The sequence below is a fragment of the Girardinichthys multiradiatus genome, chromosome X (assembly GCF_021462225.1).
Source record: "Girardinichthys multiradiatus isolate DD_20200921_A chromosome X, DD_fGirMul_XY1, whole genome shotgun sequence".
In the NCBI taxonomy this organism is placed as follows: Eukaryota; Metazoa; Chordata; class Actinopteri; order Cyprinodontiformes; family Goodeidae; genus Girardinichthys; species Girardinichthys multiradiatus.
Window position 1 is genome coordinate 35,670,122 of NC_061817.1, and position 144,179 is coordinate 35,814,300.

Consider the following 144,179-nt stretch of genomic DNA (forward strand, 5'->3'; position numbering starts at 1 on the left):
AACTCCAGGCTGTGCATTCATTTACAAGTGATTTCTGTTTCTTTCATGAAAACTGCTGTCGAGTGCAAATGATGTAACAATTTCATTTAAGTTTGAAAAAAGCATGTCAATCAGTGATGACCAATTTAGTATCGCAATGCTGTAATTTTTTTTATTTTTACAGTAATTTTCTATTTCTTTTAATGTCTGTTTTGTTGGATTCATCAACAAATGAACTACTTTTGGTCTATGCTTCTGATTGTTTTTAATTTTTTTTATTTTCAAAATAAATCTATTATATCTGTGCTATCATAAAAAACATAAAAAATAAACCACTCCTTCAGCCTTTATTAAATACAAATTAGAAATATAACTAAATTGTGATTTGTTTAAGAAGGAAAGTTCATTTGTGCATAGGAACCCAACTAATTTATAAAACTCAATATTTTGTTATTTTTATCAGAAAAATAGTAATATTATTAATACTAACATTAAAGTAGTGTTAATTTTTCAGTTCTGCAGAAGCGGTTCTGTTGTTTGCAAAGCTGATGGGTCTAGGTGGTTCCATGACTTTAAATTCATCTCCAGTTTTCCATTAATTCCTCTCCGAGGATAAAGCAGAACAAGTTAGTTTTTCAGTGTGACGTGTTTACTCTGAGATTCAGAACTCATTTGTCTGACCCACTGGACTCCCAGGCATGTATCCAAAAGGTCTGTTCAGTAATTCATCCCTCATTTTAACAAGCCTCTGTCATCACAATCTTGCTTTCTAAATGTGGAACTGTAGGAAGAAAGCATCATCATTATGGACAAAGAACACAAAGACAGACACCATTACTGCAGAATCAAAGCGCCGCAGACAGAGCAGCTTGCAGCTGGAGCGATTACCTGGGCTTATAATGAGCACTCATGATGATTGGCAGCACAGTGCAATGAGGCCTAACCTAATGAAGGTCAACTCTGAACAATCTATCTGAAAAATAAAATAAAATAAAAAACACGGACATGTTTGTGCCAGTTGGGTTATTCTTGTCTGGATATGTCTCTAATGCTTTTTACCTTATGGCTTAAAATTGATATCCAAAATCCTGTGGTTTTTGAAGTATTTTAAGTCATTTCTTGTTTTTATGTACAGGACTGGACTCTGAACTGTGTTTTTTTTGCTGGTGGCTTTTCTTCTTATTGTAACTGTGGTTATGCTAGTTTCTGTTACTCTTTGTCAGCTGAGACCAGCATGTCCTAGTTTCTCTCTTCGCCATTATGAACATATAAAGGAAGTCTGTGAGCTCAGGGGGACAGAAACCCATAGTCGCCAGCTGCAGTATTTAATGAAGTTTGGCTGACTAAAACATTTATTTATTCATTTATTGTTTTCTTTTTTTTTTTTTTCCTTCACTGTGGATATGTTTTGTACTCTTCTCCAGTTTGAAACCTTTAAACAATGAAATCTTTGTTATGCTTTGTAACCTGTGTAAACTATGCCAGAAAACTCTAACTAGGACAGCTAAACTTCCTCCCATGTTCATAAGATTGTGAACTGAAGACCTTTATTATTTTCTATATTTTGCCCCTAATCAGATTAGTTTTTAGTAGCAATGCCACGTTTATGTATATGGCACTATAAGAAACATGTGTTTGACCAAAGTGCATCAGAAATACATGTAAAAAACTAGTAAAATAAAAAAGACACAATATCTATGAAAATCAAATGCCTCTGTATGAAAATGAGTCTTAAGCAGTGATTTAAATGTCTCAGTGGTCTGAGCAGTGTTTATAAATCAGTAAACTGTTCCCTAATCTTGGTGCAGCTTCTGCAAAGGCCCGGCCAGCTTTATATTTCAGTCTGGATCTTGGAACATCTAAGAGAAACCGGTTGGTTAACTGGAGTGCTCTTACGCTCTTCGACAAATACGACGAGGCAAGATCATTTAAAAAGGTAGCCTGCAGGATATAATAATGTCATGTAAATCCTGGCAGCGGTGGTTCTTGCATGAACACCACCCCTTGGCGGGTCTCTCCTTCTGCCACCCCAAACCCCTTCTGCAGTAAGTAATAATATGGTTTCTTCAGACTTCCTGGCTCACATAGTTTCAGGCTAGCTCAACATGAGGTTAGAATGACTGACAGCAAATAAAGCTTGATTGCTTTAGTGTTAGCAGCAACCGTGAATGCCCAACCGCAGCAATATAATACTTGTTCAGGGTTTAAATGACAGATGAGTGTAATTTTTTTATTTCTTGTTGCTTGTGCACCTCCTCTACAGAGCTGCTCTGCGAACTGCCCATATGGCCTACATAAAGCCTCACCTGTGTACAGGGTGTATATCACATTAAAGGATCATAGATCTTTACAAAGATTCATTACAAACACTTAACTAAAATGAGTGAATGGTGCTCCAGCTTATATTGGAAGAATTACATTTTATTAGAAAGAAGTATTTCTGTCAAAGTTAAATAAAGAAACACCCTCGGGTTTCGAAAAACTGAGTCACAGAGGCAAAAACGGTCACAAGTTTAAAGTAGCTCTGACCTTTAGCATGACACCAGACTCATATCCACTCATTGCTTAAAATCTATTTAAGTTAGTCCAAAAGCCAAGACAAGATTTATTCACAAAAGGGAATTATTTACAGGGAAGATTGTGTTTTAATTATTCAATTTAAAATAAAAAGGGTAAAAGAGTGATTTCTAAATTGGACAAAAATACAGAAGAAAAACATTTTATGGTGGAAGTAAAACAAAACAATTAGATCAGCACAGGGCAGAAGAGTTGAGCCAAGTCCTCCAAACACACTGAAAACAGGCATCATGATTAAAAATACTGCAGACAAATTGTTCGCTCGGCTCAAAGAAGGAGGCTGTTCTGTGGTGTGAATATCAGAAACACATTCCTCTCATTTTCCATGCAGCATATGAGGTGCGGCTGAGAAGATCTGAAAGATCTTCAAGGGATAGAAGCCATCGGATGTATTCTGAAGCCAGGTTGTGCAAGGCCCTGAACATGTTTCCGCCTGAATCCTAAATTAGATTTGAGGTTAGTTACATCAGAACTGGGGAGGATATCACATTTGATGAGAAGCCAAAAATGACACATACATTGTTGGAGAATGATTCTGTATCATTTGGTGAAAAGTGAAAGGCTCACAGGACCTTATGAAAACTTTAAATCAGGGCAATTATAACAGAACTTCTGCTTTACTTTGATTTGTCTTGTTCTTAATCAATAAAGACAGAATTTATCTCCCTTGTTACATTTTTTGCTAATGCCTCACTGATGGAAATATATTTTAAACAGAACCTGTATGACAACATGAAGTAGGCAAGCGGATTTCAAAGAGCAATACAGAAAAATAAAAACTGTATTCATGTAGTAAATGAAACACAAGCAGCTTCTTAAATTTAAAACAGGTGGTGGTTAACAGACGCGTGTATATAAACCCATAATTTGATGATGTGATGCAAGAGGAAACCCAACTGGAGAGAGGAGGAAACACAGTTAGTTGAAGAAGAAAAGCATATTATAAAAGGAAAGTTCATTCCTTCCTTAACTAGAGCAGAGAGCACCTTAAGACTTTTAACTGCTTCTCCTATAGCCTGCATTCGCTCTCCCCAAAAGCCGCACACAACATCTGCCAAGTCCAACATTACACACCAACATTTTCCCTTATTTCTTTTGTGTTGCATGCTTATCCTATGTTCCCTACCTTATTCAGGCTACTCTGCACACGTTGCAAGACACTAAGCACGCATCTCTGTCAGCTCAGGGCCATCACAGGTACCTAGTGGCAACTCCTTACCAGTCGAGGGACCTCTGGGGATCTCTTGAATAACTGGGAGAGTAAGGGTGTATTCACACCTGCCACGTTTGGTCCACTTTAAACGGACCTGTTTGTTTCCCTGTTAGTCCGGACCTTTTCCTCAGGTGTCATAACACTCAAGCGAACCATGGTCTGGTGCATTTTGCTTCTAGTGTGAATACAAACCGGCCTCGAAAATGTACGTCTTTTTTGGACCAAACAAGCCATCATAACAGTGTACGTTATACTGAAATCTTCCCTGAACGCTCTGTTGCTTAGCAACGTTGTTGCCCACGTGTTTTAGCTCGGTGCAGAGCACAGCGTCTCCTTCGGCTTGCAGCACGCATTCACCGACTAGGTTCAAAAATTATAAATAGATTGTCGCAAAATCTGTGTTGAATAAGCTGCTCTTTACTTTCACAATGATACTACAGGACTGCCACAGATGCTTTCCTCCATTTCCGGCCCTGTGCTGTGTCCCGCCCCCATCATTTCTGTCCAATGAGAGCAATGATCGTCACTCGAGTGGCTTTATTTATAAGTTATAGTTCACTTGCAAAAAGCACAATGCGAAAGCGAACCGCACCAATCCAAAAAAAAAATAAGGTCGCTTTTCTGGACCAATCAAACGGACCAGAGTTTGTTCCAGCCCTTGGTACACTTAGGCGAACCCTGGTCCCCCGGTTCCAGTGCGGTTTGCTTCTGGTGTGAATATGAACCGGCCTCGATACGACCCAACCACAAGAAACAGATGCCTTTTTGGACTTAACAGGGCATCATAGAGAACGTTGTGAATAGTGAACGCACTGAAGCCTGCCTTTTTTGGCCCGCATTCACTGATGCCATTCCAAAGTTAGACATAGAACGTCACGAAACTTGCGTTGATGATCTGCTCTGGACACTTACTGTGATTTTGCCGCTGTAATGACCTCACGAATGTGTAGAACAGAAATGCAGCATTACTTCCGTGATAGTTTTCCTCTATTTCCAAGTCTGTGCTCTGTCCTGCCCTGGTGATTTCTGTCCAGTGGCAGCAACAAGTGGCTTTGTTATAGTTCACTTGCAAAAAGTACTATGTGAAAAAGTGATCCACACCAAACAGAAAAACAAAGTTAATTTATGGTCCAGACAAACAAGGACTTTCCTGGTGTGAATACATCCTAAGGGGGATTCTTAGCATTAAGACTTTTGGTAACTTGCATTTACGCTTAAGTCTGAAAGTTAGTCAATTTCTGCTATTGTCAACACTTAAGACTTTTGAGAAGTCCACTTGATAAATATGGGCCCAGCTGAGACTGTAGTGCAGCCAGGTGAGAACCTGAACAGAAATGAACACAGAGGGAATCTCACAAAACCTAAAACTAAAAATAAACACGAAGAAAGAAACACAAGAAGGAGCTAAGAATCATAAAACAATCAGTAAACCAGGTATGGAAGAGTGTTAGTGACAAGAGTATTAGTTTTATATCAGCTGAATCTTTTTTATCTTCCTAAAAATAAACAAATATTTAGTGTAGGCTTAAAGTGAAGTTTAAGAAAAACTTGTTTAATGCAAACTTTTCATGATGATAAGATTTTCACTGCATTTTGACTCTGTTTTTTTTTTTTTTTTTTTGCACGTCATCAGAAGTGGTGTAAGCGGCGTTCTCGCAGTCGTGTGTCAGAACAGCAGCGCCTGCCTTTTTTTTTTTCCATTCTGACTTCTTAAGTTTGTTTCCTGTACAGCCGGCAGTCGCTCTGCACAACAACATGGCTATAAGCAGAAAAGACAGCTTCCTCTGGGGAAAAGGTACAGTTATGATTTAAACTTTTAAACATCCAGGTTGTCAAAACTGTTTTCTGAAGTGATTTACAGAGTTCTTTACTTGTTTCTAAGGTCTCATCAGTAGCTTACACTAATGATGATTGTAGCTTTTGCTAACCCTATTACAGATTAAATTATGGAAACTTCAATGAATATGTAATTTTAGCTTCTTTTATTTTAGCATTTGGACATTTGGAGAACAATAATGGTCCAATCCCTCAACAAATGAGGATGAACTGTGCTCATACTCCCTGCCTCATTAAAGGAAGGTTTCTATTTTCAGCCTTTTCCATTGACCACCTCTCTAACTGCTGAATGATAAAGCTGGGGTGCAAACTGGTCAATGAGAACAAGCGTGGGTTTGTTCGAACATGCATTAAATGCTACAAATCTGTCAATGCTTTTTGTGTTGCACCACAGCTCCACCAAAACACCCATCAGCTGAGAGGAGGCAGGGCGCCAGGAGCCATAAACACGAACTGCTCGATGACCTTCAGGTACTGAAGCTTTTCCCCACCAAGGTCCTTTGTTAAAATACCTCGTTATTCTCCTGCACACGCCCACAGCTCGCGGCACACAAATGAGAAAAGTCTCTTCTTTATTTTTGATTGTGATACAAAAGGATCTTAAGGTTATGTTATAAGAGCCTTGGACAAATTGGCCCTGAGTCACAGCCTCTGCGGTGAAAAGTGATGCGAAAACCACACCTTTCTCCTTTATAACCATCTCTGTCATCTCTCTATTTCTCACAGAAGCTAAAACAGGAATTCAGTGATTCCATGCCTGATTCCAGCAACCCTGACCTGAGGTGGCACAGGTGAGGATGAGCACATTTTCACCAGCTCCACCTTGGTTTGCCCGACGTCTTTATGATACCGTCGGGCTTTGGCCAGTTTGGTTTTAAAAGAGGCCTGTCCTTCCAATCAGCTCATTGCATCATTGCAATGACACTAAACTTTGCTCACAATGTGTCAGTTGTAACTATTTTTATTTACAAACTAAACTGGGCTTTGGTCACTTCCTTTTCTATCCTAAGCAGCTGTTTTTTTTTTCAATAAGCAAGAAGATTGAAGCATTAAAAGAACTCCTGTATGAAACTAAAAGGTTTTTACAGGATAACAACATTTAAGGTCACATTCTGACTCAATAAAACACCTTTAATCTGTTCTCAGTTTTATGACTGGTGGCTCGTAGTCATGGTTGACACATTATAGAAGAGACAAACATGGCCTGAAACCCCCAAAACAAAGGTATTAAACATGCCTTTTGGCTCATTTTCAGAATAACTGTGTTTACCGGCTTGACCCCATTTTAGTACTTCCTCCTTTGTTGCTGCATTCAGAAGGTGTCAGTAAACCCTGCATATGCTGCAATGCTGCATTTAGCAGTGTTTCTGGTAGGTCTACCACAGTTTCTCATTCCAACCCACCAAAACCCATCACCCACCATCTTATTAAAAAAAACTAAAATTTCTCAGAAAATGAAAGAGTTTGATTAACCAACCAGCCAATCAATGCGATTATATTGACTAATTCTTTAAATTGGTGTTTATTAATACGTGCAACCTGCAGAACTAAGGGGGGTTAAAACAAACATGCATGCACTATGTATTGTTTCACATTACTGTACAAAGATAAAAAATATGGTTCACTTTAATTCTGTTCAACTTGGTTCATACATTTTTACATTTAACTTGTTTTTAAGGTTAACGTATGCAGCTACTAAGATGTTTAGTTAAAACAAAAAATGCATTTTCTTAAACTTGTGCATTTCTGAATTAGCTTTGTTTATATCCATGGTTGCAGCAAAAGTGTTGTGAGGAACAGGAAATTTCTACGAGGGAAAAAGAAATTCAACATGGACCCAAAAATGGTAAGCTTTCATAAACTTTTCTGCACTTCCAATGATGGTGTAGGTCATAACATGGCCACATTGTATATTTCTGTACTAAAACACAGTTTTAAATTGGTGTTATGTGAGATTCTAACTGTGGGTCGGGGATCAATGATCATTTAGGTAGGGTAATTTACCATTCATGAAAGAAACGCGTATGATTTGGCTTCATCACGCGCCATGCTTCCATTAAAATGAAACCAAAATGGATTTCTGCTTTTACTCATTTGATTACATTTGGATTCAACGGTTTACATTAAGTTGAAGGTAGCAACTCACGCTCTGGATGCAGGTTTGAGTTAAGTTTGTGATAAAGTGCAAACAATGCACATGCAGCCGCATATGCAGAGCAAGAGCAATAATGAGAAAAACCACATCCTGTTCTCTAAAATGACGCAGAGGCGTCACTTCAAGAATAAAACCGAACCCCTTGGTCTGTGACCGCTTTGCACTCAAGTCTGAGAAGGAATGGGCGGATGAGAGGCTCAAAGACTTTTCTGCACTGAATGTCATTAAGTGGCTGTAATTTAGAGAACTGCTCTGCATGAGTTCACACTCAGGTTTGAGGGTCATGTTCTGAAGCACTTCTTCAAATAAAGCAATAAGAGGATGAAAAGTTCCCCTTTCCCTTCTCCTCAAATGTGTTTCTGACTAATAACAGCAGAGCCTCAAAAGGTGAAGAAGATAACCTTCTTAGAAATGAGATATGACTGGTGAAGAATTAGCAGGGCTGATAACACTATTAACACCAAATAATGGTGGCGCAGTTGGTAGCACTGTTGCCTTGCAGCAAGAAGGTCCTGGGTTCGATTCACCTTAGGTGAACGAGTGTGTGCATGGTTGTTTGTGTGTTGCCCTGTGATGGACTGGCGACCTGTCCAGGGTGTACCCTGCCTCTCGCCCATAGACTGCTGGAGATAGGCACCAGCTTCCCCACGACCCACTATGGAATAAACGGTAGAAAATGACTGACTGAATATTAACAATACATTTTATTTAGGGACACCAAACAAAAAATGATAGAAGAGTAGAAATATAAACAATACAACAATATAAAAGCAAACAGCATAGCAATGACTGGCACAGTATCAGCAAAAACAATATCAGAGATAGAATAGGCACCTTTAATCAGGTGGGTTTGTATTGAGATTTGGCTGAGGAATGAAAGTCAGAAAAAGTTCTGGACCCCATTGTTGTTAACGGGCCAAACGGGCAGGAGGTGTGACATGAAGGTAGAAGAGTTGGGGCCAGTGTTTAATAGCAAAGAAGATCAGTGAGGTAAGAAGGTGCCAAGCTTTGGAGAGCTTTGAAAGTGAGGAGAAGAATCTTTAAATCAACGTAATATTTGATGGGTAACCAGTGAAAATGTTTAAGAATGAGAGTAATGTGTTCAAAGGAGGAGGTTCTGGTTATGACCCGGGCAGCTAAGTTCTGGACAAGTTGAAGTTTGTAAAAGATTTTGAGTGGAACACCTGAAAGAATGGAGTTACAGTAATCTAATTGAGAAGTGACGAATGCATCGATGAGGAAGTTGCTCTGATGGTTGTTAGAGATGAACAGAGAGGATTGATGTTTCAAAGGTTGAAATATGCAGGTCTGGTAATGTTGTTGAAACGGGTTTCAAAAGATAGAAGTTGGAGAGTAAGTTAGAAATTGGCCGGAATTAGGATCGGCACCTGTCAGCGATTTTCAAGGCTAATGGGACAGAACCAGTGGATAGAGAGAGGTGATTTTTTTTGTTATTAAGACGGTAAAAGTTCCTACACACCTTTGACTAGGTGTGTAGGAAGTGGATCCAGCTGACAGGTAGAGGACTTAGACTTCAGAATGAAACTGTAGATTCCTGAACCAGGAGGCAGTTGAGGGAGGAGACAGAGAGAGGACCAGACGGGGGTTGTTCCACAGTGCATGAATAGTGCCAATTTTAGCATTAAAAAACCATGAGTCTGTTGCAGTGTTCAGTAGAGTACATTCAAGACGGAAGGGTCTGAAGGTAGTATGGTGTTGATCATAGTAAACAATGATCTGATGTTTCCTTTTGCCTGAGCCAGTTAGGTTAGCATAGTGGTCAGATTTGGCTTTGATGACAGTATCCTGTCATGTTTTGCCTGACCCTTAAACATTTTTTTGTGAATAGTGAGATCCATTTCTTGTGACAAATGACAACCTTTGGCTTTGAGGAGATGGAGTTCTTGTGTATTCCAGGGAGCAGATTGGGAGAAGTGAACAGTATGAGTCTTGACTGAGGAAAGGATACCTTGGAGACTGCTGTTATAGTGGAAAACTGGGCTCTTCAGGATAGACAGCTTCCTGTGGTTGAGGACGTCACCCAGTCTGTTGGAGAGTAGAGATGGATCGATGTTCTTAATGTTATGGGAAGAGATGGAGCGAGCGGGGTGAGATCTAGAAACTTATAAATTGACATTAAAGGAAACTAGTTTATGGTCAGATATGGACAAATCAGATGCAGCACACTGAGAGGGGGTTAAACCAGAACAGCAGCTCAAGAATGGGTCCCTTGGAGTGGGTGGAAAAATCAATAAACTGTGCAAGTCCAAAGCTGTCCAGGCTTGATGTAAAATCTCTTGTTAAAATATTTATGGTGTGTTCCATATGAACTTTAAAATCACCCAATAAAATGTCATCAGGAGACTTGGAACAACTGAATGTCACAAAAAGAAAGAATCCCTTTTTATAAACTTTTTGGCCTGACAATAAAAAGTGGTGATTGAACCATTTATCTGTTATGCAACACATTCAAATGAATCAAACTTGGGTACAGTCAATGAGTCCATGGCCGACCCGAGGTCATGCCAGGTTGATGTACACAAACACATGGTGGGGTTGTTTTGTTCAGCTGGACAAAGTCAAGTTCCATTAAAGCAGAAGTTTCTCTGGGGCTGCAGTGAATATATTTCCTTCTGTGATGCGGTGAGGTGTCAGGAGGAAGCCAGAGTGCCATTATAAGAGCAGGCGCGGGGACTCGAAGTCGGAGAAGTTCTGCTGTGGTGTAATGCAGGATTGGTGTCACTAGGCGGAACGTGAGGGATACAATGATCCATGAGCATGCAAGCCAGATCGTGAACATCTTGATCCACATTCCTGTTTGAGACTCCAGGGTAATCCGAAAGTCTTAAAGGGAGTGAGGATATGTTGTCGACTGGTAGGATGCCAAACAGGTGATCTCACAGACTGACAAACTGAAAGAATCAGCTGTATCAGGTGACAAGAAGAATCAATAGAAGTCCATAACAAACTGGCGAGAGGAAAATAAACTGAGCAGAACATAAATAATTACACCAATAAGCACAATTAGTTGTCTTGAATAGTTTCTCTGAGAGCAGCAGCAGCCAGATGTGCAGCATGCAACGTTCTACTACAGTGGGGTCCCACAAGTAAATTCGGATTTACAGATTGTGCAAGTTAACTTTTATGTGAAAATGTTTCCTTTTCTTATCTGTTCTCTTCCTACAGGGTGTCTGTTACCTGATTGAGCATGGCTTCCTTGAATGGCGAGCAGAGTCAGTAGCAGAGTTTCTCTACAAGGAGGAGGGGCTGAATAAGACCGCCATAGGCAACTTCCTGGGAGAAAGGTACAGAGCATCGTACCAGGAGTACCAGAGGTCTGATATGTCTGAGCCAAATGTCAAAGAGACAAGACAACAGGAAATTCAGAAATACATTAACGTTTTATTCTACCTAGAAATGTAGTGTTATCCAGCAGACCACAAACATGTGATTATAGAGAGGATTATAATTTAGAAATTAGGTTACAAATTTAAAGGGCACATATTGACTTGGTGTGTGTGGGGTGTCAGAAATAATAAGATAAACCTAACTAAAATAATTAAAAACTGTCATTTTAAAAAATGGAATAATCAAAATAAAAGTAAAAAAAAAAAAACAATTATTGAAGTAAAAAGAATAAGTTAAATAGATTTTAATAAATAGATAACACTAAAGTTAAATACAAATTAAACAAAAATTTAACTAAAGTATAAATAAACCATATAAATAAATATGGAGTCAAATAAAAGGAAAATATTTAAGAGATTTAAATGAAACAATAATACAACAATTAAATACATAATTTAACTGCCTGTTTATATTTTGATATTTTGATTTCTCTCCATCAAAAACTTCACGCATGTTTGTGTGAAATCTTGATACATTTTCTGTCTCAAAAATAGAAAATTAGATATCTTGATATTTTTGATTCGCTGTTTCCAACTAATTCTGAGATTTATATAAATCTTCTCTGGACAAATCAGGCAATAATGGCTCTATCTATTGATTGCTTAATGTTATTCATGCATGTAAACTGGGCTTGTTATTGGCATTATTTATTGTTTCCACAGTAGGGTATTCTGATTTCCCATTTGTATGTTGAAGACGTGTGTATATATGTGTGTATGTATGTATGTATATATATTCTTATTCTGTTTTGGGTTTGTGTGTTTTTCTATTCCCCTTGTTTATCTGAACTGTTTCTAAATGTCGCACAGGGAGGAAATGCATCTAAAGACCCTGAAAGTGTTCGTGGGCCTGCATGAGTTCTCGGACTTAAATCTAGTCCAGGCGCTGAGGTTTGTGAAATTCAGGCTGAAATGGCGAGGCAGTTTTACCTTTATTTTGTTTTTAGCAAAAGCTACAATGACTCTCCATTTTTACCAGAATTTGCTTCTCTTTGATACCAATATTTTTAATCTGTTCTCTGGTAGGCAGTTTCTGTGGAGTTTCCGCCTCCCAGGTGAAGCTCAGAAGATTGACAGGATGATGGAGGCATTTGCAACTCGCTACTGTGACTGTAACCCAGGGGTCTTCCAATCCACAGGTACGATGCAAATTCATGGAGTCTAATTAAAAATATTTATATGTCTTTGATTCTATCATCTCTGTAAGAACATTACAGCACAATGAAAGCCAAAGAAATGACTCATCTAGCTTTCTCTGGTCCGAGCTAATTGATTCTTCTGCAAAATTGTTTGGCTCTCGCTGCATTTGCAGAAAGCCATTATTTTTGATGGGCGCGCACGGCTCTGCAGCTGAGGTAGAGATAACAAAGCTCAGTTATGGCAAAGCTAAGCTGTGGTTTTCTGTTACAGACACCTGCTACATCCTGTCTTTTGCCATCATCATGCTCAACACAAGCCTGCACAACCCAAACGTGAAAGACAAGCCAAGTCTGCAGCGCTTCATCTCTATGAACAGAGGCATCAATAATGGCGAGGACCTTCCCACTGAGATACTTACGGTCAGCTGGTTTGCATTGCTTTCTGACTCCATCAGATTAGACCATTTGGCCCAGAGACTATTTTCAAGTCACTATAGAATCAGGCAGTATCAATTACAAGAAAAGAGCAAAAAACCTGCATTCTTGTTTTGACGGCTCCCTTTAAGGGGTGCTACTGTGGTCCGCTTAACTTCATTTTACCGCAACAATAACATCCTCTTTTATCACACCAACTCTCAGATAACACCAAAACTGAAAATTTTGGTCTACAGGTCCTTCTCAAAATATTAGCGTATTGTGATAAAGTTAATTATTTTCCATAATGTAATGATGAAAATTTAACATTCATATATTTTAGATTCATTGCACACTAGCTGAAATATTTCAGGTCTTTTATTGTCTTAATACGGATGATTTTGGCATACAGCTCATGAAAACCCAAAATTCCTATCTCACAAAATTAGCATATTTCATCCAACCAATAAAAGAAAAGTGTTTTTAATACAAAAAACGTCAACGTTCAAATAATCATGTACAGTTATGCACTCAATACTTGGTCGGGAATCCTTTTGCAGAAATGACTGCTTCAATGCGGCGTGGCATGGAGGCAATCAGCCTGTGGCACTGCTGAGGTCTTATGGAGGCCCAGGATGCTTCGATAGCGGCCTTTAGCTCATCCAGAGTGTTGGGTCTTGAGTCTCTCAACGTTCTCTTCACAATATCCCACAGATTCTCTATGGGGTTCAGGTCAGGAGAGTTGGCAGGCCAATTGAGCACAGTGATACCATGGTCAGAAAACCATTTACCAGTGGTTTTGGCACTGTGAGCAGGTGCCAGGTCGTGCTGAAAAATGAAATCTTCATCTCCATAAAGCTTTTCAGCAGATGGAAGCATGAAGTGCTCCAAAATCTCCTGATAGCTAGCTGCATTGACCCTGCCCTTGATAAAACACAGTGGACCAACACCAGTAGCTGACACGGCACCCCAGACCATCACTGACTGTGGGTACTTGGCACTGGACTTCTGGCATTTTGGCATTTCCTTCTCCCCAGTCTTCCTCCAGACTCTGGCACCTTGATTTCCGAATGACATGCAGAATTTGCTTTCATCCGAAAAAAGTACTTTGGACCACTGAGCAACAGTCCAGTGCTGCTTCTCTGTAGCCCAGGTCAGGCGCTTCTGCCGCTGTTTCTGGTTCAAAAGTGGCTTGACCTGGGGAATGCGGCACCTGTAGCCCATTTCCTGCACACACCTGTGCACGGTGGCTCTGGATGTTTCTACTCCAGACTCAGTCCACTGCTTCCGCAGGTCCCCCAAGGTCTGGAATCGGCCCTTCTCCACAATCTTCCTCAGGGTCCAGTCACCTCTTCTCGTTGTGCAGCGTTTTCTGCCACACTTTTTCCTTCCCACAGACTTCCCACTGAGGTGCCTTGATACAGCACTCTGGGAACAGCCTATTCGTTCAAAAATGTCTTTCTGTGTCTTACCCTCTTGCTTGAGGGTGTCAATAGTGGCCTTCTGGATAGCAGTCAGGTCGGCAGTCTTACCCATGATTGGGGTTTTGAGTGATGAACCAGGCTGGGAGTTTTAAAGGCCTCAGGAATCTTTTGCAGGTGTTTAGAGTTAACTCGTTGATTCAGATGATTAGGTTCATAGCTCGTTTAGAGACCCTTTTAATGATATGCTAATTTTGTGAGATAGGAATTTTGGGTTTTCATGAGCTGTATGCCAAAATCATCCGTATTAAGACAATAAAAGACCTGAAATATTTCAGTTAGTGTGCAATGAATCTAAAATATATGAATGTTAAATTTTCATCATGACATTATGGAAAATAATGAACTTTATCATAATATGCTAATATTTTGAGAAGGACCTGTACATGCAAAACGCTAACACCCAACACTGTTTTAAAAACTTACCCCAAAAGCATTCATTAAGGGGAACTGAATACAATGTATCCCACATTTTTCAGATTTTGTATTTGGAAACATTTTGAAAACCATGAATCACTTTCCTTCTACCTCACAATTATTTGCTACTTTGTGTTGAACTGCTACAAAACATCTGGTAAAATATACTTATGCTTGGGGTTTTAATGTGAAAAAAAGTGTAAAAAGGATTGTATGAAAACTTGAAACACGCTTCATACAAGACACCATAAAAAGTATGTATTTTGATGTATACCAAAATGAGGTTCAAATAAATCTAGACCCTCAAAGTTGAACCTATACTCGATTGTTTCCTCCAGAAACTGTACGCAAGCATCCGCAGCGAGCCTTTCAAAATCCCAGAGGACGACGGGAACGACCTCACTCTGACGTTTTTCAATCCTGACCGAGAGGGTTGGCTCCTCAAAATGGGTGAGACGCCGAGGTCAACAGCATGCAGCAAACACTGAGCTAACTGTAGTGGTTCAGAGCACCTTCTTGCTTAAATCTGTTTCAAAGTATGCTTTGTTCTTATTAAAGGCGGTCGAGTTAAAACGTGGAAGAGACGTTGGTTTATTTTGACAGACAGCTGCCTGTACTACTTTCAGTACACCACAGTAAGTTTCTTTTTCCTTGCTGATGCAAAAACAGCAACATCAAACATTTTCAGTCTTTGTCTGACGTCCGTTTTATCTTCCAGGATAAAGATCCAATCGGGATCATCCCTCTGGAGAACCTTTGTGTTAGAACGCTGCAAGACTCAAGCAAATCGGTAGAGGATCTCTCATTTTCGCACCTTAATTGTCTGCTGCTATAGAATCCAATTACTCACAAAAAAGCTGCTAAATTTCTCACACAAGTGCTGCAAACAGTGAGTCACAAGGTTGTCAAGTAAACAGAAAACATATGCACTCTGCAATTGTGCTCCTTGTGTGTTTTTCAACAGTATTGCCTGGAGTTATATAACTCCAAAGGACAGAAGATCAAGGCCTGTAAGACGGAGAACAAAGGCAGAGTGGTGCAGGGCAAACACCAGTCGTATAAGCTGAATGCAGCCAGCAGAGACGAAAGGGACGCCTGGATAGATGCCATTAGGTGAGAGCAAATTTAACCATGAAGAATCATGCAGAGGCTAAGCTGTAATTTTATGTTATCGTTGCACACAGACTATGGTCCAATATAACATTGTCAAAAAGTTATTGCCCCCATACAAATTTCTTTTGGCTTTTTTTGTTACCCCTAAATGTTTCAGATCATCAAACAAATTTTAATTTCAGACATAAATAACCCAATTAAATATAAAAAGCACTTTCCAAATGATGACTTTGTTTATTAAGAGAATAAAGACATCCATATAAACCTGCATGAAAAGGTTATAGCCTGAATGTTAAATCATAAATTAATTAAATCATATTTTGGTAGACCTTTAAAAGCCACACCTATGGCTGATTACTGCCAGATCTGTAGAATCAAAAAATCCCTTTAATAGTACCTAACTGACAGCATGAAGTAGGCCAAAGCAGCACATACTGCCCTGATCTTGAGAAATTCAAAAACAAATGAGAAAGATGTTTTAGCAGACATGTATCAGTCTGGAAAGGGTTACAAAGCCATTTCTGATACTTTGGGACAGACAAAATTATTATTAATAGTAAAATATTTTGGTAATCAAATATGGCGATGGTAGTGTGATTTTCAGGATCTAGACAACATGCAAAAATGAATACTGAGCAATAAATCCTGGTCTCTAGTTTGCTTGAGCTTTAAGTCAAACTTTGGTTATGCAGCAGGACTATGATCCATATGAATGTCTCAAAAAATTAAGGCTTTGGAGTTTAAAAGTCCAAGTCTAGATTAAATCCAGGTCTTAAACAGGATATCCATGTCCAGTGTGGCTGAATTATAACAATTCTGGGAAGTGGGTCCAAATTCCTGATTTAAAAAACTCATGGCCAGCTATCACAAAACATTTAAGGATAGTTGTTGCCACCAATGTTTATTAAGTATACTGGGTAATCATTTTTTTACACAGGGTCATGTTGATTAAATTTAATCATTTGAAAACTGCTTTTTGTATTTACTCGGGTTATTTTGTCTGATGTTAAAACTAGTCTGATGGTCTGGAACATGTAAGTGTGGCAAAAAAGAAGAAACATCTAAAGGAGGAAATACTTCTTCATTGCACTGTGTATATCCGTTACGATGCAAAGGCCACAGAAAGAAAATACTCACTGGTAAATCATAATAAAGTTCCTTAAAGCCATCCATAAATCCAAATTTTATTTTCCAGGGCGAGCATCACCAAGGATCCATTTCACGACCTGGTTTCGATTCGGAGGAAGAAGGTCACCGGCAACACTTCCTCGTAGGAGCGAAACTGCAGACACCGGAGGATCTAGGCCGTTTCTTATTGAAACATCACAAGCCGCGAAGGCTGCTCTGATGTTAATCATGCAACGTTTCACAGAAATGAACAAATTTGGAAGTCGCACTTCAAGTGGCAAATAGGAACAGTGAGCTATGTGTGACTTCCAGTGTTAAAGTTTTCATATCACTTCTGCAAACTGAAAGCATTGCTGCTCCCACTTCAAAACTGAAAATACTTGGAAAAGTTTGGGAGTAGGGTTACATGCTCCAAAGCATTAGCAGTGTTTCATCAAACTGATCTCATCCTAATGGGGTCTCCATATGAAGAAAAAGAACTGAAGTCATTACAAAGAGATTCAACAATGGAGCAACGAACACAAAACAACAACAAAGATATAAAAACATAGAAAGCAGAGCAACCAAAAACAAGCTAAATAACGACAAAGGCATAGAAAGATGAACCAGCACACAATAACTCTCAAAAATGTGCAAAATCACTGCAGTGGGACAAAAAAGCAAGAAAATATGCTTCATTTCCTCCTTAAAAAACAAAAAGGAAACATCATGGTGATGCAAAACATGGATGCACAATATTTCCCAAAGAAACAACTAATTTTGAAGAAGGACATTCAAAATGACCACAAAGGTTGAGGCATATTAATGGCAAAGAAATAGACACAAAGAAACCACAAAAACAGAAAAAAGATTAAATACAAAAACTACAGTAACATTAAAAGAAGACAAAGACATAACTGCTGTAAAGATGGAAAATCAAATTTAGACAGTAGGGAAGACAAACCTTTACAGAGATTATAAAGCACAAATAATAGCAAACGTTTCACAGTAACTACAAAGAAACAACATATGCAACACAAAGTGGGGAGGAGGATAAAATACCCAGAAAGGCGTAGAAAACAACCACAGTTAAACAGTTAATGAACACAGAAATATATATGACCATGACGAAAACATTTACCAAAAGACTTAAAATAACCAGGAACATTTGGGGAAAAGGGCACATGGCTGCAATGACATGAACACAAAAGTCCTTTTTTTCCTGGGTGTAAAAATAAATCCAACTGATTTATTCAGGCTGGGAAAATTTTGTAGCATTTTCTTTTTTTTTATGTACATTTAATTTTATAATTTAAAAAGTAAAAAAAAAAGATAAAATTATCTTTATCTTCTTTAATTTATGGATCTTTGAATGTATACATTATATTTTATTTGTTATATTTTCATGCTTTAGATGTAATTTAATGACTTCATAATAACATAATCAAACTTGCCAAATAAAGTATATTTTTGCCCAAAGCACGTGTTGCTCTTTCTCCACCAGAGGGCGCGATATCACCTTTTTGTTGAATCTGGATGCTGAAACTGAAATTTACCAAGGGGTTTTACCCGAATAATTATTTGAGTGAGAACTCGTGAGAGTCTTCTGAAATCTCATTATCACCACGCGTTTAATAATCAGACAAACACGACTGCTCGTGTGTGGAGGCTTTTCCTGTGCAGTTCCTGTGTGCCACATGATAACAGAGTTGTGGTTTTACTTGGAGAACACACCTAAGCAAACACAACCAAAAAACTATTTTCTGTCACTTCATAGCTCAGATTTCTAATAGTTTTTTATTTTTATTTTACTAAGATCTCACAGTTTTGTGTGTTCCTTCCACTCTAAATTTTGCAGCTCTTTATAGATTTGTTGCTCGGCAGATTTCATATTTAAACTTTTATCTTGCTTGTTTTTTTGGAGCCATCCACAAAAATCCCCGGCACATATTTCTGTGTTATTGAAAAATATTTTCCAAACGAGTGCTTAGCTGCGATCAGGTGGAGATGAACAGGGAGAGTGGCTGAATTTAAGAGGATCGAGGTCAGGTCCTGAAATTAGGGAAACTTGGAGGATGTCATAACAGGAAAAATTACATTATGTTAGATTAGTTTAACAAAACATTACAGCAAAATGCTGAGTCCTAGGAATTCAATTAATCATATGTGAGAACAACCGTTAGCAGCAGTAGTAACGTAGTTTTCTTTATCAGTGTCTTACATCGTTGCAGAGAGATTTTGGTGAACTCTTTACATCATTGCTTCGGATCATTGGCATAAACAGTCTTTCAACACTACACAGCTCCCTTAAGGTACCACCACATTACACCAATCAGGTTGAAGTCTGGACTTTGATCCTTTTCTTTCTCAGCTGTTCTGTTGTAGGTTTTCTACTGTGGTTGGGATTTTTGCCCGGTTCACGTTTGGTCCAGGCTTCATATTTGACTCCAGATTATTTTTGTATACAGATAGTCCCTGGTTAATTCAGTGACTGCAAAGTTTCCATCTTATGTGGCTGCAAAACAAACCCAGATCATTACACTTCCACCACTGTGCTTGAAAGCTGGTGCACGATGTTGTTGCTTATATATTTATCCATCCATTAACCTATTTATAATTGATCCACCTCAACTGATTCCTTTTGATGCAAAGCAGCAGCCCCTCTGCTCCAAGCTCCTAACCTAGTCTCTAAAGATCTGGTTTATCCTCAGCAGCAACCACATTTCAGCTGTTTTCATCCAGTATTTTGTTTATCAGTGATGACCTTTATCTGATGACCATAGGTGAGCGGTAATCCATGTCACTATAAGTCATGAACAAGACACCGACTTGGACTTTTCTACATTAGTCTGATCCTTGCAGATGATGTAATATATTATTTCACACGTTTGTTTCACTCAATATTCTCAGCGAGTCTTGATCATATTTATTCTCTAAACAGAGAGCATTCGCATAAATGCAAGAGCCACCTCAAGGAAACGGAAACCCTTGTATCTTGTCCTTTTTTTGTCGCCCTAAATGTTTCAGATCATCTGAGACGGAGAAAACCTGAGCAAAGGTGCTACTTGAGGAAGTCTTAGGGATCATCCAGATGTTTCTTGGGGAATGTGCTCTTTGTGTTTATTTTGGTCAACAGTGGTTTTGAACTCAGAACTCTCCCTTGGATGGCATTTTTGTCCAGTCTCCTCCTCATTTTTGAATCATGAACTTTGACCTAAACTGAGACAAGTGAATCATACAGGGCTTTAGATGTTCTGGGTTCCTTTGTGATCTCCTGGATTATTTGTCGATGAGCTGTTGGAATAATTCTCCTGGAAATGTTCACCACTGTTCCATGTTTTCTCCATTTATAGGTAATGGTTCTTACTGTGGTTCACTGTAGTCCCAAAGCCTTTGAAATGGTTTTGTAACCCTTTTCAAACTGACAGATGTCAATGACTTTGTTTCTCGTCTGTTCTTTAGATTGAGGCATGATGTGTCGCTTTTCCAGTTCTTCAGCCTACTTCGTGTTGTCAGACACAGCTCTTGGCAATAGCGGCTAGTGAACATGATCTCAGCTTTACAATAAATGTGGTTAATAACAGATAATTCACAATTTAACAACAGGGTGAGGTTTACCCTTTCACTTAGAGCCAGTTTGGTATGGATACCTCTTTTTCTTATAACAATTGAAATCATCATTTACTCCAATTATCTGTGACTAAAATTAACTTTTGTTTGATGATCTAAAACATTTAGGTGTAACAGACAAAAGAAAACTCGAGGGATTTGTAAGCGGGCAAATACTTTTTTTGCTTTAAAAAACGTTTAAACTTCCTGACTAAAATCATTGAAATTCAGGGTCAGTGAAACTCACAAGCGAACAAAAAACACTTCAAGCTTTAAGTGAAATAAACCCAGACTATCTTAAGACTCTTAACACTCATATGTTACACATTTTATTCAAAGACTCTAGGATTTCTATGTGTCCCACACAAAGATAAAGAACATTTTTTTTTTGCTGAGCTTCTTGCTGTGAGTCACATGCTTGCTTCTGTGTCTAACTTAAATCAAAGAATCACTCTTACGCCGATGATTTTGTCTTTTATTTAGGTACTGCAACAAAGTTTTGACTGTTGAGGATTCACATCATTTATTCATATTCATTTGGACTCCCACTGCATCCACACAGACTCTTGTATATCATTCACAGTGTAGACAACACACTTACTTAGTTACCAAGAGTCCACAGTTAGGAGACACTCAGCGGCGTCACAGCTGATCACTTTTCCAGTCACCATAGCAACCAGGTGTGATAATAATACACCATGTGCTGTTTAGGCTCAAGTGAAAAGCACAGAAAAACACTGAACTGTGGAATAATTTAATACAAAATGTAGAAAAACTGTAAAGGTGGCAGTTAATCCGCCACTGACAGCACTTTTTGGCTACAATGTATTTCTAGATGACCTTCAGTTCAGTAACATTTACAGCACTTGCAGCTGATAAAGTGGTTTCACCTGGTAACAGTAAGTCAATACTGTGACTCAGCTGCTTCACCAGGAAGTTCAGTCTTCATTGAAGGCCTATTTTCATCTCAAGACTGGATGCAGTTCTTCTTCTGATGCCGCCGGTGGCTTTTTAATCCTGATAAAAGAAAAAAGAAGCATTTAGCATCTTTATAAACAAGCAGAATCAATCTTCTTATCCAGCTCAGAAAAACTAAACAGTTACTGCTGAAAATGACAGAAAAACTTCTCTTTCAGTCACTTTTAATTCAATCCAATTAAATTTATTTATAAAGCACAAAAAAGTAAATTTAATTCAATCATACACACAGATTTGAAGTTAATCCTAGTTATCAAACAATGCATTCAAGTTCAGTTTATTATTTGAGATCATTATTTACAGTTTTTTTATGTAAGGAAACCCAGCAGATTGCATCCAGTCAGTGACTTGCAGCATTCACTCCTCCTGGATGAGCATTTAGAGACAGTGGACAGTCACTGGTGTTGACTTTGCAGCAATCCCTCATACTGAGCATGCATGTAGCGACAGTGGAGAGGAAAAACTCCCTTTTAACAGGAAGAAACCTCCAGCAGAACCAGAACCAGGCTCAGGCTCATTTAGTAAAAGCTAATTCTTCAAATTTATGTTGTTTTTTTTTCATTATATTTATATCTTTATTTTCAAATAGAACAATAACTGGTTGGTGTTTTATGTTCTTTTTTGAGGTGAAATGCAATTTTAATTGTTTTAGCTTCTCTGCAATAATTTGTTGGAATCAAGTATTCATTAAATATTTTTTTGTGTTGTTTCATGACATTTCAAACACAACGAATAAAAGGTAAATGAAAAACTGAAACGCAAGCAGTAAATGGCCCACATACCATCTCCATCTCCGGTGTTGATGGTCTGCAGAGATACGCTCCTCTGAATGTGCTTTGACGGCTTCTTGATTTTGACTTTCAGCGGTCCTTGTTTCTCAAAGATTTCAAATGAATCCTCCAGTTCGTTTCCTGTGACGCCATTAGTTTCTGGCACTTTACAGATGGGGGCGGGGCTCTGAGGAGTGACCACGCCTTCCTCTATAGTCTCTGTGCTGTGGTTGGCTCCTCTGCCTTTCAAAAAATGCCTGAAGGAGCTGCGAGGCTTCTTTACACTGGTTACGTCGTTCTTCTTCAGACCCCCCTTTCCTTCCTGATCATCTTCCTCCGTGGTTGAAGATGGACTTGGTGAGGAGACTCTATCTGCCTTGTCCTTGCTGGTATGAAGGAAGCCGTTCTTCATCCCGTTTCTCTGATTCATCTCACCAACCACTGAGTCTTTCTGAGTGGACAGGTCCTGTAAGGAACCCGTTAAGCCCAAACTGTTCCCAAAAACTAGGGAGTACTTGGGATTGTGGTACTTATGTGCAGGTACTTTTAGGTCAACTTGTCTCGAATCCCCAACAGATACCTGAAAGCGAGAAGTGGAGACAGGCAAAGGCCGAATGTGCTCCACCTTTGGCTTCAGGAGGGGTGTAGGAAGAGGAGGTTTGGTGACGTTGAACTCCTTGTAGAGGTCAACCTGTTCAGACACGGCATACAGCTCCCGGAAGTCACTGTCGAAGAAGTCCACAACTTGACCAGACATCACAGTAATGGTGCTCCTGTCCAGCCGGGATGTACTCCATGTAAAGCTAGAGGTTAGGAGATGAGTATCAATGAAATACTTCTGTGCAAAGATAAATAAACATTATTTTCAAAATAGCATCAAAAATGTCCAGTTTGCTCAAAAGGCATTGCTGGACCTTCACCTGTAGGATCCAAACATGACTTTCTCCCCGTCCACTAGCATGTATTTGGAGTTCAGGGAGCCGGGCAGCTTTCCAAACGACAGGGCCAGCCCTGCACCTCTCACCAGCCGCACACGGAGGTTCTGCAAAGAAACACCCACCTATTTACACAATGCAAGCAGCTCAGCATCCCTCAGGTGATCCTGAGTAAACACACACAACCTCATATATGAAACATAACAGGCTGTGTCCCACTCAATGATTTACAGAGATGTCAGTTAGTCGCATATGTGGACAAACTGGGAGGAGGCTTGCCTTCCTGTCAACACCACAGTGGAGGTGACGCATCGAATTACTCTTTTTGCATCAGTTCTCAGGAACAATGAATGTTCATTTGTAAGAAGTAAGAGTAACAGAGCCCGGCGCTCTAAAAAGGCCTTTCACAGTGTAACTGAGACCACTCTATGCAGCTACTTCAGTGATCCAGTCTTGACTGCACTGTAAAACTCAGCAGGCAGCAGATAAGGCTGGGTATTGCGTCTCAGAGGGGATTGAATGTCAGAGTGGCTCAGTGAACTGCTGTTCCTTCTTCCAACTATATCAGAACACACTGGCAACTATCAGCCTGTCTAACAACATCACTTTGCCATTTCAAATCCTTAAACTTAAGTTTTACTCTCTAATTGTCTGTTTAAACACCAAACATTTTGCCTGAATCAAATGTCTCTGAGAGGATAATTCAGCTGGTTGAGGTGATGTGTTTTTATGCAGAAGGTAAAATATTAAATTACCTCTTTTCATTAAGTAGAAGCTTTTTTAAAGCATATTGGATGTCCTGTGTAGGCACTCTGACACATCCCTATATGACAGAGCTGAACCTCGAGCTCCCAACCTTTCCCTGGTGGAAGACCACTCACTGAGCCAAGGCTGAATGTTATACCACCACATCAAGGAATTTCTATTGTTCATATTATTTTATACTTTTCCTTTTGAAATTGAAAGCCAACCCTTTCCTTGGCGGCCAGTGTCCTGCATGTTTGAGATGCAATAATTATAAAATGGAAAGCTCAGTAGCTTTGTTGTGGCTTTTAAGAGCATCAACACAAAATGTTTGGATTAAATGTACTAAAACAATCATTTTTATCTAAGATTGCGGTCGACTGTAAGCCGCGGAAGTATACTGAATCTGTTTTGCTTAGGAGTATTTATACAAATGAACCCGGATGGACCCAGGAATAATCCCAAAGGAAAATCCTTTATGACACTATGTAGGTCAGAAGTGATACCTTCCAAATGCTCACACTGAACACTAACAGAGGTTTTCAAACCTAAAAGTCCTGCACTGATCGGTCTTGAATAAAGTCTGATTTATGGTGTAAACCATTAAAATGGTTGCTCAAAAATAAAAATAAAAAACAGACTGAAATAAGTCAAAATATGTTTGTAAAATAGAAGATCTTTATTGTTACTAGGAGAGAGAACCTTAACTGTAAACTTTTAGTAATAGTTCAGGAATAAGCTCTCCCAATGACCTGAACTGAGCCTTTGGCAGAGCTATTAATGTTATGTGTTTCCACATTGTTTTTCCTTAAGTAGAAAGTACTCCTGGTCCAGTGCCTCTGTGTTTAGCTGTTTCCTTTTTTTTCTTTCTCTGATAGAAAACTACTGTATCGGATCTGAGTCTGGACCAAAATGGATTATTTGCAATTCAATATAAATTAGACTTCTTTGTCTTGTAAAGGGCTGTGAGATATTTACTGTGAACTGGTGATATATAAATAATCTATATTTAAGTAAATACTATAAATATATTTTTAATATGAAGGAAGGAAGGAAGGAAGGAAGGAAGGAAGGAAGATATGGACTGAGAAAAAAGGACAGAAGGAAGTATGCAAGGAAGAAAATAAGTAGGGTGGGACGATGGCTGCTTGCCGGGGCCTGGACCCCTGGGCTCTGTCAGGCCTCTGCTTGGGGGGTGGTGTGTCCTGGGGTCTCGGGTCTCTGGGTCAATGGCTGGATCTGCTCGGGGTGGACAGCTGCTGGCGAGGCCTGTGGGCTCATTGCTGCAGCTCCCTGGGGCTTCTGCACTGTGGCTGCTGGGTGGTTTCCCTGGGACTCTCCCCTGCTCTTCTCTGGGGGGGTTGCGGCAGTGGTTCTCCTGGGGTTCCTGTGCTCTGGGGGTCCTTTGGATGTCTACGGCTCGGATCTCCTCCGTATCTGTCCCGGGTCCAGGGGGGCAGGTTTGTGGCTCCTCACACTTGCTATTGCCTATTTTTATGGAGAAACCTTGTAAACACAAGCGCGCTCACACTCAGATGTTTAGATTCAGGTGTTAACAGATCCACAAATGTTCTATATTGAGCCGTATTTACCACTAAATACATCTTGCATTGATAGGTACCGTGCACTTTTTGGTAAAAAAGCTGGTAATTTGAACGTTTCTGCAGGTGTAGAAGCAAGCAGGATGTTAACTTGTATTCTCTTCATCCTTCTTTCTCTCCCATTTTCCTTTTTGACCCCACCTCTCTCTCTTTCGTGCTTCTTACAATTTTCTTTTTCATTTCTGTCTCCGTGTCCGTAACAATTGAAATAATCCCAAAGGAGTTTCTTGTAAAGTTTCTTTTATAAATATCAAGCAGAGCTTTAAAGCGTTTGATGTAATGCTCCACTTGTGAAAGTAAAACTGTTGATTGGGCTTTTTCTTGGCACTACCACAACAATTCTGAGCGCTACTCTGCTGGACAGGACATGGTAAAAAATTAAAAAGAAATAAGGGTGGAAGGAAGGACACGACAATGAGAAAATTATTTTTTCCAGCCTCTTCTTTTCTTTTTCATATATATCTAGGCCCAACATGGAAGTCAAATTCCAGACTTTTCTCGACTGAGCAAGAACCCTGAACAAAATGTTTTCCGCGAATTTCAAGAATTGACCTTTCCTGGAAAAAAGAACAAAGACATGGGAAGACCTGAACAATAAACCTGAAACTACCCTGAAACCAGATTGAGTGGGAATTCATTTCACTTTGAGATGCCTGAAACAAATATTTCAAACTTCTATGATAAACAGTTTATGTCTGAACTAAGTTGGACGTTATCTTGTCTGGAATTTCCCCAAAAGTATCTCATCTCACATGATCTCTGTAATCCATGACTAATACTGCAGTGAAAGATATATATTTTCTGCTGAACCACTGAGCCGTTTTTAATGCTGAGTGTTAGATCGCCTCCTCCTACTGCGAAGCCCATTCATGCTCTGTTTGCCCAGCTCTCTGTTGCTCACCCGCAGATGCATCGCATTAATCTGCAGCCGAGAACACATATCCAGAAAGTGGGGAACTCCCCTGGCCTCCAGCACGACATAAACAGCCACCCCGCGGCGTGACGAGGCATCCAGCAGGTCTTGGAGGATCTGCAGGTCGGTGAGGAGGTCCATAACAATGGCCACTACCTGGGAAGCACAGAGATGGGGGATAAGGAGAGGGACCGTTTAATAAACAAGTACATTTTTTTTCTGTAAAGTCATTTAAACTTGAATAATAGCCATTACAAATTCCATAGTTACTGGCATCCATGGTCAAATTGTATAAAAAGCCTTAGAATAAATATATTTTTATTTGAGCAGCATAACCTGAACAGCATAAAATATTTTGATGAATCCAACCTTTACTGTGAGTAAATATATTCAGTGAGGTCTCATACTAGGAAACAATAGTTTTTTTAAAGAAAATCTCTGATACCATAATTGATAACTACTCTACTTATGTGTTGTACAATCCCCACTCTGCCAGTAGGAATGCACTTAGTCTTCTTCTAATGCCTTGCACAAGGGTGAGGCAGAGGGATATTTGACCAGTGCTGAATCCTCCTAGCTGTCCACGTCTCTACAACTCAACCAACGGTTTTCTGTTAGATGAAGGTCTGAGGACTGAGATCCCCATGAAAGCAGTCGATGATGTTATACACTCTAAATATTTCCCCAGGGCTAGTGCCCATAGCATGACAGTTCCTCCATCGTACTTACTAGTAGGCGCGAGCCACCTGGAATGTTTCTTGCTGCAAAACTCAAATTAATCTCATCTGGCCAAAACACACAGATCTAGTTAAAGTCCCTGTGAAGTTTAGTTTGGAACAGAATAAGTCTTACCCTGACATGCCTCTCAAATAGCAAATTGGCAGGTAAATAGACTCCAATGGTTGTCATGGTAACTCAACAACCCCAAGATGGCATCTTTTGCTGACATTTGGAGCTTTTTTACTTCCCCTCCCCTCCTCCAAGCTGTGGGTGGTGCCAAGATAAACTGGGGTCTTCTTCCAGTCTTGACTGTTCCAGTTCCAGTTGTGGTTTAAAACTAATAACTGCAGTATTCAAAATAACTCTCCCTGCAGACACGGGGAAGTTTACCGAGCAGACATTTTCTTGTAGCCATTTCCTGGCTTATGAAAACCATCACACATTTGCCTTACTTGAATGGCATGTTCTCAGATGTTTCCCATCATGAAGAATAGCTACATGAAATTAGCCTTTTGAGTCTCATCATATGTCATGGATTAGGTCTAGACAGTCTGATCAACTCAGACATTTAAGTTACAAAAACTCTTTAGGTACATTGGTTAAATGTGTCTAGATTAAAAGTTGTAATTTTCTAAATGTTTCAGTCTAAAATTGTGCTACTGCAATAAAAGACAAGTTTGTTTGGGGGAAGGTGGATAAGTGTGAAAGTTGCTGTAAATGGAAAGTAAAACTTCTAACACTAAAATTCAGCAGCAATTCATTGGAAAGTTGTTTTTTTTTGTCTTTTGCAGCATCACCAAATGTATTTTCTGAATACAGAGAACTGTTTATAGCTCACTGAAAAAAAAAATATCAAATTTATTTGAATAACAAAACCATGTTAAAAAGGTGTGGGAACACATTTGGGTCAAAAATGTTCTGTACTGTAAAAAACTGAGATTTGTGCAACTGGTAAAAAGATTTGGATTTATAATTCAAGGTTTTAAAGTTTGTGAACATCTGATTAGAGACTGAAACAGACTGGACAGTGACTGGTTATACTGGATGCATGTGGAGTGGAAATTATTCATGATAGCTAGTATTTTTTGCAATAGTAACTTTTTTTTTTTTTCCAGCAGAACCTCTCCTACCAGCCTGGATGGAAAAGAAGTCTTCAGTTTAACAGGTTTTCAGAGCAGTCACTAAGCAGCATTTAAAGCAATAAATGTTTCAGCACTTTATCTTACTCCTGTTACTGCTGTGATACAGATTTTCTGCAGCGGGTGATTCAATGGAAGAACTTGTTTCCCAAGGTGCTTACAGGTGTCTTGAAAACAGTTTGGATCAGATCCAGTGGCGGTTATAGGTCACATGCTTTAAAAATCATATTAACGTTAATGTCAGGTTCAGGATATGATCAGAGATTTTCCAATAATGGGTTGGATTTTTTATTTAAAAAGTTCACTTCACTTGTAGTAGCAGGAAGTGTTACATTCTGACAGATTTTTTTATATTGCTGAAGTCAACCTTAACATTTTCAGTCTTTCATTTCCATTTCCTTGTCAGAGCTCATTTGTTTGTGGTTAGACTTGATCCAGTAAGTCATGCAAAGCAGAATATAAATGTCAGAACCAAAAGAGTGTCATTAGGTAACCACCAGCTGCCAGGAAGCCAAGCAGAGTTTCTCCCACAATTATTAATGAAGAGGAGAGGATGGTATGGGAGGTAAAAAAATCTCCTAAAGTTCACTTTTAGCAAACATCATCAAGTCTTCATAGCAACACTTGAGGTTATTCTCATGCCAACCTGCGGTTTGGAGTCATGTCAGGAAAACATGAAGTTTGATAAACTCTACTGGGAGTGGATTTTAACTTGTGTGCTTTGTTCAGAAGATACTACATTTTGAGCTTTGTGGCAACAAACACCACAGGTGGGTTTGGCACAAAACAGAGGAAAATGTGTGCAAATGCACCCGATCCCCACTGTTAAGTACGGTGTAAGACCGGTGATGGTATGGGCCTATTTCTCGTTCGACTGCAATGCATCTACACAAATGCATTTCCACAGTTCCTAATCTTCTATAAATGGTTGATCTCCCTCACTTTTACTCTTTGTTGTCTTTTTAACAATAATTGCTTGTTTTATGATTTTAGTTGATTTGATCATTTTGTTAATTTTATTGAACGTGTCTAGTGATTAAATTGATTGATTGATCATAAACTCTTAGATACCTGGAGATTTTAAACTAAAGCTGCACAAGATCTAGAATCTCTATCATCGCAATATCAGTGTTTGAAATCACAAAAGAGTTGGCCAACAGTCCATGGCCTGAAAATGTTTTCAGTAAATGATCTGAAGAAAGCTGCTCAGTGAAGATTTCCCAGACACACGGAGGAACTGAAACTATCTAAAGAACTGTTTTAAGTTCACCTCCTCTTTTTTGCAGTAGGGCGCTTAAAGCTAAAAAGACACAAATGTTCTTTTTGCAAACTTTACAGCCTCAGTTTTTGAGGTAACTGTTCTGATTGTTTTTAGATTATTGTGCAGAGTGATAAGATGCATCAATTCATCCATATTCAATTTAAGCTAAATCCATGCAGGAGAACAGGGGAGTTGATGCATATCTCTAGCAGGCAACAGGCCAGAGGTTGGCTGAACCCGGGACAGGTTAGCCTGTTCATCACATGGTTGTCAGATTCAGATCAATCAAAATGTTTCTGGTTCTTTGCACTAAATGATCTGACGAGTCCAGCTGAAATCACTCTGTCATACTAATTAGGAGGCTAATTGCTATAACTGAGGAGCAGATGCGCTTGAAATCCTTCTTTTCTTGCGTTCATCCTAATGGCCTCACATGCAGAATGCTTCTGCTAGAAGTATTGCAGCTCAAGATATTTCTGGATAACCAATAACTTCATAGTGACAGGTCTAGTTAAAGTAAAGAAGGTTTCACCACATCCAAGAATATCCAAACTCTGGTACCATCTCCTGATTTAAATTTGTTGTTTGACACAATTATTTGGATTAGCTTTTTTATAATGTGTCAAAACCAAAAATACTGATAGTAACAGTGGTGGTCTCTCCACACACTTCTCAAAATGTCCTTATTAGATCAAATTTCTCTCTCCATTCTTTCTTTATTTCCAACTGTCGACATTTTTAATGAAATCTCCAAAAGCATCAGAATGTCCACAGGAAACCCATTACATCCACCTGGTGCCATCATTCCATTCCTACGTACACACTGGCTCGTTTTCTACTTGCTTCCTCCAAACAGCTAAAATGAAATCTGATTGGAAAGCGGTCAACCATTCTAAACATTGTTGTAGTCATTCTGGTTTAGTTATTTTGATTTCATCTAGTTTTTGTCAGCAAAAACAGAGCTGTTGTTGCAAAAGTGACAAAGTGACTCGTAAACCTGAAATTTGGCACTTGTGGCCGGAGAACTCTCCAGGTCCTAACCCAAGGTGTCAGTCTTCAAAAATCAGGCAGGAAACCAAAAGCAAAACAAACTGATCAACTCCAAGGTCTAAAAACTCAAGAAAGGTTCTCCACCAAAAGTCAAAGGATGAGCGCTTATTCTTTGCACTTTTTGCTGGGATGCGATGATGGCTGGATTTGGTGGTTTTGCTCTCTGCCTTGAAGGTTTATTCTATAAAAAAAACTACCACATGGCTTTTTGAAGCAAGTATAAACGCCTCCATCTTGTGATGTGACTGGATAAGGTATGAACATCAGTTGTCCTCCAGCAAACCTCAGTAGTTCTCTGGCTGCTGATTCTTTTTTCCTCTCTCCAGGGAAAACTTTGACAGATTTTGAAGAACTCAACTTGAATGACATATCCTGCAGTTCTACTTTTGTTCCCCAGAGTAATTTCAGCATTTACAAGATAATTGTCCACCTACAGACTCATCTTATGGTGACAGGAGTCCTCATTTCACATAATCATCCTCCATAAAAATCAAGGATTGGCACATGTGGATGTTCGTGTCTGCATGTCTTTCTGCAGATTCGGAGATGTCACAGCTTGAACAAACCCTTTATGGGAGAAATCATAGCATGTGATTGGCCAATTAATCATCCAAGGCTTTAAGTATGCTTTTAAGATCTGCTCTGGAGGTGTTTACTGTCCTTCATCACGTCAGTTCAAATAAAGCGTCATCTCTTTGCTCTGCAACTCCTGCTTCTGAAGGTGCTTTCCAAACAAATAAGAGACATCAATATGCACATCTAGGATCTCAGCCAATCAGACACCGCAGTAGAAATATCTGATTGGATGAGGGAAAAGGAGACTAAAGGTAACCCGAGCTGATCATGGAGGAGGTTTAATCTCTCTGCTGCGTGTGCTGATGTGAAGCTGACAGTTCCAGCAGCTTTCTCCATCTCCACCGCCGAGGACTCAGCTTGTTAAAACTTGCTCATGACGCTCCCGTTTATAACTCCTACTGATTCCATTAATACTTCCCTGTTCTGTTAGAAGAAATGTCTGCTTGTCTAACTCTAAAACTGTAAACAAAAAGCAGGTTTAATGAGAATATTCCTGATTCATAGGGGTTTATTTATCAATAAGTAACTGTCTTTGTAGAAAGAAGCTTTTAAAATGTGACAAACTTGCATAATCCACAGGTAAATGGCAGCTGCACCTCATCCAAAATGCTGCTGCCCGAGTTCTGACCAACACCAAGAAATTGGATCCTATCACACCAGATCTTAAAGCACTGCACTGGCTCCCTGTCTGTAAAGTAAGAGATTTTAAAATACTGCTATTGGTCTATGAAGCACAGAATGGTCTTGGGACAATAAACATTCTGATTTGCTGGTCAGGTATGAACCATGTAGACCTCTCAAATCTTCAGAGACCTGCTTCCTCAGTGGTTCCAGGACCAGAGCTAAATGTGGTGAGGCAGCATCTGGTTCCTATGCTCCTCAGCTCTGAAACACATTCTCTGAAAGCCTGAGATATGCAGAAACTGTTGGTTCCTTTAAATCGGAACTGAAAACATTTGTGTTTACTGCAGTTTTGATGAAAGGTTCTCACTAATGAACTGCCTCACAACCTAGTGATTGAACCATGAGGACGTTTAACAGAACCTTACTTGAAAAAAACCCTGGCACATCGCCACATCCCTGTAATGGTTAAAATTTAAGGCTATAACTGAATAACTGTCATCATAATTTTATTTCCACATGATGAAGTCAAAACGATGAACACAGACATGCGGCAACCTGCCTCTGGCTTCTGTTCCTTAAAGCCGAAGCGTCTCTTCAAATGTAATCCCCACAGCCTCACAATAACATGCATCCTGCATAAAAACAATCCTCATAGTGATACATCATGTCAAGTGATCTAATGATGAAATGCTAAACATAAATGTATCAAAAAGTCTTTTCATGGCTTTTGTGTGAGTAACTGCACTTCCTTTGTGACAGGAAGGATTTATAACTCACCAACCATGCGGTACTTTTGTTTTTCTAAAAAGCATGTTTTACATGTTATGGTTTAAATGAATGGATCACAAAATGAGAACAGAAGCATAGAAAGTCCTGTGAATGTTTGGTTGAAATCTAATGAACATGAAGCTTAATCAGTTTTAGTCTCTGATAAAAAATAACAAACTGAAAAAGTTTAACATGCCATTGTACAGGATTAATTAACAGTAACCGATGGGTTATTAGGATGTAAATACTTTAATCAGTTCATGAATAGTTCTGGTTGTTACATACAGGGCTGGCCCAAGGTTATATGAGGCCTTAAGCAGAATTTGATATTGGGCCCCTCTTCCCGTCAAGACCATCTCCATCACTAACAGGATAATCTGGCCTCCAGGTGAATATAAATGTACCCAACATAAACCAACACATTTTTATGCTTAATTTTGGCACAAATGGTTCAATCAAAACCTTTTAGCAGGAGTTATTAATCAAGCCTTGTAGCTTTTTAGGGTGTATTCACACCAGGAAAGTCCTTTGGTTCGCTTATTTGGTCCAGACCAAAAGTAGCCCTTTTTGTTCGTTTGGTGCGGTTTGCTTTCAAATTGTACTTTTTGCAAGTGAACTATAACGTGTAAACAACAGCCATTGCTCCTATTGAACAGAAATGAGACCAGGCCAGGAAACGGAGGAAAACATCCTGCATGCAGCACCTCTATTCATATTTTGCCGTTATTACAGCTGTAATATCATTATGAGGGTCAAGAGCGGCTCATTCAACATAGATTTTGCGACGTTTTATTTATGATTTTAGAACCCTGTCAGAGAATGAGTGCTGCAAGCCGAAGAGGACGATGTGCTCTGCACCAAACTAAAACACGCAGCCAACAGTGTTGCTAAGCAACAGAGTGCGGTTCCGGTAAGATTTTATTATAACGTTCACGGCTACGGTGGCTTGTTAAGTCCAAAGAGACGTATGTTTCTGTAGTTGGGTCAGATGGAGGCCAGTTCATATTCACACCAGAAGCAAACCACACCAGAGTTTGTTTGGAAGCGGACTGAGACCACCTCAAAAAGTGGGCTCAGTCCAGTAGTTTGGTCCGGACTAGGGTTCGCCTGAGTAATAATCAGGAGCTTAAACATAAAGAGCATGACTGTTTGAGCCTCCTGTGAATTAAACAAACATTTAGCAACAGCTACAACTGTCGTTTCTTTTCAAACAGAAATTATTCATAGCTGGGACTCATGCGGAGTGACAGTAATTGCTCTCAGCCTGGGGATTCTTGTCTCTTTCACAGTCACATGATCACCTCCAGCCAATAAGAAAATTATTTAAGGGCAATTATATCTACCAGCTGTGGGCCAAGTAGGCCAGGGATTGTTCTCAGTCATGGCACAAGATCAGTTTATACACAAACTACAGCTCAGACGTCTTGGTAAATCCTGTTATCTCTGCAAGCGGTTCCTGGTCTGCAAATGTTTTTACTGCTAAGACATGAAGTTCACTCTGTAGGTCACAGAAAGGTGTCTCAGTTATGTGACTTACAGCTTGTTAAACTAAATAACTGGAGTTTTCCTGGTTTTACAAGAACAGAAACAAAAGATATGTGGGATCTAAAGTAAATATTGAGTTTAAACACAAAAATCATGAATTACAGATCAGCTATAGTGAATGTTTGTTGTTTTATGATTTAGATAGACATTTTTGAACCTTCACCCTATTTGAGTTTTTTGTCCCATCTCAGTATCTGAGCATTTGTCACTGTACTGGGAGCTATCCATTAAAAAGGATGGGGTTTTTTTTACTGGTTTTTGGGGGAAAATATGAAACTATTTCTTGTTGAGATGCAAAAGAAAAACTGGTTCCAGTTCGGTAATTTCACGTGAACACAGAAGCTTATATTCTTATTATTGTAAACTGTAAGAGAATTTGATTGCATGACCCTGAAACATTACCTACCAGCAAGTTTGCCTATCTACTTTGGTTTGATAATAATTTCACAGGAGTTATTTGGCCCAAACACAGATCAAAACCAGAACAAAATAGAGCATTTAAAAATATACCATTGAATTAATTATTTACAGCTGATTTTAGCATTTCTAGTTCATATCTATGCCCACAATTCATAAAAATACTCAAAGGTAAAGAAAATGAAATGTATATGCTATGGTTGAAGTGCATGGGTACTGGGTTTGATGAAGTTGGAAAGTTATTTTGTTTCCTTTTTAATTGAAAAATGTTTGTTTTTTTTATTAACTCACTTTATGTTAATATTGTACACGTTTCTTTAAATTTTTTATTCCCACTTTGCTCATAAATGATGTCTCCTTATAGTTTTACCTTTTGTGAGCCCTGAATGAGTCTCCTCACAACCTCCTTGATGTGCGGTCCGGGTTCCTTGGGCGGATGGGTGTACACCGACACCCGGGTCACCCCCTTATACACGCTGCTGGTGGCCGGCCAGCCGATGTCTAGAGACGGAACCTCGGTGTCGGACATCTGCGGCCAGTAGGTGGAGTGGACCCCGGAGTCCGCGCTGGAGGCCTCTTTGGGCTTCTCCTGCTCATTGGACTCAGAGTCGCTGTCCGTGTCGTACTCCTGGAAGGTTTCTCGGATGGCTTTGACCTCCCTGGCGCAGAGGAAATCCTTGACGTTGTCTTCCTTGAGGCGCATCTTGAAGGCTCCGTCTCCATTCCTCAGCAGCTGCTCCAGAGCAGCCCGCTGCTCCTCGCTGTAGTAGAACTCTGGCCTGGACTCCGGGATCTTTTCATTGACGTGCTTGTCGTCCATGCACAGCAGCTGGGACTCCGCCATGGCCGAGAAAGGCTTCCTCGCTGCTGGGTCTCTGACCACCGATCTGCGGAACAGCTTAGCGAGCCGACAGGTGTGGGAGGAGCTCAGGTGGGAGCAGGGGGCGGAGCCAAGGGATCAACAAGAAGTACAGAGCATAGTTAAGGCTTTCCTACTGGAAAACCTTTAGAATAAAAGGCTAGGAATGAATGACGCTACTTGCCAAAGAAAATATTTTTGTTCTGTCTCAGTGAGCTCTTCTCTGTAAACCTGAAAAATGGTTGAAAATTCCAGTAGATCAGAAATTCTAAGACCAGTCCGTCTGGCACCAGCAACCACAGTAAGGAAAGGTTGAAACTGCTTCATCTGATTTTAAAATGCGTTTGTCATTTAAAACATGAAACTAAAGAAGAAATCTATAGGGAGACAAGTAGGTTTTCATGGCACTGGATATAACCAGAGAAATGGCTCAGGGTTCCAATACAATGCTACAGTTAAAGTAGCACTTACTTTACGAATATATACCAAACAGACCACACAAGTAAAAATTCAACTATAAAATTAACCCACAACAGCTAAAAATAGCCATTCTTATTTTATAAATTCCTCCAAGTGAAAATAACCCAATAAATCTATTCAGCTGTTCTGAAAAACCTTGATTTACGAAGGAAAACTGAAATTAAACCTGAAAGCATGAAGTCAGAATGGAACAAAAGTCTTTTTTATTTTTTATTTTATTTCTTTATTGAAGTGGAGCAAAAGTAAACAGTCAAGTAGAGAAATATTCAACCTCCTAGAATGCCTATGCAGCTTTTATTTTGAAGAGCACCTATTCCTTTTTATATTTTAGGTTTTTTTTTTGCCAAATTTATGCAACTCAATAAGGCAGAAAAAATAATAAAGGATGAGACAGAAGTTCATGAGAAAATATCAGTTGAATGTAACAAACTAACCTGTTTTCACTGAATTTACCAACTAATTAACATCCAGTTTAAAGATAAATGAGCTTGAAAATTATCTTTAAAAAATGTACTCACTTGAGAATTTACTACAAAACATGAACAGAATGAGTTGATTGATCAGGCATTGGGCCAACAAGCATTCATCAAATACATTTCTGCTGCCACATGTTATAATACAAATGGTTAAAAAAACATTCCTTAGTGACATCTGCAGCACTTCCTCTTTAGAAAACATCCTGCAGGTGTTTCTCTCACCCCCGAAGAGTAAATGTTCAATGAAACCCAAACAAGCCATGCAGGGAGGCGATGAATCTATAAACTTACAATCCACTGCAACTCAGATCAGAATCCTCGGTGTTTACTTTCAAAAACACCTAACGAGGACTTGACGCGCCTGCAGATGGAGTGTGGCTAAAGCCTCGCCCACAGCGTATTTCCTCACATCGGTATTGTGTAGTTCGCAGGAAACAACCCACTCTGCCCCCTCAGCCTCCCTTTCCACCAAGACTTGTCTGAGCGGTCCAACACCTCAATGATGTCACCGGCACTAAATCCCAGCTCGTCGTCTTCCTCGGCGGTGAAGTCGTACAACGCCCTCACCTGCACTGTGGACGCTCGCTGTAGGAAGGAGGGAAGAGGATCATTAATACCTGGAAGGCTGCTCAGAAGCTACATATCTTCATCTAGCTCGCATTTACAGAACCTACTCATAAAATTCTTTTCCTCTGTACCACTAAGATGACACGCTGCACATGAATTTCCTGGAAATCATTCATTTGCTATTTTGCCATTAAATTTTTACTTTGTAAGGAGCAAACATCAAGTTATGTGTCAAACTAACCCTTTTTTTTTTAAAAAGAAAAAATGTAATTTGACTTTTTGAGACCTAACAGAAGTCAGCAGCCACTAAGAAGGTGCTGTTTTTTGGTGTAATTGAAGTGGTTCAAAAAGTCGACATTAGAAGACTGGGTTTTATAACATAAAAAAAAGAAACCAAGATCATTTTTCACCTTTAATATCACCTATAGTCTGTACTACTCTACTGAAAAAGAAACTAAATCTTTTAGAGGGGTAAACAAAAAACTTAAAATAATGTGGTTGGACAAGTGTTGACACTTTCATCAAGCACGCTTTTGGGGCAGGAATTTATCTGCAGAGCAGGTCTTAAATTGCCACTATTTTCTCACTTTCCTTTGAAAAAAACTTGAAGTCTGTCAGATTGAGTGGGGGCAGGGTTAGGGGAAACTCAAGCTTTGATTTATTTTTTCATTTGCTCATCCATTTGACAATATAAACAGACACTGATGATTAAAATACGTTTTTCTTTAGCCAACTTCAAAATGTCCTTGCAGAACCGTAGTTCTAGTCAAAAATCACCATGCAGGTGACCATCTCAGGTTTCAAAATATAGGAAACAAATGAGCCATGAGGAATGTCTTAGCAGTGTCAATCACGCTCGTGTACACACTGCTCACATCGAGGCCTGTAGCACAGAAGAGAGGAAGGGGGACAGCGTGCTTGTTCAAATTTTCAGGCTAAGTTCAGGTTTTCTCAGAATCCCTACAGCAGCTGCAAGGTACATTTTTTTCGTATTTCATTTAAAATCTAAAGCAAGGAACCAGCCTGCTGTCTAACAACCTGGGGCAGAAGTGAGAACCTGCCTGCCTCAGAATGACCGTTGGGGCGATTCAAACCGCTGTTTGTGCAAGATTTCCCTATCAGCCAAGCCGAATGAAAGGGGGCTGTAAAACTGCACACCTGAAGTGATCCAGTCATTGAGAGTATTGGAGTGATTTTTGCACCAGTCTATGCTGCCCTCAGGCTTTGCTGCCATTAAAAACTAGACAATGCTGAGTTCTGGCTAATACTAACGTCTAATAAATGTTCCTGACAAAATAAAAAAAATAAAAAAACCAGACTGACTGCAGGCAGAGGCATGGTTTCCGAGGTGCGTCGTGGAGGACAAGCAGAGCTGACCGGGCTGCTTCTGCCCGTGTGTCCAATGGTGTGTGCTCGCTCCTCAAAGCCAGGCCTTTTACTCTAAAACCAGCAGTAAAAAACAAACCAACATGACTTTTTGCAGCATATTTAGCCAAGAAGGAAAAGATAAATATGCACTGCTTTCTTCTATGTCAAGCAGTGAAAAAAAAAAAACAGTTCCACATAAACTCATATCAAACAAGTCCTTCAATACATTTGCAGATTTCTGACTTCTTGTGGCTCCACCTCTGATAACCTCCTGAGGTATAAATGAATAAATAAAGCCTTTATGATAAAAAAATAATCTCTCCCATGCTCTCCAGTCTGGCTTTAGACCAAATCACAGCATCAACGCTGCATTGGTAAAGGTTTCCAGCTGTGACACACATCATAGCAGTAATGGGTCTAGAACTTGTCTTGGTATTACTCGATCTCAGTGCTGCGTTTGACACAGTAGATCATAACATACTGATTAATGGACTGGAAAGGTGGTTCTGGTACTGTGTTAAACTGGTTAAGATGTTATTTGGCTGACATAGACCCCTGAGGTCTCTTACTGAACAAGTTGCGGCAGCATTTACTTTCTATGCTCCTCAGCTCTGGAACAAACTCCCTGAAAACCTGAGATGTGCAGAAACTGTTGGGTCCTCCAAAACACGACTGAAAAGAAGTTTCTTTACGGCTTCTTTGTGAGTTTTGATCAAATAATCTCACTAATGTGAGAATAAAGACTAGATTTGGACAGGTGGTAAATTTCAAATGAAATCTGAATCTACAGTCGGATTCAAATTTGCTATAAATACAGGTATTTCAACATGCCTTGCTGTACTTATAAAATGCTGTTTTTGCTATAAAACCCTATTGTTATAAGATGAAGATCTATAAAGCTTAGATTGTAAGAAAAAAAGTTGCTACCAGCTGGTTGTAAGGTTGATCCGAGGCCCTGCGAGGTGATGCAGCTACGGTTGCAGCTGTGCTACGGTGTTCAGGCAAACTTCCCCTCTTTCCCTGCAGGAAGGAAGCCCACAGGAAGTAGATAAGACAGCATCGTTGAGATATGCGTCCCTCACGACATACATGAAATAAACAACTCTCGTCTCTATTTATATGCTCAGAAATCAAATGGTTTTTCATGAGATATGAAGGTTCACAGTTAAGAACAGAAAACAAGTTTTTCTTAACCTTTCAGCTCAATCTGGAAAGAGATAACTGAATTTCTTCACTCCATAACAGTTACATTTAGAAATATACGTAAAATCAAGCTTTTATTTTATTTTATTATTATTATTTGATTATGCTTTAACTAAAGGAGAAAGAGTGAATAACATTTAGGTAACGATCATTTTCAGAATGTCAATCAGTGGATACGAAGAGCAGCTGAGCCCACAGGAAGTCTGAAGTTCAACCCGTCCACATGACAGTTCTGCTCCATTCTGAGTTATACAATGATCAGTGTTTCTTTCTTGATATTGCAGTACAAAATTCAAAAGGTTCAAAATTACTTTCACATGCATTACACCAAAACATCTGAGACATTTTACAAGATAGGACTAAATTTCCCACTCAAGATGCATGTTGTTTGCTTGATGTGTGAAGCTCATTTCATGTTTCCTTCACTCCGTTTGAGCAACTCTAAGGCTGCTTTTTTCTTCTCTGCCTTCATGTCTTTCTGTTTGTTTGCCGATGGATGTCTACGTTTATTAACCGTACACACAAGTCTAAATTCATATGTTGGAATTATCTTGGTCTCAGAGTATCTTTACTCTGCAGCACAGGCTTGTATGTCACAGATAAACAAAGATCGAGTTGAATCGAATCAACAAATCAAGAAATAAGAGCCTGGAGCTGAAGACATGCAGGTTGTGGCATTAATCTGCATAACTGGAGCTGCTTCAAGTTTCACACCAAAATTATAACGTTTTATTTTGTGCTTTAGAAGATCCAATTAAGCAAAGAATAAAGTGACATCTAGATCTTTTATTGAAATAAATAAAATATACTAACAGAAAAAGAGGCTAAATATATTGTTTCATTTTGATTAACCTGGATTAGTGGGAAGTTTTAAAAAAAATAAAAAAATACAGAAAGCTCTCTGAGCTCAGCTGCAGTAAAAAAGATAATAATTAATGAATAAATTAATTAAAAGACGTCATCATAAGATTGAGAATTAAACAAAAAGATCACATTATACATAAAAGCGCTTAAATGAGACAATAAAAATATTCTTATTCCTCAAAAAGGTAACTCATAACCACACAGACTTTTTTCGTTTCGTGTATCCAAATAAAACCAAATATTTCACAGAAACTTATCTCAATAATGAGAGCAACAATTAAATAGCGTTTAATAAACTAGAAAAGGCGTTCATTTGTCAGAATAAAAGTACCTTTTGAAAATTACAATCTTTAAGCAGGTATTAAACATAGTTTTCATTAAGTCCATATTTCAGTATTAAAAGTGTAATGTAATATTTAAATCCTAAATGTCATGTTTCCATCAACTATAGGCAGAAAATCATCTCTATAGAATCTATAGAACAAGTTTCACTTAGTTATTGAAATAAATTACCTTTTTAATAATATTCAAATTTTTGAATATAACTATGTGCATATGTATGGATGTGGTTTGACAGGTTGCTAAGTTGGTGCTGTCTTTCCCCAAAAAATAATAAATGTTTTCCATAAATTAATAAAGAAAAACACTCAAAATTCTTTCTCAACAAGTGAAATTTGTCATTATTATATTCACACTAAAAATTGAAAGACTCTATAATGTAGTAAATTAGATGAAAAACACAATAAACTAGGCTTACACTAATGTTAACGTTATTAGCATCCATTTTATTAGATTATTATCAAATGAAAAAAATGTTAAGTCTTTCATTCTTTTAATCAGTTAAACTAAAAGAAGAGAAAAATGTAAAATAAGCTAAATATTTTACATTAGCTAAATAATGAATGTTACATGTATCATTATGTACAGTTTTTCTTCTTAAATATCAAAATAATTGAGAAGACAATTTTAAGCAAAATGGCCAAATATAATAAACTAAATAGTTCCTCACTTTGAAATAAATTCTAAAAACTACCTGTCATTATTTAAGTTTGTTTTGAATATTTACTCTATGGAAATTAACACAAAATACATATAAAACACAATCAAATAACGCTTGGTTGAGTCATCATATGGTCATTGTACTTTCATGCATAAATGGTTTCTTAAATTTAAAAATGAGAATAAAAGAGTCTTTGGTACCTGCGGGCTGTACAGGCAGATCTGTCTGGTTTTGGAGATGGAGTTGGTTTTATAGAACTCCACCAGTTTATTCAGCGAGGTGAACTTCTCCGACCACAGGAAGTACTGACCCTTACCGTCCCTCATCACTTTAAAGTGCTGGACGTCGCTCTCGTGTCTGGAGGAAGAGTGACAGAGAACTCTGGATGTTATACAGATATAATCTGCACACATGCACGGCTTTCACGGTTTTTCATGATCGTCAGTTCGGATCTAAAATACTGGATCGGGATTCAGGTTTCTGATCAGGTTCTCCTTTGTACCCAGAGTCATCTAGACTGCAAAGATTGGACAGACAAGCAACCTTATATAACAGGTAAAATTACACTTGCAGTTTGTAAAACGATTCAGTTTCTATAAGAACAAAACGGTTAATTTAACTTTCTTCTTCTCATTCACACCCATCATTTTTTCATTGTTTAAAGGAAATCTCCTAAACTGGACTTTAAGGTTTTCTAAATTCAGCACGGACTTGCGGCTTCGTTGTAGATTAGACGTGTTTTTCAAAGTGTTTTTTTTTTTTTTTTTACAGAAAAACGTATGAAAAAGTCTTCATCTACATGACAGGGTTTCGCATTCAAGAGCCATTATTTAATAAGACGTGAAACACATGTAAAGTCAGATGGTGAGTCTAACTTTATTAAATCCCTGAACATTACTCCAGCAACAAGCTGCATGAAAATCTGCTGGTTTAGACTCATAAAACCATCCCAGAGTCCAGAATACCTCTTAACACATCTTGATTCCTGCCAGGTATCTAATCTGGGTCCAGAACATGATATTTGATCTTCATTAGGAACCCTGATACCTGTTAATACTGTCACAGTCACACCATATTTTATTGCAAAACCATGATATAGAATTATTATTATTATTATTATTATTATTATTATTATTATTATGTTAATCAAATTTGGGGTTTTTACTGCTGTACCCTTTTCATCCCTTAAAATGACCAGTTCTGAAATTAATAAAGCTCTATCTATCTATCTATCTATCTATCTATCTATCTATCTATCTATCTATCTATCTATCTATCTATCTATCTATCTATCTATCTATCTATCTATCTATCTATCTATCTATCTATCTATCTATCTATCTATCTATCTATCTATCTATCTATCTATCTATCTATCTATCTATCTATCGGGGTTGGTTCTGATCCAGCAATGTGAGAAAGAGCAATGGTTTCTTAATATTTGTGAATTCAGTTCTACTTTAAATACATATTCTTCAAAGCAGAGTGTAAATTTGTGCTAAATTCAGTTTTTCTCCAAACCAAAAGAAAATTAGGAGTTTCACTGCTTAATATTTAGCTGCTGACATAAAGAGGATAAATTTACACCTGGCTGAGTCTGAACTTCAACCATGAAGTCTGTGTGACAATGATGAAGTTAATGCCAGCTTTAAATATGAAACAAAAGGTTTAAATCAGACCTTGAAGGCCTGCTTCAAATTCTACTTCAGCATACACATTTCTAACTGAATTTGTTAATAATTTTATCATTATGTCTGCTGGACAGTTATTCCAGTCTTGATGTACCTTAAATCGATTAGATTGGATCAGAAGTGTTGGTGAAAGTGGACTAATAGTTGGAACTGAAACTAATCTAGACGTTTTAGAGTTTTGTCAGCATAAGAAATGCGCTGCTCTGTTTTTTAAATTTTTTGTTTTGCGTTTTTCTCAGTGTTGCTGTTCAGAAACAGGAGCTACATACATTATCTATCTGTTTTCTTCATCCCTGAGGCTCAGATGTTTCCTCTGCTGGATTGTCCTCTGCTGGTCAACATGCAAAACTGCATCTTTAACGATCAGAAAAATAAATCCTGAAACTATTCTCAGAAATATAAAGCACTTCATTCAGTCAAGATTCCTATACAGAGTGGAAAAGGATATATGATTTTAGTATTTTTTTTAATTCTGAATGTAAAATAGAAGATGGAAAATGTTGTTTCTGCACCTTATTTGCTGTCTAATTGTTTAAATGCTCCATCCATCCATCCTTTTTTTTTTTTTGCAGATTCCATAATAATTGAAACCTCCTAATTTGTCTTAGTGTAGCATCAGCAAGACTCTAGTTCAGACAGTCCAGCAAAGATAAACTGAGAATGTAAATTAATGCCAACAACAAAAAACAACCGGAGGAGACCTAGTCACCACTGGATACATTTTTTTTTCCAGCTAGGAAAAGAAATATTTACTGAGACCAAAGTTTGGTCCGACAGAAGCCCTTCACAGAATAAAGCGACTGATCTCTCGGCCTCCGAACTGTGTAATCTGCAGCTGGAAATACAAGTCCTGCACAGTTTGCAGCTCTAAGGGGAAGTTAAAGGGTAAGAAGATGAGTCAGAGGACTGTTTAATATATGAACAGTAAACGGTAAAGTCGAAGGCATAAAGCAGAAATACGTCTGCTGGTAAATAGGGCCTTTTCTAAAAAGAATAAAACAGCTAATAAAATCTTAAATTAGCCATAAGAGTGTTGCAACTTTTGTAGTTTGAAAACAGCTCAAATAATTCATAAACATAAACCATTTTTACATAGTCATTCAAATTGTTTTGTTCATTATCATGTCATTCTTTTCTATTGCAGTCACACTGACCTGTTAGACCAAAGTAAAGGTGCTACCGTCTGGACATTTAACAACCAAACTAACTTTATGCTGACTGGACATATTTTTATACGAGCTGCCAGCTCTGACTCAGCAGCAAACGGTTTTAGATTTCTTTTCTCATTTATCTGTTAAATCCGATCAAATTAGAGGTTGTTGCTTTTTGTCACAGATTCCTAATTTTAGTGAAATTTCAAGATGACAGAAATTTGACATGATTGAGAGTTTTGTGTTCAGTCGCTTTCATGTTTTAACTTGCAGGGGTTTCAAACCTTTTAATGACTTCTGCCAGTCATTTTGAAACATCTTACATTTGCAAGTGCATACACTAACAGTTTCAAACCATACCAAACTACTTCAGATTCTCCTTCCAAACAGCTAGAACTACTGTTGAAAATGTTAAGGTGGTCCTGATAAACAGTTGTCCCAACTTTTTGAATGTCTCTCCAAGTTTTTCTTTGGATTTTTGCGGCTTTTTCACTCGTTGTCTTTCCAAACCAGACTATGAAAGCGCATCGTTCAGTCTGTGTCTAAAACATGGGCACAGTGAATAACAGAATTTATTTTAAAGGTTTAGAAAACAATCTGCAGCCGATGAACAATGTCTGAAAGTCACATCTTTCAGAAATAGAAAAACAATGAGATCTGATGCAGAACCTGAAAGATAATTATCCAAGTTTTCAAATAAAAGCTCTTTGGGGATTAACTTCACTAGTTGTAAAATTCTGTTTCTGTTGCTATTTTTCAAAGGCTGAACCAAACATCGAAGAGTTATTTTTTAGTGATTAGCAGCTCTTAAAAAGAGTCTGAAGGTCCTATTTAAATTTGGCTCTTTGCTAAGTGTGGAGATTTTTGTTTAAGTTTGAAAGATCAGGTCTGATTTAACTGGACACATATTTTCACCGCAAACAATCAGTTCCTGAAATGCAAATGAATGCAAAAGTCGCAGCCAATGTCTAAGGCAAACTTCAAAAGACCTCCAAAAAGTCTGGAAAACTGTGGATCAAAACCATTTTGAAAAATTACATTATTTATGGCTCCTTGGTTAGCAGCATATAAAGATATGAGGGATAAATCAAGACACGGTGCAACCCGTGCTGTGCAAGAAAGTTTGTCATCGTCTGGGAGGTATTTTCCTGATGTAAATTTTGACTTTACAAGAATTAATTGTCCGTCACTACCCACTGGATTCAGTTTTCACCTGATCAAAGCGAGCAGTGCATCCCCAACATCTAGATGTTAGACACACAGGAAACAAACAGGCAGCGTTCTGTGAAAAACTTTCAAGAAATATGAAAAAAACTGATAATATCAGTACTGAAAGCATGAAATTCTTTGTGCACATTTCTGCTAGTTTTCTACACACTGTTCTTCCAGAACGATGCTAACAAAGAAGATAATATTTTGAAGGTTTGGAGTCTGTTTCCTACCAACTGCTTGCAGGGGCTTAATAACAGCTGGGCTGCTTCTCCAACAGGACTCTATATAAGTTCATGCTCTGCAATACTTACTTTTACGGTTCAACAAAAAAGCTAATCTTAAATCCATAGAAATCTCTTTTGGCTGCATGGTGGCACATTTGTTAGCACTGTTGCCTTGCAGCAAGACGTTCCTGGGTTGAATCCATGCATGTTCACACAGGCATGTTTTATGTTTGGACTGTGGGTTCTTTCAGGGTACTCCCGCTTCCTCCCACAGTCCAAACATAAGAATTTAAGGTTAATTGGTCTCTCTATATTTAAATGTCGATCCATTATAATGAATAAATGTAACACAGCTTTTCCAAAATAACTCATTCCACATTGTCCATCTGTCCATTGTCCTCCGCTCAGGACAAGTTGGGTTCTAATCCCAGAGATTCCTCTTTTAGGGAAATTTCTCCAGCTCATTCTGAGGGATTTCAAGGTGTTCCCAAACTAAAAGGGGTCTCATCCTAGTGGGACATACCCGGGAAGCCTCCAATACGGGGTGTTCAGGAGGTATTCTGATCAGATGCTTGAACCATCTAAACCTACTGCTGTAAATGCAGAGGAGAAGCGCAACAACCCAAGCTTAAACAAAGTAATGAAAGAGCCGAACTTCTTCACTTAAGGCAGAGATTCACTCCCGACCTGGAGAGATCATTCCACGTTAAGCTAAGATAGGAATGTTGTCTCGGGCTGCACGGTGGCGCAGTTGGTAGCACTGTTGCCTTGCAGCAAGAAGGTTCTGTGTTCAACTCCTGACACTGGGTGTGTGTATGGTTGTTTGTACTGTGTGTTGCCCTGCAATGGACTGCAGACCTGTCCAGGCTGTAGACATCCACTAACATTTAGTTTTCTTTCCCATAGAAAGTACTCCTGGATCAGTGCTTCTTTGTTCTCTTTGTGTTTCTGCTCTGTTCTCTCAAACCCCCAGTCGGTTGTGGCAGATGGCCGCTCACACTGAGCCTGGTTCTGGTTCTGCTGGAGGTTTCTTCCTGTTAAAAGGGAGTTTTTCCTCTCCACTGTCGCTACATGCATGCTCAGCATGAAGGATTGCTGCAAAGTCAACGCCAGTGACTGTCCACTGTCTCTACATGCTCATCCAGGAGGAGTGAATGCTGCAAGTCACTGACTGGATGCAATCTGCTGGGTTTCCTTAGATAGAAAAACTTTTTATCCAATTTGAATAAATAACTGAATCTGACTGCACTGTTCAATGGTTAGGATTATTTGGAATGTATGAACCTGACTTTGTGAAGTGCCTTGAGACGACATGTGTTGTGAATTGGCGCTATATAAATAAAACTGAAATGAACTGAATTAGACCAGTGGAGATAGGCACCAGCTGCCCCGAGACACAGGTATAGAAAATGGATGGATTGAAAGTTGTCTCCTTAGGTTTTCAACGTCATTTTATTAAAATCAATCTAAACATTTTGACATTCAGTTATCCACTTGCTGGGTATTTACAACCTAGAGTTAGCACTGCAGCACAGCTGGCTGCTACAGGAAGTTAGAAAACCAGCAGTTTAAAACCTACATTATTGATAGCTTGAAAAGTTAAAGGATTTTTTATAAACCATTGCATTTATTTTTGCCAAGTGGCAGCCATGACAAATAAAAATCTTCTGGAAAACGCAAGCATGACTTCTTATGGCTTTCTTCCAACAGTGACTCTTCCATAATGGCTATTTACTAATAAAATAACTTCCTAAGGGAATATGTTATACTGGATTTGATTTAGGGATATCGGAGTAAAGGGGGCTGAATACCTATGCACATCACACCTTTTGAAATTTAAAAACCACGTTTCCTTTTCCTTTTTACAATTATGCAAAAGTTTGTGTTGGTTTCTGATTTAAAATACAATAAAAATACATAGAAGTTTGTGGTTGCAACGTGAATGAATATGAAAAAGTTCAAAGCTTAACTTTTGAAAGGCGATGTGTCTAAATCCAGGTTCACCTACTTGACAGAGATGGAAAAGTCTCCCGGGGAGCTCTGGCATCCTCGGATCACGAAGTCTCCCACTGTTTTCTGCCTGAGGAGCTCCTCTGCCTGGCTGCGACTGGCATCCTCCTTAAACCAGCTGAACAGAGATTCTTCATTATTTTCTCACACGCTGTACACACACCTGTTTTATTGTGTTACTTAAAATCAAAAATTTATGTAATTTATGTACTTCAGCAAAAGCCAGGTCAATCTCACTAATTTTATGTTACGTCTGTTGCTGCTTGAAAGGTTTAGACTGTGGCAGATTCATTATGTCGTGGCTTCATTTTCTCTTACTCTGGAGTCTGCAACTCGATGTAATTTTTCGGTATGTATCCGTCGTGTCCATTCATCTCAGCCTTACACCAATCATCCTCGAAGTTTATTACCTGACCAGAAACAGAAACAGAGACAAATGAGGTTTCATGCAGAGACGGATGAGCACAGAGACAGATTCTGCCAGCTGTACACTCACTGACCTTGAGTATGTCGCCCTTTTTAAAGCTGAGCTCATCGTCCGCTGTCGCTGAAAAATCGTACTTTCCTTTGGCCTCCATTTGGTGCTTCTTAGCCGTCAGTCCAACAGGAAGAGGAGGGAAAAGATGACAGGTCAAAAGACGAGGAAGAGGGTTCTCTGCAGGGACGAGGAGAAGTAAAAGATGTTTTACATAAAGGCACAACGATTGAAATTTCAGCCAAGCAGCTCAGTTGGTGGTAACAAATTTTATTTAAAAACTTTTCAGAGTTGGGAAACATGACGATCAGATTAAAAAAGCTGCTGTGGTTTGTCTTTGCAAGTCAGCAGATGATTAAGCAGCGCAGGTTGTTTATCATGATATCTCCAACAAGTTTGATTTGTCTCTCTGCTTTTCTTACAGCAGAAAGACTGATGTTGGAAATGTGGCTCTAAAACACTTTCAGTGACTTTTACGTTGAGTTGTGTCTTCAATTTACTGCCTTTTTTATATATTAACTGCATATTTTAGGATTCTAATTAGCTAAAAGATATTCAAACTTTAATAAATTATGACTTTCCTAACTGGTGGCAAAGAAATAAAATATCCAGAAAAATAAGGGAAAGAATACAATGAACAAAAATAGGATTCTGCAGAAAATATCAGTGTACTTCTTTTTTTTTATTTGATCAACTATTTTAAAACAATTATTTTTGTCAATAAATTCCCCATTTCCACTTCAATCAGCATGGCGCTAATCAGGGTGGTCGTCTTTGTCCTGCCACCGCTGATCAGACAGAGATGCAGAAACGCTAAATATTTATTTCCAAATCCAAATATGATAATAGGGTGTAGTTTTAACAAGAACTGTTTACAGGTCAGGAATCACTGTATTTGGTTTCATCGGCTCCTTTTTGTTGAAGAGCGGGTTTTCTGTTGAAGAAATGAACCTTAACATTTCTGTTTAGATTAAACCAGAGATATTTGATCTGAACAACACTTGTAATTGAATGAAACAGACACACTCAATACTGAATAGATCGCTCATGGTTTCTTAATGCAAGGATTGTGTGCCGCCCTTTATATCACAGTCTGATTAGCCTGTTCATCTGTGAGACAATGAAAAAGCTCAAGTTCAGTATTTAAATACTGGTTTACTGGTTTTTCAGTAAACCAGGGTCACAGTACACCAATGTTTTATAAAGTTACTCTTTTATCTCTCTGTTCCTTCAGTTTAAATTTTCCATTTCAGATGAAAAACCTTCTTTGACTGTAAATATGCTCTATCCAGAACTCATCAAGTGGCAGAGCTTTAGCTTCACCTGCTTCAAAGTCAGTTAGAAATCTCCAATTAAGAACCTTTTGCTATCCGGTTTTAATCGATTAATTGAGAAAACTGTCGTCAGATTAATCGATTAGCAAAATAATCGTTAGTTGCACCCTAATGGACAAACACCTCTGACATCAAAACAAAGACGAGAAGCAAAGACTCACTCACATGAATACAAAGGAATTGACAATATCCTCTCGTGGTTTTTATGCCACCTAAAAGCCACAAAATATAAAAATAACTGCCGTGGCCTTAAGTAAATAGATATCTATAGCTTCCTGGACTGAACAGTTATTCATTTCGTATCAGCCTGGCTGGTGTTCTCTTGTGACAGAGGGAATACTTTTCAACAGCTCTCCACTCAGTAAACCTTTTCTGTTGTTGCTTCTTTGTCACATTTAAATGTTATATGATGGTTTTATTTATTAAGGAAAACGCTATCCAATCCATGCTGGACCTGTGTGGAAAAAATGTCGAAAAAATTGCCCCCTGAACCTGATAGGTGGGAGTCCCAACCTTAGCAGCAACAACTGCAATCAAATGTTTGCCATAACTTACAAAGTGTTTTCCATCACTGTTGACAAGTTTTGGCCCACTCTTCTTTGCAGAAGAATTAAGAAACACGGGAGGGTTTTTCAGCATGAACATCATGTTTGAGGTTATCCCACAGCATCACATTTGGCTCATTGTCTTGCTGCATAATTCAAGCGTGTATGAGATTAAAGTCACAAAAAAATGGCTGACATTCTTCTTTAGGATTTTCTGCTACAGAGCAGAATTCAGGGGTCCGTCAACTAAGGCAATTAGTCCAGTTTCCAAAGCAGCAAAGCAGCTGCAGACCATCACACTACCTCTGTAGGTGGCAACTTCCTGGAGGGAGGGCATCGGCTGAGCTACTGCTGCCAAAAACTTAATGTTCTCCTTCTACAGATAATACACTTTGTCTCTCTCATAGACACATAGCCATTTGCTGAACATTTACTGTGACTAACTGTATGTGCTCCATTTCATCCTATAGACTTTACTACTGGCTCCAAGTTCATCTGCTTAGCTTTCTTTCTCTCCTAGATGAAGCCACTAAAGGAGCTATAACCATTAATGTTTTACTTTTCTCTCCCATAGAAAGTACTCCTGGATCAGTGCTTCTGTGTTCTTTTTGTGTCTCTTCTCTGTTCTCTCAAACCCCCAGTCGGTCATGGCAGACGGCCGCTCACACTGAGCTTGGTTCTGGTTCTGCTGGAGGTTTCTTCCTGTTAAAAGGGAGATTTCCTCTCCACTGTCACTACATGCATGCTCGGTATGAGGGAATGCAGCAATGCAAGTGACTGTCGCTACAGGCCCGTCCAGGAGCTTGTAGGAGTGAATACTGCAAGTTAGTGACTCCGTGCAATCTGTTGGGTTCCCTTAGATAGAAAACTTTGACATAAATGATCTCGAATAATAAACTGAACTTGAATGCATTGTTTGATATCCAGAAGCAAATGAGAATGTAGATGACACTGAATCTGTCCCCATGATTGGATTTAATTTACTTCTTTTGGTAAAGTGCCTTGAGACCATATTGTTCTCAGTTTGTTGTGAACTGGCGCTATATAAATGATGTAATGACACACACACCTTAAGACCACTTTTGTCTCGTCAGTCCACAGAATATTTTTTAAAAATGTCTTGTGGATCCTTAAAAATTAAAATTATCTTTTATAAATTTGAAAACTTGACTTTTTACTCAAGTTATATTATTCATCTGCAATTAAAATATGTTTGATGATCTGAAACATTTAAGTGTGACTAAAAGACAAAAGCAGAAGAAATCTGCGCGGCACGAAATCAGCATCAGTCCTGCAAGTTTAAGGTTTTATTATGAGTCTCAGATATGACCACAGCCACTGGTCTGATCCGGGACTTAAAACTGAACTCAAATTCCTTGTTTGTGCAAACAATCTTAGCCAATAAAGTATTCAAGGATATTTATTATCATACTGTCACATTTACGTGGGACCGAACAAAATCTGGTTAATCGGGTCCCGGTTAAAAACAAGACAGTAAACAAGACTAAATTAAATACAATGAACTGACAGAAATTAAAAACAGAATTTAAAACAGAATCTAAAGTAACTGCACCTTAAGGAAAGGCAGCAGCTTAAATACCAGCTGATTTTGAAGGTGAGCGCTTCAAGCTTGATAGACCAACGTGTGGAAGAAGCTTTCAACCTCTTAAGTGGTATATGTGGCAGAATTTTACCTGGTAAAAAAATTAAGTGTGACACTGTCAGAACAGGGCTGCACGGTGGCGCAGTTGGTAGCACTGTTGCCTTGCAGCAAGAAGGTCCTGGGTTCGATTCCTGACCGGGGGTCTTTCTGCATGGAGTTTGCATGTTCTCCCCGTGCATGCGTGGGTTCTCACCGGGTACTCCGGCTTCCTCCCACAGTCCAAAGACATGCCTGTTAGGTTAATTAGTCACTCTAAATTGCCCTTAGGTGTATGAATGAGTGTGTGCTTGGTTGTTTGTGTGTTGCCCTGCGATGGACTGGCGACCTGTCCAGGGTGTACCCCGCCTCTCGCCCATAGACTGCTGGAGATAGGCACCAGCTCCCCCGTGACCCACTATGGAATAAGCGGTAGAAAATGACTGACTGACTGTCAGAACATTGTGGGGACCATGACCCACTATGGAGGAAGTGGTTTAGAAAACTGTTAGGCACCAATCACACAAACTTAGCATCTGCTTCACGGATCCCTACTGATGCTAAACTAAACTGGTCATCAGAGCTTTTTAATGCTTCTAGGCTGCTTTTTTTTAATTATTATTTTAAAATTCTGTGAGATCAATAAAATCTAAATTATTATAATTGATTTTTCTTTTTTATCATTTTTAATTCAAAATCTAAAATACTTGGACTGATCAAACCTAACCAGAGATCCCTTTAAAAGCCACTTTGAGATTTATAAAACCTTTATTCCATTTGTTGAACCCCAACAAGGGATCATTTTCAATGCTTTTATTAGGACTACATTAAAATTAGATGGTTAAAAAAGTGCTTTTGTTAATAAAAGCAGGATGCAGATGTATCATTAAATCTCTACATGGAAATGATGAAACGTTTTATCTCCCCGCGTGTTATTGTCACCTTTTTGGTGCGGGAAGTCAACCCCCACCCCCCTTTTTTTCCTGTAATCCTCACTGTGGTCGTAATGTATGTCAACAGCCAAAGAAACATTTAGGTTTTATTCTATATTTATTTAGGGTGATAAATGATGGTGAAATTAGTTTGAATGCATGCATGTGAGAAAAGTCCGGTTGACAAGAATACTTCCTAACAGAGTTTCATAAAGAAATGCTAAATATTGTTTTAAAAGGGGATTGTGGGGGGAATTTGGGCCAGAAAAGTGGGAGATTTCCTGCTAGACTCTCACCTTAACAGCTGAAAACCAGGGGAAGGTGTGCTGCAGAGCATCTAAAGGAATCAGCAGGTCATGGAAATGCCTTTTATGCCACAGAGACTGCCAAAATTTTTTGCAAATTTAAAAAATAATAGTAACACACTGAGAAGATCAAAAGGAGCAATTAAAATATAATCACAATATCCGCTTCTTTTACACACATCTGTCAATTAAAACTATGATAAGGGAATTACAATCAATAAAAAATAAATATAAGCACATTTTAATAACGGTATGGACTCATTTTTTAAATGGTATTTCCTGAACATTTCATAACCTCTTCACACGGAGATCCAAAGTCAGATACAGGATCCAGAATCAAACATTAAATGTTAAAAAAAAAGGAAGAAAAAAAAACTACAGTAAAAATGCATAAAAATGTGTGTGTTTCATTTTGGATGATTTGGGAGGTAAACAAGTCGTTTTTTACTGAGTTGTGCATAGCGCAGCAATGCTGTGAAAGGTTAAAACAGCAGAATTGTGCTACTGACACAATCTTTGTTTGGATTTTACATTATTTATGATCAATGTGTATAATAATAATTGTGAATTTCACAAACATCCACATGTTTTACTGGGATCGTATGTGATAGATCAGCACAAAGCAGTCCATAATTGTAAGTGGGAAGGAAAACATCACGTGGTTTTAAGCTTTTGAGTTGGCACCCTTCTCTGCAGTTACAGATTAGATGGACAACATCTGCAATTTTCCAGTCCTGGCACTGATTAATAATTGGATCTCGGTCTGAACTTTGACTGAGCCATCCTAACACATGACTATGCTTTGATTTAATCTATTCCATTGTAGCTGTTTATGGTTGAAGTCCTGCTGGAAGCTGGTGCTTCACCCCAGTCTAAGTCTTTTGCAGTACGTAACTGGTTTTCATTCAGCATCCCCACAGCATGACGTGGCAACCACCATGTTTCACCATTGGAATGATTTGTTCAAGGTATTCGTTTTATACCACACAAAGTTTAGAATACAGACCAGAAAGTTCGGGCTGGGTATTATTTGACCAAAATACCGCTCTCCTCATGTTTGCTGTGTCAAACTGCAAATCAGAGCCCTTATTTATAATTATTTTCTTCCTTTCAACAAGTTTAGATGGACATCCATGTCTTAGTAGGTTTGTGTTGTGCAATACCTTTTCCATGTTCAGATGATGGATTAAACAGAGCTATATGAGGTGTTTAGATGTTGGGATATTGTTTCAGAACCTAATCCTGTTTTAAACTTTAAACTCCACAACTTTCTCCTTGACCTGGCTGCTGTGATCCTCGTCCTTCATGATGTTGTGTGTTCTCTAATGCTCTCTAGCAAACCTCTGAGGCCAGAGACAAAACAGCTTCATTTACAAGCAGCTGTGTGTTAAATTACACACAGGTGGACTCTATTTATATTTAGGTGTCGTCAAAAGGCAACGTTGCACCTTATTTTATTTGGGGTGTCGGATTATAGGCGGCTGAAAGCATATAAAGCACCACAGTTGAATGAAACCTATGTGTTGATCGATCACATAAAATTCCAATAAAATACATTGAGGTTTGTGGCTGTAATGAAAGAAAATATAGAAGGTATTAATATAGTAAATTACCGTAATTCACTAATATCTTAGTACCTGACACCTGCACATTGTGTGGTCATGATTGCACAGGTGTCAATTTATTATATAAAAAGGCAATGAATAAAAACATCTTGTATTTTTGAACTGCTTAAAGATGTGAGAGTTCCTTCTTCCGCTGTCCTTTACCAACGAACACACAAACCGCACAGAAAGGCTCATTAGGGGATGATACCATCAGAGAAAATATATGCAAGATCTGCAACATCGGAAAGAAAGATGCTGGAGATAAAGACGCTGGATCCCATGACTACAGCTTACAGCTTTATGGGTGTTCAATGTTCCCACAGACACGAACACGCTTCTCTCAGTTTGAGGTAACAAAGCAAAGGATGTGGCGAGGTTATCGTAAAAAATCTGCTGCCTGTCTTCGCTGCTCTGATGCAGCTGCGGAGCACTCTGCAGCCTTACACTTCTTGCCTTCAAGTCCTACAACTAAATATATCTCTAAATCAGATTATGTATGTTTCTCCACACTTCAACCAAAACTAAAATTTAGTTTGAGGTTTTTTTTTTTTACAGAGAAACATGACTCTGTGGTCTTAACTCAAGAGGAGTTAAACTGCAAAAGAAACATGCGCATAGAAATGAGATAAAATGGTAAAAAAAAACAAAAAAAACTTATGAATAAACAGTTTGTCATGGTTTAAAAATATTCGACACACCCTGGTGACACATTTCTTTTCAAATGAAATGCCCCCGATGCGAACTTTCAGAAAAGTGAGGAAGTGGCTGCGTTTCTTTTTGTTGATTTGAGTCGAGATAGAGGAGAAAAGAAATCAGCAGGAAACCTTTCCTGTGCTGCTCTGGGCCTCAGATTGAGGACTTTTCAGAAGACAGGATCTGGATCTGCAGATCATCTCCAGAAAAGCTTGAGAAAACTAAAAGCTGGTCTGTTTTATCTAGAACAAAAACAATTAATTGGATTAATAGTGATTAACTGATTATTGAAATAAAAGTCAACTAATTAGGTAATCAAATATTCATTAACTGGAGTATATAGACTCTAAAATATGTAATTTGCTGAAATAACTCACTCAGAGCAGCAATTAGGCCAGAATTACAGAAATAATATATACATTTTGAATTTGAGATGAAAAACCTTCTTTATCTGTAAATATGCTCTATCCAGAGCTCGTCAAGTGGCCTAGCTTTAGCTTCACCTGGTCCAGATTCTGTAAAAAATCTCCTATTAAGCACCTTTTGCTGTCCAATTATTAATGGATTAATCAAAACAATTGTCGACAGATTAATCGATTAGCAAAATAAATGATGAGCTGCAGCTCTACCATCACCTAACCAGGTTGATAGAAACATTTGCCAGGCATATTAAACTCTGTGAAACGTTATTCTGAAATTTAACGCGTCTTAAGTTTGGGACATTTAAAGTAGGTTTTTTGTGTTCTAAAAATAAACTTCCTAAACACACTCCAAAAAAACAACAAAAGACCAAGGTGGTAACAATAGACAATGCAGGCCGACATACAGCTGCAGTTCAGTGAATACAAATATACAAAGTGCCTTCTTAAATACCCTGGTTTGAATTGCAAATCGTGTCATAGCCCCAAACTAGCTGGATGGGTTTGCGAGGGAGATGATGGGATTACGCCTGTAACATAAGAAACAGCCAAAATGTGCAGAGCAGGTGGAGAGCATGGTACATTCGAACCTGTAGCTCAAACCTTCTGGGCTCAATGTGGTCATTAAAGGTATGAGTGTGTGTGTGTGTGTGTGTGTTGTCCCACAGCTTTGAAAAAGCATGCATCATCTTTTAAAGGTTTTCTAATCAATGCTTCTGAACTCCTTTTCTATCCAGTGCCTGAACATTTTCAGTTGTTTCTTTCACCCAAAACTCATTCAGACATAAAAAAGCTGCTAAACTCGAGGGATGAGCCAGCGTTGTGCCAACACAGAATACACAATATTGAAAAGACCCCATTTTAAAGTTTGATCTTTAGGCACAGTATTTATGGGACTTGGAAAATTCCCCAAAACACAGTTTGACAGATAGAAAATAGGATTTTGGTGCAAACAATATGTTTCAGTGAAGAATGATGAAGCCCTTAGTTTCTAGAAGAACAAAATTGCCCCCTGAGCAATATTTTGTTAAAATACTTGATGCACCCTGACATCTACAATGTGAAAATGTTGTGTAGAAGTAAAAGGTCAAAGGGTCGTCCTTATGAAAACAAACTGAGCTAAACAGGCCAAACCTTTAAGATCATATAGTTTAGGCATTATTTGGATCTTCTAAAAGCCTCAAAAATAATTTGTAAAGCTACATGGATAAAAATAAACATCTTTCATTTGCTCTAGTTTGAAGAGAGCAGCTTTATGCTCATATTAACCAGGGTTAAAAGAGTGGATTCTGCATGACATAAACGCTCCAAACAGCAAAGACTCTGGGTTTTTATTCGCACTGTGAACTCACTGTAGATCCTTTAAAAAAAATACAGAAATGATGTTCTGTAGATGTCCGCTGCCATGAGGAACAGAAAGTATTTGTAAAGTGAGCGAGAATGCAGACCAGCTTCCTGAAAGAGCTCTTTGATTAAATGGTTTTTTTTTAGTGTTCACATTTAAGCTGCGGTTTAGAAAACAATGAAACTGATGATTTACAATCATTGACGGCATCAGTGTAATAAACTACGCTTTTCCTCCTAATCTGACTGCGGCCCTTATTTTATTTTAGCAAAGTAATTAGTAACGTTTCTGCCTGTAGTAAAGCCACTACCGCATAACTGCAATTAATAGACTAGACACCTAATGTAATTACATAGTATGATGTATCAAAACATTAGTACATTGAATTTATTCTAAAAATGATATTAAAATAAAATTGTATTTTTCTTTGGACTTTTTAATATAAAACGCAATTAGTTCATGTCTCCAGTTTCTAGCATCTTTGGAATTAAAGTCTTGTAAAAACAAAGTACTTTTTGCAGTGTACAAAAACTAAATGTATTCCATACTATTTATTGTTTCGCAAACAAAGATGAAACCACGATGGAAAAGTAAAAACATTCTTTTACTATTCAGCCGCTCTGTTGTATATTTGCTGCTGAGTTCTGCTGATGACCCATTTAGGACCAAGCTTCAGCTGCCAGACAGATGGCCTCACATTTGACTCCAGAACCCTTTGGTATACAGAGATGTTCATGGTCAACTCATAGACTGGATGGCATCCAGGTCCTGTGGCTACAGGTCCAAGTTATTACCCCTCCACCACCATGCTTGACAGTTGGTATGAGGTGTTTGTGCTAATATGCTGTGTTTGGTTTTCTCCAAACATGGTGATGCGCATCATGGCCAAACATCTCCATATTGGTCCCATCTGTCCAAAGGAGATTGTTCCAGAGGTTCGTATGTTGTATAGTAAATCATGCTGCAATGCTGCAAATACTCCAAACAACCCACACTTTCACTTCCGTCTCCTCCTGTTATGGACAGTGACATCTAACATGTTAACTGAGGCCTGTAGAGTTTGAGATGGAGCTCTTGGGTCAACGGTCTGACTTTGGAGTCAGGCCAGTTTCCTGGGACGTGCACTCCTGTGAAGATTGGCAGCCGTCTTTGCTTCCCTATTGTGAATAAGCTTTCTCTCTGCTGACAGATGGATTGTTACATTGTAACGAAATGGCATTATAACCCAGACATATGGGCTGTTTTATTCCCAGCTTGGCATTGTGTTGACGCAGGCCTGTGTGCTCTAGAGCAGCAAATAGACAATAGTCACACAGACGAGGATCAGTTATTGAAGTGGATTTGATTAGCATCACCTGGTTGCTACTTTCCCTGGAGCATGTCCTACCTTGAGTTTGCTCTTGTTGAAAAAAGGACAGCGTGGAATCAGTTGTGTTTTTTTCTTTACAGTTGAGATTAAATTTAAACCATTTTAGAAGTTATTCGGTCACATCTAAAACCCTGGAATTGAAAGTATGTGTTTTTAGTATCTCCCATGACTGGGAACACAAAGTAGCAACAATCAACTTGTTAAATTTTCTGTTTGCCTTACAATTATCTTTATTTACCTCTATAGCTGCAAAGCCAGACACCAAATTAGTTTACATCTCACTTTAAACCAAATGTTAAAGCTGATTACCTTGGAGGAGGAAACTTGATGGATTTGCAGTGAAATTGTGAAAGGGAAATGAAAAATCTCACTAATTTTAACATCATGAGATCTCTCTACCATTTTCCGGTTTAAGAGTTTAACGAAGCACATAACAGGTAAATAAGTGTCTCTTTCTCACTTAGATAACATCATGTAAGTATCTGAAAGTGACATCAGATGTTAGAGCTTCTCTTCAGTCCAATGTTATTGTGCCCTTTCCTTCATTACTTTGCTTTGGCCGTGCAAAGTTCCTCGCTGTATCTGTGTTCAGTGCATCCAGGGTTCCTCCTTCCAGCAGCTGCAGCTCCAACCCCCACCACTCTCCCCCTCCATTCCACCCTCGGGTACATCTAATTCCTCTCTTCCATTCACAGGTCCAGCACCCCATGGCTCCACTCTGTTCAATCTAAAGCTGTTAACCTTTACTCTCTTATAGTTTGGTGTGTCTCTACCAAACATGAGATAAGTTTCAAGTACAAAGATGCAAAGTAAAAAAAAACACTCAAAGTCACACATCATGTTCTCAAACCACCGCCACAGCTTTCGGCTTGACCCGGTCTGGCTGTTGTGGTCCTTGTTATTTTTGTAGTCACTCTTTTTTTTAGCTTTTCCCAGTACTGCAGGGTGCGGTAAAATCTGTGGCTCGTCATTCTCTGCGCTACCTCGGTGAAGCAGCGCATTCTGTTCACATCACATTTTTGCCCTACTCAGCCCAGACAGGACCTGCTGTCGTGGAGGTACCAAGAAAGGCAGTACCAGGCCTAAAAAGCCAGTAAAGGAAAAGGTGCTAAAATGTGATGAGTAGAGAGGAGCAGACCAAAGTAAAGCGCATCCCTTCCACCCAGCCACCACTTTCAAAGCTCCTCCTTCCTGCAGCTGCATCTAAAGCTCCTCCTCCCTGCAGCTGCATCCAAAGCTCCTCCTCCCTGAAGCTGCATCCAGAGCTCCTCCTCCCTGAAGCTGCATCTAAAGCTCCTCCTCCCTGCAGCTGCATCCAAAGCTCCTCCTCCCTGCAGCTGCATCCAAAGCTCCTCCTCCCTGAAGCTGCATCTAAAGCTCCTCCTCCCTGAAGCTGCATCCAGAGCTCCTCCTCCCTGCAGCTGCATCCAAAGCTCCTCCTCCCTGCAGCTGCATCTAAAGCTCCTCCTCCCTGCAGCTGCATCCAAAGCTCCTCCTCCCTGCAGCTGCATCCAAAGCTCCTCCTCCCTGAAGCTGCATCTAAAGCTCCTCCTCCCTGAAGCTGCATCCAAAGCCTCCTCCTGAAGCTGCATCCAAAGCTCCTCCTCCCTGAAGCTGCATCTAAAGCTCCTCCTCCCTGAAGCTGCATCCAGAGCTCCTCCTCCCTGAAGCTGCATCCAAAGCTCCTCCTCCCTGAAGCTGCATCCAAAGCTCCTCCTCCCTGCAGCTGCATCCAAAGCTCCTCCTCCCTGAAGCTGCATTTAAAGCTCCTCCTCCCTGAAGCTGCATCCAGAGCTCCTCCTCCCTGAAGCTGCATCCAAAGATCCTCCTCCCTGCAGCTGCATCCCAAACTCCAACACTCAAACTTCTTCCACTTCCAGCTACAATTTCAGTAATTCTGACACTCAAAGGACTTCATTAAGACATTCTAAACTCCTTGTCGTATTCGTAATAAATGCTTTTTCACATTAGTGAGATCATTCTGGATGATTTTTTTGGATGTCTGAAACCTTATATCATCTTTATAATGGTGCAGGTTTTTTTGATCCTAACAAGTTGACCTTTCAACTTGCTCTTGACATATTACTCGTAAATCTTGGCTCTTCAGACAGCATATGTCTCAACCACAGAAAAACTGACAGCAAATGGGTCAGCATTTTAGCACAAGACAAACTGTGTTTCCCCAGTTTGCAGCTATCAACCTTGGCCTTACTGTGCATGTTTTAATCCTCAATGAATACTGCTTTAGTTATTAAGGTCACAGTAAAATACAAATGATAAATGTACCAATGAGCTTTACACTAGAGCCACATTCACCCAGCCACACTCACAAACACGCACACACGTACACACCAATGTGCAGATCGGTAGGCAACTTGTGGCTGAGTGCCTTGCCCAGAGGCACATCGCCATGTGAAAGGAGAAAGCTCGAATTGAATCCACAACTTTCGGATTGCTAGACAGCGGTTCTTCCCACCAAGCTACAGTAGAATTGAACATTTCTTAATTATAAATCTTTGTTCTTAATGTCTTCGCTCAAAAGCAAGAAACACCTTCATGCCTGAAGTTCAGCAATTTAGTTGCAAAACTAATTAAGTTTCTTCCCTCATACTTTTAACTAATATTTAATGCTGTGATTATTAAGTTAAGCTTTATGTGTTCATATGATCTTTTCGCCTTTCATCTTTTACATTTAGCTCAACCATCATATTTGTGAGTTCAATTTCGTTCAAACTTTAAACACCAAAATCGGATGTAAGTAGAAGATTTTTGCAATTTCTACCTAAAAATGACAAAGAACTGCTTGGGGAACTTTGCACAGAATAATTTTCTGAATTTGCAACAGCTTGTTGCAGTTCTTTTCTTCAGTGGTGGTTAGATGAGGGTGTATCTTCCAGTTTCAGCGTTAACAAGTGTTGCTTGCAGTGTTGCATGAAGTTTCACTGTAGTGAGTTTTCCCTCTAATGCTCATCCATCTGCATCATTGGCTGACATAACTGCAGATGGATGTGTTGCATCTGCCACTGGTTTTGCAGTTATAGTGACATAATTTCCTTTAGTTAAAGTTGCAGCTAAGTGGAGTTATTGTTAGAATGTTTATGATAGGTCAACCTGAACTAATGAATGCATATTAAATATTGCTGTGTTTCAAACATAAACACAAGAAATTATGGCAACAATAACCAGCAATAAAAAACAATTTAAAAGAAGCTGAATGTTCTTGAAACTAGAGCTATACAATATATCAAATCACAATCCTTGTAATAAATATTCTGCAATAGCACAATGGCAAAGGGCCGCATGGACGCAGTTTTGGGTAAGCTTTTACAGTTTATGTGCCATACATTCACAGCCTGCATGCCAATTGTTGCCCTTGATGCCCACACTTTATACAGATTTTGGTGACCAAGATGCAAAAACTTAATGAGACTGAAAGGAGTGAGGAAAATGTGGCCTAATCATGAGCGATATCAGTATCAATAAAAATATTGAAATTTTACATTTTTCTGATATTTGTACTATAAAGTACAAACAATAAAAAGCTGTTTTACAACATATTGGCAGGCGCGGGTGTCTTGTACTTATGTATTTCCAGGTTTAAAAAGTTGCAGTTTTAAAAAGGCTGAAAGGTTTTAATAAGTTGCCAGAGAAAAAGGACTAGAGTCTTCTCCGGGTGTGTTTAATGGAGTAATGCCGCGCTGTTGCCCCTTCCCCTTTTCTCGCTGTACACTGCTGGTCAACTGGCTGAAAATAGCCTCCTACAGATTCTCTTCCCACACAAAAAGACATATTTGGCTGTAAACACGGACTGTCATTGGATGGAAATTAAAGAAGCGCCACCCATCACTCTGATTAAGGTAAACCTGGAAACTACAGTTAGCTAATAAGCAACATGTCTATTAGGAAGCTGACCACCGCCTGGATATCGGGGCAGATAGTCTGACTAATTTACCATCTGAAATCAACTTCTATTGTTACTCTATAAAGAGCAGGACAGGAAAAAGATACAATGTTCTGGGTAATAAGCCCTTAAAACTACTATTAAAACTATAAATTCTATATTTCACATTAGAAATGTTTTATTACATCAAATTATTAGAATTGAATATAGAATAGTAATAATAATATATTGTCATGTTATGTTGGTCACAATATGAATAACTTTTACTTTTCTGTTTAAAAAAGGCTAAAATGTTTTTGTATTTCAATATTTTTTATCTAATACTGGACCATGCTTATTGGTCACTAGTGGAAAAGTAATTATGCGTAAAAAGCATTTTTACTGTTAGCGGAGTTTCTGTAGTTTCCCCCTGCTTTGCCAACTGAGGCAGCGCAGTCGCAAGTGTCCCCGATTCTGTCAAGACCAAACATAGAAAAGGAAAATTACATCTTTTAAAGTGAAATGTAGAGAAAGAAAGGAACAATTTGGACAGACAGAAAAATGATCAGGTAAAACATCATTACCTCAACTGAAGTAAAAACCAAGACAAGAATCAGTAAGCATGAGATGATGTTCCAAATAACTGTTAATGATCCAACATCGCAGCAGGAAGTGCCTCCCAGTTTGGATCCTTGGAAAGATTCTCTACTGAAATTCAAAGCCCTGCTAAAATAAAGCAGGGGACTTTTCACTGTTTTTGGTTGTTTTGTGGGAGATTTTTGGGGAACCCCGCCAGGCCTCACTGGATCCTTAAAAAGAAAGCGTCAAGGGCCTAAAGAGAGAATTTCTGTTTACAGAGATCCAATGTGACCCTTGTTGAACCTCCATAAAAACTTTAAAAGCTGATATGTTACCACATAAGTAATGATTCTTGAAATGAAGTAAAAAAGTAGAACAAAGCAAAGCCAAAAAACAAATGTCACTTTCATGAGCAACATAACTTGGCAACTGTAGCATTAAGGACTTTTTACAGCTAACATTCAAACAAGTTCCCCTTTTTTTCCAACCATGTGTGACAATTACCTGAACCTCTTCTGCTTTTGTTTACACCGAAAACTACAATTCAAATAAAAAAAGAAAAGATTGTTGCTGTACTGAGCTCACACTTCCTCCACCAACACAGGCTGCAGAGAAAACCGTCTTCTGTGCATCTGCTTCAGACAGAAACCACTAAATGACTTCAATAAACTCTAGAAACGTCTCGTTCTGACAAGGGTGTACTTTCTTCTCCATTTTTCCTTCATCTGTGAATCTTTTCAAAGCACTTCCCCAAAGTGTGGCATCCAACAAGTTAACAAACAAGGCCCATTAAAAGAAAATAGATTAAAAATGAGTTTAGGGAGTTTTGAGGGATATTTTTAAGATACATCCGAATCCTGATTAGACTGCACCTTATTAAGAACTATTGCTTCAAGTGATAATTGTAGACATATATACACACATTAAGGAACCAAAATAGTCTAAATATTTTTTTACCCGAGGAACAAACACGTCGTAAATCGCTTTTAAATTGTTTCGTTCTGTCTAAGTTTCAGATGAGGGACGCAGAAGTGAGAGGCAGAAAGAAAAAGAGGAAGAGTGGTCACCTGACTTAAAAAGTCCCTTTGCGGTTTAATTCTTCGGTCAGTTTTCAGACGTTTGAAGAGCAGCTCGGCTCACCTTTCTTTTCTTGGTGCTGAAGATCTCCGGGTCTCTGGTGGGGTTTTATTCTAAGCCCAGCAGCTCCTGCATGCTGAGCGACAGCATCATTGACGGCGCAGAGAAAAACGCTTGTTGATCCAGAGTCCGTAGAAGATAAATGATGACGATGATGATATCCTGAAGAGGTGAGAGGATGAAGTCAGAAGGAGATGGTGGGAGGTGAAGGAGCGCCGTGTTTCTGATGCAGAGGCTGCATGAAGAGAGGCGCATAATAAGTTAACTTCCGTCTAAAATGAAAAAAAAAAAAAAAAAAGGAGCTGATGACTTACAGCGCAGTACAGCGCCTCCTGCAGGATTTCTGCATAAGTGGCGCTCATTATTAACATAATTATCTTATACAGGGGTTGGACAATGAAACTGAAACATCTGTCATTTTAGTGTGGGAGGTTTCATGGTTAAATTGGACCAGCCTGGTAGCCAGTCTTCATTGATTGCACATTGCACCAGTAAGAGCAGAGTGTGAAGGTTCAATTAGCAGGGTAAGAGCACAGTTTTGTTCAAGAGGTGTGAATACATTAGCAAGGAACTGTAAAAATGAATACAATCCTTTATTCAGTCTTGCTTTATGCAGTAATTTCAAACATAGGCCTAGATTTTGCAGTTGTATCTGATCCTGTCCTACAATTGAATCCAAACGTATCAAGTTAACATTATTTTAACTGTAAGTCACATCAAAGCTTAGATGGTAAGATGGTGATGGTTATTCCTGAATGTTCATCACAGACCTGTTTTTTCATCGTTTTCAGGAGCAGAAGCATACAAGCATTAGAGAAACTGAACATGCTGGATGTTCAGACGTCCAGGTCGGGGATCTGACGTCCCTCTTCATAACATTTTCAATGTGCTAGTTCTCTTAAAGGGTTATATCTCTGCTTGGCTTTCAGAAAAGCATAAAATGCTGCAGATATTCTCTGTTTTCTCTCATTTCATTTAAAGTTTGTGAAAACATCATTGCATTTAAATTTTTTAAAGCTAACAATTGAGCTTAAATGTACATGGTTGTCTTTCATTTATGAATCAGTTGAAGTTGTAAATATTATTTATTAGGAAATTATTATGAACAAATTATAACATAAATAAAATGTTTAAATTCTAAGTTATAAAATAAAAAATATATATCTCGTACTCGTCGTCTTCCGCTTATCCGGGACCGGGTCGCGGGGGCAGCAGACTCAGCAGAGACGCCCGGACATCCCTCTCTCCAGACACCTCCTCCAGTTCCTCCAGGGGGAGCCCAAGGCGTTCCCAGGCCAGCCGAGAGGCATAGTCCCTCCAGCGTGTCCTGGGTCGTCCCCTGGGCCTCCACCCGGTGGGACGTGCCTGGAACACCTCCTGAGGAAGGCATCCAGGAGGCATCCGGTATAGATGCCCGAGCCACCTCAACTAAATAATTAATATAAGAATAAATAATAAGGAATTTTATTAAAATATAAATATTATCAAATTAATTTGAAGAATAAAAACTATTATAGAAAAATAAAAAAATGCTGTTTCAAAGTGTAATAAAAATATATCAGCTTCACAGTAAGAAGGTATGAAAGGTTTTGAATCTTTGGGTTTGTTTGGGTACTTCAGTTCCTCCCCACATACCAAATACCTGCTTGGTTGACTGGCGTGAGTGTGTGTGTGTGTGTGTGTGTGTGTGTGTGTGTGTGTGTGTGTGTGCGTAGTGAATCTGCCCGTGCTGTAATGCGCCTCCTGACCATTGGTGGAGCTGAGAACATGGAACCATTTCCAGGGGTAGAAACTGTTCTCAGATGTTGGATTTGAGCTTGTCTCTGGTTAGATTCGAAGAGTGCCCAAGTCCAGTCAAGGGGAGTAACTATCCTTCTCCAGCACACCTGGATCCAGTAAATGACTCATTACCTGGCCTGTGCAGAACTGGATGACTAAATGCTGACGAGGGAATTCAGCCAAAAGTTTCAAGATAGTAGCTATTCAGGACTGGACTTGGAAACCCCTAGATTAGATGGATTTAAAAAAGGCACAAACAAAGTTCTAACAAAACTTAATGTCTAAGATAAGAGAAACTAGAACATTTTTTTACACTTTGCGTTAACATGAATGAAATCTAAAATAAGATGATAATTTAGATATGTTTTAACAGCAAACTCACCTACTGGGCCAATTTCAAGTATCATAAAATATTATTAGATGCGCTGTGCCTGGTTATGGAAATCATCCATCTTCTTAATTTCAGACATAAGAACAAGGCTCATGTTTTAGTGATAAAGGCAGATATACATTGAATATGAATCTGTCTTTATTATGGATTAACATGATTATTTAACTCTGTAAAAAATGGATCTGTTTGCCTTTAGAATACATTTGTTGTGTTGTTACTACATAAATGAACTGAAATGAAGTGACTTTGATTGCTGTGTAATTAAATTAGACAATGTAATTCATGAAAAGGTTTGCAAAACTAATATACAATGTTAAGCTTTTCTTCATTAGGACATTAAGACAGAATTTAAGGCCCAATAGAGGCACCAAGGCTGATGTTGAATTCCAGAAGGTATTGTTAAAATCATTTGAAACTTGGAAATCTAAAACTCTGTAGCAAACATGGTAGTTTGTTGTTTTGATTCATTTAAATTAAGGGTTTTCTGCTATTTTTCAAATATCATTAGCCTCATAGCAGAGTTTCCTAAGTCATATATGACTTTGGCAATTATCCTATGAGGCTAACGATATAAACTAAAAACCAGACCACAGTAAAAACTTATTAAAAGAACTTGTTTACATTGTGTGCCATTTAAGGTTTTTTATGTAGCAGCGTTAACGTTTTCTGCACATCCATGCATCGTAGTATCTGATTTGATGTGTGCACCATGTCCGAGCTGTTATTAGAATAAAACCACCTCTGACTCCTCTTTGAGGGACTCTAACTGCTCTGGTGATCAGACTGAAGGCATCCTGAGCTGCACTCTGCACAACGACGCCGGCTGTTTCCAGGAAAGAGTGAAGAAGAGCTTCTGACCTGAATCTCCAAACCGCTCACAGTGCACACAGCAGCTGCAGGTAGATGGTTCACATCCGCCGCGCACCACGTTACTCAATACCACAAAAAGCTCTCACAGACTCACACAGAGTGGAGCTGAGCTTGAGAGGAAGTGTTGCAGGTGTAGCTGTTGGCCTACTGCTGATGATTTAACTTCCAATATCAGCTACACTGAAACTACTTCTGTGGTTATAGAAGAGCTCCAGAAGCAGCAGCACCTCGCATAAAAATAACTTGTTTAATGCCAGTCGACATGCAAATAAGTAAAAAACAGTTTCAGAAAGTCCAGAGAACTGCTGACTGAGAGCACTTTAAAGGATTACAAAACAGTCTGACTCCTGCTGAAAAATGTAAAGAAATGAAAAGTGTATTTTTTCCTTTTTCTCACGCCTGCTGTTACACCTGCTGTTTCCCGTTTACTGATAGGAGAGAGCAGTCTCCTGCTGTTACCTATTCCTGGGTTGGACCATAAAGAGAAAGTGATATTTTATAAAAAGGTTCCTGGGACCTTTGGAGGAGAAACAAGCCCACAGCATCTCAGATCCTCCACTGTGCCTAACAATGGAAAGGAGGTTCTTCACCACGCATTCATCCTTTGATTCACACCAGACCAACCTGGAGCATTGTTGAAAAGCCCATTCCTACTGTGACCAAAGCACGTAATTCAAGTTAAAGTTCCAGTAGAACTTAGCAAACTCCTAGAATTTACATATGTCATAGGGGGGACAGAAAATTAATTTTTTCCTGGCATCCCCTACAAGCAATGGGTTGGCATGTAGATATCTAATAGGTCTAATGGAGAAAATGTGACCCCAAGATGCCGCTCACAAGATGCTGCAGTTCCTCTATAGGTGAACTCTGGAGGATGTATTGTTCAGCCTTGGTTGGTGACTGTTAAAATAGTTTAGGAATGTTAATTAGCACTGACATAAATATGGGCAATTTTAGTGACTAGCTACTTTTTGGTGGAAATTTCTTTATTTGTAAAGATCAGTTTACATCTGCTTTTCCTTGGCTTTTCCATTTTAAGAGTGACTAAAATAAATCGGCCTCTGTGTCACCTCATATTTATACCACAGGGAAACAGGAAGTCAAGGTAATATGTGGCTACAACTTAACGGCCACAACAGAGACCTGGGAAGTGGAAAAGTCATGATAAAATCTGTCCACAAGATAGGAAGTCAGTATTATCTGGCTAAGCGCATTAGCAATATTAGTAAAATGATGCTTTTCTCAAAGTAAAATACAGGCACAGTGGGAACAGCAAGGCCAGTCCAGCCTTAGGCAGGTTTCTCCAAACCATCCTGGAATTCCAGGCCTTGAACCAATCCCATTGTAATTCAATTATAATTCACAGCTGCAACCGATGCATTTCTTTTTTTCACCACATCAAGTCTTTTAGGAAAAGCCTGGATATCATAAAATGAAGTTACTGCAGCTGTGATAAACATTTCTGCCACTAGGTGGTGAGCTCGATGCATAATTTGGTTACAACTAGAGAAGCAATGATTACAGTTCATTTTCTTCTGAGGAGTTTAATAAGCATTTCATGAAATATGTACAATCAATGTGGATTCCTGAAGTCAGCATAAACACCATTGATTTCAAATCATGTTCGGAAAAGGAGCAAACAGTTGTGGTTAAACGGTCATGTCAGATGGTTTAATAAAAGGAAAAGGAGATTTAAGAAAAGGATCAGAATTACATCAACTGAAAATCTTTTAAAGCAGTAATGTTTGCTGCGTTCTTCAGAATAAACCATTTCTGACTCCAATCTGTTTTAATGTGGTAAAAAGCATACTTTTAATTTTTTCTCATTATAAATATTTATGTTGGGAAACAAACACTCACAATGCCAAGATAATACCTAATAAATCTTTGAGGTGACAAATGTCAGGAAGCTAGATTAAAACAGTATTAGACATGGGAATTCAGCTGATTCTGGATATCCAGGTCCATGATTGGTTTATACATTTTCTCATCTCTTTAAGATAAAAGCTTTTGTGGGGTTCAGGCTTTTATACATCCATCAATTTTCTCTACCCACTTCTTCCATACTGGGTCACAGGGGAGCTGGTGCCTATCTCCAGCAGGCAAGTTGTGCTGATCACCCTAGACAAGTCACCAGTCCATTACAGGGCAACACAGAGACACACAACATGTATACACACACACAATCCAGAATACCTGGAGAGGACCCACACATGCATCGGGAGAACATGCAAACTCCATGCAGAAAAACCCTTCATTCAGGACTTGAACCCAAGACCTTCTTGCTGCAAGGCAACAGTGCTACCAACTGCACCACTGTTCAGTTTGTCATGACCACATATAATTTCGTTTTAGTTCCATTTTATTTACCTGTCGTCATTTTAGTTTTGGTTTTGTTTTGGTCGACTTAATTCACAGTACATTTATTTGACTAAAACATTAGTCACAGAATAATTCCGTTTAGGTTCTGTTATATCTTATTTCTTACTAGCTATATGAAATCTTGGTAAATGGTAAATGGCCTGCACTTGTGTAGCGCTTTATCAAGTCCCCGGAGACCCCAAAGCGCTTTATACTACAACCAGTCATCCACCCATTCACACTGACGGTGGTAGACTACATTTTAACCACAGCTACCTGGAGCACACTGACAGAAGTGAGGCTGCCATACGCAGGCGCCACCAGGCCCTCTGACCACCATCAGCAGGCAAGGCAGGTGAAGTGTCTTGCCCAAGGACACAACGACTGAAACAGACAGAGCAGGGGTTCGAACCGGCAACCACAGGACGAATTCCTACCACTGTCATCGAAATCTTTTTATTGTATAACTATAATGCACACATTAACTTTATTTCAGGGTTCTAACACATTTTTCTTGAGAAAATTTTATAGTTTTCCACACCCAGCTTTTTTAGTTTTCAGTTCTGCATATTTCTAAACATTAACCTTAAACCTGCTACATTAGTAGTCAGGTCTTAACATCTTCAGGTCCCAGAATAATGAAATCAAACATGCTGAAATTGGTTTCCTTTTTTAGGTGTGGTAATGGGCGACTTCGCTGTGTTTCTGCCATGTGGACTAACTTAAATCATCTTTATTTCAATATCCAGAGCTCTGCTTGGAAATATGGACTCAAGAATCCGAGATGAAATGCAAAGCTTTGGTAAATTTACTGTACTTTGGTTATACTTCCTAAAAATAGCAGTTTGTTTGCTTTGATTAGCATTTTAGACACAGTTTTGGACCACAGGTACAATTCAGTCTGAATTTAAAGTTGTCTAAAAAACAAAGATAGTGGCACATAAAAAAAAAACTAAATATACATGGCTAAAACAATAAAACACAGGTGTAATTTGGTAAATCAAAGGATGCCAAATCAATGAACCAATGTGGAAACCACTGGATTTATTAAGCATGATTATTAAATTCAGTCATAAAATGGAAGAAAGTCTGGAAAATCTCACTTTTCTTTTACCAATCCAGATCTTGAAAATGGTAAAAGCAAATGCCTTAATATTCCAGAGTGGAAACCCTGTTAATTCGAATTTGTTTGTTCGATGATTTTTTGAAACTTGAAAATCCTAAATAAGATTCTTAATAACAATGTGTGTCCCGGGGGCCATTTTGGGATTTTGTGTGGCCCTCCATCTCAGTGTAAGAATGGTACAAATGGAACAGGCATTTGATACAGATGGATACTTTTTTTTTTATCATTTATGTGCCAAGATATTCACTGAAATGTATCTTTTTGAAATAGTAATTTTTAAGTACCATGCAACGTTTTTGTCCTTCAAAGGTCACGTATTGTTGTTGTGTTTTTTATTTTAATCTCATGGAATCTAAAACCACAAACATCAGGTAACTTTGTCTAACAACAAGCTTGGACGCATCTATGCATTAAACCAGCCAAACCTTTTCAAAGAAGACTTACTCGTATTGCATTCTTTTTGAAATAAAAGACTAAAAACAAAACAGAAAACCTTCTATGACTCGGTTGTTTGCTTCATTAAAACACTGCGTGTTTAATTTATAGTTGATCAGGCAAAAAATAAATGAATGAATGCATTTAACAAGGACTAAAACTGTGCATCTCTGGGCTACAACCAGCGGCTCTGTTTACAGCTGCAGTCCGTGTGTTAGGTAGCCCCGCCTCCTCCGTCGGGCGTGCTCGTGACGTCACAGTAGAAGCTCGCGCTCTGAGCTCCAGCAGCGCTCAGGTTGATCCATCCAGTCCGCTCAGTCCGCGCTCCCTAACGGACCTAACGGTTCCCAACATGAACCAGGATGTAACTTCGCCGCTTCCCCAGAAACTTTCACCCACCAACGGTCTGCCGGCGTTCTCGGTCTTTCCCGCTTCCTTAACTCCAGTTTGGATTCCATCCCGAAGAAATCTGAGTTAAAACATTGAAACTGCTCCGGTTTTCCTCTTGCTGTCCAGGAATGTTAACTCACTAAGGAAACGGTTTGGATAACGGTCTGTTTAACGGTAGCGGAGGGGCTGCCGGAGTGTTTTTCTCTGCTTCTTTTCGCGACTTTTTGGAGGAATAAACTGTGTTGTGGACTGAAAACTTCTCATCTCCTACCGTCAGCTAGCCAGCAGCGGTGGTGCGGAGGGAGAATGCTATCTTCTGCTCCCATCGGCGCTCTCGCTGATTTCTTCGTGTTTATGTAGAGGCTGAAAACAAAATGATTTCGGAGGAGAGAAGCAGCCACGTAAATAAACAAGCCCTTAACTTTCCTGTGGCTTTGCTGATTCGCTCTCCCAAGAGGCGCCTGGCCAAGCTGGGGAGGAAACCCAGCAATGGATCTGTCCAGTAAGTCTAATCTAATTTAATTTAATCTAATCAACTTTTAACACTAGGTGCAACTGCCATATAAACAGCTGAAGGCACCTATTGTTCTGCCACTGCAGATCTAAACCTGCTGTTAAATACAGTGCTGTAAAAATGAATGTATCCTTCACACTTACATGTTTCAGATTATCAAACTAATTTTAATATCAGACAATATAAGCTGAGTAGCAGTGATAGGAGTTTTTAAATGATAATTTCCTTTATTACAGAGGAAAAGCTATCTAAACTAACCTGGCCTTATGTGAAAAAGCATTACCCCCTAAACCTATAATTGGTTGGCCTTAACAGCTGCCATCAAGTGCTTTCAATAACTAGCAGTGAGTCTTTTTGCATCAATTTGGAGGAATTTTGGCCCACTCTTTTTTGCAGAATTGTTTTAATCCATCCACATTTGATGAGGGGAGTTCCTGCCTCAAGTGGAGGAGTTCAAGTATCTTTGGGTCTTGTTCACAAGTGAGGGGAGAATGGAGTGGGAGATCGACAGACGGATCAGACCCAATCCCGGATGAGTGGAAAATGAGTATGAGCATCCACATTTGAGAGAATTTGAGCATGAATGACCCGTTTAGGGTAATGACACAGTATCCGATTTAGTAAAGGTCCAGACTGTGACTATGCCACTCCAAAAAACCATAATTTATTTTGTTAAGCCAATTCAGACAATGACTTGCTGGTGTGTTTTGGATCATTGTCCTACTGCAGGACCCAAGTAATCTTGAGATTAAGGAAATAAACGGATGGGTGGACCTCTAGACGAGAGCAGAATTCATGGTTCTATCAAATGTGACGAGTCGTCCCAGTCCGAAAGCAGACCATGCCACTACCATCACCATGTGATGCTCTTTTTCTAAAATGCTGGGTTAGTTTCATGCCAGATGTGACTGTACACACACCTTCCACAAAGTTCGAAAGTGGACTTGTCAGTGTGAAGAATATTTTCCTTATAGTCTTGGTGATCATCAAGATGGCAAATGTGATACGGGCCTTAATGTTTTTTGTTTTTTTTGGCCAGCAGTGGTTTTCACCTGGAAACTCTCTGTATGGTCCAATTGTGCCCAGTCTCTGTCTTATTGTTGAATGGTGAGCTCTGACCTTAACAGAGGCAAGTGAGGTCTGCAGAGCTTTAGATGTTCTATGTTTGTTACCTGCTGGATGAGTTGCCAATGTACCTTGATGGAAATTTGGTAGGGTGACCTCAGGGGTGGAAACAAAATTTCTCCATCAGCCACTGTGGCTGGTGGATAAAACTTTTAACCAGCCAATCAAACATTTTACCAGCCAATATTTTTCTCTGTGTTTAACATTTGCCCTGGTTATGAGAAATGCTCAATGGTAAACGCATGAATTATTTGCAAATCTATTTGAAATCACTGAAGGGTCTTCCTTTTTTACCGATGGCGTGAGCACTTCTAAACGGTACGTTCAGCTTTTCATGCTGGACTGTTTTCAGGCTGCCCATTCCCCTCATAGCAGCAGTTTCCTCCGTAGCTGCAATTCCTTGAATGATGTGTTTCACCTCCTTGTGTGTTGCCCTGCGATGGACTGGCGACGTGTCCAGGGTGTACCCTGCCTCTCGCCCATAGATTGCTGGAGATAGGCACCAGCTCCCCCGTGACCCACTATGGAATAAGCGGTAGAAAATGACTGACTGACCTCCTTGTGGCATGTTGAAGAATTGTTTTCCTTGATAGCCTCCCTTTTTTAATTTTTTGTGCCTAAAATTAAGTTGAAACAAACGTTGACTGGCAGCTTTCATCAAACAGGAGCATAACTCAGTCATGTAACATCTGATTGTCAGTTCTTTTCCACTGTTTTTTCTCCTCTTTAGAAAGGTTTTTGTTTTCTGCCATCCACTTAACACCAGGAATGTACACATTGCTGATGGTACTGCTCAGTTTTTCTTCTCTTTCTTATAATGGCATTAAAAGCAGGCTAGCAGCAACTCAGGCGTTTTGCTGCCCCCGACAGGTCAGTGGTGCAAATTAAACGCAGTTTTTTTTTCTGTTTTAATTGCAAACTCACCACTGTTTGGTTCAGTTCAGTTCAATTCAATTCAAAAATACTTTATTAATTCCAAAGGGAAGTTAAATATTGTAGTAGCTCTTCTTCAAAGAGTTGTTGTAGATGCTGATGGCTGTGGGCAGGAAGGATCTCCTGTAGAGCTCTGTCTTACAGCACATCTGAAGAAGCCTCTGACTGAAGACACTCTTTTGTCCAATCTGTGCATCATGTGTGGCTTTCTCCAGGTTTTCCAGCTTCCTCCCACATCCAAAAAATGTTTGCATCTGTACGGGTTTAAAGTTTTTAAATGTCTGTTATTGTTGTTTAAACACCTTCTGAGGTTATCTAGAAGGTGAACCTTTTCAGCTGTTTTGTTGTAAAATTGTTGTTGGTTGAATCTGACTCGAAGACATTATTAAAACATCCTCTGATCAAGGCAAATTCTTAGTTAATACCTTGACAAAATAGTCAGTTAGAAAGTTGACTACTATTGAACATGTCTGTCAATCCGGAGAGAAGACCACTTGCAAGATGTTTACTATTTCCCCCTCTGTCTCCTCTCAGGTCCAGCAAGTCAGACAGCACTGCAGAGAGCGTTGGTGTTCGGCAGCCAGCTAAGAGCAAAATCAGACGTCACAACAACAGGCTTTCGACAGTTTTCGGCCACAGCCCCACCCTGCGGGACGGTGGCCGACGCGGCCAGACGAGGGGCAGCGGAAGCTTCACCGGAGACCTCCAGGCTGCGGATGACCCTGCCGAGCTTTCCAGCCAGCTATCTGTGCCTGGAATCCTGAAGATCTTTGGTAGCGATATCTGTCAAGGGACCCACTACAAGAGCGTGTTGGCCACCACTCATTCCAGTGCAAAGGAGCTGGTGAGGGAGGCCTTAGAGAGGTGAGAGTTTCCCATATAGTGCTCAACGTTCCACACAGACGTCTTAAAAGAGGCATGTAATCTAATTTGCTCTGAAATGTCCTTTTTGTTTATTGTGTTTCCCACCTTTTGATGTAAAGTATAATTTTAAAGTGCAAAGACAAGAATGCGTTTTTTGACATAAAAATAAAAAAATAAGTGGTGTGTGTGTGATACTCTTAAATTAAATCTAGTGCACCAAATTGTATACAAAAGTCACCTTCCTTAGTAAATAAATGTTACCTGTGGGTTCTTTAATCTGAATATAACTCTGTTCTGTTTCTGGCCTCAGAGGTTTGTTAGAGAACATCAGATAACAAACAGCATCATAAAGACCAAGATACACAGCAGGCGGGTCAGGGAGAAAGTTCTAGAGACGTTTAAAGCGGGATTAGGTTTTGACACAGTAAAAAACAACAGAAAACAACTGAACTCCAGGAAGTCTTGGTTTGAAGACAACCATTACATGTCCAGTATGCACTTTGTTACAGACCAGGTACAATGTCCTCTGGCTTTCCAACATACATGCAAAATGCAATGTGTGAAGGAAATCCAAAACTTTGAAACACGGTGGTGGCCGCATCATGCTGTGGAGATGCTGGGTTTTTTTCAATGTGAAAATCTTTGAATACTTTCATAGAGGTTTGTACAGGAGTTTTTACAATTAAAAAAGCTTTACTACCATTCTAGCTCAGACATTATGGCTTTTAAAAAGTTAACTATGATCTTCAAACTCAAAACCAGTAAAGGTCTTCCACTATCTTCCGCTACCACAATCCTCCTGCCTGAAAGATGTGCTTTTGTCGTTCAGGTACTGTCTGGAAAAAGAAGACGCCAATGACTATGTGCTGTGTGATGTGATTGGTCAGACGGGGGCTGATAATCAGTGGAAGAGGGAGTGCTTCAGAGTGGTGGGTGACAATGAGAGGCCCCTCATGCTCCAGTCCTTGTGGAAGCCCAAGGAAGGCTTCTTCAGAAGATTTGAGATCCAGCTGTGCTCCACTGTTGAACAGCAGAGCTTGAAGGATAGAGACACAATCACAGCAGGTATACTCACCACTTCACACATATTGTTCAGAATAATGTGTAGTACCATTGTTGGTGTGACGAGTCTAAGTGATCCCAGCATCTCTACCTCTGGATAATCAATCACTCTGTCTCTGCATGGGAAGCCTTTAGCCTTGTCTCTTATTGCCGGCTAACTGCCATTATTGTCCTGCTTATCACCAGCTATAAAAGGGGAGATGGCAGGCATGTTGGACTGCTCAGGAGGAAACAAAGGCTGCAATGAGGGATAGAGAGGGTCACTCAAGCGCTGCTCTTATCTTTCAAGGGCCAGTAGAGCCTCCATGAATCATCAAGGAGTTGAGCAGCTCTTTTAAGAGGGCCTGTAGCTGTTACTGCGGTGTTATTCTCAATCAGAGCTCACTGCCTGCATGCAGGGGACTGTGAAGGCTCGTTGACTTTGGCTCAAGTCTGGAGGCCTCATTTGCATTGGGATTGGTACATTCTGACTTTTGAATCTTGTCTTGAATTTCAGGGTTCCTGTACAGTCGTGAATAGTCTGGAGAAGTATGGAATTGATTTGACCATTTTCCAGGTCTGAATGAGAAAAATAACATTTAGTTTGCAAAACACATTAAAAAACAAATTTCATTTTCTAAAAAGTGAAAATCTTGGTCACTAAAAAGAAATGTTTTTTTAAAATTATTATTTATTATTATTAAATGTCAGTCAGCTATCACATGTCATTTTTATCATCAGTATGTTGGTTTTATATTTTTGGTAGAGAACCCACAGATAGGCATGGCCTGATTAAGGAAAGGTCTGAAAAGGATCTGGGCACGTTTTCTCCCCGTTGTTCTGCCTCTGCCTGTGTTTCTGCACATCTCAGTGAGTTTGTTCTAGAGCTCAGGATCAAAAGAACTAAATGGATGTTCAGCTCCAGTACTGGGAACGCTGGGTAAGCAGGTCTCTGACGTCATGAGGGTTCAGACAACCACTATTTAGCTCTGAAACTCTCATTCTGATTGTTTATTGGGCTCTTAAACATGTTTTATGTAGTAAACATCTCTCTTGAGATTATTTTCTTCTGGCATGGAGCTGGAGTTTAGTTTGGGAAAAGACAAATTTCTAGGAAATGTTCTGGTTTCACATGTACAGATGACCTGTCAAAGTGAGAACTGTTTTGCACTTTTTGTTTGTAAATTTATTGGGTTTTTAATTGTTTTATAGTAGTCTTTTTAACATTATATGCTTATAAGTAATAATAATAATAAAAGGTAATGATAATAAAAAGGTACTCATATTTAATAAGGAAAGGTTTAAATTTCTTACAGAATCCTTGAAAAGCAGCAAAGTGAAGCCAAAAGCCTCCGTTACAACAGTTAATGCCCCTAATGAGTGATAATAACTGATGTTACTGGGTTGCTATAGTTACCATATGCATTATCCTCCGATGATTAGTCCAGTCATCTTAGTTCTGCTCAGACTTCTGTAGACTGTTCCTGTGGATGTTTTAATGTCTCATACAATGGATATGTTGTGCATAAGGAACCCCTCTACCAGCCTGATGACATTTAAAATTCTCATTATAGCCACAAGATGAAATGCAAACCAACCAGCGTGTCAGAAATGTACCTGCTTTAGTTTTCATTGTTCTGAGGCATATGATCCGCCTTGTTCTCTCATCATCACTCTCCCCTCTCTGTGCAGGAAATCTGTCCTTTACCTCTGTGGGGTTTTTGGGCACAGAGCCCATTCTGTCAGAGCACTGCTGAACAATGTAGAAAACACCCATTTCCACAACTGATAGGAGGAGCAGAGAGTCGGGTGTGAAGCCCGGCTGTCTGGACATTCCACTGCGCTTAATGGCTCCAGCAAAGCTGAATAGTGTTTGTGTTACGTCAGACCGACGGGGCGATTGTTGATATCAGATAGACGAGGCCACATTTCACTTTCCTCCCTGCACATTAACCCTGTTTTCCTCTGGTTCTGTTGTGTTTGAATCTGCGCCAGTTCAGTCAAGCATTATGATTGAGCCGGTTTGGTTTACCAAGGCAATTTCAGGGGAATTTCGGCCACTGTAAACAAGATTTCATAAACAAAAGTTCTCTTCGTTTTTTTTTCTCTTTTAAAGAATTTTGCTGAGTTAAATGGTCCAGAGATGTAAGGATGTTCACCTTCCAGCAGGGCAACCATCTTAACATGGTTTGGATTGAAGTATACTTGTGTTATAATGGTCCATTCAATGTTGGTGGAGATATTAAATGCATGCAACACTCTTCGATTTTTATTTGTAAGAAGGTTGAAAACTCTTCATCATTTGGTTGTAATGTGACCAAATGTGGAATGGTTCAAGGGGTATGAATAGTTTTGGATTAAAGCATATTCATTTGTTAGAATGGCCCAGTCAAAGTCCAGACCTGAATCTAACTGTCTTTGGCAAGACCTGAAAACTGATGTTCACAGATGCTCTCCATCTAATCTGACTAAGATTGGGTTAATTTGCAGGAGGAATGAGGTAAAATCCCCATCTCTAGATGTGCAAACCTGGTAGAGATATACTGCAATAGACTTGCTGCTGTTATTGCAGCCAGAGGTGGTTCTACAAAGTAGGGTGCTGAATGCCGCACATTTCAGATTTAAAAAATGTGGAATACCATGTATCATTTTTTCTAAATCTTCACAATTACAGATTTATTTTTTCCGTCTCGTAAAATTAATATATGTTGAAGTTTGTGTTTCTAACGTGACACAATGGGGAAAGGTTCACAGAGTGTGGATAGTCATCAATGCAATTTTATTTAAAAAATGCCCTTTCTGGTAGATGGCATGTTCTAAGTGCTGTGCTTCCACTTACTGCACACTAATCATAGATTTGGCCCATCAGATGGACTTGAGATGCTAAAGCTCTTGGAGAGCGCTAGAAATATGAAGATGAAAGAAAAGTCTGAGAACAATGAAGAAAATAAGGGCTAATCACAACAGTGCAGCCCTCATAATGCAGATAGATGGAAGACAGTCGAATAATTTAACAACCAACGTGGCGATTACAATCCAGAACCAAATGGGCACCGACCTCTGCGCTTGGTGCTGCTTATTTAGATTCAAAAGTTGATTTTAAATATTTTAGATGGTGACGCTTTTGACAGAAAGTAACATGATGCCTCTTTGTCATTCCAGGGCTCAATGCTCAGGCTCGTAAGCTGCAGAAGAACCGGTCCAGAGTGACCTCCCTGTTCGTGGACAGCTGCGGGGAGGACACAGATGGACTCGGCTTCTGGAGGAGCCTGAGTGAGATGGACCTGTCTGCGATGGGGAAGGATGCCAACCGGGCCCAACAGAGCGCGCTCAGAGAGGACCCAGAGGCTGAGGCTGACAAGGACGTGCTACGGCTCGGCATGGAGAAGGAAGAGACGGAGAGTAGTGACGACAACACCACCCAGTACTCCATCCACCCACCCTTTGACTTCCCTTACTTCCTCCTACTGCAAGGCTATAGTCACAGACAGGTGAGGGTTATTGATCACTAAATCAGAATCAGAATCAGAAAAGCTTTATTGCCAAGTACGTTTTTGGACATACAAGGAATTTGTTTTGGCGTAGTCGGTGCAATACAGTACAAATTAAACAGTATAAACATATCTACAATATAATATAAATATATGTGCACAGTTTTAAGTGAGTGAGAGTAAATATAGAGCAGTATAAGATGCAAGAGCAATACAACAGTGCAGGTGATCATTGTGCAAGTAAAGCAGCAGTCCATGCTGAGCGTTAATGTAACGCATAGAGTTACAGGTTACAGGTGTCCTGTCAGCAAAAAAAAAAAGGGGGGGGGGGGAGTCAGTGTGGTTTCCGGGCTTTGTTAACCAGGCTGGTGGCAGATGGGAAAAAACTGTTCTTGTGGCGTGAGGTTTTGGTCCAGATGGACCGCAGCCTCCTGCCAGAGGGGAGAGTCTCAAAGAGTCTGTGACCGGGGTGGGAGGGATCAGCCAGAATCTTCCCTGCTCGCTTCAGGGTCCTGGAGGTGTACAGTTCCTGGAGCGACAGTAGACTGCAGCCAATCACCTTCTCAGCAGACCGAATGACACGCTGCAGCCTGCCCTTATCCTTGGCTGTAGCAGCGGCGTACCAGATGGTGATGGAGGAGGTGAGGATGGACTCAAAGGATGGCTGTGTAGAAGTGCACCATCATAGTCTTTGGCAGGTTGAATTTCTTCAGCTGCCGCAGGAAGAACATCCTCTGCTGGGCTTTCTTGATGAGGGAGCTGATGTTTGGCTCCCACTTGAGATCCTGGGAGATGATGGTTCCCAGGAAGCGGAAAGATTCCACAGTGTCAATTGTGGAGTCACAGAGGGTGATGGGGGCAGGTGGGGCTGGGTTCTGCCTGAAGTCCACAACCATCTCCACTGTCTTTAGAGCGTTGAGCTCAAGGTTGTTCTGGCTGCACCAGTCCAACAGATGGTCCACCTCCCATCTGTACGCGGACTCGTCACCATCAGAGATGAGTCCGATCAGGGTGGTGTCGTCCGCAAACTTCAGAAGCTTGACAGACTGGTGACTGGAGGTGCAGCTGTTGGTGTACAGGGAGAAGAGCAGAGGAGAGAGAACACAGCCTTGGGGGGAACCGGTGCTGATGGTCAGGGAGTCAGAGACGTGCTTCCCCAGCCTCACGCGCTGCTTCCTGTCAGACAGGAAGTCAGTGATCCACCTGCAGGTGGAGTCGGGCACACTCAGCTGGGAGAGTTTCTCCTGGAGCAGAACTGGGACGATGGTGTTGAAGGCAGAGCTGAAATCCACAAACAGGATCCTGGCATAGGTTCCTGTGGAGTCCAGGTGCCGGAGGATGAAGTGAAGGGCTAGGTTGACTGCATCATCTACAGACCTGTTGGCTCTGTAGGCAAACTGCAGGGGGTCCAGGAGGGGGTCGGTGATGTCTTTTAGGTGTGAGAGCACAAGGCGCTCAAAGGACTTCATCACCACAGAGGTCAGGGCGACGGGTCTGAAGTCATTAAGACCTGTGGTCCTTGGCGTCTTGGGAACAGAGACGATGGTGGAGGACTTGAAGCAGGCTGGCACATGACATGTCTCCAGTGAGGTGTTAAAAATGTCTGTGAAGACTGGAGACAGCTGATCAGCGCAGTGCTTCAGGCTGGCTGGTGAGACAGAATCCGGACCAGCAGCTTTCCGGGGGTTCTGTCTCCTGAAGAGTTTGTTTACGTCCCTCTCCTGGATGGAAAGAGCCGTCCTCGGCGTGGGTAGGGGGCTGGTGGGGGGGGAACTTCAGGGTGGGGGTTGGAGGTGCCAAGGCCCCTCTTGAGGTTGGAGAGATGGGGGTGGTGGATTGTGGCTGCAGCTGTTGGGGGGCGTCGTGGGGGATGGTTGCAGGACTGTCCCTTTGTCTTTCAAAGCGGCAGTAGAACTCGTTCAGGTCGTTGGCGAAGCGTCGGTCGTTGATGGAGTGGGGGGCTTTCGGCTTGTAGTTGGTGATTTGCTTGAGCCCTTTCCAGACAGACGCAGAGTGGTTGGCTGAGAACTGGTTTTGGAGCTTCTCAGAGTACAGTCGTTTGGCCTCTTTCACTGCCTTGCCAAACTTGTACTTTGCCTCTCTGTATATGTCTTTGTCCCCACTCCTGAAGGCCTCTTCCTTATCCAGTCTTAACCTTCTGAGTTTAGCTTTGAACCAGGGTTTGTCGTTGTTGTAACTCACCCTGGTGCATGATGGTACACAGCTGTCCTCACAGAAGCTGATGTAGGAAGTCACAGCCTCTGTGTACTCGTCCAGACTGTTGGTAGTAGTCCTGAACACATCCCAGTCTGTACAGCCTAAACACGCCTGGAGATTCTCCACAGCCTCACTGCTCCACTTCCTTGTCGTCCTCACCACAGGTTTGCAGAGCTTTAGTTTCTGCCTGTATGCAGGAATCAGGTGGACCATGATGTGGTCGGATTGGCCCAGTGCAGCACGTGGGACGGCGTGATGGTGGTGTAACAGTGATCCAGAATGTTGTCCTCTCTGATCGGACATTTTATAAACTGTCTATATTTGGGGAGTTCGTGGGTCAGATTACCTTTGTTAAAGTCGCCAACGACGATTACTAAGGAGTCCGGGTTGGTCCGCTCCACACTCAGTATCTGGTCGGTGAGCATGCGCTGTGCGACCTGCACGTTAGCAGGTGGGATGTAAACACCGACCAGGATGAACGAAGCGAACTCACGGGGGGAATAGAAAGGCTTACAGTTTATGATGAAGGCTTCCAGGTCTGGAGAACAGTGCTGCTGAATCACTGTCACGTCGTTGCACCAACCACTGTTGAGGTAAAAACAGATTCCTCCACCTTTCGCTTTGCCGGAGAGTTCCGTGTCTCTGTCCGCTCTGTAGAGCTGGAATCCTGCCAGCTGCAGCGCAGAGTCTGGTATTAATCCACACAGCCACGTCTCCGTGAAGCACAAAACTGCCGATGAATAAAAGTCCCTGTTTTTCCCCAACAGCAGTTGTAGTTCGTCAATTTTGTTGGGAAGTGAGCGCACGTTAGAGAGAAATATTCCAGGTAACGGTGTTCGTAGTCCACGCTGGCGAAGTCGTACCAGCACCCCAGCCCGTTTCCCTCTCTTCCGGCGTTTCACTGCGTGAACAAAGGTGAGCGCACCTTTGACCAGAATGTCTAAAAATTCCAGAGCAGTAGGTAGAAAAGTTGGAAATAACTCCTCTGGTGTAGAAGCCCTGATGTTCATGAGTTCTTCTCTGGTGAGAGAGCTCCGGGTACCATCACAGGAGACCGTTTTAAAGCAAAAAACAAAACAAAACAATGCGCACCAACACGCCGAGGCGACCATCTGCGGCGCCATCATACTTTTCAATCAATGTTTAAATTCTCTTTTTAAGTGAAATGTTTATCTGGACCCAAAGCAGCAGAGAATAGAGCATCCTGTATATTAATATACCGACATATTACTTAGCTTGTTGTCCAAAACTTGTGTTTTCATAAAATATGAGATTAACTGTCTCTCGCAGCTCTAATGATGACCATCAACAAGCATTAAAAAAGTCTGGGTATTTAGGATGATTTTGAATTCATCTTAGGTGGATTCATTTTATAAGGAAGCACATGAAAAAACACAAAATGCTAGAGATTAGAGATTAGTGCCAGATTTCTGATTTCTCTTTAAGAAGTATTATTAAAATTGTTCATAACATTTCTTCCTAGCCTTCCTGCCATCAGATGTCATTAATTAATAAAACTGTTATCAGAGTAAATGCCCCATCATGTGTTAGAGAGGTGACGTAAAACAAAACGATGATTTAAGCTAACTCTGTGTGTATCTCCTAGAGGACGCAGACCCTCATCTTAACACTAAGACTCCTGAAAAGCTGCCAACATTTACAAATCCAGCAGGTTCCATGAAGATCCAAATAACCCAAAGACTATTTTCCAACTGTTGTCTGATAATGTTTCAGTCATACATTTAGTGTAGGGTTTGTATCAGGGAGCTATGAGCATTAACAGATGTATTGTGAATTTTAAAATACTTTCATGACAAACAAGCTTTAATCTTTTATTGAAATAAATACCATAAAAAACTGCTAAGATTTTAAGTCCGAATCGCCCATCTCTAGCTCCGGGTCAGTTTGTCACTTTGACTAAACATGATGGGTATGAACTGATGTGCTTTTACAGACTGCTAAAGGTTTTCTGCTTCCTCTGACATCCTTTTTAAACCACTAACTGATCCTAAAAAACCTGACTTTATGTCTTCTTCCTGCAGTAAAAACCTGCCGAGAATTGTTTAGTGCAACCCGGTATCACTCAGATGTGGTGCGTTCACTAACTGTAAAAAGATCTGATTTTTGAGTTTTTGATTTGCCAGTTAAAGGTCAGGACCAGGCAAGTCATCTGATTGTATTCACCGGCTGATTTCTCTATGCATGACTAGGAAAATGATTTTTTATGTTTTCAACATGACATAAAGGTTTAAAAGCACAGTTTTTCAATTAAGATGGCCTCACAAGAAGTCATTTGTGCTGAAGACATTGGTCATATATCCAGACTCTAGTGGCATACCACAAATCTCTGAATGTGAATGTAGAATCCTGAAGGAGCATTGTCTAAGTCTGATAACGACTACTTTCTGCAGTAGAGTATATCTGGTGTTTGAATGATGAAAGGACGTGTTGCGTTATAATTTATCTTGTGTCTAACTCTGTACGCTGAAAGTTAGTTGCCCAGAAGAACGCAGCGATCTAAGCTGCGACTTTAGTAAATCACTGCTGACAAGCCAAGCTTCACAGTGACAACAAGGTGGAAACAAGTGCATTAGAGTGTTGGATTAACATCTGCTAATCCCTGAGCCTCAGAGTCAGACTCTGGTTACCTGTGTTGAAAGAAGACTGGGACTTCTGCCTCTCAGAATGGATTTCTCAGGAGGAGTAAATAGACCAGGAGATCTCAGTATTCCCTACAGAATAACTAGTCAGTCATTTTGTCCCCACATGAGTACAATAAAGAAACCCTCCAGAATGTTTGGCAAAATGTGACTATTCTCAGACCGTGACCACAAACTGCAACCAACATACTTGGATACCTCACCAGTGTTAGAACGTTGTTTCCTTGCCCTAACTGGTCGACTCAAGCCACTTTCCTACATTACAAACCAGAGAGGGGGGCTCACTCCCAGTACCAGGATGTTTTGGGTTTTTTTGCAATGTGTTTATCCCTGCTGCTGGAGGAGATTGCTGACTGTGCAGGATACTAGAAGCTCTGTGGCTTGCTGAGAGCTGAGGCTGGCCTGGTCCTTTCTTCTGACTGGAGGTCAAAAGCAGTGCCAAGACAAAGAAACAAGGCTTGTCTGTGTTTTGTCAGTTGACATGAAACAGGAACCGAAAACTGCTGTTTAGCGTTGTTATTAATGATGTGTTGTCACAGGCTGACTAAAGGAAGAAAAAAGTAGCTAGGTTTTCAGCTGACTACTATTTTAATCCCTGCCTGAAATGATGGAAGGCCTGTGGAGATTTACTGGACCTAAATCAGTATCTATTAAGCAGTGCGTGGCAGAATAGAACAAAAATCCCACTTAATCCATTAAAATAGATATTCTTGACAAACTGAATGCAAAAAACTAATTTCAACTAAAAGTGCTTCATCATTTGATTTGAAACTTCTCCATTGGCCTTTTGTGTTAAAGATGTTACACATTAACTGCTCGACTTTAACCAGCACCAATGATAAACTGTCATCACCTTACTAATAGTCTTACAGTGGTGACCCTGAGGTCAGAGATATCAGCAACATCTCACCTGTAAGCTCTTCTACTCTTGTCTGGCCTCGTGCTGCCAGTTCAGGTCGTACTGTTACCAGCTTAACCTGTTGCTGTTTCTGTGCACACCGCTGGTTGACTTCCAGACTGTTACACAAGGGAATCGATCCCACGTCACACACTGACAGATTTACAGTGTGCGTAAAGTACGGTGGATTAGCAGTCAATAATGGTGACCAACATCATGTTTAAATCTACGATGGTTTCCAACTTAATGGTATTTTAATTACTGAAATGATGAGAAAAGGAAATATCACTGACTTTATTGTGTTTATTTTAACCAAATAATCAGTATTTACTTTAATGTGGTATGACCTTTGTTTTGTACTTGGTGTTTAATTCAGGGTCTTTAATGGAAACCCAAAACTTTTTTATAGGGCTTTTCCTTTCGGGTGTTTTTGTCCCCAGTACTGAACATTTAGGAGTATGCGTCGGCTCTTCATCGTTAACACAGGTTAACTTTGTTAAGAAAGCTGCTGTAATGTTCTAACAACACGTCACTTAATACATACATAGGTTCATAATTTCTTTCTGACTCGTCACATAAAGCTACAGTCTTAAATATGCTCATGTCTTTTACGTTAGCGCTAGGCTAGTGTTCGCATGTTTGCTCCATGTTTTGATAGGCCTTATTGATCATTTGGCTCCGACTGCACAGTTTGCTGCAGATGTAGCAGAAATATTCACAGATGGTAGATCTACAACAAGTCGACTTAGGTTCCGTTTGAGACGCATGGAGATGTTAGCATCATTTTTTGAAAAGTAGAAACTGCATACAAAATTATAGTCTAGATTTCACAAGTCATGAACTGTGTTTTTTATAGAATCTGTGAGCATGAATCAGTCGAACAGGTTCGCCTTGCCCATTAATTACAGATTTTATGCTCCTCTAAGTTGGTCCAATGGCCAAACAAACTTTGAAAATGCTGCTTTTTTGTGTTACCAGAATAAAGGATTTTCTAAAGAATAATTTCGGTGCAGAATTATCAAGTCCAGATTCGATCGGTATCTTAGATTTTGAACTAAAGATGATGAAATGCTGTCCAGGCTCATTTAAAAAGTGTGAAATAATTCTCCTTTTACTTCCACCATTAAGAAGCTACAAAGCAGATTGTGAGATTAACATTGTTAGCAGATACTATGCATGGTTTTCCTCCTGCTGCAAACCAGTTTATCTTGTCTGTCACCAATTTCTTAGTTCCTGCAGAGTACCCAACATGATGACAAAAATGAATTAAAAGTGTCACTCAACATGATGAACTGTTTATTAGCTGAAACTGTCAACACAAAAGGGCAGCTCAAGAACTACTTCCTTTTGTACTTCAAAATAAGAATGTCATAGATACAACATGATTTTGCATATTATAAAAGTCATTGTTTGATATTATTATTTTTTAGGATTTTGTCATCTACCTGATGAGCGGGACCACAACCATCTTTGGATGCTGCAGGGAGCACTGTAATGGAGAGGACGAGGAGAGGTTGAAGGTGGACATCCTTCTCTTTGCTCCTGATGTGTTGCCGCAGCACTGCTGCATCCGACGCATTGACTCTAACACCCAGACATCCTCAGGAAAGCCCAAAAAGACTTTGACAATGCTGAAGCCCCTCCATGGTGCTCCTGTTACCAGAAATGGTTACTTTCTGAATGAGGAAGTAGAACTCAATCCTGGAGATTTGATTGGTTTGGGAAAACATTACCTGTTTATGTTCAAGGATCCTACCAGTGTGTCGGGGTCTTCTCATACGCCACTTTGGATTACCAGACTCTGCCCAAGCTCTGACAGTAAGAGCTCTTGTTTATCATGCGGCTCCTCCGACACCATCAAAAAGTTCCAAAGGAAGCCATTAGCTCCTTCTTGGAGAGACCTGGAAGGCACAGAGGCTTCGCTAAGCTATGAGCTGGAGCAAGAAGAAAGAGTCCTGCAGGAGATCCTGGACACGGTTGATCCAAGTGAGAATGGACCGAAACTAGCTCCTGCTTTCCTAATGATCCTTTGCATCCAGCGCTCAGCCTTCACTTTTGAGTTAACACACTTCAGACAGCTGCTGCTCAGGATTGCCAGTCAGATCCAGCTGATTACCTGGGTAAGAAAGGTGGTTTCGCAGATAAAAACTCAAATAACATGTAATTTCTAAAATCAACTGTGTGTTTTCTAGAATTATTAATTATTCATGTGTTGTAACTTTTCAGGAGAAGACAAAGAAACTTGCTGCCATCCAACCAGAATCGTGAGTCCACAAAGTGTTTTTGAAAGGTTCTCAGAAATGCCAGACATTTGCCTGCTGTCTTTAACGACAGCTGACACTTTAAGTGCCACCAGGCTTCAGGGATACTAACCCTAACCACAGGGTTTAGTGTATTTTGTTGGGATTTCAGGTGATGGACCAACACAAAGTAATGAGTAATTATGAAGTGACAAGAAAATGACACATGGCTTTCAAGTGTTTTATTAATAGAAATCTTATAAGTGTGGCTTGCATTTTTATTCAGACCATCTGAGAATACATTGTGGAAACACGTTTCACTGCAGTTACAGCCGTTAGTTTTTGTGGTACTTTTATACAAAGTTTGCAGATGTAGGTTAATTGGTCTCTCTAAATTGCACTTAGGTATGAATGGGTGTGTGCATGGCGTTGTGTCTCTGTGTTGCCCTAGAGATAGATAGACAGACTGGCTGACAGACAGACACACAGAGACACAGACAGAGAGCTTTATTAATCCCCCAAAGGGGAAATTTCCGTTAACACGGCAGGGCAAAAAAATATATAACATTAATATAAAATCAGGGATAGTCTTTTTCAGTTGGTGCTGTAGTGTTGTGGAACCTGACGGCTGATGGTACAAATAGCCTCCAAAGTATGGAAGCAAATCGTTACCATATTTCAAATGAAAAAGCATTTTCAGAAATGCTTTTTCATTTTAAGAATGTGGCTGCATTGTTTGACCCATAAATAAAATTAGTCATTAATCATCCTATTTGCATTTTCTTCTTCATGACTGCACATTTTATGCCATAATCAAAAAGAAAAAGCAGACAAAGTCCTGCCCAGAACTCGAAAACAAAAAAGCATTCCGAGCGGCGGGCGCAACAGAGTGACGTCAGCAGCCGGTCTTCCTCAGCTCTCTGCTGACCGAGCTACCCATCTTGTTCGGTAGGGGGCGCTGTGCACGTCTGCATTGCATTACATTGAAAACGTGCCGAGAAATTGATTGAATTGCAGCAGGACCGAGCTCAATTTGTGGCAGTGGCAGGCTGTGGCAGCCTTAAGAAGAGGAAGCCCTGAGCATCCTCTTCATCAGACTGTCCTACAACAACAGAGTGTCTTCAGTCAGAGGCTTCTTCAGATCTGCTGTAAGACGGAGCGCTACAGGAGATCCTTCCTGCCCACAGCCATCAGCATCTACAACGGTTCTTTGAGGAAACCTTCATAATGTGAGCTATAACAACATTTAATTTCCCTTTGGGATTAATAAAGTATTTTTGAATTTAATTGAATTATGGCCTGGGACATCCAGCGTGTTTTTAAACATTTATTTATAATTTTCTGTGAGTGACAATTCAGAATAGCCGCTCGTTCTATAATAAACCAGCTGTTTGTGCAATAAATCTTCATCATCCTTTCAACACGTCACACATACACATAGTGCTATTTATTTTCCATGTCAAGTAAATACAATCACCTTATGTTATGGGTCTAAAGCTGTTTATTAAATAATAATCAATAATGAAATCATTATTTAAAGGTAACAGGCTATAACAACGACATCCCGTTTTCCAATAATCAGCATTAGCTTCCACAAAAACAGCAGCAACCGCATTTATGGCCGGTCTGGCACCTTCTGGCATCCTCGCGGAGTCCCCTGCCACCCTGCATCAAGCTGTGGCGGAACTGCCACAGCCAATGCAGACATGCACAGCGCCCCCTACCGAACAAGATGGGTAACTCGGTCAGCAGAGAGCTGAGGAAGAGCGGCTGCTGACATCACTCTTCTGCACCCGCCGCTCGGAATGCTTTTTCGTTTTCGAGTTCTGGGCAGGACTTTGCGGGCAGACCACAAAAACGAAAAAGCAATGTCTGCTTTGTTTTCTTTTTGATTATGGCATAAAATGAGCAGTCATGAAGAAGAAAATGCAAATAGGATGATTGATTACTAATTTCATTTATGGGTCAAATAATGCAGCCACATTCTTAAAATGAAAAAGCATTTCTGGAAATGCTTTTTCATTTTCAAATTTTACATTTCAAATTGAATTTTGGTATCTATTTGCTGGGGTACATTTTGAAAAATAAATCTCAAATATCTTTTTCTTTTTCATTTTAATTAAGTGAAAGAATGAGCAGTCTTGAAGAAGAAAATTAAAATGCAAATAGGATTATTGATTACTAATTTCATTTATGGGTCAAACAATGCAGCCACATTCTTAAAATGAAAATGCTTTTTCATTTGAAATATGGTAACGATTTGCTTCCATACCAAAGCGCTTTAAGGCTCATGACTGGATGAGTCTATGGTTGAAGGAGCTCCGAAGCTGCCTCAGCTCAGCATAGAGAGGATGAGAGGAGTTGTCCATGATTGCCTTTAACTTCCCTCTCATCCTCTTCTCAGTCACTGCGGCAACACTGTACAGTTATATCCTCACCACCGAGCTGGACTTTCTCACCAGCTTACCCAGTTTATTGGCGCCACAAGAACCAATGCCACCTCCCCAGCACACCACAGCAAAGAGAATAACACTGGCTACTGCAGACTGGTAGAACATCCACAGCAGCTAGGTGCACACATTGAAGGACCTGAGCCTCCTCAGGAAGAACAGCCCGCTCTGTCCTTTCCTGTAGCTCTCAGTATTGTCTGTCTAGTCCAATTTATTAATAAGTTGCACCCCTAGGTACATGTGGGTTTCTACCACTTCAACTCCTTCACCCCTTATTACAACAGAGGTGTGAGGCCTCTTGCTACGTCTAAAGTCCACCACCAGCTGTTTGGTTTTCCCTGTGTTGAGCTGGAGCTAATTACTGTCACACCGCAATCAAGTCTCTATCTTCCTTCTCACTGTCGCCTGTAATACAGCAAACAATGATGGAGTCATCTCCTCCATTGTTGGAGGAGATGAATGTCCTCTGCCTCTCGCCTGTAGTCCGCTGGAGATGGGTAGCAGCTCCCCTGCAACCCTGTACAGAAGAAGCGGGTATAGAAAATGGATGATTGGATGGATTTCCAAAAGCTTGCACTAACATATTTCACAACAAACAGGTTGGAGGTTTAACCAGAGTAACTTTGCTGTACTCTGCTCAGCCTTCCTGTTATCTGTTGAGAGTTTCTCTCTTTCTGTCTCAGCCTGAATAAACTGCAGAGATGCAAAATACAGTTTTCTTTTAAAAACATTTTTACACCTTTTGAGCTTTTGCTGACTTTAGTTTAAAACATCTTGTTTATACAGAAAATAACCAAGTCTTCTTACCTCAGTAACAGAATCCACATCAATGAGTGTTCTTGTTACTGCGATTTGGTACATTTATGTATGGTGGGTTCACTAATTGGAAAAGAATTTGGATTTTTGATGGTTTCTGACAGGCCAGTCAGTTGTCAGAAACGATCAAGCTAAAAATCATTTAATTCACAAATGGATTTCTTGGTGCATATTTGTCCAAAGGTTTCTATATTGTTTTCTATATAGAGCTTTTCCAATCTGCCTGGTGAAGTTGGGGATGTACCCTGCACAGTTATATTTGTAATAATTCTGATTGTAAACCCTACATTTATTCAAGACTTCTCAACCAAAGATTCTCAGAAAACCTTGAAGGTTGAACTGTTATTACAACAGACAACCAGGCAGCTTGAATACAGTATAAACATGCAGACAGTATTAATACGAGACCGGTGGTTGTAAATCTGAAAAACATTCAGCTGGCAGGTGAATAACATCAGAGGGAAACATCTGACTGGTTTAGTTCAGTCAGTCATTTTCTACCGCCTATTCCACAGTGGGTCACAGGGGAGCTGGTGCCTATCTCCAGCAGTCTATGGGCGAGAGGCGGGGTACACCCTGGACAGGTCGCCAGTCCATCGCAGGGCAACACACAAACAACCAAGCACACACTCATTCATACACCTAAGGGCAATTTAGAGAGACCAATTAACCTAACAGGCATGTCTTTGGACTGTGGGAGGAAGCCGGAGTACCCGGTGAGAACCCACGCATGCACGGGGAGAACATGAAAACTCCATGCAGAAAGACCCCCGGTCGGGAATCGAACCCAGGACCTTCTTGCTGCAAGGCAACAGTGCTACCAACTACGCCACCGTGCAGCCCGTTGGTTTAGTTCAATGAAGCTTAAAAACATTCAGTTTCTTGTTAAATTACTAATCTGATATATATCACATGTAGACGAGTTTTAGCTGTGATTCCTGACTGCTTTCCTGTCAGGAACTCCAGTGATGGACAGCCCGAGCAGCTTCGGCCGCTCAGCATGGAGGAACTGATCCCAGGTCTGCAGCCATTGGTGCTGTGGATGGCCAACTCCATCGAACTGCTGCACTTCATCCAGCATGAGGTCCCTCAGCTGCTCCCCTGGAGACAGGATAGCTTGGATGAAGGTGGAGATCATGTTTGTTGTTTTTAAAGCTAAATCTAACCTGCACTGTATGAAGATTATAAAAACCATTTTTTCACGTTTTCGTTAGATCTACTGGAGTCGGAGATGTCATCCACTCGGACAGCCTGCGAGGAGGCCATGACAGTCCTGGAGGAGGTCATCATGTTTACCTTCCAGCAGTCTGTCTTCTATCTGACAAAGGTTAATTCCCACATACAAACATACACAGCATAACCCCTTTCATCAACATGCTTCACATCCTTTTTGACTTGGGAAACCAGAGTGTCGTTCACATGTGAAGCAGGAAACTTGACTGCATTAATACAACATTCTGTTTTCATTGAGCATATTCCCCACAGCAAACACAATTACAGAATGGAAACAAAAACTCACCGCCAGGAAAGAGCTGCGAGATAGAGAGCGGGTGTCCTCGCCGATCACTGCAATATAAACACTGACAGCATGGTATCTCAGGGTTGCAGATGTTTCACTGACAAAACATGAATGCTTGATTTGTTGGGAACTGCCGCGTTAAAATCGAGGTCCTAATTTAACTACAGCAGGAAACATATGAAAACTGTGAGAAAAGAAAACAAGTGATTTACTGGCAGATTTCAGCAAAGGACGGAAATTCATAGTTGAAGAGAAATTGAGAGCACTGTGAAGACGCCTCAGACAGCTGGAAGTTTTTAGTTTATTCTTAATTTAAATAAATGTGTGGTTGAGTATAAAAATGATTTAAATAGTGCTATAAACATGTCTGTATAAACCTTAAACTTTATAATTAGGCTTCATTTCTGCCAGTGTTCATATCATTCTTTGTAAATGAGTCGACCGAAACGACACAAACATGAATCAGTGAAGTGATACACGAGAATATTTTATTAACATTTGATTGCTGCCAACAGGAGGGTGGGTGCTTCTCCTCAGCAGCAGGTCAGTTGATGGGAAGATGGATGGAGATATCTGGGTGAACCAGCTGACTTAGAAAGTTCTGTTTAACTGTGCTCTTCATCCAGCAGGACTGAGCGTGGTTTTTTTAAAGAAGGATGGGCAAAAATGTTGGTCTTTAGATGTGCTAAACCGGTGGAGACATAAACAAAAGGAACAACAGTTAGAAAAGCAGAGAAAGCTGGTTCTACTAAGTACTGACTCAGCTCAAAGAGTCCGTATTCACATCACACAGGAGAACAGCTCCTCAGGACACTCCCAGGCTAAAGTTACAGTACTTTCACATGTTAGTCATTTCTTTGGACTGTCTGGTTTATGTCAAATCCAGCAGACCTTACAGCTTAGAAATTTTAATTCCCAGCTATAACGAGCTTGACTTATTGGTTGTCACACTTTGATGTTTGAGATTTATTTGAATGTCTTAGTGCTGCCCTGCGATGGACTGGCGACCTGTCCAGGGTGTACCCCGCCTCTCGCCCATAGACTGCTGGAGATAGGCACCAGCGCCCCCGCGACCCACTATGGAATAAGCGGTAGAAAATGACTGACTGACTGTCTTAGTGTATAAGTGTATAATATAAACGAGCCAGTCCGAGTACAAACAAGTCAACTGATGCGTCGAGCTTTAAAGCCTGAGGTAATTTTATTTTTAAAGAAAACACAAACCGGAGAGCAAACTGAACTATTTTATTAGTTTAACCATCTGAGGGAGGTTCCTGAAACACCACCACCCTCCACAGTGACTGTTTAAGGAAGGTGGGGAAGGAAGCAGGAACAGTCTGTTCTCTTGTTTTAAAACTATGGGATATTTGCAATGATTTTGCTCCAAAGCTTAATTATATATTTAAAACTGGCTTTCACTGAAGGGTATGTACTTGAAGCAGGGTTTGTCTGTTGAGTTTATGGATTAGTAATCAGCTCCAGCTTTAAAGGAGGTTTCATTATAAAATATTGCTTACGTCTCATATACTTCTTTTATAAATCTATATATGTATATAGTTAAGATGTTTTTTGTAATTAAAGAAAGGGATGAATAACAGCTTCGAACTGTTTCCAGCAGATGAAAACAAGCTGTCATCAGAGAACACTCAAAAGAGGAAAGGGAGGGAGGACCTGAAAAATATCTTCCCTTCGATTTCCTGTGGACGACTGAATGTTCAGACTGGATTCCTTGACCTCTCCTCTACCTCAGACTAGTTATGATTGAACTTGAAATGAAGCAGGGCAAACCGAGTGAAGCCTGAACCAACATTTAAAACATTTTCCCATCCTCTCTGTAACAATCATCCACCATCTGTTGTTTCTCAGCATGTGGTCTCCATGATAACACCTGCTGAGCTTCACAGTAAACCCAGCTGACTTGTTGCTTCAAACACGCAGGGTTACTGTGGGCTGACGGCGTGTTCCAGCAGGGCTGAAGTTTTTATCTCACTTATGGTGTGTGGGTGTGTGTGTGTGTGTGAGGGTTTGTTGTCGATGTCATAGATGTGAAACAGTTGCAGAGACATGCCAGAACCAGCAGCTGTGATAACGGCAGATTATCAGTTTGGGCTCAGTAAAACAGAATTGCAAGCTGAATCTGCTCTGTTTGCACGTCTTCCCTTTATACCTGCAAACTTATTTTACCCCTTGAACATTTTGTCAACTTCTAACCAAAAACACTGTGGGGATTTTCTATTCTGTGTTTTAGAAAGTCAATACGTTGTAGAACCACCTTTTGCTGCAACAGTCAAGGTTTTGTCTCTGTTAGCTTTGAGCATCTAAAGACAAAAAAAAATGTCCATTCTTTGGAAACTAACTCAAGCTCAGTAAGGTTAGAAAGAGAAGGTCTGAGAATATCATTTAGCTGCATCCATCATCCCATCAACTCTGACCTGCTAACCCCTCCCCACTGAGGAAAAGCTCCCTGCAGGATGATGCTGCCACCACCATGTGTCAAAGTGTAACATACATTTTCCATCATATAGTAAATAGGCTTTTGCATGTTGGTCATAAATGTAGGCATGTAGATCTCATCTTACCAGAGCACCTCCTTCCATGTGTTTGCTATCTCCTCTTCATGGCTTATTACGTTCCAGATTCATGGCCACAAGTGCCATGAAGGTGACATTTAAGGACAATGTAATGTTGTTGGTACACTAACAGGATTTCTGGTGAGTGTTAAATGTCACCAAAATAACAGTAATACCAGTTCCCATGGTTTCAACCTATCGCTAAACTTATCGTATATCAGTCAAAGTCAACAACTTCTTTATAGTTTGTTGCTGCTGGATTGAGTCTAACCTCAGCAAACCTGTAGAAAACCAAACTTCCTTTTGTTTTTGTGTTGGGAAAATGTACCACATGTTCTGTGTTATCTGTGAATCCCTCACAGTCTGAGTTATTCTGCCATTATGTTCTGAACTCAGCAGCAGCAGCATGCGAGATAAGAGATGAAGACCATGATGTAGTGTGCAATAACAGAAAAACTAGACATCCATCCAGCAATGTTTGAATGCTCTCTCACCTCCCGACACAGAGTATGTATTCCGCCCTGACTGGTCTGCTGGATGGGAACCCATTCACAGAAAACGGTCAGCTGCGAGTGCCTGACAGCCTCAACAACATCCTGGAGGTGCTCAAGGAGGCGCTGAAGCTTCTCACGGCCTTTCAAGTGCATCCAGACATCTCTCTACAACTTTGTGCCTACCTGTTCTTCTTCATCAATGCCTCACTGTTCAACATCCTCATGGAGAGAGGTAATGTCACAGCTTAGCATCAAGGATCATCTTAACTTTAGTTCTTAGCTTTCTGAGCTATTTTAATGAGGATTATGGTTGTGTGATTTCTTTCTTTCTGGCACCACTGATACATTATGTACATTTTTGTATCCTTCACTCTTCAATACGTGGACTTCTCAGGAAGGACTGCACAATCTGTCATCCCAATTTCAGGGTGTGCATGAATAATATTAAACTTTATGGAATGCAATATTTGCTGGTTGTTATTTCCAGTTTTCATGAGTACACACTTTGCATACCAATAAGATTTTCAGTCTGTGGGATGAAGTGTCACTGCAGTGGATGATCACAGCAGGCACAGATGATCTGCCCAAGATGCTAAAGGTCACAGAGATTGTGGAAGCAATAATATCAGAATCCCATTTCCGAATGTGGTACCGTCCTACCCTTAAGTAGTAATTTACTAAAGTCAAATGTAAAGTGGCTGTTTGTGTGGAACAGATTGCTTCTCAGGGATTGCATCTTGAAATGTTCATTATGAGACTAAATATACAGTCAAATACAAGAGTTTGACAACTATTTTCCTAAAAGATACCGCCCCTAGCTGGGTGATGTTGCACCACCTAAACATGACATTTTAATGTTAGAATTCAGATTTCTTTCTTTTCTTTAGAACATAAAATGTCTTGAAAAAGAAGTAAGATGCTTTAGTGTGATTTAAGATTTTGGTTGTACAGGATCTGTGGCTGGATTCTACCAGTGGTCCCGCGGTGTGCAGATCCGGGCCAACCTGGACCTGCTGATGGACTGGGTCCAGAACATCGGCCTGGGTGATCTTGCCAGTGAATTCTTCCAGAAGCTCTCTGCTGCTGTCAATCTGCTGGCCACACCCAAAGAAACCCTTCTGCAGGTCAGCAGACATCCGCTTCTCTTTTCCTGTTTGTCTAACTGCAGGCGTAGCCCTGAGAGCAATGTCCTGCTGATGTCAATCTTAGTGTTTTTATTCTCTTTAACGTGTCAGTATGACTGATCAAGTTTCTTCACCTTCAAACGCAGCAATGCTAAATATTTATTTTGTGTTTTTATTATTTCAAAGCATGAAAAATGGCTTAAATACTGAAACAAGTTCTGAATGTGGACCCAAGTTAGTGCTTTATTGTTCTACTACCACAGAAAACAAGGAAACATCTTGCAGGAACCAAGTCAGTAAATACACTAAAATGTTCAACTCATGACGTCATGGTGTTCCTGAAGGTGAAGAATAAATCCTGGAGCAGGAATAATGTTTAACCTATAACCAGATCCTGTTGGCTTTAGTTTGGAAGAAGGATTTTATTAGGTCATTACAGGAAAGCCTTCCTAAAGTGTTTCATATCCTGCATTTCATTGTATGTCAGGAATTAAACACCAAAACATCCAGAAAACACGGCACATAAAAGAATAAACTGTTTATGTTTCAGTTTCAGCTTCGTTGCAGAAGCTTGCCAACTGAGCTCCTAATCCTCTTTAAGCACATTGTTCTCTTAGTTACCTGTTTAGATCTTGTTTACTCTTCATATGACAGGAAGCCATCAGCATCTACAACGGCGCTTTGAAGAAACCTTCATAATGAGCTACAACAACATTTAATTTCCTTTTGGGATTAATAAAGTATTTTTGAATTGAATTGAAGAAGCACACACTCGCGTTCACACTTGGCCTGTTGTTAAAAACTGAGTCAGAGTAGAAAACAAACAAACAAAATGACTGTGAATTAGGACTTTTCTATAACAGCTCACAGCAGTTGTGAAAAACCTTTCCACTGAGCCACAGGTTATATTTCTCCAGAAATTAAACATGCTGGGTGTTTTTTTGCTGTCAGGCTGCCATGGCTGGTCTTTCCTACTTTCTATAACAGCTAAATTAATGTGCCATCTCATTTTTAATAAGGTATTTAGATCAGAGCATGTGTGTGAAGACATGAAGGTTTAGGATAATGTGTTTAGCTTGTTGATGTGGGAAACAACGCACAGAGAGATTAGTGTAAGTCAGAGGGACTTTAGTTAAGGATAAAATAGCAGTTTGATGAGGTTCAGATAAAGCTATGGCTTATGTGTAGACACAGGCTGGTTAGCAGTATTTAGTTTTAATTCCTCTGGTTTAAAGTGTTTATTTTCAGATGCCAGTTTGACCTGTCACCAGTTCATACCCCCATTTCCTACCAACATGTCACCACCCTTCTTACCTTGATTTAAAACCCATAAACAAACTATTACAAGTGTTCCTTTCTAAAACACCAACACATTTTTACTGGAGCTCAAAGTAACTAATTTGACCCCTCAGTGCATCAGATGTTTCTCTGAATTGTTTTAAGTATGAGATCTTAGTTTTACAGAGTTTGACACCTGATTTCACAGCATGACTCACAGCTGAAACAGCCAGCTGAAGCTCAGCACCACTACAGCTGCCGGGGACCCGTCTCTTCATGGTGCAGCCTGCTTGCAGAAGCTGCTAATTTTCTATATATCGTGGCTCTGGAATGAGATCACTTTCTGTGGTTGCTACAGAACGGACCACGCCCTCGACGGCTTTTTATTTTTCCATCTACGGGTCTGAAGTGGCCTGCTGGCTGGTATTGTGGTAAACTACACCAGACAAATGTGGCACTGCTTGTTTTATGGACAGATATTTTAGAAGAATAGAAGATGTTAGCTGCTAAACAATAACTTGTTTAGCAGCTAACATCCAGAGACATTTTTAGGTTTCTGTTGTTCACAAGCCGATCTAAAACATCACCTCCAGTTGGACTTAATGTGGAGTCAGAAGAGCTCTCTGTTTTCGGTTCTGTTGTTGCTTAGAACGTCTGGCTAAAGTCTTACTTCCTCAGATTCAATTGGAAATAATCAGAAGGAACCATATCATGTTTATTATGTGTGTTTTGCTGTAATCACACTCTCCAATGAATCATGTGTTTCCTCATCTGTTAGCTGCTTCCCTTAGTCACAAAGAGATCAGATCTGGACCTTCTGACACGTGGTTGAACGGCTGGAATGGGAATATTCATACAACGGCAAACACTTGCACAACAACAGTACACTTCTCACAGTGTACTAAACAAAGAGGATGTTCCTAAATGAAATCCAGCGCCCGATTTTTACAGAGCAGAAACAGAAGAAGAGCTGCTGGAGATCCAACCGTCTTTCTAACTTCTCCTGTATTTCTCAAGTCTGAGAAATATTTTCCCACAAGGCTTTTTACCACATCTGGTTGTGGGACAATGGAGTTAAAACCTGTTTATTCATTCTCTAATTGTTTTACTTTACATGTTAATGAGGGAGTCGTAATGACTGTTTGCTTGTATTGAAACCTCCAGAATGGGAAAGTACCCGTTCATTCCTACACCAACAACAGGACTTTAGGTTCAGAGAACGTTTTTCATGTTTGCGGACGTTTCTGTGTTCATCCAGGCTTCCTGGGCTTCCCTCAGGACTGAGTTTGCTGCTCTGAAACCAGCCCAGCTTCACCACATGCTGAGGGAGTACAGCGCTGGTAGGCCCTGTCCGAGTGGATGGAGTCCATCAGCAGAAGATGGCGAGCATGCAGTCAGGACTGGTGAGTTCCAGGGATAGAGACCATCTGTATGAGGATTAATTATCATCATCATTGTCATTATCTTTAATTATCATAATACCATATAAATCACTAAACTTTAGATACAAGCAACTTGCACCAGTTTGTCTCATAGACAGAACCAGTTTTGGACCCGGTTGTTCGCAGGATGTTATTGTTCACTGTAAACTGGAGTGACCGCACTTCAGCAGGAAGCAGATCAACGTATTATGTAGCTTGCATGTTCAAACTTGATATTTGGCATGCATAACTCTTCATGATAAACGAAGACTGTTAGAAATTAAATAAAATCATGTAATAAAACACAAGGGAACCGAGTCTGTCTAAACACAGCTTGGAGCTGGCACAGCATCAGCTGAAAGAGTAAAGTCTGGTTTCATCCATGCTGTTTTTGATTAAAAACAGCACATTCTCTGTTGTTTATGAACAGCACATGAGGCTTTCTCAGATAGAGCCAGACAAACAGCATCTTAAAATGTAGAAGCTCTGGATGCCACTTTGTTGTTGAGCAAAACTAAAACACAGAAGGAACATGATTTACTGCAGATGTATTGTGATTAGGCTTTTAAAGTAGTCCTTTCTTTTCAGCCTGTCTCCTCCAGTCAGCTTCAGCGCTCAGGACTCAGATATATTTCTTCCTGCTGGATCAAACAAGAGCAGCTTGGCTGCTCATAATCAGCATTTAAAACCAAAAGCTCTAGCTTCATTTTAACATGCAGGGTTGAATTTCATTAGCATGCCTTCAATAAAGCTTAGGCTGTTAGTTATGGGTAATAACAGTTTCTTCTTCTTCGTCTTCTTCTTCTTTATAGCAGACATCCTGGAGAGCTTTGACAACCACCCGCCACTCATCCTGCCCAGCAGCACGTTTCACCTGGAGCTCGGTAAACCAATCGTGGAGCCGGCTCTTTTTGAACAGCTCTCTTATCTGCAGGACTTTATTGGCAGGCTTCCTCACATTAAATCCCAGACCGAAACGTATGCCGAAGAACAGGTAACAAGGTCCCTGTGACCCTGAGTGCGTCAGGAAATGTGATGGTTCAACATCTGTCTCTGATAAACTTCATGTCGCCCAAACTCAGGTTTCTAAGGGTACAAGCCTTGACAGTCCTTCAGTGACCTCACCAGCCCACCAGGTGGCTTCTCCTTGCCCCAGTCCGGAAGCAGATTCTGACCTTTCCTCCCCTGCAGAACCCGGTCAGGCCCAAGGATCTCATGGTGATCTGACCAGCTGTGAAGCAGTTCTGGCCCAAAAGCTGAAGAGCCTGCAGCTGCAGAACACCCTCCCTGGAGCGGCCCACACAAGCTACCACAAAAGCCTGGCTCTGGACCCTTCATGCCTCCTCACTCCACCCAACACTCCGCAGGGTATGGAGCTGGCTGAGTTGGAGGCTGATCTGCGGGAGGGCATCCGCCAGCTAAAGAAAGGTAACTGAAGGCAGAAGGTCAGCAACAAGATGGGTCAGGCCACTGCTTTTGTCTTAATGAGTGCAAACTGAAGATTTCTTTAGGTTGTTTACCTTTCACTCATGTAAAACATTATCTGATATTAATTAGCCTCTGTTGCGTTTGAGCTAAACTGTAATTCATTTATATTGTGTGAGCCAACACCTGACCTTTGACCTTTTCATCTCCAAAGACACACTGTTCACCTGCCCAGTTCAAGGGCCTACTAGATTTTATTATGTAGGCAACACGAACCTTTAGTCTAGACAAAATACAACATTTTTCTCCAAACTTCACTCCTGCCCCTCATTTCCTGACATTCCAAGCTGCTGTTGTATTGTTCTGTTTGTTTAAAGCCACCTGCAGCTGCAGGTCTTCAACAACTTTATGTCTTTCTATTAACAAATTCTGTAATTAAGTTTTAGTTTCAGTTAAAAACCTGCAGTCTGAGAACAAAGTGCTCTGTTAGGAACATATGGACCAATCAGATCTCTGATGTATGATGGAGCTAGATCATTAAAAGCTTTATATGTGAGGAGGAGAATTTTTAATTCTATTCTGGATTTAACAGGGAGCCAATGAAGGGAAGCTAAAATAGGAGAAATATGATCTCTCTTTTTAATTTTTATCAGAACTCTTGCTGCAGCATTTTGAATCAGCTGAAGGTTTTTAACTGCATTTTGTGGACATCCTGATAGTAAAGAATTACAATAGTCCAGCCTTGAAGTAACAAATGCATGGACTAGTTTTTCAGCGTCACTCCAGGATAGAATATTTCTAATATTGGCAATGTTCCGGAGGTGAAAGAAGGAAATCCTAGAAACTTGTTTAATATTGGATTTAAAAGACATGTCCTGGTCAAAAATAACACCAAGGTTTTTTACTTTATTACCGGAGGTCAATTTAATGCCATCCAGGTTAAGTGATTGACTAAGCAGTTTCTTTTTCAAAGATGACAACTTCTGTCTTGTCTGAATTTAGAAGCAGAAAAGATTCCTGTTAGTGTTTTCTCTGCTAGTTTGTAACGTTAGAATCTTCAATTTTTCTTCTCAAAATACTTAAATATAGCTTGTAAAACTTCTAATTAGACCCTCGAGAAACCTGTGAATCAAACAGGAATCTTGAAGCTTTTAGGGTCTTTATTCTTCTTAATTTATAGAAAACAAGCTCACATCTGTTCAAGTCCAATTATTTCTCTTGTAAATGATACCTTCTGTCTTTTTTTATTTCTGTAGTTTAATTCATCAATAGCAAGAAGATGCCAACAGGTATTAGATGCAATTTCTTCTCTATGAAAGATTATTTATGAATCACTGACCTGACAGAAAGGTGTCATTCATCCTTCAGATAAAATTGATCAATTTAATAATAAGTCATGAGACATTTTTACTTTAAAAACCAGAGAGACTAGTTGGTTTAAAGTCATTTAAAACGACTGATTGTTGCCTACAATTAAATAAATGAATAATGACCTCCTTATTACTGAAAAGAACCAATTTAAGGTTTCCAGCCCAGATTATACAAATATTCTTGATGTCACACATTCTTTAAAGTGGTCTTTTAAAACAGTAATAACAGCTGAAAGACATTAAGTATAACCTGATGACAGCAGATGATAATGAGGAGTAAAAGTGCTCACAGAAACCATGAAACAAAGAGTAAACCAGCCCGGCGCCACACATGATGACAGCTCGACTGCATCTCAAAGGCCCATTCATGGCTTTACTTTACCACAGCAGGTTTTCATTCAGATGACACACAGCTCTGCCTCTTCAGAGCAAACCACGTGCCCTGTTACTAACGTCTGGAAGGAGATCAGCTGCAGTCACTCCTCCCAGAACCTCGTTTACCTCCTGTTACACACTGGCACTCAAAAAAACGTATGCAGTGACTCGCCTTTCAGGAGCAGCTGTAACAGCAGTTCCAGGTCCACATAAAGTTCCCCACACATGAAAAAGGCGTAGCGCCTTTCGCCGTCTTCACTTCATCTTTTACTCATTCAGCTCAGGAATTTTAAGTGGAAGGGTTACACAGGGTGGGTTTGCTGTGTTAAAGGAAAGACTGTTTCCTCTCCCACCCCCATTGTTTATGAACGCCTCCATCATGAGGTCATTTGGAGGAGTCATAGGGAGTCAGAAGAAAGGTTTATAAATGAAACCTAAATTTTCCATGTGTCAGAAATTTGAACCAAAATACTGCAGCTCTTGGACCTGCCAGTGGAAACCGCTCCTTTCTCAGTGGGAGTGTTTTAAAAGTTTAACAAAGCTGGAAAACCTTTTCCACATAAGGAGAGGAACATGCAGCATTTCAGAAGGTGAGAACCTCTCTGGACTAACAGTTTCCAGCAGGTTCAACAGGCACAAACTAAATTATACACTGGTCTGGCATAACTTTATGACAATCCGTTTAATGGTATGTTGGTCCCCATTTGCAGCCAAAACAGCCCAGACCTGTTGTGAGGTGGACTCGACCAGACCCTTGAAGGTGTTCTGTGGGACCAACATGTTAGCAGCGGATCCTGTAAGTCAGAGAAGTTGTGAGGGGGGGGGGCCTCCATGGATCAGGCTTATTTGCTTGATTGAATTGAGATCTGGGAAAGCTCCTCAAACCATTATTCAAGCATTATTTTGCTGAAAGAGGCCAGAACATCAGGGAATATTATATCTATGACAGGGTGTAGTTGGTCTGCACCTTTCGAGATGCTCTGACCCCTTCGTCCAGTCTTCACAGTTTGGCCTCTGTCAACCTCACTCAAATGCTGCTGCCTTCTGTACAGCATCCCACCCACTGACAGGTGTCACCAGGAAGAGATAATCAGTTATTCCCTGCACCGGTCATAATTTAATGCCTGATCAGTGTAAGAAGAGCCAGCTGTTATTTCAAACAGTTAGTTGCCTGGTGATGTGATGCTGGTTGGCATAATTAAACTCCCGTTTAACTTATTTTAGACTTTGTCTTCTTGTCCTCCATTTTTACTTCCTTAGTCTCTTTACAAGTACATTTATTTTTACACGGAAACATTTTTAGAAGTAAATGAGTCAAATATGTTTTATGTTTTTGACAACGGACGCAAACACTCAAAACACAAAAATGTATTTGGATGCAGTAAAGACACCATCTTTTTAAACACAGAAATCATGCAGTATTATCCGTGATAACAACTGGAAGACTAAAAGTTAAACTACTTTTAGTCTTCAGTATTTTTTGTAGATTCTGGAGAAAAGGAACTCAGATTTGATCCAGACCAAAGATCCTTTTAGTCTCATGTGATTTAGATTCACCCTGTGCTCATACGCTCCATCACAGCCCTCCTCCCCTCGCTGCCTGGTTGTGTGCCCTTATACAAATTTAAGCTGGAGGATTTTGACCTTAATCAGGTGTCTTTACTCTCATTGGTTCTTGGTGCTCTGTGTTTTCTCTCAGTGCCTTTATTGAAAGCAGTTTGCCAAAATGCATTAAGGAATTACACTGAAACCGAGCCATCTGGCACCATCACTGTGTGTGCTGAGTGTCCGTCCTTAATGGCAGGTAATCCCAGTAATTGCCTTAAAATGGTAACATACTGCGGTCAAATAACTTTACATGTTAATGAGCTAAGAATTAAAAATGTTGTAGTTCTCATTGGAAAACACCTGCAGCTGTTTATTATGTGACATCTTTGCAAAGAAATTCTGTTGGCCATTAAAAGAATAAAGGAAATAACTAATGTTATTAATAACTAATAACTAAGAATAACTAATGTTTTAAATTTCCCATTGCTCACGGGTTCTGCAATAATTGGAGAAAGTTAATAATAAAAATTTATAAAAAGTTCATAAAATAACTATGGATTCACCAATATGAAACATTTAGGGCTGATATTGATATCTGATATTAATATTGCTGTTATGGCCGATAACTGATATTTACTGTTATTGAATATATTATAAATATTTCCCTATCTTTTCAACACCGTGAACAAACAACCACTCTGCTGACATTGCCTCTCTGCTTCTGTTAAACACCCCACAATCCAGCGCTGCATCACCAAGCAAATACCACATGGCCAGCGGTGGGAGCGGTTCCGCTAACCCGCTAACAACGGAACCGTTTTTTCATTTAGCGGATTTGCTAACTTTGGTAACCGTTAGCGGACTGTTTAGCCTCCGTTAAAATAGGTGTCACCAACTACAACAAAATTCACAAGTTTGTCTCTTTCTGTTGTGGGCGTGTCCTGAAGAGTCCGTCAGGTGTGTTGTTACACCTGACCTGACGTCATTGTGCGACGCAGCAGCAGCTACTGTAGCTGAAGGCAGTTTTTACTTCAAGTTATGGAAGGTGACTGAGTCATCTTAGGGGTTAGCGGTTAGCACTAATTTCTTTAGCTGTAGAGCAGTTTAGCGTTAGCTTAATAAATATTTTAGTTAATTGAATATGGATCAGCGAAGCTAACGTTTTGTTTAGCTGTGTTACTAATGGCCAGAACATAAACAGCAACAAGATGGAAATAAACATCAGTTGTCAACATCGGCCCAGTTTTACTTACGGGACCGATACCGATATCTTAAAAAAATGTCTCAACACTGACCAATAATATCGGTATGTCGTGCATCCCTAATGTTAATATTAATAATAATGATAATAATAATACTTTTAAAAAAAAATGATTTCTATCGTCAACATCACGTTACATTCACCCAGGCCTGAACCTCCATCTACCTCTGTGTTTCTGCCCAGGGGTATTTTCAAAGTTTAGTAATCCTTTTAATCTGTCGGGAGGAGCTACAGAGAGGTGGTGATGTCAGGAGAGAAAAGAGCAGCGGCCGATCTGTCATGGGACTTTACAGCTGGGTTGGTGCGTGGAATCTTAATCGGCAGCGGCATTGTCCAGGACAGGTCCTGCGTGGGGGGCAGACGGGCTACATGTTGGGGAAAGGCAGAGGGAGCCACGGGGGAGGATGATGAGGAGAGGAAGGGTGGAGCAGCATAGTTTGGAACAGCTTTTTTTGGTGGAGGATGGGACAAGAGATTTGAATAACTTTCATGATCTAAAAATTGTGATGGACCATGATTTATTTATTTAAGACTAACAAACCCAGATGGCAGAAGTGTGTGAACACCATTTATCTTCTGTATGAGCTTATCGGTCCTGTTCTTATCATCTGTGGGTTAGGTTTTTACAATTGTGTTACTTTAGGTTAATAATTTGGGAAATTTGTTCACTTATGTTCTCTGAGAGTCCTCCCCGTGTGGTTTCAGGTCCATACTTTAAATGTAGCTGTTCTTTGAAGGCCTTTGATGATAGTTAGAGAACAAACTGCGTCATGAAGACGAAGGAACAAAGCACACAGGTCAGGGAGACAGCTGTGGAGGAGTTTAAAGCTGGGTTAGATGATGAATCAATATCCCAAGCTTTGATCATCTGATGAAGCAGTGTTCGGTCTATGGTCTTCATGCAAAACGTGTGGTGGAAAGGTAACTCTGCACTTCACATAGAACACACCGTTTGTAGGGCGGTGGCAGCATCGTGCTGTGGGGATGTTTTTCTTCTGCAGTTAGGAAAGCTGGTCAGAGTTGGTAAGAAAATGGATGGAGCTGTTAGAGGCTGTAAGTGACTTGAGACAGGGCCAGATGTTCACCTTGCAGCAGGATAAAGCCTCTAAACATACAGTTCAGTCAGAGATAGAAAAGAATGGTTTAGATCAAAGGATATTCATGCGTTAGAATGGCCCACTCAAATCTGGACCTAAATCTGACGGGGAATCTGTGGCAAGACTTTTAAATTTAATGTCCACAGACTTTGTGCAGCCAGTCTGACTGAGACGGAGCTATTTTGCAAAGAAGAAAAGGGAAAACTTTGTCTCTTGATACAAAGCTGGTTGGTACATAACCCAAAACACTTCCTGCTGTTAAAGATGTTTTGTAAAGCATTCAGGGGGCTGAATACAAATGCAGACGACACTTTTCCTTTCACTTTACAATTATGCATTATTTTTGTTGATCTCTCACATAGAGTGCATTAAAGTTTGCGTTTAGAACTAGTAAAAGTAAAAGTAGAAGTAAAAGGTTCAAGAAGTGAGAATATTTTTGTATGGTGCTGTACAGTTTAAAAACAAAGTTCAAAGTTCTTCATATTTACACGCCAGACCAACCACAGAACTACATAAGTTCTGACCCAGTCTTCAGAATTAGACCATTCAATGTGTACCACCTTGGTGTTGAAGTAAGTCGATGCAGAGGAATGTGTTGTAAAGCCATTATTGGTCCAGTTGGACCAGTGTAGAAGTGGACGTCTAGATATTGCATTCCTGCATGTCTCTGAACTGGTTTGTCTTCTGTGTGTTTGTCCAGCCGGTGGGAACTCTGAGACTGAGACAGGAAATGTGGAAGCAGAAGAAGACAGAGAGGATGTGTTCACAGTGGAGATCCGCAGAGGGCCCCACGGTCTTGGACTGGCCCTTGTAGATGGAACGGTGAGATAACAATCACGTCTTTCTACTTCTCAACACTGGATTAGTATTCACAGCTTTTTTTGGTTATTTTTAGCCAAGTACCCAATGATCTTCAGAAAAATGTTTTATCAAGCCACTGAACCTGTTACTCCTAACATGAGTTCATTTTATGGCTTTTCCAGGTCAGCTGGTCATTGTCCCTTTTATTCCAGAAACAAATGCTTAAAATTGGACTTTGTTTAGCCCACGTGTCCTGTCCAGGTTTAGTCCAAACAAAGAAACTCAGGCTTAGTAAATCTGACTCAACCTCACAACTATTAAACCACCGGCAGACATCAACAGACGTCTTTGTGTGGAGAACCTTTTAACCTTTCACTTTTAATTAATTGAAGCAGAGGTGAAATATTTATGTGCTTTCAGCACATTTTTACTTTAATGACGAGTCTTTCACCCATAATGAGCTCCTGGTCTGAACAAGTGTTGTCTCAAACAGACAACTCAGTAAATAACCAACATTAAACTGAATCTCTAGGATCTTTTTTACCGCCGTTCAGTCATTTATTTAGATGACAGTTTTACAGGCATAAAAGATATTTCTGTCAACATCAAAGTTTTGATGAGATTAGTTGACTAGAAAATCTGTTTCTCTTTATGCGCAGCATGTCTTTAAGGTATGTTTTAGTGAAGTGGAGACGAGAGAAATGTCGAGGGAAAAACACATCGCCATTTTAAGCGCCTCACTTATACTGAAACTAGCTAACTTTGAACCTTTTTTACTCAGTAACAACTTCCACACTAAAGAGTGTTGCTGTGTGTTAAGCCTAGTGGCTTTTGGTATGGTGCATTTATGGATCAGAAAAATATTTTGAATGTCTGAGATTCCATCTGGCCGATCGCTGCGTACAGACGATCAAGCTAAAAATTGTCCGATTAGCAGCTGGTTTCTTGGTGCATCTCTGGATTTATCTACAGAAATGAAAAAACGGTTTCTTTAAGACATGCTGCTTGTAAGGATCCAGCTCAAAACAGGATATTTTCTAAGCTCTCTGTTTAAAGGATGAGGTCAGTGTTTCACTCTGTCAGCTGAAGGTTCAGGTCTGAGGCTGCATAGCAACTTCAAATCATTTAGAAACAATCATAAAACCACAATGTGATATAATAAAAGGTGGTTCAACACAGTGTTGAATAAGCATGTAAAATACTTTTCATTTTGTTTTGTCATCTCCTCTTTTTGCTGCAGAAAACGCCGCTGAGAATAAGTGGCATCTACGTGAAGTCAGTTGTTCCCGACTCTCCAGCTGCTCGGTGTCAGAAACTGAGAACAGGGGATCGGATCCTGGCTGTAAACGGTGTCAGCCTTGTTGGAATGGATTATAACGTGTAAGTTTACAGCTCTACAGAGACTCATACACATAACTGAGCTGGAGTCACCTTATTTAATGCTAACATTTCAACATATTTTGTTTATTGGGCTGTAGAACTCCTCCCATTGTCTCAAAGCTTGTTGTTGCGTCTGCTCTTTTCAGCGGCAGAGAGCTGATTCGCTCTTCAGGAGACACTCTAAGGCTGCTGGTTGCAAAGATGGACACGAAATCAAGCAGCAAGACTTCAGCTACAAACTAAACGCTGAAAGCAAAGTCCTGCTGGATGACAAAAGTGCAGTTAAAAAATTTAGAGAGCACCAGGTTCTCCTGCAGCATCTACTGTCAGTATTTCTCCCAGGATGGATCTCCCAGGCCAAAGGAAACGAACTTCCTGCTCTTCATCTCCAACTTGCTGTGGAGTAGAGTTGTTTATTGTGTGTAAAGAAACGCTGAGACAATCAACCAAAACCACTGGGATCTCACACAAAACACAGACTGTGGGCAACGTTTTTAGAAAGCTTGTTTCTGCTTCTGTCTGGCCTATAAACAAACTTTAGTGAGAGGAAAACATGCGTCTGTAGTGATTCAGACTAGTCCAGCTTGGATCTGAGGAGGATCACCAAGCGGGTCAGAATCAGTCATGCCTGGCTTTAACTGAAAATCTTCAAATTCAAGTGTTTGCTTTAAAAAGAGTGAAAGTACATTTTACCAAAACAACAAGCAGCTAAATAATTTAGTTTAAAAAACACATCTCTGCTCTGAATGTGTGATTGTTGTCAAAAATGTACAAAACGAATTACCTTTGGTTATTTTCATGAAGCGCTTCAGAGCATTACTGGTTTCTGAATGTAAAATGTTCAAATTTAGCAGAAAATCCTCTTTTTCTGCTGCTTTCATGTTTTATAAAAGCTGCATTATTTCAACGGCAGTGTTCTTCTGTAAAACTGAAAAAAGTAAAACCCAAAGCTGAACTGTGTTCATTTTTAACACCAAACCAACCCGAAGGCTGTTCCTGTTCATCGCTCCTGAAAGGAGCTCAAAGCAACGGCTTAAATGACACCAGAACCAGAGAGACATTTTTTATTGGGTTCATGACATTTGATCCCTAAAGTCTTAGTTATAGTGCAGCCATTTTTTACTACAGGTTCATTAATTAGGTTATTCAGTTTTCATAGTTTTGTTAAACAATTGTAATCAACTTGAAGAACAAGGTGAAGAAAAAAAATCCAAACCCAAATATTTAGCATTTCTGACCAGACAAAGAAAAACTGTAATCATCACAATTAACAGGAAGCTTTAAATGTTTGGTTTTATTCATCTTCAACAGTATTTACTGGCTCTAAGTGCACCTTGATAGATTAAAATATCACCAAAAAGTTATTTCAGTAATTTAACTCATATAATATTGATTTCAAGGGATCATTTCTGCTGATGTTACCGATTATGGCTCGCAGTTGAAGGGATACCAATTAAAAGTTGAGTGGAAGGATAATATGTGGCGGAAAAAGTTGCATTTACAACAGGGATACCTGCAGCATTACAGGGTGACAAGTTGTGGACTTCAGCTGGAGTCAGAGCTTCAAGACCCACCACAGAAATGGATCCAAGACCTGGACTGCTGCTGTCACGCTCCTTGTGTTAAATCACACCTGAACCAGAGACAACACCAGAACCGGCATACATGAACTGAGGAGACAAAGGACTGGATTGTTGCTCAGTGGTCCAAAGTCTTCTTTTCAGATGAAAGCAAAGTTTGCATTTTATTTGAAAATCAAGGTCCTAGAGTCTGGAGGAGGACTGAAGAGGAACAGAATCTAAGTTGTTTCAGATCCAGTGTGATGTTTCCTCAGTGATGATGTGGGGTGCCATGTCATCCGCTGGTGCTGGTCCACTGTGTTTTATTAAGTCCAAAGTTGGTGCAGCCATCTACCAGGAGATTTTAGAGCATCTCACGCTTCCCTCTGTTGACGGGCTTTATGCACCACCTGGCACCTGCCCACACCTCCAAAAGTACCAATAATGACTGGCTGGACCTGAACTCCACAGGGAATCTATGGAGACACCAGAACCAACAATGCTGACGGACTGAAGGTCACCAACAAAGCAACCTGGGCATCCTGAACGCCTGAGCAGAACCACAGGGTGATCTCTTTCATGCCACGCTGCGTGGATGCAGTATTTCATGCAAAAGGAGCCCCAACCAAGTACTGAGTACATTAGCTGTAAGCTATATTCATCAAAATGAAACTTAATGAATCTATATAATACGTGGGTTTTACGTCTTAAATTGAATTATTAAAAATAATTAACTTTTTGAAGATGTTTTGATTTATAGAGATGCACCTGTATAGAACACTAACCCCTCATCTTGTTCTGTTTTTGGTTTATCAGGTTTTAACAGAGTCAACTTTGAATCTGGAAGTTGCTGATGACTGAAAAACATCAGTTGGAAAATATTTGTAAGAGTCTGTGTAGAAACAGTGTTAAAGTTCCCACAAATTCTTCCTTTTTGTAATATTTATATTGTGCAGTTTTCTTGAATGGAATAAATATTATTTTGACTTTGAAAACGTTGCACAGTGTTTGTTTGTGAGCAGATCCAGCAGCTGTAGCATGGTTGGGTGGAGCAGCAGGGAAGCTGCTGGGCGTGTCGGCTTCATGGCACGTTTACAGCTGCTCTGTGGTTTCCATTAGCCGAGCACTTTCCACTGGCTCCAGCATGGCACAGTTCGCCCTCTGTGGCCTCCCCTTGGGGCCTCGTTGTAAAAAACTCCTTTATGGCAGCATAAAGATTGGCCCGCTCGGACTCGGAACACATCGCTGAGTGTTACCAGGTCACAAGGTGCTGAACAGGAAGCCCCATGCTGCTCTCTGGCCTAAATTCTCCTTTAAGACCTTTAAATGTTGCTGATTGTTAACAACAACGCAATGTCTTTGTGCTTGTGATGTAATATTGTGTTTGAATATTAAGGTGTTCCTGAGACTAGCTGTCTAAAATAAGCACAGCACTATTAGACAAAGTCTCCAAACCTTCTGGTAGCAGCAGTTTCTGGTGCAGTCTGACCTTCTGAGGACTTTCCTTTAATGCTTGACTTTCTTCTCCTAAAACCCTGCTCCTTAAAAACATCCCATGCTGGATCTTTGAAGCTGGTAATCAACGTAAATAGTTTATTTTATTATTCATCACATTAAGTAAGATCTTCACTCACAAGGCCAAGGCGGTGCCGTCAGTTCTGGCCCGGGTCGTTTGATGTCTCGGCTGCCGGTTTGGATACGATGAAGAAAATGCTTTCATAGCAAGTTACTGAGAGGAGCTAAGACACATTTCTGAGGTAGATGAAGGAAAACTGGAAGCTTGCACTGTTTCAAAGAAACATAGAGAAAGATGGCATTGCGTAAATGAACATAAACTGAACTGGATCGATAGATTAAGCCTCCATTCTGATTCTTTCCCTAACCACACCCAGGCCTGGTTACTGCCACACCTGTTCTCAATCAAGAAATCACTTCAATAGGACCTGCCTGACAAAGTGAAGTAGACCAAAAAGATCCTCAAAATCTAGACATCATTGCTGAGATCCAAAGAAATTCAGGAACAAATGAAAAAGAAAGTAATTGAGATCTTTCAGTCTGGAAAAGGTCTTGAAGCCATTTCTAAAGCTTTGGGACTCCAGCGAACCACAGTGAGCCATTGTCAACAAATGGAGAAAACATGGAACAGTTTTGAACCTTCCCAGGAGTGGCCGGCCGACCAAAATTACTCCAAGAGCTCAGCAACGATTCATCCAAGAGGTCACAAATGACCCTGCAACAACATCCAAAGGACTGCAGGCCTCGCTTGTCTCAGTTAAGGTCAGAGTTCATGTCTCCACGATACAGCGCTGGAAAAGACTCAATGTAAGTCATCGCAAACGCAGGATTGCCGTTGTTGCTGCTGTGGCCCAGCCAGTTATTAGCTTTAGGGGGAAATTCCTTGCAGGGCCATGTAGGTTTGACTTTTCTTCTCCCTTTACAATAAAAACCTTCATTTAAAAACTGCATTTTGTGTTTACTTAGGTTGTCTTTGACTAATATTTTAATTTGTTTAATGATCTGAAACACTTGAGTGTGACAAACATGCAAAAAATAAAAAAATAAATCAGAAAGGGGGCAAACACTTTTTCACACCACTGTATTGTGAAGGTTTTATAAAACAAAGAAAGTGGTAACAGCCAAGTTAAAAGCAGAAGCTCCACCTTTCTGTCTCCCTCAGATCTTTTGTTTGCGACGCTGTTGGGTCTGTCTGTGTCCCAGAGTTGTAATTTTGGCCTTCTGGATGCAGCAAAGTTAAATGAGGGTGAGTCGCAGCATGAATTTACTGCCGAGGGTCAGGAATAACTCTTCCTGGTTAACCTCACACAAGGAGTTTTGTTCTGAACGTCAACATGGCCCGACTGACCGTGCCATGAAGTTCCCAGTTTGTCCCAGCAGAGAAGGCTCCAAGGGCTTCTTGTTTCGCATAAAATCTGAACAATTTCTGTTTCTCCCTTTAATTAAACAGGCTGTAAATGTCTGGAATGTTACTGAAGTATTTTCCTGGATTGGAGAAGTATGGAAAAACAAACAACATAAGTAAATTCACCTTCATTTTCTTTCATTTTTGTTAAATCAAATAACACAAATAATATTTGTTTGATGTCACAGCTAATAAGATTTTGCTTCTGCTCTTCTGTCAGTGTTTATAGAAACAGGTCTTTTTTGTTTTAAGCAGTCTGGCCTGTTCTCCTGCATTGATGTCTACTGGATGCCTGTGGTCACACTGAAGCTCACTCTATAAATATAAATTGTCTCCTCGCCTTCTTATGCTGACAATATAGAACAAAAGCAATATTAGCTTAGTCCTTACGGCTATTATTTGTAAAATACACTGCTGGTTAAAATAAAGTACACCCATTTTCAGTTCTGTGGTATTATAAAACTACAGAGGTTGGACAATGAAATGCATTCGGTAGCCTTGGCAGTGACGCGCCCATCTAGCACAAGTATTGGGCCAAGGGAATGCCATGATATGGCAGCCCAAACCATCACTGATCCACCCCCATGCTTCACTCTGGGCATGCAACAGTCTGGGTGGTACGCTTCTTTGGGGCTTCTCCACACCGTAACTCTCCCGGATGTGGGGAAAACAGTAAAGGTGGACTCATCTGAGAACAATACATGTTTCACATTGTCCACAGCCCAAGATTTGCGCTCCTTGCACCATTGAAACCGACGTTTGGCATTGGCATGAGTGACCAAAGGTTTGGCTATGGCAGCCCGGCCGTGTATATTGACCCTGTGGAGCTCCCAGTTCTGGTGGAAACAGGAGAGTTGAGGTGCACATTTAATTCTGCCGTGATTTGGGCAGCCGTGGTTTTATGTTTTTTGGATACAATCTGGGTTGGCACCCGAACATCCCTTTCAGACAGCTTCCTCTTGCGTCCACAGTTAATCCTGTTGGATGTGGTTCGTCCTTCTTGGTGGTATGCTGACATTATCCTGGATACCGTGGCTCTTGATACATCACAAAGACTTGCTGTCTTGGTTACAGATGCGCCAGCAAGACGTGCACCAACAATTTGTCCTCTTTTGAACTCTGGTATGTCACCCATAATGTTGTGTGCATTTCAATATTTTGAGCAAAACTGTGCTCTTACCCTGCTAATTGAACCTTCACACTCTGCTCTTACTGGTGCAATGTACAATCAATGAAGACTGGCTACCAGGCTGGTCCTATTTAACCATGAAACCTCCCACACTAAAATGATAGGTGTTTCAGTTTCATTGTCCAACCCCTGTAATCTGGCCTCTACCATCTAACCTCTATGTGAAGTAAGTGTACAAAAACACAGAACTGATTTCAACTGTCATTACACACTGTCAAGCAAGGATCAAGCCAAAATGAGGAAAATGTGTGTGAAAACCTAAGTACACCCCATGATTTAACATCTTTTAGAACCATCTTCAGCAAAAATAATTGGAAATAGAGCTTTTCTTCCTGACCTAATCAGTCTCCCACATCATTGTAAAGGAATGAAGATCCACACTTCTTTTCTTCCTGCACAGCTGTGCTAAGGTCCCAACACAGCATTTCAAGGTTGAGGTCTGGGCTTTGACTTGTCCATTGCAACAAACTAAATATTTTCTTTTTAGGTCATTCTGCCATACATTTGCTGCTATATTTGGGATCACAGTCCAGTTGGTGGCAGTTGGGGCAAAGCGTCATCTGTCAGACAGATGGCCTCACATTTAACTCTAGAATACTTTGTTTTGTAGGGTCGATTATGCTTGACTCAATGATTGTAAGGCGCCCAGGTCCTGCAAAACAAGCCAACAATGAGGTGTTTGTTGTTGGTTTTCTCCAAACATGACGTTGTACATTAAGGCCAGTTTGGTCTCATCTGTCTTGTGTTTGATTCAGAAGCAACATTGCAAACCGAAGTCTGCTGCCATTGAAGAGTTTTCTGCTGGCACCCCTTCCAAACCACTACCTGTATCCTTTAGACAAACAAACTGTGAGAATTACTGCCTTTATAGAGGTGATAACACTTGCTGATGGCTCAGAAATACTTTTATACACTTTTGCTCATGGAGATTATCTATTAAGCTTTTGATGTCAAAAGATCCCTAAAAATGCAGCATCAGAGAAAGAACTAGAACTCCATCTGGTGAGCCTTATAACTGAAACATTGTGATGAGGATAATTGTCCATTTCAAAAACAATAATGAGATTTTTATTCACAGTTTTTGCAATTTTGTTTCAAGATTTTAAAACCTGGAAGATTATTGATTCTTCTGATCTGTGCTTAAATCTTTGAGTTTGCAGACTTCCCACCACATGAGCTTGACCATCAAGATTAATTTAGGATGTACCAAGAGATTTCGGATTATCGATAAAAACTCAAATGTTTTCTGTTGATCCAGAGGTTTAAACCACAGTTTTCTCCAAAAGCTCCTGACAGCCCTAAAGATCTTTGAAACAAAACTCCAGTTTTCTGTGTATTGAGTTTGACTTACAAAAAGAATATTGTCCTGAGTTTGTTTCCCAGAGTCTGTTATCAGTGAGGAGGGCAATGAGAGGAAATGAGGCTCCACTCACATTTCTAAAAGTCTGATTCACCTCCATAAATACCTGAGTCCTTCCTCCCTGTGGCGTTTTGTGTCAGTTATCCTTTTTCTCTGTCAAAGAACCTTAAAAGAACCAAAGCGTGCCTTTGCTCTTGTCTTGACAAAGAAAATGATCATGGCAGAAAATACTTTAATAGTTTTCAAGATAAGAAAAACAAAGAGCAACGGTATTTCTTCCACAAAGCAAAGAGAAGGATTAAGTAGCTCAGATTCCTCTAGAAGGACTGATAGGTGTTTGTCTTCATCAGTGCTGCTGAACAGCTGATCACTCTGCTGCTGGAGATCAGGAAACCATCAAACTATCTCTTTCAGGAAGCTCTCAGGCTCCAGACTGCTGGGTGTCATAGAAACTAACTGAAATTTATATATTTATAAACTAAAAAGAGATTAATTACTATACTATTACTATAATTATTTGTGGAAATAGAGATCTGAAAGGTTAGTAAGGCAAAAAATAAGACTATAATAAATCATGTTAAGATTTTCCTATGTTTAATGTGGCATAAACCCGCTAGCCACTTCACCAGGAGCACCTTCCTAGCACAGGTTTGGACCTGTCTTCAACGAACTCTCTTCAAAACCATCTGAATTCAACAAGTAACATTCCTCAGAGGTTTTGGTCAATTTGAAAATCACAGCTTCACACAGTTGCTGCAGTTTTGTTGGCTGAACATGATATTAATTTCCATATCCCAAGGCTGCGCTACTGGATCAAGATCTGGTGACCGTGGAGACCTCTGGAGCACATTGAACTCGTCATGTTAAAGAAACCAGTTTGATATGAGTTGAGCTTTGTGACATGGTGCATTATCCCAGTAGCTATCAGAAGAAGGGCACACTGTGGACACAATAGGATTGACGTGGTCATGAACAATATCCAGGATGGCTGTGGTGTTTAAATAATGTCCAGTGGGTCCTAAGAGTCCAAAATGTGCCAAGAAACTATCCCCAGATCATAACACCACCACCAGCAACAACCTGAACCTTTCATGTTGTTCACGACAAGTTTTGACCCTACCATCTAAATACTGAGATCAACCGGACCAGGTAGCATATTTCCAATCTGTTATTGTCCGGTAGTGATGAGCCTGCGCGAAGAGTAGACTCAGTTTCTGGTTTTTGGCTGAGACATGGTGTGGTGTTCTGCTGCTATCGCCCAACTGACTCAAGGTTCAACATGTTGTTGTTGGATTTGATTGGATTTTCTCTTTTTCTGACTCTTAAATCTTCTTTCTTCACCAGTTTGATGCTCGGCTTGAACTTCAGGTCCCCGTGAGTGTTTATACATAGTATCCTGAGTTTTTATGACCTTCTCCTGACTGATACCTTTGTACGATGAGCTCATAATTGATCCTTTCTAACCCATTGGCAAATCGTGGCTAAAGGATGTATAGGATGTCAGAGACATCTTAATGCTTTCTCAGGTTAATCAGATTCACTACAACTGATGGCAGGTGTGAACTTAATAACACTGAATGCCACCCATGAATGAAAACCTTCTTAAACAAAATACTCGTTTAAAGGCGTAGACATTTGCAACCAGATTACTGCTGATTTCTATTTTTCATTTCCCTAGTAACAGATTGTTTTGCTTGCTCAAGTGGGAAAAGGTTTTAAATTATTTGTCTTTTTCACAACAACCTGGCATTTTAACCTTGGTGTTTACACGTTTTAGTTCAGAATCACTGTGTTCTAACTGTACTGTAATCACAAGAAACACCTTTATTGTTCTGGTGAAAAACTGCTTTGATTATCAATCAGCTCATTTTGTCTGTGATCTGTATTATTTGTCATTTTATTAACTGGACTGTAAATCTTGCAGCTGTCTGATTTCTACCACAGTTAGGAACCTTTTATTAATTAAAATCTAAATGACGTGTCTTGTTTCAGTTCAGTGATAACTGGTTTCCAAACACAGCAGGATTAATTCAATTCAATTCAGTTTTATTTATATATCGCCAATTCACAACACATGTCTCAAGGCACTTCACAACAATCAGGTACAAACATTCCAATTAATCCTAACCATTGAACAGTGCAGTCGGAGTTAGCTTTTTATTCAAATTGGATAAAAAGTTTTTCTATCTAAGGAAACCCAGCAGATTGCATCCAGTCAGTGACTTGCAGCATTCCCTCCTCCTGGATGAGCATGTAGAGACAGTGGACAGTCACTGGCGTTGACTTTGCAGCAATCCCTCATACTGAGCATGCATGTAGCGACAGTGGAGAGGAAAAACTCCCTTTTAACAGGAAGAAACCTCCAGCAGAACCAGGCTCAGTGTTGGCGGCCATCTGCCACGACCGACTGGAGGTTTGAGAGAACAGAGCAGAGACACAAAGAGAACAAAGAAGCACTGATCCAGGAGTACTTTCTATGGGAAGGAAAAGTAAATGTTAATGGATGTAGCTCCTTTAGTCGTTTCACCTAGAAAGAAAGAACAGATAAACTCTGAGCCAGTTTTCAAGGTTAGAGTCTGAAAGAGAGCACATAGAGTTAGTCACAGTAGAAGCTCAGTCAGTAGCCATGTCTAGGAGAGAGAAAGGGTTAAACACTGAAGGACAGGGCTATGTGGATCATCGGTAGAGGGTGAGCATTAAGTTGTTGCCAGCAGAAGCTCGGACGATGCCCCTCTCCAGAAAGGTGTCACAGGTAGACACAGAGTCAGGCCAGGTGTAGCTTCTAGGAAGAGAAAAGAGAGAACAAAGTTAAAAGCTGAAATAACAGCAAATAATGCAAAATTGGAGAGTAGTGTGAGAATGTAGCGAAGAGGGTGAAAGTGGTCGTTATGTCCTCCAGCAGCCTAAGCCTATAGCAGCATAACTACACAGAATCAGAATCAGAATCAGAATCAGAAAAGCTTTATTGCCAAGTACGTTTTTGGACATACAAGGAATTTGTTTTGGCGTAGTCGGTGCAATACAGTACAAATTAAACAGTATAAACATATCTAGTTTATACTGAAACATATCTAGTTTCAGTTCAGATTATTTAGTTAAACGGCGCTTATTTACAACAATGTCGTCTCAAGGCACCCCACAAAGGGTCCCACTGATGGTCATTGTTATACTAAAAACCACAATGATTGGGATACCTCTCTCTGTCAGACTGATTATAACCATTGGAAAAGAGAAGGGGTCATACAGGTAGCAGAAGTGGAGGTTGTGTTTGCACCTCATCCATAACTGAGCCAGTTTAGGCTAAACCTGACTCCCCCTTACTCCAACCAACAGGGAGGGAGGAAGGCGGAGGCAAAAAATAAGGAAGATAGCCTAAGCTACTCTGACTATAAACTTTATCAAAAAGGAAAGTTTTAAGCCTAGCCTTAAAAGTAGACAGGGTGTCTGCCTCACGGACTAAAACTGGCAGCTGGTTCCACAGGAGAGGAGCCTGATAACTAAAGGATCTGCCTCCCATTCTACTTCTAGAGACTCTAGGAACCACCAGTAAACCTGCAGTCTGAGAACGAAGTGCTCTGTTAGGAACATATGGACCAATCAGATCTCTGATGTATGATGGAGCTAGATCATTAAGGGCTTTATATGTGAGGAGGAAAAGTTTAAATTCTATTCTGGATTTAACAGGGAGCCAATGAAGGGAAGCTAAAATAGGAGAAATATAATCTCTCTTTTTAATTTTCATCAGAACTCTTGCTGCAGCATTTTTAATCAGCTGAAGGCTTTTAACTGCATTTTGTGGACATCCTGATAGTAAAGAATTACAATAGTCCAGCCTTGAAGTAACAAATGCATGGACTAGTTTTTCAGCGTCACTCCTAGATAGGATATTTCTAATTTTGGCAATGTTCCGGAGATGAAAGAAGGAAATCCTAGAAACCTGTTTAATATGGGATTTAAATGACATGTCCTGGTCAAAAATAACACCAAGGTTTTTTACTTTATTATCAGAGGTCAATTTAATGCCATCCAGGTTAAGTGATTAACTAAGCAGTTTTTTTTTTAAAGACTCCGGTCCAAAGACGACAACTTCTGTCTTGTCTGAATTTAGAAGCAAAAAATTTAAAGTCATCCAAGTTTTTATGTCTTCAAGAAATGTTTGTAGTCTATCTAACTGGTTGGGTTAATCAGGATTTATGGATAAGTAAAGCTGAGTATCATCAGCGTAACAGTGAAAATGTATTCTATGCTGCCTGATAATTTGACCAATTGGAAGCATATATATAGTAAAGAGAATTGGACCAAGTACTGAACCCTGTGGTACTCCACAATTAACCCTGGAGTTTAAAGATGATTTATCATTTACATGAACAAACTGGAATTTGTCAGACAGATAAGATTTAAACCAGCCTAGCGCTGTTCCCCTGATCCCTACAGCATATTCCAGCCTTTTTAAGAGAATATTATGGTCGACTGGATCAAATGCAGCACTGAGATCTAACAGAACCAGAACAGACACAAGTCCATTATCTGAGGCCATAAGAATATCATTAGTGACTTTCAGCTGAGTTGTTTCAGTGCTATGATGAGCTCTGAAGCCTGATTGAAACTCTTCAAACAGGTCATTGTTGTGTAAATGATCACACATTTGACTAGCAACTATTTTCTCAAGAATTTTAGATAAGAATGGAAGATTGGATATAGATCTGTAATTTTTCAAGTCATCTCGATCAAGCGAAGGTTTCTTAAGTAAAGGTTTAATTACAGCTACCTTAAAAGCCTGTGGTACATATCCAATTACTAAAGATAGATTAATCATATCTAAAATGGGGCTGGTAATCAGAGGGAACACTTCCTTAAATAATTTGGTTGGGATTGGGTCTAACATACAAGTTGAAGGTTTAGATGAAGCTAATATTTCTGATAACTCAGGAAGCTCCACAGGATCAAAACAGTCCAAACACAAATCAGGTTCTGCAGTTATTTCCAATGTTGTCTCACTTGCTGAGGATGAAGTAATCATCTTCGGGAGAATGTCAAAGATTAAACTTTTAATAGAATCAATTTTATTTAAGAAGAATCCTATAAAGTCATGGCTGCTAAGAGCTAAGGGAATGGATGGCTCAACAGAGCTATGACTCTGTGTAAGTTTAGCAACTGTACTAAAGAGAAACATTGGATTATTTTTGTTCTCTTCTATTAATGATGAGAGATAAGTTGTTCTAGCTTGGTGAAGTGTCTTTTTATACAACAGTAGGCTATTTTTCCAGATCAAGTAGGAATCCTCTAGGTGTGTAGAGCGCCATTTTCTCTCCAATTTTCTAACATTGTGCTTTAAAGTACGCAGCTCTGAATTAAACCAAGGAGCTAGCCTCCTATGAATAATTACCTTCTTTTTCAAGGGGGCTGCATTGTCTAATGCACCACGCAATGATGAAGAAACACTATGAACAAAAGAATCAATTTGTGAAGGGGAAGAAACAAAATTATTCCCCTCCACTGTGCTTTTCAGTGATAATGAGGAAATTAAAAGTGGAACAGATTCTTTAAAGATTGTTACAGCATCGCCTGATAATGATCTACTATAATGAAAATTTCTTTCAGGTGTGGAGTACTCGGTTAAATTAAACTCAATGGTTATTAAGAAATGGTCAGACAGGACAGGGTTATGAGAAAATATTGTTATGTCTGTACACTCAATGCTATATGTCAGCACAAGGTCCAGAGAATGAAGACAAAGGTGGGTAGGTTTGTTAATGTTTTGAGTAAAGCCAATTGAGTCTAAGATAGCATTAAACGCTATATTTAGGCTATCACTTTCAGCGTCAACATGAATGTTAAAATCCCCCACTATAATAACTTTATCTGTATTTAACACTAAATCAGATAAAAGGTCTGAAAACCGATCTAAAAACTGAGAGTAAGGGCCTCGTGCACGGTACAAAACAACAAACAGAAGTGGTTTTAGTGCTTTGCAATTTGGATGAGAAAAACTAAGGATTAAATATTCAAAAGAGTTGTAGCTATTGATTGGTCTGGAACTAATCAATAAATCGGACTGAAAGATGGTTGCTACTCCTCCTCCTCGCCCAGTATTTCGAGGAATGTGAACATTTAAATAATTAGTAGGAGTTGACTCATTTATAGTAACATACCAGTTTAATATATGTCAGGTTTCATTATTTATGCTCAGCAGAGCTTAGTGACAGCTATTTATTTACTGTGCTAACACAAGTGACACTAACCTCACACAGACAACATTTTTCCTCTAAGTTTCGAGTGGAACTGTGTGGTTCTTGTATTTATTTGCAACAAGCCAAAGAGACTACGCGCAACACTTCAAGGAAATCTTACTCTCCAATAAACAAGTCAGGAGGACAGCTGAGGTAGGTTTTGAAAGTTTTTTCTGGGTTGTGTGAAAGGAAAGTCACCATCATACCAAGAGATGTAACACTTCCTGTAAAACTGGAGCATGAGCAGGTTCATGTCACACAATATCAGAACAGTATGTTCAGACTTCTTACCTTTAGGCGCTCTGCTGCAGAATCAGGCTGTAAGTCATTTTCCTTTGAAGCGCAATGCTGAAACTTTAAATCACATTTTGTGTTTAATGTTGGCTGCTGTTAATGAAAACCTTACCTCACCAATGGACAGGATGGTTGACCTCCCAGTAGGGAATTGGAATCTGTGATTACCCAGTTGTCATTGAATGTAACATAACATTTTGTTCAAAATCTCTCATTATTCTGGCATGTAGCAAATGGAAATAATTGTGGTAATACAAATAGATCTAAAATAAAAAATCATTATTCTCATTAAATTGATTTAAGGTAATTTATACAGTGTATGTAAATGTCTGGTCTCTGCTGTTTTATCTGTGAACTGATTTAAAAATGCAACCGTTACACTATATTTCCTCCATTTTTATGCATTTCTGTTAATATAAAGTTACTGATCTGATTAGGGAAATTGTTATTGCTTAGTGACCAGGATTACTGCAATTAGCTAAATATGCCAATGGTGTTGTTAATGCATTAATGCATTTAAACACTGTCTCAACATGTATACAGACATATTGCACATTGCTGTGTTATGTTTGGAATGATTTATTGGATTACCAAAAGTACAAATAGACCAGTTATATTTGTGAATATGAATATGTGAATATTATGAATTCCTTTCATATGTTACAGTTCTGTCTTGATATTGGACCCCAGAATGCAGACGAGCAGGCAGTGTGATTTTAAGTGAAAAAAAAAAAGGTTTAATTACGAAAACTCACACTTAGCAGGAGGCAGGAACAAAACAAACGGGCTGGCAAGACAGGCATGGCATGATAAAAAAAAACAAGACTTGGTTTTAGAACAAGACATGAGCATGAGAATGAAAGATGTTTCCGCAAAGACTAACAGAACAGGTGTGAATATATGGCGTGAAAACCAGGTGGAGTAAGGAGACAGATTAACTTGAAGCAGGTGAACTGAATAAACTTAATTAACAGAACAAAACGTGACTGGAGCAAAACAGACTCTTGAACACAAACTAGAAAAACATGAAAAGCATAACCAGATCCGAAAGCCAAACTTGACAAAACATGAACAAGACGACAAATCAAAAGCATGACCAGGAAAATAAACATATTAGATTTTAAGGACATACTTGACGAGAAATATAGCATTTCTTTGTACCCAAAAGCCAGAACTTCATATTGAGATTTTAAAAATGAACTTAAATGGCCACTGAATTTAAAATGACATCTTTGAAAGTCAAAGGTTTCTTACCAGCCCCGACTTCGATCATCCAATTAAGCTGCAGTTTATCTGAGTGGTTGGCTTGCTGGATTTTCAGGTCATGCTAGGAAGAAAATTTACCATTTATTTGTACCTTATGGTGAGAATTTCAGAGTTTAATAATTGGAAAATCCTGGGAAAATTTGGAATCCTATCTTGGACAGTTTTCAGTTCGTTACCAACCCTAATATTAAAATCCAAAATGGCTGCCACACATACAAAGTGTACTGAGGAATATTTCAAAGTTTAAATTGATTGAGATTAAAACCAATTTTCCCCTCTCTTTGTTTCCATCATCACAATGGCTCGACCACTTTCCTTGAGTTTTAGGATGCTGCCCATTAAGATCTGGCCATAAAGAGCCCTGAAGATCCATTAAACTGCATACATACATACCTGCAGAGTTTGAATTCATGGCTGATAAAATATATTAGCCCACCAAATATTGTATTCAAATAGTCTTTTGCAGTTTTTATTTTGCATGCACTGATGTTGGAATGATGACTGCATTTACATTGTGCAGCTCCGGTTTTCACATCCCACCGGCTGATCTGGAACACAGATAGGTTCAGTGTGACTTTCCCCCAGGAAATAGGTTGTGGCTTTTGAGGTAAACTTCCTAACTCTCCCAGTTTGAGTTTCTACTTTAGAGTGTGCTTCAGTTGGTTTTTCTGACTTGGTACTAAGAAACTCTGACATTTGTCTACAAACTGAATAGAGTTTTAATCAACCATTTATATTTAATTCATGCTTTTTATTAGTTCTCACAGTGGGATTTAAGGACTATTGGGCTCTATTCTGTGCATAAGTAATTAAAAATGTCATAATTTCTTTACTTTTCTGGTTTGAACTTTTGAGTCGGTATATATTTGTGCTATAAGACTTTAAAGTCTCCATTACAGCTCTAATTTTATGAGACACAAGTTCTTTTTGGTTTCTCATCTCTGTGTTTACAGCCAACAGGAACCGGATTGTCGTTGTGGAAAAACTGATGCTGGAGGCAGAAAATCCCTGCAGAGATTATTAAAGGTAAATATAAAACAAAACTCCTGCTAAGAACTTTTCACACTTTCTTATCTTGTGTTGTTTTTTTCTTTGTCACCATTTAAATCAGAATTTCTGTTTGTAGCAGTTTTGCTCAGATGTATTTGAACACAGACTAATAAAACCTTCTGGCCTCCTGATTAACAGTTTGGTGAATCAGCTGAAGGTGCTTCACAGAAACAGTGACAAAAGGGAACAATTGCTAGGATGGTTTTGTGATGGTTCATCCTTCCTGCTCATCATGAACAATGGAGGCAGGAAGGAGAAACTGTGGTAACCAGTTAAAACACACTGCTGGCCCTGGCTTCCTCAGTACCAGTCCCTGTCACAGGACTGGGACCTTGGAGGGTCCGGATGAGTCCATCAGACACAGACAGGAAATCCTCTCTGCAGACGAAGCTGTGCAGGGAAAGACCTGATTAAGCAGAGGAAGATTAACTGATCAGACTGAAAGTATGTTTTTGTGAGGTACAAAGTCCATCTATTTAAATAAAATACAATAAATCAACCAACTTCTGGATCCTTCTGGGTGTAGTTAAGTTAATTAGAAACAAGCTAAACACAGGGTGATATGAAAAATGGACATGGTCAACGTATGACATCTAGTGGCAGCAGTGTGAAATTGCAGAAAATAAAGTCAGTCAGTCAGTCAGTCATTTTCTACTTATTCCATAGTGGGTCGCAGGGGAGCTGGTGCCTATCTCTAGCAGTCTATGGGTGAGAGGCAGGGTACACCCTGGACAGGTCGCCAGTCCATCGCAGGGCAACACACAAACAACCAAGCACACACTCATTCATACACCTAAGGGCAATTTAGAGTGACCAATTAACCTAACAGGCATGTCTTTGGACTGTGGGAGGAAGTCGGAGTACCCGGTGAGAACCCACGCATGCACGGGGAGAACATGCAAACTCCATGCAGAAAGACCCCCGGCTGGGAATCGAACCCAGGACCAATAGATAAAGACCATGACTAGACTGTTTAAAATAAAAACTCCATGTTTCTCACAGCTTTCTTTTCATCCTGCCCTTGAAGATCTCCTTGAGCCTCATACATATTTATGCCCCAGATCATTTTAAAGTGGATTTCAGCTTAAACAAGCCTCTGCTGTGCTCCTGGTGGGTGGACCAAGAGATTAAGCAACAAATGTATTTATTCTTGTCCGCAGGAATGACATGATGAGTACATGAACTAGACAGAAAGGACAGTTATCAGCAGTTGAGGAATGATTATGTTGCAGCATAAAGGTTTGGTTCTATCATTGGCAAAAGGTTTACTCTTATACTATTAGAAATGCACAATATATCGGATCACAAATGTAATTGCAATATCAAAGTGTGGAATATTGCAATTGTGAAAGACTACTGGGAAGCTTTATCTGGTGGACTGTTTGTCAGGATCTGTCGTCTTTTGGACTCTGTGGTGGCTTTGTGTTACTTTGAGTGTTTGGTTGTTTCTTTCCCCCTCGTTCATAGCTCCTTTAGTTACTGTTGTTTTTCTTATGACTTAGTATGGTTTTCTCTTTGTTGTCATTGTTTCCATTATTATTATGATTGTTCTCTGTTTTCCTTGGGTTCTTTAATTAGTTCTCCATCTGGTTTCTCTGTGTTTTATTTGTGGTTAGGTATTTGTTTCTTCCCCCTTGCACTCTTCTGCTTATTAGTTTCTTTTTCTGTTACTTTTCAGTTATACTGTATTCGGTATTTGTTTTCTAGTCCTCCCAGTCTGGTTCTCTTGATCTTAATTCTCCAGTCCCTCTTTATAGGTTAGCTTTTGTTATTATTTACTTTTATTCTTGTGCTGCTTCCTCTGCGTCATTCACAGTTTGTTCTTTCAGTATTGGTTTTTAGTTTCTTTTAGGGTCGGTTCATTATTTTGTCTTTTGTCCTTTTCCTCATTTAATTCTATTAGGTTCACCTGCTCCCTCTGCCTTCCTGCCTCCTTGTCTCACCTGTTCTTAGTTCCTTTGATTACCTGCCTTTGTTCTCCCTCATTATATTAGTTGTGTTTGTTTCTTTGTCCTTTGCTGGTTCCTCCGATCACATTACTTGATCTTGCTCAGTGTTTGCTACGTTCCTACAGTACAACGCAGAAGTTTCGATTGTACTCTTGCCTAGCACCTGCGGTGAGTTCTGCTATGTTTTGCTTGTTCATGACTTGTGAATAAACTTAAGATCATGATGAAGATGCTGCTGCCAAGCTCTTGCCTGCGCTTCAGTCCATCCTAAAACCACAACGTGACACTGTTATTTTTTATCGCTGTAACACCAGGTGTCATTTTTTATTTTCCGTTAAAAAACAGCTCCTGTGTACATCATGATAAATATTTTTGCACATTCCTAACAAAAATCCCAAAAACTAGTATACTGATAACATTGATGATGATGATAGAAGAATATTTTTCCCACATTTGAAATTAAATTGTTTTTTTTATTGTGGTTGTCATTTTTATTCATTTATTTGTTTCCATTTTACATTTGTGAGAGATATTGTGATAAAGTTATGCAGGTGACTTCTGCTTTGGTTTTATGTCCTTTTTTTAATCACGTCGTGCTTTGAAAGTTTGAAATAAGTGCTCCTTCATTGTTTTTTCCACAGCCGAGCTTCTCTGCTCACCTTGATGCCCTGTTGCCATGGTAACTGTTTAATAAATGGGCTTTCGTTGCACCAAATATTGATGGGCAGACGTTTAAATTGGCACTGTCGAGTTTGTCCACTAGATGTCGCTGTTGGCCCAAGCTTGTCAACTTCAGCGCCTTTCTCAATGAGCAGATTCTGTCGCATTATTTTCTCCAACAGCTTCTGATTTTGGACAATAAAACATTAAAGCTAAACACCCCTTTGATAGACAAAATATTAAATAAAAGCTTAAATAAAAGCTCCTTAATTTAACTATATAAATCTCAAGCTTATTAGAGGTGTGAATTGTTCAATTCAGAACCAGAATGTGTCATACAGCTAAGAAATAATTAAACATCATCATAAATCCTAACAATCTGCAGACACTAACTCAGCTTTCTCAGCTGACTTTATTTTTGTTTCTTCTAATTTGTTTGAGTTGCTAAAATTTTTGTTCTGGTTTCATTCCTCGGGATTTTCTTCCAGTTTCTTAAAGTCGATTTGTTTAGGTCAAAGTTTGCCACACAAGATGAATGGAGGCTTTCATCTCTGCTGCTCTAACATAAGAAAACCACCAGAGACACAAATTAATCAGGAAATCTATCAATAAAAATGTGATTTTCAGAGAATGCATCATAAAATATCAAACTAAATGGGAAGAGAAAAGCTCAGCTTTAAACAAGCATTAGTCAGTTGATAAAAACAAAGTAGATATAATGACAGATTGATGAAGAGTTTCATTCATAAATCAGATTATGTGCAAAAGTGTAAGATTATGGAGCTAAATTTGAAAGTTAATTTACGACAAAAGCAAAGTGCAACAATTCAAAAAAATAAATATATCAGGAGGAAATCAGTCATATAAAATCAATGAACACACAATATAAACTAGAGGAAGCTGATTATAAAGGTTTTTAATAACTGACTCAATATGTTGGAATATGTTTCCTATATTATAAATATCACACCTGCACTTGTACATCCCATATATATGTGAATGTGACTTTCCACACACTACCATATTTTTATCTAGTTACAAAAGAATCATTTCATGGTTGTTTACAGCAAAGTTTGTCTGAAATTCATTAACTTTCTTGCTAAAAACCATGAAAACAAATCATACAAGCAAATAGCAAGCATAGTATTTTCATATTTACATAACTTGGCCTACATTTCCTCTTTAAGCAATGTTCACAGACATTAATTCCTATTTAATGCACCAGAGATTCATTTTTCTTTTCAATGGATTAATTAATACAGGTCCTTCTCAAAATATTAGCAGATTGTGATAAGGTTCATTATTTTCCATAATGTCATGATGAAAATTTAACATTCATATATTTTAGATTCATTGCACACTAACTGAAATATTTCAGGTGTTTTATTGTCTTAATACGGATGATTGTGGCATACAGCTCATGAAAACCCAAAATTCCTATCTCACAAAATTAGCATATTTCATCCGACCAATAAAAGAAAAGTGTTTTTAATACAAAAAACATCAACCTTCAAATAATCATGTACAGTTATGCACTCAATACTTGGTCGGGAATCCTTTGGCAGAAATGACTGCTTCAATGCGGCGCGGCATGGAGGCAATCAGCCTGTGGCACTGCTGAGGTCTTATGGAGGACCAGGATGCTTCGATAGCGGCCTTTAGCTCATCCAGAGTGTTGGGTCTTGAGTCTCTCAACGTTCTCTTCACAATATCCCACAGATTCTCTATGGGGTTCAGGTCAGGAGAGTTGGCAGGCCAATTGAGCACAGTGATACCATGGTCAGTAAACCATTTACCAGTGGTTTTGGCACTGTGAGCAGGTGCCAGGTCGTGCTGAAAAATGAAATCTTCATCTCCATAAAGCTTTTCAGCAGATGGAAGCATGAAGTGCTCCAAAATCTCCTGATAGCTAGCTGCATTGACCCTGCCCTTGATAAAACACAGTGGACCAACACCAGCAGCTGACACGGCACCCCAGACCATCACTGACTGTGGGTACTTGACACTGGACTTCTGGCATTTTGGCATTTCCTTCTCCCCAGTCTTCCTCCAGACTCTGGCACCTTGATTTCCGAATGACATGCAGAATTTGCTTTCATCCGAAAAAAGTACTTTGGACCACTGAGCAACAGTCCAGTGCTGCTTCTCTGTAGCCCAGGTCTGGGGAATGCGGCACCTGTAGCCCATTTCCTGCACACGCCTGTGCACGGTGGCTCTGGATGTTTCTACTCCAGACTCAGTCCACTGCTTCCGCAGGTCCCCCAAGGTCTGGAATCGGCCCTTCTCCACAATCTTCCTCAGGGTCCGGTCACCTCTTCTCGTTGTGCAGCGTTTTCTGCCACACTTTTTCCTTCCCACAGACTTCCCACTGAGGTGCCTTGATACAGCACTCTGGGAACAGCCTATTCGTTCAGAAATTTCTTTCTGTGTCTTACCCTCTTGCTTGAGGGTGTCAATAGTGGCCTTCTGGACAGCAGTCAGGTCGGCAGTCTTACCCATGATTGGGGTTTTGAGTGATGAACCAGGCTGGGAGTTTTAAAGGCCTCAGGAATCTTTTGCAGGTGTTTAGAGTTAACTCGTTGATTCAGATGATTAGGTTCATAGCTCGTTTAGAGACCCTTTTAATGATATGCTAATTTTGTGAGATAGGAATTTTGGGTTTTCATGAGCTGTATGCCAAAATCATCCGTATTAAGACAATAAAAGACCTGAAATATTTCAGTTAGTGTGCAATGAATCTAAAATATATGAATGTTAAATTTTCATCATGACATTATGGAAAATAATTAACTTTATCACAATATGCTAATATTTTGAGAAGGACCTGTATATGGAGGTTTTGATGTTTTGGAATAAAACAACCGTAGTTCATGCATTAATGTGCATTCTGAAATCAACTGAAATGTGATTCTTTCTTCCCATCAGAAAACAGTTTTTGTTCAAAATCTCAGTGAGGACGTGTTTTTGTTATTTCTTCATGTCTGCTGCTTGGAGCCTCGTTGGTATTCCTGTCTGAGCTTCCTGTTTGTTGCTGTGAGGTGCTGTTGTCCCGGCTGGCTGGTCCGGCCTTGCAAAAGGTTCCTGTTCCTGCGTGGTCGGACTGGTGAGCAGGTCATTTCTAAGGTCTAATTCCACTGGAGAACCGCTAGACTTCAGCAACTCGTCTGACTGAGTGTTGGTTTCCTTCATGTTAGACTGAATCACAACGTTTGGACTTTTAACAGCAGGTCCGACCCAAGACACAGGAAGTATCAAAAACTATAAAAAACCTGGATTTATTACTAAACTACTAAACTGCATCATTAAATGCTGCAAGGTGTAAGAATGTGGAGGTGTCATGCAGATGTCACACCTGAATGGGTCAAACCAGAAGTTCCCATATTTAAACTAAATCTAATCTCTTCTTAGCTTGTGTTTGGATATTTTCATATGCTGCTTTACTGAGATTTATTTCCTGTTTCACTTTTAGAAAACCATTTTGCTTGTTTGTTCCAGTTTTCTTCCTGCAGTTAGCCTCTGATTTTCACTCTTCTTCACATTACTGTACTTCCTGCAGAATAATCAAAGCTTTACAAAAGTATTTAAACTTAAACCTTTTCACAATTCTTTACATTAAAACCACAAAATAATCTGAAAAGTGTGGTGTGCCTTTGTATACTGTCTCCTGTCTTCTTATACACTAAATAAAATTCATTGCAACCAAGTGAATTCAGAAGTTACCTGGTTAGTAAACAGAGCCCAGCTGTGTTTAATCGTTCCTCAGTATAAATCCAGCTCATCTGTAAAGGCTTAAGATGGTTAGAGAACATTGGTGAACAAACAGCATCATGAAGATCAAGGAACAGAGCAGACAGGTCAGGGAGAAAGTTGTGGAGAGGTTTCAAGGAGGGTTAGGTACTCAAACAGTATGCCAAGCTTTGAACAGCTTATAAATATCATATGTAAATAAACTGAATTGAACATCTCACAGAGCTCTGTTAAATCTACCATCTGATGAATGAAAAGAATATAGCACAACAGCAAACCTCCCAAGACATGGACGTCCACCTAAACTGAGAGGCCCAGCAAGGAGAGCATTTATCACAGGAGCAGCCAAGAGGCCCATGGTAACTCTGGAGGAGTTATGGAGCTCCACAGCTCAGGTGGGATAATCTGTCAACAAGTCAACTGTTGGTAATGGACTCTACAAACCTGGCTTTCAAGGGTGGCAACAAGAAAGTCATACGTTTTTGGTTTAACCCCAAGCCATGCAGGTGACACGTCAAAGTATGTTGACGAAGGTGCTCTGGTCAGATGAGATCGAAACTGGATTTTATGACCCATATGCAAAATGCTATGTGTGATGGAAAGCTAACTGTTCAGATCACCATAAACTCACCATCTGCATAGTAAAACAAGTTGGTGGTAGCATCATGCTGTGGAGGAAAAACAAAGCTGGTTAAGATGGACTGAGCTAAATCCGACAATCCCGGAAGAAAACCTGTTAGAGGGAGCAAACGACCTGAGACTGGGGTGGAGGTGCACCTTCCAGCAGTACAACTCCAAAAATACAACCAGAGCTACAATGGAATGGTTTGATCAAAGCACATATAGAATGGCCTAGTCAAAGACCAGAGGTCTCATTTACAAACAGGGTGTACACACAAACCGGGGGCTGAAACTGGCATACTTCACTTTCCATGCATAGGTCGTAAAAAAAGAAACTTGACGAGAGAATGTGCGGTCGCTGACGTAAACTCTGACCCATTCGTACGCTTGTTTTGGAGACAGGAAACTGGTGACGCAGATGCTGAAGTGGAGGATTGAAGACACACGGATCATGATTCCTCTCAGACATTCAAGTTTACTCCATATCAAACTTTAATCACAGATCGACATCATCATATGCATTCAAAACAAAAATAAAATTTCACATAAATAAAAATAGACCTATAAGCCAACTTCAATCTAAAATCAAAGTCCGCACTACATGTCAGTTTTCTCACCATCACGTTCCTGTCCCCGATGATCACCAGTTTCTGTGACAAGGTGTGAGACGATAACACTGATTGCTGTAAACATTTAAATACTGTGGTCACACTCACAACACTTCCTTTAATTTATCGTGCCTCTACTGTGGCTACCAAACATATTTTTTCTACTCGTTGAGGAGCAGCTGTGATTTATAAAGGGCAATTTGCTTGCTGGTGTGCATGTGCATGATTTTCTTTGTTGTACGTCATTTTCAGCTTTTAAGTGTACGTACACTTTTAGTGTAAATCCTACGCAATGTTTTATTAATGAGACCCCAGACAATAAATCCAATAGAGAATCTGTGGCAAGACTTGAAAACTGATGTTGACACAGATGCGCTCCAATCTGACTGAGCTTGAGCTATTCTGGAAAGAAGAAATTTCAGTCTCTATATGTGCAAAGCTGTTGGAGATATACCCATGAAGACCTGCAGCTGTAACAGGAAAAGGTGGTTCGACAAATGCATGCCACACTTTTCAGACCTTTTAGTGGAACATTTTTAAAACCATGCATAATTTTCCTTCGACTTTACATTTATGCACTACATTGTGCACCTAAAATCTTCCAAAATACATTGTATGTGGTTATAATGCAGCTTTGTTACAGCTTTGCACTCACTTTTCTAGGCTGACATCAGAAAGTTTCAGTTTCATTATCAACCAGCAACATGAAAGTTCCAAGGAGCATCTTTGTCTCTCTGCAGCAGTGATTTAAATTTGCCCCCCGTGGTCATTAGGTGCTCTGGAAGCAGCAGGTGTATTTCATGGGGCATCTATGTTTGGTCATGAATTAATGCGTGCAGCTGCAGAGAAGCAGGGCACCGATAAAAGGCTGAATTACTTCCGACCAATACAAACAAACAGCATGTTTGCAGCTATCTTTTGCTCACAGAGATGGATTAGCTGTTTGTTCACAAGTGACTAAACTGCAGCAGCTTCTGCAGTGGTGATCAGTCTAAAACTAAAGAGAATAAATAAATAAGACTTATGTGTTTCCATCTTGTCTGAAGTCCAGTGCAGAAAACTGTGCTTGGCAAATGCGCAGGTTGGCAGCCTCGAACAGCATGGAGGGACACGTTATGGGGGGTTTCACGTTAAACACTTTTGTTGACACAAAAACAAATCACACCAAGCATGTTGGTTTGTACAAGAAAGGCTGCAGACTGCCCACTGAGTGCAGCATTTGCTGAGCAGTAGCAAACTGTGATGGGAAAGCCTTTTCACCAGCAAACATCATAAATGGTCAATTAAATTTGTGCAAAACAACTTCAAAAATAACCGTACTAACCAAAAATGCTGCCAGTTTATCCTTTTTCATATTTAACCACTATTCTGGTTGCATGTTTAACAGAAAAAAACAAGTAGACGTGAGAATGCTCAGAAAATGCTGATTTTCTATTTTCCAATTCTCATCTTTCATCCTGTTCGCCCTGGACAGATTTCTACTACAGGTCCTTCTCAAAATATTAGCATATTGTGATAAAGTTCATTATTTTCCATAATGTCATGATAAAAATTTAACATTCATATATTTTAGATTCATTGCACACTAACTGAAATATTTCAAGTCTTTTATTGTCTTAATACGGATGATTTTGGCATACAGCTCATGAAAACCCAAAATTCCTATCTCACAAAATTAGCATATCATTAAAAGGGTCTCTAAACGAGCTATGAACCTAATCATCTGAATCAATGAGTTAACTCTAAACACCTGCAAAAGATTCCTGAGGCCTTTAAAACTCCCAGCCTGGTTCATCACTCAAAACCCCAATCATGGGTAAGACTGCCGACCTGACTGCTGTCCAGAAGGCCACTATTGACACCCTCAAGCAAGAGGGTAAGACACAGAAAGAAATTTCTGAACGAATAGGCTGTTCCCAGAGTGCTGTATCAAGGTACCTCAGTGGGAAGTCTGTGGGAAGGAAAAAGTGTGGCAGAAAACGCTGCACAACGAGAAGAGGTGACCGGACCCTGAGGAAGATTGTGGAGAAGGGCCGATTCCAGACCTTGGGGGACCTGCGGAAGCAGTGGACTGAGTCTGGAGTAGAAACATCCAGAGCCACCGTGCACAGGCGTGTGCAGGAAATGGGCTACAGGTGCCGCATTCCCCGACCTGGGCTACAGAGAAGCAGCACTGGACTGTTGCTCAGTGGTCCAAAGTACTTTTTTTGGATGAAAGCAAATTCTGCATGTCATTCAGAAATCAAGGTGCCAGAGGAAGACTGGGGAGAAGGAAATGCCAAAATGCCAGAAGTCCAGTGTCAAGTACCCACAGTCAGTGATGGTCTGGGGTGCCGTGTCAGCTGCTGGTGTTGGTCCACTGTGTTTTATCAAGGGCAGGGTCAATACAGCTAGCTATCAGGAGATTTTGGAGCACTTCATGCTTCCATCTGCTGAAAAGCTTTATGGAGATGAAGATTTCATTTTTCAGCACGACCTGGCACCTGCTCACAGTGCCAAAACCACTGGTAAATGGTTTACTGACCATGGTATCACTGTGCTCAATTGCCCTGCCAACTCTCCTGACCTGAACCCCATAGAGAATCTGTGGGATATTGTGAAGAGAACGTTGAGAGACTCAAGACCCAACACTCTGGATGAGCTAAAGGCCGCTATCGAAGCATCCTGGGCCTCCATAAGACCTCAGCAGTGCCACAGGCTGATTGCCTCCATGCCACGCCGCATTGAAGCAGTCATTTCTGCAAAAGGATTCCTGACCAAGTATTGAGTGCATAACTGTACATGATTATTTAAAGGTTGACGTTTTTTGTATTAAAAACACTTTTCTTTTATTGGTCGGATGAAATATGCTAATTTTGTGAGATAGGAATTTTGGGTTTTCATGAGCTGTATGCCAAAATCATCCGTATTAAGACAATAAAAGACCTGAAATATTTCAGTTAGTGTGCAATGAATCTAAAATATACGAATGTTAAATTTTCATCATGACATTATGGAAAATAATGAACTTTATCACAATATGCTAATATTTTGAGAAGGACCTGTATTTCATAACATTAATTTATACAAAATTTAGAAAAGATCTGTATATTTTAAGTTTGTCAGATACGCTGTCAGGTGACCACAGAGATCAGCTTTAAAAGGAAGTGCTTCTCACCTGTTTGTCACTCCTTCTTGTCACAAGCTCTGGCCCTTCATGTGTATCAGCCGAGCACCCGTGGTCACCTGTCCACTTATCTGACAAAGTTATACATCGCCAATTCAGAACAAATCAATATCTCAAGTCATTTTGCAAGATAAACTGTCATCATTTGTGCATTAGAAGGACCAAATTGCAAACATGAGTTAAGAGGAACAATAAAAATATGAACCAATAAACATAATCTGGGGGGCCAAGGTAACTGGGGATAGAACAGGATCCGAGTGGGACGAGTCAGTCAAAAACGGACTAGAACTAGAACACGGAACAGATGAGTCCAGTTATTAGAATGTAGCAGGAACTGTGGGGAGCTGAGGCAAAATGGCTAATCGACACAAAATTAATACACTGGGATCAGACAAACTAATTAACTATCTAAACTACAGCTAAATGATCTAACTTAACACAGAATAACCAAAAACACAGTAACCAAAAAGAAAGATATTCAGATAAAACATTAAAAAGGAACAGAAATACAAGAATACGACAGCAGATCGAGACATCAACAGTCCCATTAGATTGATTATGCTTATATTATATGTATATAATTCAATTCCCTCTATGAAAACTGTATCTTAGGGGGAGTGGTGACCTAGTGGTTTGACAGCAGGGCATTTGCATCCTGGAGAGGCCACAATTACCCTGGTTTGAATCCCCCAGCCTGCCACTCTGGGTCCCTGAGAAACACCCTCAGCCCCTGAATGCTCCCCGGGGGCCGCACAATGGCAGCCCCCTGCTCCCTAAGGGATGGGTTAAATGCGGAGGATAATTTCTCCATTGTGAGATCAATAAAGTCTAAACTATTATCATTAATTACTTGAGGTCAAAAAGATAAAAAGCTTCATTTCTGCATCGATCAGAAATATGAATCCTTTTTCATTGTTTTTCTTCCTGTTTTATCTTTTGTTTTTAATCTTCTGGAAGCAAAAGTGACATTTGCTTTTTGTAAATACAAATATGTCCACACACACACACACACACACACACACACACACACACACACACACTTCATGCATTTACCCAAATTAAAGGTTGGATTTATGTCTGTATGAACTAACTTCATTATAGGCCACATCTTTTCCACATTAAGTTGTTATTGTAATTCAGTTAGTAAGGTATTAAATATCCAATTATATGTGACTTTTCATGATTGGTCTGTACTTGTCCCTTACTAAGAACATTAGTGTCCTTATTGGTCCTGAGACACTAGAGTTTTTTCTGAGTCTGCTGTGAAAAGGTCAGGAACCAAGTCTGAACAGGTCTGTTGGGAGTTTCTTGAGAACTCTTTATTTCACATTACCATCCAACTCAACACAAAGTGCACATGACCATCAGTAATACCATTTAATAAGATCTGACTCATGTCCCTGTTAGCCAGCAGACAAGGCTGCAGATTAAAAGCCGCTGGACTGAAATAATAAAGTGGCCTTTTACTCAGCGTTCGGTTCTACAAAGACTCACTGCTCGCAGCTCAGAGATGCTCCTCCTCAGCATCTCTGAGCAAACAGAGCTCGTATAAAGCTGACGAGCTTCATCTGAAACTCAGCTTGACTTTGGAGGCACTGTCTGAGGTGTAATTTGTTTTGGATGATTGTGTTAAACACGCTAAGGTTGGTTTTCAGGGGAAATTGAATGTACCCAATCACAATAATCTATTTTCTTTAAACAGGGAAATGAATATCCCAAAAATCTATTTATTCATGCTTTAAAAAACTAGTTTGTTTGAAGGTTCTGTTCCCAAAGTAGGGAACATGTGTTTTATTATGACTAGTAAATTAACGTTCATCCAGAAAACACACTGAATAAGAATAATAAAGGATAAAACGTGCACCTTAATAAATGGATGCACTTTTAGATAATACAATAGGTAATAAAGTCTGTGTATTTTAATACTTCAAATTCCAGCTTTTCCAGACTGCAAAGGAACCTTGATCCTTGAAGTTCCCAGTGAACTCCCTGCATGTTCCTTTGACTTTGGCAGGAATCAGGCTGTGAATGGCCAAACTGTGCAGACTGCGTGAGAGGATTGCTGGTTTGAATGGATGGATGGATGGATGGGTGGATGGATGGATGGATGGATGGATGGATGGATGGATGGATGGCCACATCACAGCTTCTTAATTGGATTTAATTCTGGACTTTGACTATACTTCTCAAAATCGTTCATGTAGTATTTTCAGCCATTCAGAGATGGCCTTGCTACTGAGCTTTGGATCGTTCTCCTGCTGCATAACCAAAGTGTGCTTGAGCTTAAGGTCATTTCTGATAGAGAGCTGAATTCATGGTTCATCACACTTCCTCCACCATGTTTGACTGTCAGTATGATGTTGTTTTTCCAAAATGCTGGGTTATTTTATTTTAAGTCTTGAGGCTCATTGATGTTTTTCTGTAAACATGAGGCGTACTTTTGTGATTTTGCTCAGCAGTGGTCTTTGGCTTGGGGCTCTCCAACTGCCATTTTTGCCCAGTCTCTCTTTCTTTATGTTTAATAAGGAACTCTTGCCTTGACTGAAGCAAGTGAGGCCTGCAGTGTTTTAGATGTTGTTCTGGGTTCTTTTGGGACCTCGTGGGATGATTATGCAGTCCTGTATTGGCTCCTTTGAAGGTTCTCCACTGTTCCATGTTTTCTCCATTGGTGGATAATGGCTCTCAGTGTGGTTCACTGGCATCCCAAAGTCTTAGAAATGGCTTTGTAAACCCAATTCTATAGATTGAGGCATGATGTGTTGCTTATTCAAGATCTTTTAGCCTACTTCATGTTGTCAAATGGGTTCGGTTTCTTTGATTTCTTGAATCCACAGGCCTGGCAGTGATCAGGCCCGTCTATGGCTAGTAAATCACACTCATGTCAAGATTAAACAAAGGGGATAATTACCTTTACACATAGGGCCAGGTCGGTATGGGTAGCTTTTTTACTTTAAAATATCAAGCAATCACATGAAAACTCATTTTTGTTTATCTACAGGTTTTCTTTGTCTGATATTTAAATTTGTTTAATCATGTAAAACATTTAAGCAAAAAAAGCAAAATAAAAATAGTAATTAATATGTAAGAGGAAAAATACCATGTGTGTTGCTATTTGTAGGTGAAAAAATTCTCTCTGAAACATCTTCACTTTTGGTGCAAGTTACCATAAATTAGTCATGATTCTCTGGTGTTTGATGTTTGACTTCCTTGTTTATTTCTCTGCATTTCCTTGTTTATGTTCTCCAGTTGCTGTTGTTTCATATTATTTATTGAACATTAGTTTCTTGGTTCATTCTTGTGTTACATATCTGAATTTCTCCGTGTTCCCACTCATGTGTGTTAATTACCCTCCCTCCTTCAGTCCACCCGTATTCTCCCTCCCCCAGCTGCTCCACATCTCATCTGATTAGCTCGTAATGTTCCTGCTTTCACATTGGTCCTGTTAAACATCCCACTATGACCAAATTATGACATCTTCTCCAGAGTTTGAAGTGTATTGATGACAACAATAGCAAAAAAAAACAAAAAACATCTCAGTTTGGAGCCGGGTTTGTTGAAACATTTGTTTTGTTCATCCTTAAATTCCAGTCTGAGAAAATTTTTTTACTGCAATCCTTATCTATTCAGACGACACCGGACAGCAATATAACATCAGACTGGCTTGTTTACCACAGTGAGGTGTTTCTGCAGCCTGCTGATAATCAGTGTTAATATTCCAAGCAGCAGCATCAGTAGAAGCTGAGTTTCCTGAATGTCCTCCTCAATATCTTATGAGCATCAAAGGGGAAAAACACAAAAGAGTTTATGCATTAATTACACACTGACAGAATGACATGCTGATATGTGCTCTTGAAAGATGGAAATGAAGGGATGAAAGATGTATGGAAACCAACCTGTTTATTTTCATTGCATTCATGATTTTAAAGTTCTTCTTTAAAAGCCATCTTTTCTTCCAGTTTACCAACTTTGCAGTGGGAGGAGTGCAGAGATCAGCTGGGACACTTAAACAGAGATTGTTTCCTTTTAATAAGATTTCAGAATTTGCGTTTGTTATGCATTTGCACAAAATGTGTGTTTAATAATTTTATTTTCTGTTTGTCTGGTTAAATTTCAGCAAAAGGTTGGCACGATGAAGAATTCACAGTTGAAGAATCGTGCTCTGTTTGTTGCAGTTAAAATGTTGTCAGTGTCGCTGCAGAAGAAGAGATGAATCGTCACGGTCCGATGGCAGGATGCTGGGATAACATGTCAAAGAGTTGCTTCTCACAACATCAGTTTATAGAAGACAACTGAAGTCGGCTAAAAACCTGGGCCCACATGGAGGGTAAAGGCACATTTTATTTATTATGGAGGACCAATCCTGACAAAATTAAAAATAAAAGCAGAAATGTATATATTTTGTTTTTCCTTTTCCTTACACATGCCTTTGTTCTTTTTACATTTCCTCGTCTCTCTTTTTCCTTTACCGTATGCATTTCTCCTTCATTATGCAAATGAGGAAGGCTGCCTTCTTCTCTCCAGCTCCTCTACTATTGGTCAATAAGCAGGAAGAAGGAGGATCCATCCCCTCCTTGAACCGCCACCTTAACGTGGTGGAGGGGTTTGAGTACTCGAATGATCCTAGAGGCTATGTTGTCTGGGGCCTAAATGCCCCTGGTAGGGTCTCCCATGGCAAACAGGCTCTAGGTGACGGGTCAGACAAAGAGCGGTTCAAGAACCTCTCATGACGACTACGAAATCGAGGCACGTGACGTCGCCCGGTACGGCGGAGCCGGGGTCCCACCCTGGAGACTCGTCGGACTCGTCGGAGAGTGCCTGGTTGCTGGGTTGCTCCTCGCGGGACCCAGCCGGGCCAAGCTCAAACGAGAGACGCAAGACCATTCCCCAGTGGGACCACCACCTGCAGGGGGAACCGTGAGGGACCGGTGCAAAGAGGATTGGGCAGTGGACGAAGGTGGAGACCTCGGCGGATCCGATCCCCAGATGCTTAGGCTGGCTCTAGGGACGTGGAATGTCACCTCACTGGGGGGGAAGGAGCCTGAGCTTGTGCGGGAGGTCGAGAGATATCGACTAGAACTAGTCGGGCTCACCTCCATGCACAGTGTGGGCTCTGGAACCCATCTCCTTGAGAGGGGCTGGACTGTCTTCTACTCTGGAGTGGCCCACGGGGAGAGGCGGCGGGCTGGTGTGGGTTTGCTTGTTGCCCCCCAGCTCAGCCGTCTAGTGTTGGGGTTTACCCCAGTGGATGAGAGGGTCACAACCCTGTGCCTTCGGGTTGGGGAGAGGTCTCTTACTATTATTTCAACCTACGGGCCGAATGGTAGTGCGGAGTACCCGGCCTTCTTGGCGTCCCTGTCGGGGGTGCTGGATAATGCCCTTCCCGGGGACTCCATTATTCTGCTGGGGTACTTCAACGCCCACGTGGGAAATGACAGTGACACCTGGAGAGGCATGATCGAGAGGTGGTCCTGCTGGCCCCCTCTAGCCAAGACCTACAGCATGCACTGGGGCGGTTTGCAGCCGAGTGTGAAGCGGCAGGGATGAAAATCAGCTCCTCCAAGTCCGAGGCCATGGTACTCGACCGGAAAAGGGTGGCTTATCCTCTTCAGATTGGAGGGGAGTTCCTGCCTCAAATGGAGGAGTTTAAGTATCTCGAGGTCTTGTTCACGAGTGAGGGAAGAATGGAGCGGGAGATCAACAGACGGATCGGTGCGGCTGTCACAGTAATGGGGGCGCTGTGCCGGTCCGTTGTGGTGAAGAGAGAGCTGAGCCAAAAAGCGAAGCTCTCGATTTACCGGTCAGTCTACGTTCCTACCCTCACCCATGGTCATGAACTTTGGGTCATGACCGAAAGAACGAGATCCCGGATACAAGCGGCGGAAATGAGCTTCCTTCGTAGGGTGGCCGGGCACTCCCTTAGAGATAGGGTGAGGAGCTCGGCCATCTGGGAGGAGCTCGGAGTAGAGCCGCTGCTCCTCCACATCGAGAGGAGCCAGTTGAGGTGGCTCGGGCATCTATACCGGATGCCTCCTGGACGCCTTCCTCGGGAGGTGTTCCAGGCACGTCCCACCGGGAGGAGGCCCAGGGGACGGCCCAGGACACGCTGAAGGGACTATGTCTCTCGGCTGGCCTGGGAAGGCCTTGGGCTCCCCCCGGAGGAGCTGGAGGAGGTGTCTGGGGAGAGGGACGTCTGGGTGTCTCTGCTGAGTCTGTCAAATAATATTTCGGTCTGTTAAGGGTTATCCTGTGAATACCAGCCCAGTAAGGCGATGGTATTAGGACAAAATAGAGAGGTGTGAGACGAGCTTTGACATTATTATTATTATTATTATTATTATAAACTCTGCACATATATGGAATGAATTCACACAATTTCTTAAAATACAAGAATTTATTAACAAAAATAACTCAAAGTCAAACATATTTCAATCAACAAACTCTTTACTAAGCTAATACAATCCAACTAAACTACCAAACAGAATGAAAGAATAATGAAGACTAATGGGCTATGTACAATATAAACAAGTTGATTAAAGATTATTGGAAATTATGACCAAAAAGAGTGATGCAACATTACCATGCGATGTTTATGTTTGAGAACCAAGGATTATCTTGAAGAATCTGGAAGTGAAGTTAAGTTAGTTTTGGAACCAACTTAGGAATAATCAGCAAACGTTTAGACAACCCTTCACAATGCAAGATCAGATTAAATATTATTTTAATAAAATAATGTTCTAAAGAATGATCTGCTGAATGAAACCAACCTTCTGGATGAATAATTTCTCAACGGTGTCTAATTAGCTGCCTTTACTTATTGAAATAATATTTGAAGAAATATTATTAAGGGAGTATTTTGGAAAAGAACCAAATCTTTCTGGAGAAATGGGGCTTAATGATGTTTACTTAGTTATCAAATTTAGTGAAATAATGTTTAGGGACTATTATTCACTAGCTTGAAACTAACAACCTTTCTGTTATATATTCCTTAGCACCAGAATCAAACACATACCTTTAAAATACCAGGGTCAATAAAAGGGTTAAAATGCATAAGCGCGGACGGCGCGTTATGATCAATGTTCTGTTTAAAATCGTCCTTTAAATAAAGTTTGTCTTAACTTTAAAAACACACAAAGAACACAACCTGAACACGTGTGCTGCAGATATTCTGCTAGCACCAAGATAGCTGAGTTCAACACAAACAAACCAAACTTCATAACATGAAAAACATTTAGATGATTTCAATCTAAATCTTTCTATTATTCTCTGCCCAAAACACAAACCTCATGAACTGTGGTGAGGAATGTTGTCCAAGTGACGATGAAGTTTGAAGAAGGTATCCACAGTGAACAATGGTTAGCTGTTATCATACTGATCTTCTAATAATCTGTATTTAAGAAACATTGTTTACCTTGATATGTAAATTTCTCTGCAAATCAATTGATGCAGATTTATTTTAAACGATCCCCTTCTTGAGCTGCTACAAGCTCAGCATGTGACAGTGGTTCACTTTTACAAGCAAGAGCTTGTTTTAGCTTGGAGAGGACATACATTATGAAAATCTGCTCACTCCTTTCAGTGTAACATCTGCACAAGCTAGAATTTAGCTACTATGAAATACTTGCATCAATCAACTGGATGTTTGCTCCAGGAGAAAAGCTGCGGTGATGACAATAAATATGTTGTCTTTGCTGTTGTCGTTAGGGGAGCAGTCAAAAAAACATCCCTGCAGAGCAAGCAGGAGAGATGTGGGAAGGGAGTTTATTTTCCTCCAGTGCACGTGTCCTTGCAGTGTTGTGTCTGCTGCACAGGTTGCTCTAATTTGCTGAAGTGCTGTGTGTCCTGAGCGGGGGCGGCAGCTTTGTCCGCTGCTAAAAGACATGCATGCCATCTGGCAGATGTTTTTTTGCTGGTTCAAACACCCTTCACCTTCTTTTTTTCTCCTGACCAGCGAACACGTGTAACAGCAGGAGGAGATTTAAATGGAGGATTGATTTGGACTGACCGAAGGAAGAGCCTCTTTCAACCATTTCTGTTACAACAGAGGAAGAAAAGCTGTTTCCACACTTTCCAAAGAGTTCTGCACAAATATGTATATGTAATCAAGATTTTTAACTTTTCTCCTTTTTAAAAATTGTTACTTGTTTTAAATGCTTATCTGAATAAATCTTACCACTGTTCCCATGTGGCATTTTGAGGGGGTGATGCAGAAGTAGGGCTTTTAAGGGGGACCTGATCCATTTCATTTATTTATATTTTTTGCGGCACTAGTGGGCTTTATTTGTGTTATTTCTTGTCAAAGTAGGCAGACAGGAAGTGTGGTGGAGAGAGGGAGAAGACATGCAGCACCTTAAAATACTCCACGGTGTCCAGGGTGTGGAGACCTATGCTGCACAGCAAATGATCATGTTCACGTGATCCTAACACATGAACATGAAGGTTAAAGCCAGTGTGCTGTGCTTTATGAAGTTCTCCGACTGAATATTTTACAGAAAAAAAAAAAAACTGCCATAAACATGCAGGATTGCAGGGGGGCTGGTGCCTCTCTCCAGCTGCCATTGGACAAGAGGCTGGGTACACCCTGGGCATCACAGGTCATACCATATACACACATACAGTACAGACCAAAGGTTTGGACACACCTTCTCATTCAAAGAGTTTTCTTTATTTTCATGACTATGAATATTGTAGCTTCACACTGAAGGCATCAAAACTATGAATTAACTCATGTGGAATTATATACTGAACAAAAAAGTGTGAAACAACTGAAAATATGTCTTATATTCTAGGTTCTTCAAAGTAGCCACCTTTTGCTTTCATTACTGCTCCGCACACTCTTGGCATTCTGTTGATGAGCTTCAAGAGGTAGTCACCTGAAATGGTTTTCCAATAGTCTTGAAGGAGTTCCCAGAGATGCTTAGCACTTGTTGGCCCTTTTGCCTTCACTCTGTGGTCCAGCTCACCCCAGACCATCTCGATTGGGTTCAGGTCCGGTGACTGTAGAGGCCAGGTCATCTGGCACAGCACCCCATCACTCTCCTTCTTGGTCAAATAGCCCTTACACAGCCTGGAGGTGTGTTTGGGGTCATTGTCCTGTTGAAAAATAAATGATGGTCCAACTAAACGCAAACCGGATGGAATAGCATGCTGCTGCAAGATGCTGTGGTAGCCATGCTGGTTCAGTATGCCTTCAATTTTGAATATATCCTCAACAGTGTCACCAGCAAAGCACCCCCACACCATCACACCTCCTCCTCCATGCTTCACGGTGGGAACCAGGCATGTAGAGTCCATCCGTTCACCTCTTCTGTGCAGCACAAAGACACGGTGGTTGGAACCAAAGATCTCAAACTTGGACTCATCAGACCAAAGCACAGATTTCCACTGGTCTAATGTCCATTCCTTGTGTTCTTTAGCCCAAACAAGTCTCTTCTGCTTGTTGCCTGT

The 144,179-nt window shown here is 40.1% G+C and overlaps 4 protein-coding genes across 7 annotated transcripts; 2 read left to right on the forward strand and 2 right to left on the reverse strand.

Annotated features, from left to right (window-relative positions):
* The first annotated feature begins 5,483 nt into the window (after positions 1-5,483).
* Positions 5,484-18,317, forward strand: LOC124863036 (cytohesin-2-like). Of its 2 annotated transcripts, none has more exons than XM_047357278.1 (13): positions 5,484-5,564; positions 5,761-6,076; positions 6,332-6,396; positions 7,385-7,451; positions 10,947-11,065; positions 11,978-12,058; positions 12,194-12,306; positions 12,578-12,726; positions 14,957-15,068; positions 15,177-15,253; positions 15,337-15,408; positions 15,583-15,731; positions 16,927-18,317. In XM_047357278.1, exons 2-13 carry the CDS (start codon positions 5,960-5,962, stop codon positions 17,003-17,005), a joined length of 1,200 nt encoding a protein of 399 aa, XP_047213234.1. In that variant the 5' UTR covers positions 5,484-5,564; positions 5,761-5,959; the 3' UTR covers positions 17,006-18,317. The 2 variants fall into 2 exon arrangements, with proteins under 2 accessions (XP_047213234.1, XP_047213233.1); XM_047357277.1 differs by having other exon boundaries at positions 5,485-5,564; positions 6,000-6,076.
* A 2,589-nt stretch (positions 18,318-20,906) lies between these two features.
* On the reverse strand, positions 20,907-35,507 carry LOC124862556 (protein FAM83F-like). The gene is made up of 5 exons (XM_047356538.1): positions 34,859-35,507; positions 26,377-26,544; positions 23,116-23,237; positions 22,208-22,998; positions 20,907-21,464 (listed from the first exon to the last, which is right to left on the reverse strand). Exons 1-5 carry the CDS (start codon positions 35,330-35,332, stop codon positions 21,415-21,417), a joined length of 1,605 nt encoding a protein of 534 aa, XP_047212494.1. The 5' UTR covers positions 35,333-35,507; the 3' UTR covers positions 20,907-21,414.
* Positions 35,508-36,030: 523 nt separating this feature from the next.
* Positions 36,031-64,126, reverse strand: LOC124862430 (growth factor receptor-bound protein 2-like). 2 transcript variants are annotated; one of them, XM_047356327.1, is made up of 8 exons: positions 63,856-64,126; positions 48,094-48,248; positions 47,912-48,003; positions 47,592-47,711; positions 41,506-41,662; positions 39,166-39,258; positions 38,194-38,310; positions 36,031-36,888 (listed from the first exon to the last, which is right to left on the reverse strand). In XM_047356327.1, exons 2-8 carry the CDS (start codon positions 48,169-48,171, stop codon positions 36,709-36,711), a joined length of 837 nt encoding a protein of 278 aa, XP_047212283.1. In that variant the 5' UTR covers positions 48,172-48,248; positions 63,856-64,126; the 3' UTR covers positions 36,031-36,708. The 2 variants fall into 2 exon arrangements, with proteins under 2 accessions (XP_047212283.1, XP_047212284.1); XM_047356328.1 differs by having other exon boundaries at positions 63,783-64,126.
* Positions 64,127-71,048: 6,922 nt separating this feature from the next.
* Positions 71,049-110,670, forward strand: LOC124863046 (ras-associating and dilute domain-containing protein-like). 2 transcript variants are annotated; one of them, XM_047357297.1, is made up of 16 exons: positions 71,049-71,706; positions 74,311-74,640; positions 75,470-75,705; positions 78,844-79,172; positions 86,378-87,067; positions 87,174-87,211; positions 91,411-91,580; positions 91,668-91,780; positions 95,049-95,268; positions 95,988-96,160; positions 98,697-98,841; positions 99,675-99,853; positions 99,942-100,287; positions 106,636-106,757; positions 107,977-108,116; positions 108,263-110,670. In XM_047357297.1, the coding sequence occupies exons 1-16, from the start codon at positions 71,579-71,581 to the stop codon at positions 108,357-108,359; spliced, it is 3,456 nt and encodes a 1,151-aa protein (XP_047213253.1). In that variant the 5' UTR covers positions 71,049-71,578; the 3' UTR covers positions 108,360-110,670. The 2 variants fall into 2 exon arrangements, with proteins under 2 accessions (XP_047213253.1, XP_047213252.1); XM_047357296.1 differs by having other exon boundaries at positions 71,052-71,706; positions 99,672-99,853.
* The last annotated feature ends 33,509 nt before the right edge of the window (positions 110,671-144,179 follow it).

Coding starts and splice junctions, on each gene's coding strand:
- LOC124863036 (XM_047357278.1), top strand. CDS start 5,960: ATGCTACAAATCTGTCAATGCTTTTTGTGTTGCACCACAGCTCCACCA. Junction 12,059..12,193: donor AATCTAGTCCAGGCGCTGAG/GTTTGTGAAATT, acceptor GTTCTCTGGTAG/GCAGTTTCTGTGGAGTTTCC. Junction 15,254..15,336: donor ACTACTTTCAGTACACCACA/GTAAGTTTCTTT, acceptor TTTATCTTCCAG/GATAAAGATCCAATCGGGAT.
- LOC124862556 (XM_047356538.1), bottom strand. CDS start 35,332: ATGGCGGAGTCCCAGCTGCTGTGCATGGACGACAAGCACGTCAATGAA. Junction 26,545..34,858: donor TCATTCAGGGCTCACAAAAG/GTAAAACTATAA, acceptor TGTGCTTCCCAG/GTAGTGGCCATTGTTATGGA. Junction 21,465..22,207: donor CAACACCGGAGATGGAGATG/GTATGTGGGCCA, acceptor TTCTTTTATCAG/GATTAAAAAGCCACCGGCGG.
- LOC124862430 (XM_047356327.1), bottom strand. CDS start 48,171: ATGGAGGCCAAAGGAAAGTACGATTTTTCAGCGACAGCGGACGATGAG. Junction 38,311..39,165: donor ATCAACCTTACAACCAGCTG/GTAGCAACTTTT, acceptor TGCTGGTTTTAG/AGTAAAAGGCCTGGCTTTGA. Junction 36,889..38,193: donor AAACCATGCCTCTGCCTGCA/GTCAGTCTGGTT, acceptor TCCTTCCTACAG/CGAGCGTCCACAGTGCAGGT.
- LOC124863046 (XM_047357296.1), top strand. CDS start 71,579: ATGATTTCGGAGGAGAGAAGCAGCCACGTAAATAAACAAGCCCTTAAC. Junction 95,269..95,987: donor CAACATCCTCATGGAGAGAG/GTAATGTCACAG, acceptor TTGGTTGTACAG/GATCTGTGGCTGGATTCTAC. Junction 108,117..108,262: donor GTTGGAATGGATTATAACGT/GTAAGTTTACAG, acceptor TGCTCTTTTCAG/CGGCAGAGAGCTGATTCGCT.